At 38.8% G+C, this 144179-nt stretch overlaps 1 pseudogene across 1 annotated transcript; it reads left to right on the top strand.

The window, feature by feature from the left end:
- The first annotated feature begins 32009 nt into the window (after positions 1–32009).
- LOC311175431 (phosphatidylinositol N-acetylglucosaminyltransferase subunit P-like) lies at positions 32010–143400 on the top strand (annotated as a pseudogene). Its single transcript has 2 exons — positions 32010–32117; positions 143099–143400. The product of its transcript is annotated as a phosphatidylinositol N-acetylglucosaminyltransferase subunit P-like (transcript).
- The last annotated feature ends 779 nt before the right edge of the window (positions 143401–144179 follow it).

Below are 144179 nucleotides of genomic sequence, written 5' to 3'. Positions count from 1 at the left end.
GGGGCGGGGGGTGAGAGAATTCACCAGAGACAGAGTGGGGAACACAATAGGCAGATCTACTGAAATACACTGCTGAGAGAAGCAGCAGGCAAGGCAGGAGCGGTCCGCTGCACCATGTGTGTTGCTCCTGGCCAGCAGGTGATAAAACTCATGCTGTAGTGGCTGGCAATAGCTTGATAGCACTTTCTCTAACCCCTGCACCACCAGGGAGGCCCTCCCTTCTTTTTAATTGGAGAAAATACAAAATTTCAATCAGAGGTTAGAGGAAATAAAGATCTAAATTTTCTCCCATCAAAGTTCATCCCCCTCTACGTCCAAGGACTTAGCTGGCTTAGTGTGTCATAGGGACACAGCTTGCTCACATATGTGTCACACATGGTGTCATACAACAGGGATTAGAATCCAGCACACACAAAAATTGCATCCCCAGAATCCATAGTCACAGCTTTCATTCCTGCACTCACCAGATGATCCAAACACAGAGGTTCATGGTGAGTCAGGCACTGTCTTATGTCTGTGATTCTAGGAATAGAGCAATGAAATAGACAAAGTTCTTTTCTTGCAGATCGCACATTCTAGCCAGGGTTAATATGAATAAATGAATCACTCCTGCTGTTACATCTACCATTTAAGGACCAGTTATGGCAAAGTCATTTTTTTATACCATAAACAGATGCCTCACACATTACCCAGAACAAAACCCTGTTGTATACACAGCAGATGCTAAATAAGTATTTCTTGAAGGAAGAAAAAGCTGTTTTTTATGCCCTCATAGTAATAATAGCAAAATTTCAGAAATCATTGTAGCTCTTTTCCCCTCTGTAAATAGAATCATTCAAATTATTTTTTTCTATAATGCCTTGATCAGCAATAAAAACAAACAAGACAAAATATATTAAGTGGTAAAAGTTTATTTAGGCAGAGAGATGTTTTCATGAATACCTTGTGATTAAGCAGAATGTAAGTATACCCTTTAATGATGTTTATGTGTGAGAGTACATCCAGGGAGATTATTTAAATGGTTGCTGTGAACACAATACGAGTCATGAAGCCAATTTTTAAATCACTATTGAATATAAGACTGCACCTGTTAAAATAGTAATTTTCTGGAAGGCAGTTTCTGTGTTTATCATAAAATAGCACTAGCTTGATCTTTGATGGAAGCTGAAATTGGGTTTTCATCCAAAGAGGCAATAAATAGTAGCATGCTCATTCTCAGCAGGAGCCTGCAGTTGACCTCGTCCCTACACATTATTCCTGAAGAGTAATAATAGGAAGATTTCTTTTGGTATTAATCTTGCTTCTTTCATATAAGAGAGTAAAGCACATTTTTTTATATGTACAGTCTCACCCAAAATTTTGCACTGTTCTTAAAAGTTTGACATATTTACAAGGTAAATGGAGAAAGCATATAGGAAATAATCATTCTCAGTCACCTCCCAATTATGTTGTCAATCCCATCATTACATTCAGGCTTATTATCCTCCTGATTAGCCCCCTTCCTTTTATTACTGTTCATTTGCCTTAGTCTAGATTATTACCTTCTGGATTTGTTATCCTGTCTCTTTTCTAGACCCTATACCCCACTACTCTATGTCAGCCATTAGTATGACAGTGCACTGAATTTTTCCACTGCCTTCCTATTCATCATGGAAGTGTCTCAATTTTGATTCAGTCTTGCATCTTCTTGTTCTCCTGTTATTTCCTAACTGGTGGAGGAAATATATATATATATAACAACTGAGAGTACGACCTCTACACATACATGGTTTCAGATTTTGCTAAATCTTAATATCTCTTGGCAATTCATTCCTTTTCTTATTCTCCCCAGCATATTTTTTGAAATTTCATCATGCTTATCAAACTCACTCTGCCACAGTTCCCCATGTTATCCTCTTACTCAAACATGCCTCCTAAATCGCAGAGAAAATAGAAACCATCAATCAGAACTCCCTTCACATCTCTACCTCGGACCTCTTACAAAAGCACTGATCTCTGTTCTCTCAACCTCGCTTCCTTGGCTATCCAGAGACAAGGTTGCAATGACTCTCTGTAAGGCTTATTTATCTCTTTGCATTTGCTCTAGATTTACATGATCTTCACTTTTCTGAGACTACCCTCTATCAATGATTTCCATCTTTAATCTCACCATCTCCTTAAGAAGATCTATAGCCCATCATTCTCTGATTAGCAAACAAGGAAAAGAAAAAAGAAAAAAGAGAGAGAGGCTAAAAGACAGACTAAAGGAAACCTATCTAAGTCCATTATTTTTTTTTTTTTAAAGATTTATTTATTTATTTATATAAGCACTGGGTACAGTCAGAAGCGCGGGAGGGTGAGAGAATTCACCAGAGCCAGAGCGGGGAACAGAACAGGCAGACTGATGAAATACACTGCTGAGGGGAGTAGTGGGCGGCAGGAGAGGTCTGCACGCCATGTGGGACCCTCACCAGTGGCCCGGGATGGAACCGGTGCTGCAGAGGCTGTGGGCAGCTTCGCAGCCCAGTGCTCAACCGCTGCGCCACCAAGGGAGGCCCTAAGTCCATTATTTTTAACTTTGGTCTTTCCCCAATCTTCTCTTGTTTTCCAAGCCTCCAGAAGGTTTAATCTGCCCTCTCTGTATCTTGTTATCTCATCATTCAGTAAACTTGTTGTAAACTTCCTGTTTGATGCCCCCCACTATTTCATTCAAACTACCTTTGTTAATATAACCATACATTCATGGTTCTTGACTCTGGTCTGCACCTCGCTCCCAGTTCTCATCTTCCTTAACTTGTCCGCTGCATCAGACACTGTGACCCACACTGCTCATCCTGAGTTCTCACTCACTTTGTTTTCTGACACGTGCAGATGAGCCTCTGGCTTTGAAGCTCCCCCTCGTTCCTTCCCTCTCACCCTCTTACCTGACTCTTATTGCTCCATCCATTTCTTATTTGTAGCTTTTCTCCATTTTCTCCTCTTTGCTCTTGAAGTCTGTGGCTTCAAAGCTCACCTGTTGTTAACAGATTCCAAATAAATTTCCCCCATTTACATCTCTGTTTTGGACTTTCTACTGCTCATCTTAAAGTGAATATCACACAGAAACCTCAATATTAGCATGTCCAAATGGAACATATCATATTCCCCTCTCCTTGCAAGGCATACACCAGACACTAAATGGCTCCTCTGTCTTTGTCCTAATGTTACCTATAAGCAGGTGCACCATGTCTGAAATCTGGGTGTTTCCTCTCCAGCCCTCTGTCTCTGCTCTCAATCAGGTCACCAACTCTTTCTTTCTGGAAGCCTTCTCATTATCTTTTTTTTTTTTAAAGATTTATTTATTTATTTATTTAGACACGCACTGGGTACAGTCAGAAGCCCGGGAAGGTGAGAGAATTCACCAGAGCCAGAGCGGGGAACAGAACAGGCAGACTGATGAAATACACTGCTGAAGGGAGCAGCGGGCAAGACAGGAGATGTCTGCTGTGCCATGTGGGTTTCTCTCTGGCTGGCCAGGGATTGAACTCGTGCTGCAGAGGCTGCAGACTGCTTCATAGTGCAGTGCTTAGCTCCTTGACCCACCAGGGAGGCCCATATTTGACATGTTTCAATGGATGAAGGAAGAAGAAAGGAATTTGGGGACAGGTCCATGGCAAAAATGAGGACATTTTTGTGCTTTCCAAAAATGATGACAGCAGCAAAAGTGATCCTTGGCATCAAAAGGAAGTGAAGAGAAGGTAGGATTTTAGAAGATTCCCTCTAGAACATGTCCTTACATGTTACCAGATTCCAAAGCTCTAGACAGAAAATGAGTAGGTGGCAATCAAACCTTGAGTGACAGGATAGTTGAAGTAGCTGAATAAATGAATTTCAAATGACTTCCTCAAGAATTTGGACACTGATAGAATCATTACACTTTTTTCTTGTTTTTATTAAATTAGAGGGATCATGAGGGTTCTCCCTCCATTTCAGAGGTGAAGAAAGTGAGAAATAAAGTAACACAGGAGTTTGGGCAAGTTTATGAGCCATTTTGAGTTCATGGTTATAATATTACCTTTTTTTCTCTCATTCAAAAAAATTATAATGCAAAAGAAAATAAGGTTACTGTTAGAGTAACTTTTCATTCAGACCGATTTATGAGTGCACAAACCATTCACAAGCTTCTATACATTATTATGATTAGGACTTTGCTTGCAAAATATATCCCTCCACTGATTAAAATGCACGTTGTGTCTTAACAGTGAAATTGGAAACCATTCACAGACAATTGATTAGTTCACCAAACATCTTTACTGGCAACCTTGAAATATGTAAGCAATCAAAAAAGATCACTCTGACTTAGCGTTCAGTTACATTTACAAACTTGTCATTAGCAAATATATATTTATTAAAAATCTATTTCTCAAAAAGTAGTCTTTTAATTTTATATGGTATCTTGGGTTGGTTGCTGGAACAGAAAAGGGGAAATTGTGAAATTGTGAATAAAGTCTATAAGTTAAATCATATTTATATACTAATATTAATATTTCCTCTTTGAGAAATGCACTGTGTTTTTTTAAGAGTGAAATGATCAGAAGCAAGGTGAAGAGCTCATGGGACTTTTCTCTAAGTTGAAAATTATATCAAAATAAAACATATTTATAAAAATAAAAAATAAATAAAATAAATAAATAAAACATATTTAAAATATTACCTCATCTTTATGAGATGCTTTTCCGAAATTATTTTTACCACAAAAAGCAAGTTGAGCATTCCCATATTCATTATATATTTATCATCTGAAAATATGCACTGGACGCAGCAAAGAGGCTAGGCTATAGATTCCCAGCAAAAAGCAGCATCACACCCTTTAATAAGTAAACATGAGCTTACAGCTCTTCCAACGATGCTGCCTGGCTATTGCAGGGAAGGGGAATGAAGTGCCAGGAGATAAATCAATTTTTTACTCCTTCTGCTAGATAATAATGCCTAACATCTATCTTACTTTTAAGATCAAGGCCAGGAACTAAGACACAGCCTGGAGAGAAAAAAAAAATCAAAATCAATATCACTCATTATATCTTGGCCACATATGATTCATGCTAAACTTAATACTATGAGTGTAGCACAGAGCAAGTGATAACAACTTAGAAATATTTTTCAAGATTAGATTGTTTTGCGATTCTTTCCATGGGCCAAGGTTATGATCCCTCCCATCCTGGGAGAGCTCTACTGCATTGCAGAATATGTATATGTACAAGTGTGTGGCGTGGTGAGTAATGTGTTAGAGGTGAGGCCAGAATCCAAGCAGACTCTGGGAGAGATGAAACATGGTTTGGTTGCATTGTCACCTTTCTATAGCTGATTGGACACAGGAATAATAGCCAGAATCTGAAGGCTCCGTGAGCATATAAGCACCATTGGATACTCATGCATACATTTCATAAGCATGCATTAAACACTTACTGTGTGCTTAGAGAGGTTTATTAGAAAGAAAGGACTCATATAGCAGGGGACAAAAACTTACAGAGCACTAGGCTGAAATCATGATCTATTTTTTGTTCCTTTCTATCATAGATAATTCTCACTGACATTAGTAGGAAGAGAAAGGAAAATCGTATTTTCTTTCCATTTATACCCATTCCTTAGTGGAATCTGCCCAGTTTAAATGGAGTTACATGATTCACAGCCTTAATTTGAATATAGTAACATCAGGAAATATTAGAAATACTTGTGTCAGAGCCTGCATCTTACACTGATAGGACTCTTCTCAGTATCCTTGCATTTTAGAGGGGAGATGATAATAATAAATGACAATAATAAATGATAATGTTCAGAGTGTGGTTTAGAATTTTAGAACACTAACTGTGCTTCCCCTCTAAAGATAGGCACCCATTCTCAGGATGAGTTTGTGAATTTTCAGAATTATGACACTGAGTTCTTATTTTAATGTTCTTATTTCAATTATAATCCAAACCTAAAATGCTTAGCAATAACTGTTAATACTCTTTCAGTACTTACTACCTGGGAAGCACTGGGCTAAGAACTCAGGTACTTTTCACCAATGGAGAGCATTAACAGCATCCTTATTTACCATATGAGGTACCAAGTCTTGGCGAGGTAAACTAAATGGCTCATAAACAGCCAGTAACTCCAGTTCAGACTAAGGCATCTGAGTCAGGAGTCCACCACATTCATCAAGCTTGTGAACAACACTGCTTTCTCTGTCCAATAAATTAATTCAAGCCCAGAATTTCTCTGCTTGTAAGATAAACACAATTTGTTCTCACTACTTGAGTTTTTCCCCCAAAAGACATGTTATGACTTTCCTCTTTCCTAACTCTTTGACCTCCCTTATTAGAGAAAACTTTTATTTTCCAGCAGGGTGGAAAGACAGCGTGGTGCAGGTTTAAAGACAACACAATTAAGCTAGAGCCAGCCACTGCAGCATGAGTTTGATCCCCTGGCCAGCCAGGGAGCTGACGCACATGGTGCAGCAGACCTCTCCTGTCTCACTGCTGCTCCCCTCAGTAGTGTATTTCAGTAGATCTGACTGTTCTGCTCCCCACTCTGTCTCTGGTCAATCCTCTTACCGCCCCCCCCCCCCGCACTTCTGGCTTACACTCCAGTTCTTGTATGCATTAATAAATAAATCTTTAGGGGAAAAAAAGAAAATATTTTAAGTCAAAAAGGAAGAAAAGTTCAGAAGAAAATCTGAGTATTGCATTTGTAAGAAGAAACTTCCAAAACAAGATGATAAGACAGAGGCAAGAGGAACTCCCCTGGTGGCGCAGCGGTTGAGCGCTGGGCTGGGAAGCTGCCGGCAACCTCTGCAGCGCTAGTTTGATCCCTGGCCACCAGCGAGGGTCCCACATGTTGCGCAGACCTCTCCTGCCATGCCTGCTGTTCCCCTCAGCAATGTATTTCGGTCCATCTGCCTGTGCTGTTCCCTGCTCTGGCTCTGGTGAATTCTCTCACCCTCCCGCACTTCTGACTGTACCCAGTGCTTGCATGAATAAATAAATCTTAAAAAAAAAAAAAAGACAGAAGCAAGAAGCAAAACACATGGAGGGCCCTGGTTGCTCTGCATGATCCAGACCTGAAAAGGCTGTGTGGGTGTTGCAGAAATACAGACAGGAGGCAGGCCAAGCCACCCTCAGGGCCAACTAGAACAATCGGTATCCCATGAGACCTGTGGTGCCAGCGCTGTAAGGGAGCACAGAGAAGCCATTGCCCTGCACACAGAGAAGAAGGAGAATCTCCAAGACTGAAGAGGGCCTTGGCTGATAACCATGTGGCAGAATTATGCCTGCATGTATGTGAAGCGGCAGCAACAACAACAAAGTGCTATATTGTAAGGCTCAACAAGTGTGCCTTCCCCTGTGCCCAAATTGCTCTCCTAGGGTCATTGAGGGCATCAGCAGGGCATCCAACAAGGAACTGTGTGGGCTGCAGGGCACCCCGGGGTGGTAGTGAGCTCCATGTGTGACTGCAGGAAGAAGCAAGCTGTGTCCCATAGAGAATGAGATTTTAAACAGAAAGAACAGCATTTTAGGCCAAATGCAATGAAAAGAAATGGAAAGCTTTCTGGCAAAATGATTTCAGGAGGGCAAGTATCAGGGTTTGATCCAAGCATAGATTTCTCATGATGGTAGACAAAGAATTTGAGTGCATGAGTCCTAACTATGAAAGATCAAGGTCGGGAAAGCAAAAAGAAAAAGGCAAAGAAAAGCCCTCCTTCTCCTTACCCTTGCTTATATCATAAAGGTGCTTATTACATGATTAATATTAAATATAATTATTAAACCAATCAGGATCCCTGAGAAAAAATTAAAGAAGGTTGACGGCTTCGGTACTTAACCGCGAAAATTCTCCTTTTTTTCCACAAATTAACTGTATGGTCAGTTGGCATCTGTAATGATCTATATCCACCTCTCCAGAGTGGCCACATCTATCATTCTGGATTTTAATCATCCCTAGCATAGTCAAAGAGAATAAGGGAAAACAGGTGTCTTCCCCTTTAAAGCAGACTTGCTTCTTAGCAAATGTTTTCACTTCTATTATATGCTTTGTGACATTTTACATGACAAGTACCCAAAAGGGGGCTGAAGAGAGGAAAATGTACCCTCCAAAGGCAAGCAATCAGTTGAGAGTGATTCCAGTACAGCACGAACCTACTCTGTCTCAATGCTGTTATTTATAGCAGCACTTGGTTGAAATCCCCAGGCTGTTTCTGTGTCTGTGAAACTGGAAGTGAGAAGTGCTTCAAGGAGAGGCCTCCCAGGCACCTTGTGCTGGCTGGGAAATCTGCACAAACACTCCCGCTGGTGTCACAGTCCCCATCTGGGTACACAGTGTGGATATGTCACCTGCTTCTCTGCCCAGCTGCATGCGAATGTGTGGGATCAGATACACGTCAGCTCCTTTGGAAAAGGAAGTAATTAGGTGGACTGATGATGATGATGATGTGTGTGACTACGTGTGTTTGTGTGTATGTGTGTGTGTGAGCTGATGAAACAAAATTCCAGTCAATGTTGCTGACTTTTTTCATTTGTAGCCAACTTGTCTTGTTCTTATTATATTTTCTTGATGACAAATATTTCTCACCTCTTTAAATATGGTGCTATGATTTCCATGAATTGTTGAGTGGCACACATGTGACATTTAGATCCCATTCCCATGGAATCCTGGTCCATGATGACAGAAAGACCATGGGTATCTGAGTCACATACACAAGGGTTCAAATCCCAAGTCTGTTCCATTATCAAAGCTTCAGGGACACTTACTAAGCACACAGCACGTGTCAGACACAGAAACACAGGTTTGTACAATTCTTACTCTCATGACATTTATATTGTCATGGGGATCACAGAAAGCACCTCACTAAATACAGCCCAAGGTATGAAGTGGAGTGGAGTATCCTGAAGAAGACTAAACTAGGGTGAATGGGGCTAAGGAATGGGGCTGCTAACATGACACTTGACAAGATAGAGTGGTTCAGTCACTCAGGACTCTGAGGGAAGGGTGGGCTACACAAGCAAATAAGTGCAGGGGCAGGAATGGGAATGTCCTGTTAAAGAAGAGCAAAAAAGTTGATAAGGATGAGTAGAGAGCAAGGAAGGATACACCCAACATTAGATTACCAGGACCTTCCTGGTTGCACAAGGGGTTAAGATGCAGCACTATGAAGCTATCTGCAGCCACTGCAGTACGAGTTTGATCCCCAGCCAGGGAGCTACCCACATGGCACAGCAGACCTCTCCTGACTCACCTGCTGCTCCCCTCAGCAGCGTATTTCAGTTAATCCACGTTTTCTGTTCCCCACTCTGTCTCTGGTGAATCCTCTCAACCCCCACACCTGTAGCCTGTACCCCAGTTCTTGTATGCATAAATAAAATCTTTTAAAAAAAAGATTAGATTATCTTGGTCAATGTTTATTGAGCTTTAGCTTTCGATAAAATTTGGGAATAATACTACATAACCTTTAAGGATTCCTCTAAGTGTTGAGACAAAAAATTCTGAGCAAATTATTACATGTCTTGTCAAAGCAGCTATTCTCCATTTTTACTTGTGACTTATGTTACATTTTAATCCTTTTTCCCCATCTGAATCTAGGTAATAGAATGCTTTTGTGCATTTCTTCTTCAATTTCTCCAGAACTAAGTAGCCCTATCCATTTAATCCAAGAAAGAGCTCTTTCTAATTCTTTTGTACAACGTAGTTTAACATAGCAATATAATACATTCTCAAGCATTTCCTAGAAATTTCCTTATGGGGGAAAAAAGAGCCTTGAGAAAAATTGGTTCATTCCATCACATGGAGATTTAGCTACAAGGAGGCTGAGGGAATCTAGGTCATTGGCTAATACTACAAAATGCCATGTTTCATTTATCTTTGACAATAGTTAATGCTGATCTTTGGTGTGAGGTATATTCATGCAAAGTTCTGGAAGGTTATCCATTAAAGCACAAAGATTGATAATATATTTCATCATTATCAGGGAAAACATGTTTATTCAATGTCTGTACTGCTATTCTGAAGAAATATGAGATCTAATAGATGGTCCTTGTTTAATGTCAACCATTTGTTTGGTGAAAAGAGAAGGTTCTGATTTTTGCAAATCTACTCTCACTAAGAAAAGAAAGGAATCGTTCAGCTACCAGACTTTCTAGATCTAAGTTCCCTGTTCAATCAAGTCGAAGCCAGCAAACAAGCTGTCACCCTTCTCTGAAACGGACAGCATTTGTTCCTTTGTGACCTCAATTTGAATGCTGTTTCTCAACCTGACAAATGATACTTTGCTTGATGAAAATGATTTGCAAAAGTTCAAAATATTAAATTGTACCGATAGTGATATTTTCCAAACAACCTAAGAAATACTCTCTTCAGGCCAGTATTTGTAAATTACTCTAGCCTTCCCTAAGAATTCAAAGGAGGCCAAGATTGTTTATTTCCTCTCATTTGGCTTCATGTTGATTCCCCCCCGCTGTGCACAGTAGGGGTAAAGAGGCACCATAAAAAAGGAAGAGAAAATAAACTCCATGATCAATCAAATGACTGAAGCGTGTTTTTGTTTTTTGTCTTTTCTTTATCCCAGAAATCCAGGTGTTAATTATTCTGCCTGCCTTCCTACAGGCTGCACTAGGATAATAGGTATCCAATGCATAATGCCGTGATTTCTAAAAAATGACATTTGAAAGTCTCTCGATGATTTCAGGCTCAGCTATACATTCAATATTTTTGAACGTCTCTAGTGCAGCATCGTTCCTAACAAATCTTACAGCCTCGATTTTCTTATCTCAGTTTTGCTTATTCTTCTGTTTCCAGTGACACCTGTTGCAAGAACTGTAACTTCAGCAGGACCCAGAAAATTGTGTTCCCGGAGCAAGTTTTTTTTTTTTTAATTTATTAATTAATTTATTTGTACAAGCACTGGGTACAGTCAGAAGCGCAGGAGGGTGAGAGAATTCACCAGAGCCAGAGCAGGGAGCAGAAGAGGCAGACTGACAAAATACACTGCTGAGGGGAGCAGCGGGCGGCAGGAGAGGTCTGCGTGTCATGTGGGACCCTCGCTGATGGCTGGGCATCCAACTGGGCGCTGCAGAGGCTGCGGGCAGCTTCGTAGCACAGCGCTCAACTGCTGCGCCACCAGGGGAGTCCCTAAAATAACATCTCCACTAAGGCTAAACCTTTAACCAGACTACTGGTAGCCTTCTGGGTTTAAGGTACTGTCACGGTCATTTTTCTAGAGAAAACAGGTTTAAACTGAGAAAGTTTGAGTTCTAATCTTCATTTGGCTCTGCCTGCAGAAGTGCAGTCTTAGGGACATTATTTTATCCCCCACATGGCTATTTTTAAAGTTGTAATTATTATATCTACCCCTTTCACACATAAAATTATTAGATAAATCCATCAATTAAGGACCAACTCAGGTAACGAAAAATGTAGAAGGTGAGAGGGAAACATCTTACTTCAAATTGTTCTCTCCTGGTGTTGCCAGCAGAGATACAGGCAGGGGCTGCTGATTATTAAATACAGTTTGAAGACCCCAAGAGGCCTGCCCCCCGACGCAGGAAAGGTAATATAAGTTCTTGAGCCCAAGTGTGCTTATTTAAGCTGATCACAGTTCATTTTGACATAACTGACAAAATATTTCCAGGATCAGGGAAGAAATTTACATTCCTAAGTAGACTTGGTAGGAAATGTAAAGGCTGGCATGAAGTGTGCTTTTTCCGTGTCACACACCAAATATTTTATACTTTCCATGATGAATGACTGACTTTTCTTTCTTTCTTTTTTAAAGATTTATTTATTTATGCATACAAGAACTGGAGTACAGGCCAGAAGTGGGGGGGTGGGTAAGAGAATTCACCAGAGACAGAGTGGGGAGCAGAACAGGTGGATCTACTGAATACACTCCAGAAGGGAGCAGTGGGCGAGACACAAGTGGTCTGCTGCACCATGTGGGTCAGCAACCTGGCTGGGGATCAAACTCATGCTGCAGAGGCTGAGGATAGCTTCACAGTGTTATGCTTAAACCCTGGCACCACCAGAGAGGCCCTGACTGACTTTTCTTATGTAGTATATCTCCTCAGAGGTGGCCTCTTGTTGCCTGTTACAGCTCTACAACCGAAGAAAATGTCTGAAACATAGTAGACCATAAAAAAATTAATCCATTCACATATAATTTAATTATTTAATACCAGCTCTGTGATGGATTCCTTTTTCATTGTACAGGAGGAGGTACCTGTCCCCTTCTGGATTCTTCTCAGACTGAACAAGCAAACAAATTAACATCCCACATTAATATGAGAAAAAAACCCAATTGAGTTATGTATATATACAGAGAATTACATGGCTGTACATTCTAGAGTAAATGGAGCAAACTGAGGATTTATATTCTGATCTCAGGAATGGGCTCAGGACCTCAGGTGTCAGGAGAGAGGGGGCCATCTCCCATGAAGAGGGGTCACTTCAGATAATACCCTGCCGCTAGATGTTTACCCTGCCCTAAGATAGCTTTTTCTAATAAAGAGATTATTTCTGAAGATGACTCTAAATCTGGGTAATCTTCATTCTTTGAGACAATTTCAAGAGTTTCTTTTCCAATCCAGGTCTCAGTTGACCTTCACTCCACATGGTACTGTGACCCATATTAGAAAAACCTTGCTCTGGGCATCTTAGAAATATGTTCTAAGTCAGTCTGAACAGATTCAGGAGACTAATCCTACACTGTTGTACATCCTGGGGTATAGCAGTAAAACAAATTAAACAAAAAAAGAACCAAAGTCTCTGTTTTGGGAGGTTTTACATTCCTGTTGGCAAGAGTGAAAGGGAAGATATCAAAATCCACTTTTGATAACCAAGCAGCAAGATATGATTCTTCTAAATCTTCTTGTGTGGTCTTAGGCAATACCAGACAAAGCCAAGGGGCACCCAAGACCCCAAATTATTAAGGGGCAAAACCCATGTTGCCTGTTGTAAAGATTCATGTGACCTGTGTGCAGAAAAGCAAAGAAAGCTGACTCTTAGTGTGCTCAGAGATTTTTAATTGGCAAGAAGTTCAAAAGGCATAGAGAGAAGAGAAAGGATTTAAATAACAGACTCCTGATCAAAGTCTGAAATATCTTAACCCCTTATACAAATGCACAATTAATCAGGCAGGATCCAGAACTAAAGAGTCACCAGAAGTCCAAGGCCTCCCTGGTGGTGCAGAGGTTAAAGTCAGCACTATCAAGCCATCCACAGCCACTGCAACACGAGTTCCATGCCCAGTCAGGGAGCAACCTACATGACACAGCAGACCTCTCCTAAATTGCCCGTTGCTCCCCTCAGCAGTGTATTTCAGTAGATCTGCCTGTTCTGCTCCCCACTCTGTCTCTAGTGAATCTTTTCACCCTCCTGCACCTCTGGCCTACACCCCAGTTTTTGTATGCATAAACAAATAAAATTAATCTTTAAAAAATGTAAAAGTCCAAGGCATTTATTGGCATGTCCACACAAAAAGAGGTAGGCAGGTCTCAGAGAGCTGGGACACAAGGAAGGTGAAAATGAACCACATAAGCTGCATCTACCAGAGGGCCAAGCTAGCTCGCCTGCCAAAGCACTAAAGCTGCCAAGATCAAAGACCAGGAGAAGCCTCCCCACATGTGTCTCCTTCCTCTCCATTCCCACTTTCCTTCCTCTTCCTAGCTGCACCCGCTCAGGAAGTCTGGTTCACAGCATGCTAGGAGTTGAAGTCCAAGGATTCTGAGATGTCAGCTGCATGGGAGTATGTGGAGGGTGAGGGGGAGTGAGCAGGGTTGGGGACCTGGGGGCTGGGGGCTTAGGGAGAATGATTACCCTTTCTGCAGCCATGGTAATGCAGGATAAAATAAGTTAATCTAAGTTAATGCAGTACTTAGAATTCTGCATGACACAGAGTCAGTGCTCAGTATTTGCCATACTGACCTTGTGTTCCTTTTGTCATAAATTCATTATACTTCTGGTTTCCTTGCATTGCTGATAAGATCTTCTGTCTGCCTTCCCACTAACTACACACTAACATGTGTAGATTTTGTGCCAAATAATATAAATTTTACCTGGAAACCAATGAAGACAATGTAAATCTACAATAGCATGCAAATCAGAAACAGACATATGATGTCTTTGGTTCATAAACTTTATATTCTAATGAGGAAAACAGAAAATAAACAAACAGACATATGTCAAGGGATAATGTTATAAAGAAAAATAAATTTGGTTGTTGCAGAGAAAAAATATTTTTCCTTCTGAACTTCTAGCTTTTTAAATAAAATGTAATGAAAGAGAGATTAATAGGAGAAAAAGAAACAGAAATCTAATAGCAGTATACCCTCTTTATAGAAGGGAGATATTGAAGAAAACTGAAATGTCCCAAGAAAACACCTTCAATATCATCTTCAGCTAAAAACAAAAGAAGTGGGGGTAGAAAGAGTTATGTGAGGTTATCAGGCAAAATCAGCAATTAAGGGTATGACTGTTATGCAGATTTAAGTTGCTGATTTCTCTGTTGATGAGAAGGTCTAGAGATTGGTCCTTCTCTACTTCCTGACATGAGACAAACCAGTAAATAGAGATCCCCTTGTAAATATAAATGTTTCTTATAAAAAGTTAGCTTCCACCAGGTTTCCTGTATCTACTATTTCTTAAAATAACCATCTGAAAATAATCCATATGCTGAGAGGCATATTTGGAAGTGGTATATTCTGTTATCTCTCAATATTAAGTGATAGGGATGATTTACATCAGATTGAATGATTAAGAAAACCTCTTCAAGAAGATGGCATTAAATAGAATATTACTCAGAAATCAAAAATGATAAACTCATGCCATTTGCAGCAACATGGATGGAGTTGAAAGGGATTATACTAAGCAAAGTAAGTGAGAAGGAAACAAATATCAGATGGTTTCTCTTATAGGTGGAATATAGAGAAACTGAACAAAAGGTTAGGAAAAAGATAAAACTTGCAAGCTGACCACAGATCTGAGGCCCACTGCAGGGGAGGGGGAAGGAGTAGGGTCAAAACAGGAAAGGGAAGAGCTTAAGGAACAGGGGAGATGGATCATGGGTGCTGTGGTGGTGGGACATTTACAGAGACTACACCTGAGGGGACAAGTCAAATACTGCCCCAAAATTAACAATGTAAAAAGATTAATTAATGTATTAAAAATAAATAAATAATAAACAGAAACCTATTTTGGGCCCCAGAAGAAAATTCTTCCACAACATCTGAGTTATTCTGAGGTTAGATGAAATAACAAATTAATATCAAACAGATTTATAGTAAAAAACACAAAAAAATTAATAACATATTTGGAGAATGTACATGGCTATAAATTCTAATGTAAAACTGTGCAAATCAGGAATATATGTATCCAGTGTTTAAGGATCTGGGACATCAAGGAGAAATGAGGAGAAGACTTTGTATAACAAGGAGAGCTTCACCTCTTAATCTGAGACTTAAAGATGAGTTTGTCAGCTAGAGAGGACATGTTCATTGATACACATACACCTGGATGACACATCCCAAGCTACATTTTCCTGGATCATAAAGAGAGGCAGGGGCCTCCCTAGTAGCACAAGGGTTAAAGTCTCTGTGCTATCAAGCAATTGCCAGCCCCTGTAGCATGAGTTCAATCCCTGACCAGGGAGCTGACCCACCTAGCACAACAGACCACTCCTGTCTTGCCCGCTGCTCCCCTCAGCAGTGTATTTCAGTAGATCTGCCTGTTATGTCTCTGGTGAATCCTCTCCCTCCCACCCCCGGACCTCTGGCCTACACCCCAGTTTTTGTATGCATAAATAAATAAAAAATATAAATCTTTTAAAAAATAGAGGCAGCAATGATTACTTCTTCAATTAGGAAAAGGACAAAAGACAGAGACAAGTACAAAAGCTTCTCCTTAATCTATAGGATAGTTACTACTCTTGTTACAATCTGCCTTCTTTGAGCAGTGGTAATGTTAGACATCAGGACAAGGGGTGTTAGTGTGCAGACTGCAGAGCACTCCAAGACATGCATGTACTAAAGGGGTTCTGCCATCCACAACTTAAAGAGAAAGCATACTGTTAGTGTGAATGAACTTTAATGGGATCAATGTGCATAGAAAGAGAAAAGAACAGTGTCCCAATAAAACACCCAAAGTTACCCACCCCCTCATGGGTAAATGCCCAGCCAAACAGGGTTGGCCCGAAGCAGGGTCACTGGGATCCAAAAGCTTGTCACCAGTCTAAGACACCTTCAGTCAGGGACCCATAAGTTAGGGATGAAGCAGGACAGGAAAGTCTGGACAAGCTGAGCAAAATCAAAATACAAATCAAGGTAACAGCTGTCACTATCAGCCTCCTCATGGGTCTCTCACCCACTGCTCTCCCAAGTGTTTCTACATGCCTCGACTCCACACGTCTCCTTCCGTGTCCCTCCTCTGTGTGTTCTCCAGGGTTCTTCTCCATGTCCTCTCAAGCTTCCCCTCATGAGTCAGCTCACCCTTCATGAGGGGGGCTGGGAATGTGGACGCTCCCCTTTTCATGGGAATTCCTCTTTGTAACAAGTGATCTAAGTTTGTATGTGTCTTAATTTTGAATCACAAGTGCTTTCCCCATTCCTGATGACAATATCCCAAGTTCTATTGATTCCTGATCTTTCATACAAACACAGGAATGAGAAGCATCTCCCAATTTTTACTTGTGCAGAGTTGGGGGCGGGGGAAATGGTCACAATCTTCAGTGTCTTTTATTATATCAACGAGAACACTTCCTTTCTCTCTGTCGCTATTGTCAGATGCCTGCTTCATAGCTCATTGTCCAGATATCAAAGAAAAGAGAATCATAAGGAAACAATTACCCCCTTATGATAAGGAGGGAAAAGCTTTTACGATCTTGAAAAGAAGGGTAAACATTAACAATTACTCAAAATGAATTACGATGCAAGTTTATTAAACTCTACCCTCCACGAAGACCTGTAAGTTTTTGCAAACTACCTAAGTGGGGGATAGTAATTACCTTAAATAACACAATAAATACCATTGCCCAAGTAAGTCAAACTCTTCTTTTCAGACACAGCTACTCTGTTCAATTTTCACCCTGCAGCAAATGTTCTGCTCCTGAGGCAACATTATAAACTAGGCCTTATTCCTTTGACCAGGCGGCTCTATGAAGTCATTTGCAATCCATTTTCTTTTAATTGGAAACAAATTAGTACTGTCTGGAGGAAACAATGTGAACATTGAACTACAATCTTTGGTGAAACACGCCACAAATAGTATGTGTGATTTTTTTTAACACTTCCTTTTTAGCTACAACTTTTGAGCTTCCTATTATTTTATGTGGCCTCTAGGGTTCCACTATAAGCAAGCCATTAATGCTAATGTGAAAATCTTGCAATGTTTGGAATAAATTAAGCACATGCTGTACCCTAATTATTTTACAGGTATTACCGCTTTACTAGCTAGGTTGTAAGAGGAAGCTAACTGGAAAGTTTTTTAATCATCTGTTAGACATTAAGCTGAAAGGATCTCTGTCTACCCCCATTGCTTAAACTCTGTTTAGTAAACAGACTGCACACTGCTAACTGCTCTGACTTCTCTTTGAAATGAGTATATAAATAAAAGGCCACCGCTGCTGTGTATATTTCCATTTATGAAGCTTATAACCACAGGGTTGTGCTATTAAATGTGTGTGGTGTGGAAGTGTCTGTGCTGAGGATAAATGTCAATTAGTGCCCGTGGGACAGAAGATGAGTCAACTACTGTCTTCAAGAACCAGATGATCACTTTACAGCTAGTCTAACTCAAAGGTTATTTTTAAAAGGAAGTTGGGGTTAGGTAAGAGATCAAAGTCTTCATTTACTTAAACCTGAACTCTTCCAGAAATGGTTCTCTGGTCTCTGACACCAGAATTAACAAAGCTCTTGTTAGAGAGTCAAAGACCCACACCTAATCGTCTCCTTGACCTTCTGAATCAGAATTAATGGGTGTTACACCCCAGATTTTGTATTCATAAGCACCCTTGGGTGTGATATGGATTCATGATAAGCTTTAAGACCCACTAGGAGATGTCTTTTTCTCCCCCAGTCACTCTAAACACACTCCTCTAGGTCTTTCTTCATCTTCTAGACTTGCCCTTGGGACTAAGGGGTGACTGTTAGTCTTGTTTGAGGTGAGCTTAAGAGTACCTTTAAACCAGTGATGGTTAAGTCAGGGATGCTTATTAAACTAGGATCAGCAAAGCCAGGCTGGTGAATCCCTGAGAAAGTATTAAAATATGAACCTCAATTACCTGAGAATCATTGAATTACCCTACCCAGTAGTCTAAGGGGATTTACCCTTTTGAGGTGAGTTGGGTAGAGTAATAGTAATATTTGTGTGGTTTTCACATATGAGAACCAATAGCTTATTTTGGCAGGTATATCAAAATTCTGAAAGTGCTATTGAGTTAGACTGTAGCTTGGCCCAGTTCTGGCAAAGGTTTCTATACGTGTTTGGGTTGCCTAAAGCAGTATGGTGCCAGGTAAGATGCCACACCCTAGCTACCCACTTCCATCCAGAAGCAGTACATGAGACACTAACTATCCCACTGTCCACATTCTAGGAAACTTAGTTCCCTTTCATTTTGATACCAGTTTAAATTTGTGTCTTATCCTTATTATAGGCAAAGATATTTGCTCAATAAATTTGGTATTTTAACTTACTTTGTTAAATTCCATGGTTTAAGAGATGTCGTTTATTTATTTTTTTAAGATTTATTTATTTATGCATACAAGAGCTGGGGTACAGGCCAGAGATGTGGGGAGTGAGAGGATTCACCAGAGACAGAGTGGGAAGCAGAACAGGCAGATCTACTGAAATACACTGTTGAGGGGAGCAGTGGGCGAGAAAGGACAGGTCTGCTGCGCCATATGGGTTGCTCCCTGGAAGGCCGGGGATCGAACTTGTGCTGCAGAGGCTACAAATTGCTTTATAGTGCAGCGCTTAACCCCTTGTGCCACCAAGGAGGCCCAAGAGATATCGTTTAATAGTGATTATTTTTGTTGAAAGTTAATCATACAAAATAAGTTTCTTCAGCTACTACTGTAAAATAATTCTCAATATCAACTAAGACACATTTATTCATGCATTATCTTGCATTATATTTATTACATAAATAAAGCATTTTATTAGGTTTTGTGATTTTAACAGCAAGTTTTGCTTTCATATCATATGCTCGATAGTTAATTGATTATTAATTCTGGAATATTAGTTCAAGATATTTCAAATTTAAGTTTTAAATAATTAAAAATGTAATGTGACCCTGTAAACTTAATGTGAGATAGTAAACTACTGTAACCCAAGAGTTATAGAGGACTTTCATAATAAGTTCTAGCAAAAAGAACAACAGATTAAAGCAGTTTCTTTTAGGAGGTGGGGCAAAAATTTTATTTAATGCACATTTAATAGCTTTTGTAGAAGAGTTACCTGAAGAAAAACTTTTGTGGATGTTTTCAATTCTGCTTTCTACAGAAAGGGTCATAGAATCTTGTTTGCTGAACTTTGATTTCAAAGCTTCTCCTTGCGTGTAAGTAGAAAATGTCTAGTCTTCTCCAGTCTTTCATCTAAACCATAACTATGATTTCTAAGTGAACAGCATTGGTTATTGCAGAGATTAAAAACAAAAAAAAAGATGTACCCTGAATTCTCTTATTCCAACCTGAATCTAACCCCAAAAGTATTCTGGGTAAAAGAGAGACCAGAAAGAATGCTATTGTGTTATTGTTAGGAACTGAAGTCACTAAGAGTATAATTAAGATTCAAAGAGACCCAGCCTGCCTAAAAACCAAAAAACTAGGTATTTAGATTGTGAGAATTTACATACATTTGTGTAAATAAGTAAATCTTGTCATTTCTTTCTGAAAGAAATCCACATTACAGAAAAGCATTCCATTGAGGAAACACATACTTGCCATCAACAGGTTTTGGGAAATGTGAAACAGGACCACAGAAAAAAATATCTTTATTGCCAGTGCACTGGATTTTCCAGACAGAAAATTATGGTAACCTTAAAAATGACTCGTGGAAGAAATTATATATATATATTAAAATGAATCAACACAGTATTGCAATTCTAAAAGTGAGAACTTTCTCTTTCATAGAGAGTCCCCTGGTGCTTTCTTACCAATTAAAAAGAGAAGGACAAAGAATCCTCAGGAAGTTAAGCACCTACACCCTTGCCTTGAAATTTATTTGTCTTCTTCCTGAGTGAGTGGTGATCTTTGTTTACTTGAGAGAGCTCAGTGGTCCAGTTTCCTGACCCCCCTCTTCTCAAGTCTGGAAGAGGAGCTGGCTCTTCTAATATTGAGTGCCAGGTTTTTAAACACTTTTCTTTCCCACGAGTCCAGTAAGTGTTGTCTCGTTGAGTCATATGCTCTCCAGAAAGCAAGGAGGACTCACAAACGGTCCTCTGTTTTCTTAAACTCTTGTCTTAAGTGATAGGGCACACCTTCTCCAACTTAATCAGTTCTAGTTCCTGAGGGGTAGCTGCAACTCCAGGCTTACCTAGCCACAGGCACCCTAACTCACAAACATTGTCTGTCTCTAACCCTTGCCTTCTTGACTTTCAGTTTATTGTTGCTGTCAAAGGTAGATAAGCAGATGTTTGTCAAGATTACTTCCTGAAAAAAGATCCAATTTTGGACTCATTAAACAAATCGTGACTTCGAAAAAACAGAGGCTAAGGGTATTCTTGTTTCTCCCTTCTTCCAGAAATTGGTTTACATTAGTAGAGCAGTTAATGAAATTGCTTTGGTTAAGGTTATATGCAGTTTGTTTGTTTGCTTGTTTTTTAATATATCTTATGTGATTTGTAAGATAAAGCCACTCCATACTATACTTCCTTCTGGTGTCCAGACTGCTCACTATCACTGAATCACATACGACCTCTGAACAAATGTGAATTTTAATTAGAAACATGACTGCTCCCTTATGAGCACTGAGTTCTAACTCTTTTCTATTTCTTTTATAGTAGTCCCTGTGGAATTTAGCCTATTTTTATTATTTTCTCTCTTTTTTAAAGATTTATTTATTTATGAATACAAGAACTGGGGTACAGGCCAGAAGTGTGGGGGAGGGTGAGGTGAGAGGACCCACCAGAGCAGAGTGGGGAACAGAATAGGCAGACTGACTTAAACACTGTAGAGGGGAGCAGGGGGCGAGGCAGGAGAGGTCTGCTGTGCCATGTGGATAGCTCCCTAGCAGGTCTGGGATGGAACTAGCACTGCAGAGGATGCCTAACACCTTGCACCAGCAGGGAGGACCCTATTTTGATTATTTTCAAAGCATTTCAATTACTGGTGCATAAGTCTGAATCCATCAACAAATATATTTTTTAAATATTCGATTACATTTAGAGGAAAGACTTCATAGTCCAGCCCTTAAATATGTCAATCATTTATTAAATTGTAATATTCTTGAGGTCAACTAATAAGTCAAAGTTATAACCCTTTATCATTAGCTAGTAGATTTGTAGATATATAGTAGGTTTTTTTAAACCTTAGTATAGAGCTGTCAGAGATCCACAAATAATTCTGAAAAAGAAATGCATTGGCTCAAAAATATAAAAATTATAATATTGACTTGGCATTAACAAATATTTAATTAAATTTCTACTTTATGGGCACATTTCACAATAGCAATGTGCTGAATTGGGTTTCTCTGAAACTTTTATAATTAAAAACAGTTTATAGGTTAGAAGTTTCTCTAAAGTTTTTCAGACAATTGGCAATGATTAATAAGGAGGCAGAATCAAATTACAGCAGTTATTTATAGCCAACTTATTTCAGTCAAAATTTTACAGCAAATATGTACAGTTAATGTGGGATATGGGCACATTTTAATATGCTTTAAATAATGAGTGTGTGGTCGGATTTCCAATGTGCCTGAAGTTTCCAGTTCTGCAGATGCTTACAGGAACAGGTAGGTGGCTAGGTGGTATTATTTCCATGTATTTATATTCTCTTTTTCTCTTTCACTAGAGTAACAGTCCTTTTATTCATTGTATAGTGGGATCTGAGATACATACTGATATAAAGTGCACCAGGCACTGTTTTAGAAACTGGGGATATAGCAGTAACTTTAAAAATAGTTCAAACAAACAAAAAAAAAGGAATGGAAGGAAAACAAAATAAATATGTGCCTTGAAGCAATTTACTTTATAGGAGGGTCACTGAGCACAGATGATTAAACTAATATAATAGTTAGTATATTAGCTCATGATAAGCATAAATGAGAGAAATGCAGTAGAGAGGAAAGGGAAGGGAATTTGTGCTGACAACTCAGTGCAGGAGCTGGACAGTGCAATAGGGTGGTGTCAGGGAAAAGAATGTGACTTTTGAACATATTATACTAAGATTCCTTCCAAATTCAAGTGGCAGTGCTACTTGTAAGGTAATTGGATATACTTGTTTGGAATTCAGGCAAGGACTAAACTAAAAATATAAACTTGAGAGTCATATATATTATGTTGAAAGCTATCCATTAAGTCACCCACATGTATTGAACTCTATACACTGAGCGATTCCTGCAGGCAGTAAAGATGTGTGACCGTAAACAAAATAATTGAGTTCCATGTGGAAGTCAATAAGGTAGGGTTGGGGCAAGATACTAAAATACCATAGTTAATAACCATTAAAATGATGGTTAATAAATGTGTTAACTTGGCTGACCCACCATGTCCAGATGTTTTTATCCTTACTGCTATAGCCCCAATTTCTAAAATATTACTCTGGATGTTTCTGTGAGGCTATTTTAGATGAAATTAGCATTAAAATCAGGAGATTGAGGAGATCAGTAGAAGGCTAGAAAAATCAGAAGAAAGATTTGGAAGAGAAGAGCACAGTTTCTTTCAAGGAAATACAAAGGTGGTTGAAGATCAAGAGAGATGAGATATAACTCTTGGTTATTGGAATGAACAGCATGGCCAACATTAGGCTACTCCATCTTATCACAGTAGATAATAAGGTGTGTCACCCAGATCCCCATTTTAGGGTTGACATAAGTCAATTCCTTGTTATTTGCTGTTGCGTTTCTCATTGGGAATTGCCTTCATCTATATGAATCCCCCCTCACCAAATATACACCCCCACCTCTCAATAAGAAGCCCATGGCAGATGTAGGAACACAAAGTCTAGCACCTTTGCCTCAAATTGGGGTGACTATGAAGGTCCAACCCAGATTCAGAGCTTTCCATAGGATGGGCTGAGATTCACACCTAGCAAGTCAACTCCAACTCTGCCTCGTCCTGTCTCCTTACTTTCTTACACTTGTGTCTCCTGGGTGCGGAACTCTCCACCTCAGTGCCTGCTTCTATGGAGTCCTCACTAAGACACGGTGTTGGCTGTGAACCATCTGGATTTTTGCAGATTATCCTGACGTAACTATTAATGGTAATGAACGATTGTGTCCCAGTTTGAGTGTTAAGCTCTGTGTTAACAGTCATAAGTGACCTTCACAAGGGGTTTGTGACGTGGTAGCCCCCACCAGTCTGTGGGAGCCTTGAGGATTTGGAGGAATCAGTGAAGAGGAAATATACAAAGAGGATATAAACCATTCTTTAATTTTTTTTAATGTAGAACAGTAAATTGGAGAATGCAGTGGAATCAAAGAGGGCATTGTGAAGATGGAAAAGCATACAGTATATGTTTTTGTTAATAGGAATGGTATAATAATGAAGGAAGAATAAATGCTGCAGGAGAGAGTGGATATTAGCAAAGGCAAGGTCTCCAGGAGGGGGGCAGTTCTCCATTGTAATAGGAGGCAATGTGATGTTTGACACAGACATGGGGAGGCAAGTATATGCATTGTGGGAAGAAGGCTGGCACTTTTCTTTCTCAGTGAAATAAGAAAAGTCTCATTAAAACACTCCTTAGAACAGTGCCTGCCATTTTGTTCCTGGCCTGATACTGAGAATTCAGTAGAAGTGTGCTCTTACTCATTTTCTTAAAAGTAATTCTGTACTTTTCTTGTTTAAGGCTCTTATTTCTTTAATAGAAAGATACTTTTGTAAAAAAAAAAAAAAAAGAAAAAAGTTCAACAATTCAATGTTCTTGAATAATTCCTCTCACTGCTTATTCTAATTTCCCGAACTTCCTTCATGACAAGGAAAGGAAATAACCTTAAGTGTTTTGGAATCAGACTTTTTCCAGCGTGGGAGTAAGCTGAACTTGATTTCTCTGTCTTAGTATTCCCATCCATAAAATACCCATTGGTCCTGGTGAATTTTTAATGAGATTAATTTATGAAAATGATTTAGCCTGATGTCTAATACACAGCGGGTAGACTGGTCGAACATAGTTAAAATAATCCCAAAACCTACATTATGTTATGAAACTGTTGTTTCATATTGAGTTGATGATCAACTAAAAGCCTCAGGCTTTTAAAACTATGAATTTCTAAAAACTTCCCCAACTAAAATATACCAAGAATTATAAGCTCCAAATGTTTAAATTCTGTCTCACTATCACTGTGCTTCCTACTGCTATGCCACAAGTTTTCACCCCTCAAGGTGTCCATGTCCTAAACCAGGGTGAATGTGAGAATATATTATGGTGTAATACAAAAGGGGAATTAAGGGAGAAAATGAAATAGAGGCAGCTAACAGCTGACTTTAAAATAGAGATGTTATCCTAGATTATCTGAGTGTAAAATAGAGAGGTTATCCTGAATTAAGTGATATTATCAACTGTGTGCTTAAAAGTAGGAATGAGAAAAAGAAAAGAATCAAATAAAAGGGGTGAGAAGGCCAGTGAGAATGGCACATATTAAAAAAACTAGCAACAACAAATGTTGGCAAGGGTGTGGAGAAAAAGGGACATTTCTTCAGTAAAGACTACCTACAGAAGTCTTCCTCAGGAGCCAGAGGTGAGCGGGGGAAGTTCGCCCACGCCAGACCCCCTCTGGCCTGCAGTCCAAGCCCAGAGGGGAGCAGGAACCCACCGCCGGGGCAGACCAGGCGCACAGGGGAGTGTGTCCCCACATCGACATTTTAGGACAGGGACCTTTCTCCAATAAAGACTGCTTGAAACTGACAGATGACTCCTGGAGGAACCAGAGGGGAGCAGAGAAGCTCACCCAAGATGCCGGCCAGTCCCAACTACACAGTGTCCCAACGCATACAGCAAATTAGAAAACAGACAGTAGGGAGGAGAAGAACCACACGCAACCTAGCAACTCTCCAGAGAAAAAGCACACCACAAAAAGAAAACCAGCCCCGAGATTGCAACGACAGTAACTTGGAAGAACTTCTGAGACTTCCAGAAAGAGAATTTAAAATTGCCGTGATTAAAAAACTGACAGAAGTCATAAAGGAAAACAGTGATAAGGGAAAAATAATCAACGATCAGAAGAATGAAATTGAGTCCCTAAAGAGGGAAGTAAAAGAAATGCAGGAGATCAAAGAATTAATGGAAGAACTAAAGAATTCTGGGAAAAGCAATGAAAGCAGAATTGATGAAATGGAAGAACGAATAAGTGCTCTTGAAGACACAGAAATAAAAAGAACCAAAACAGAAAAGGAAAGAGAAGTACGAAGGAAAAAGAATGAAGAAAGACTTCGGGAACTATCTGACTCCATGAGGAAAGGAAATATAAGAGTTATAGGAATACCAGAAGGAGAGGAGAGAGAAGTAGGAACAGAGAAAATATTCAAAGAGATAATTGAAGAGAACTTCCCAAATGTGAAGAAGGAGCTGAAAATTGATATACAAGAAGCAAGAAGAACACCAAACTTCCACGACGAAAGAAAAAATACAGCAAGACACATAATAGTAAAGCTCCCAAGAATCCAGGACAAGGAAAAAATAATGAAGCTGGCAAGAGGGAAGAAACAGATAACATTCAAAGGAAAGCCAATCAGGCTGACATCAGACTTCTCCGAAGAAACACTACGGGCAAGGAGAGAGTGGAGGGACATAGTCAAAATACTCCAAGAAAACAGATGCCAACCAAGAATACTCTATCCCGCAAAGCTCTCCTTCCTCTTTGAAGAAAGAATATGGACCTTCCCAGACAAACAGAAACTCCGGAATTGCATTGCAACTAAACCCCCACTCCAAAAAATACTACAAGGAGTCCTAAAGCCAGAACCTCAGAGGAACGAATAACAATGAAAGAAGGCCAAAAAAAAAAAAAAGTTATTAAAAGAATAAATAAATAAAATCAAAGGAAAGACAAACTCAATGGCAAATACAGATGTTAACATATCAATATTAACTCTAAATGTAAATGGACTAAACTCTTCAATAAAAAGACACAGAGTTGCAGCCTGGATTAAGAAACAAAACCCAACCTTTTGCTGTCTCCAGGAAACACATTTAGCTACAAAAGATAAAAATAGGCTCAAAGTTAAAGGATGGAAAACAATCCTACAAGCAAATGGACCAAAAAAGAAAGCAGGAACAGCTATACTTATATCAGATAAAACAGATTTCAAACTCAAAAAGATAAAAAGAGACCCCAATGGTCACTACATTATGATCAAGGGGACAATACTTCAAGAAGAAATAACACTCATTAACATATACTCACCAAACGAAGGAGCACCAAAATATATCAGACAACTGTTGTCCTCTCTGAAAACAGACATCAGAGAAAACACGTACGTAGTGGGAGACTTCAACACACCACTATCAACAATGGATAGATCAACAAGACAAAAAATAAGTAAAGAAACCAAAGCTCTAAATAAGGACCTACAGCATTTGGGCTTAACAGACATCTATAGAACACTAAACCCCAAAAAAACGGAGTACACATTTTTCTCAAGTGCACACGGATCATTCTCCAGGATCGATCACATACTGGGGCACAAGACAAACATCAACAGATACACCGAGATTGAAATCATATCAACCATCTTTTCTGACCATGAAGGCATCAAACTAGAAATAAACCATAAAAAGAAGGCAAGGAACTTTCCTACCTCATGGAGATTAAAAACCACACTACTGGAAGACCACTGGACTAATGAGGAGATCAAAGAAGAAATTAAAAAATTTTTTGAACTGAACGACAAGAAGGACACCAATATCCTAAATGTATGGGATGCAGCAAAAGCAGTAATAAGAGGAAAATATATAGCAATAGAAGCTCACATCAAGAAACAAGAAAGAACTCAAAGAAACAACCTAATCTCGAAGCTCAAAGATCTAGAAAAAGAACAACAAAAAAACCCCAAAACCAGTAGAAGAAAAGAAATAATAAAAACCAAAGCAGAAATAAATGAAATTGAAACTAAAAAAACAATCCAAAAGATCAATGAAACCAAGAGCTGGTTCTTTGAAAAAATCAATAAAATAGACAAACCCCTAGCCAGGCTCACAAAGGAAAAAAGGGAGAAAGCACAAATAAACAGGATCATCAATGAAAGAGGAGAAATCACAACGGACACAGCAGAAATCAAAAGAATAATCAGTAACTACTATGAACAGTTATATGGAAACAAGTTTAACAATCTAGAGGAGATGGACAAATTCCTACAACGCTACAATCACCCAAAGCTAGATAGAGAAGAAATAGAACACCTAAACAGACCAATTACAATTAGCGAAATTGAAATGGTAATCAAAAACCTCCCCAAAAACAAAAGCCCAGGACCTGATGGATTTACAAATGAATTCTACCAAACATTCAGAGACGAATTAGTGCCTATCCTTCACAAACTCTTCCAAAAAATTGAGAAGGAAGGGACAATACCAAACACGTTCTATGAAGCCAAAATTACACTAATACCAAAACCGAACAAGGACAACACAAAAAAGGAAAACTACAGGCCAATCTCCCTAATGAACACTGATGCAAAAATCCTCAATAAAATTTTAGCCATCAGAATCCAACAATGTATCCATAAGATAATCCACCACGACCAAGTAGGATTCATTCCAGGGGCACAAGGATGGTTTAACATCCGAAAATCAATCAACGTTATCCAACACATCAACAAAAAGAAATATAAAAACCATATGATAATATCAATAGATGCTGAGAAAGCTTTCGACAAAGTGCAACACCCATTCATGATAAAAGCCCTTGAAATTCTTGGGATACAAGGAACATACCTCAACATCATAAAGGCCATCTATGACAAGCCAACAGCCAGTATCATTCTCAATGGTGAAAAGCTGAGAGCAATTCCATTAAGATCTGGAACAAGACAAGGATGTCCACTCTCACCACTGCTTTTCAATATAATACTGGAAGTCCTAGCCAGGGCAATAAGACAAGAGAAAGACATCCAAGGAATCCAAATAGGAAAAGAAGAAGTCAAACTATCACTATTTGCAGATGATATGATATTATACATAGAGAACCCCAAAAACTCCACAGAAAAGCTAATTCAACTCATCAATCAGTTCAGTAAAGTGGCAGGATACAAAATCAACACGCAAAAGTCAGTAGCCTTCCTATACACAAACAATAAATCTGAAGAAGAAGAAATCAAAAAAACCATCCCTTTTGTTATTGAAACAAAAAAAATCAAATATTTAGGAATAAATCTAACAAAAGAGGTAAAGGACCTATACAATGAAAACTATAAAACACTGTTAAAAGAAATAGAAGAAGACACAAAGAAATGGAGAGACATCCCCTGCTCGTGGATTAGAAGAATAAACATTATTAAAATGGCCATCCTTCCAAAAGCAATATACAGATTCAATGCTATTCCAATCAAAATTTCAATGTCATTCTTCAAAGAAATAGAACAATTATTGATGAAATTCATATGGAATCACAAAAAACCCCGAATAGCCAAAGCTCTCCTGAAAAAAAAAGAAGGGAATGGAGGCATCACACTCCCAGACTTCAAACTATACTACAAAGCCATAATCATCAAAACTGCATGGTATTGGAACAAGAACAGACATACAGACCAATGGAATCAAATAGAAAATCCAGAAATAAACCCACAGATTTATGGTCAACTAATCTTTGACAAAGGAGCAAAGACTATGCATTGGAGCAAAGAAAGTTTGTTCAATAAATGGTGCTGGGAAAACTGGGTCGCTACATGCAAAAGAATGAAGCTTGACCACTACCTCACACCATACACAAAAATCAACTCAAAATGGATTAAAGAACTAGACATAAGACCTGAAACCATAAAATATATAGAAGGAAATATAGGCGAAACACTACGTGATTTGCACATCAAAGACATCTTTACAAACACATCACCCAAAGCAGTGATAGTGAAGGCAAAGATAAACAGCTGGGACTATATCAAATTAAAGAGCTTTTGCACAGCAAAAGAGACAATAACAAAAACAAAGAGAAACCCCACCAACTGGGAGAACATTTTTGCACCCAACACTAATGATAAAGGACTGATCACAAAAATCTGCAAAGAGCTGATGAGACTCAACAACAACAAAGAAAATAATCCAGTCAAAAAATGGGCAGAAGAGCTAAAAAGAAACTTCTCTGAAGAGGAAATGCAAATGGCCAACAGGCATATGAAAAAATGTTCAACATCACTTGTCATCAGGGAAATGCAAATCAAAACTACCATGAGATACCATCTCACACCAGTGAGAATGGCACATATTAAAAAAACTAGCAACAACAAATGCTGGCGAGGGTGTGGAGAAAAAGGAACTCTTCTGCACTGTTGGTGGGAGTGCAAACTGGTCCAACCACTGTGGAAAGCTGTGTGGAGATTTCTGGACCTACTAAACATAGAGCTTCCATATGATCCAGCAATTCCACTCCTAGGTATTTACCCAAAGGACACAGAAACATCAATTCCAAAGAACACCTGCACCCCTATGTTTATAGCAGCACTGTTTACAATAGCTAAGCTTTGGAAACAGCCCAAATGCCCAAAAATAGATGACTGGATCAAGAAGATGTGGTACATATACACCATGGAATATTACTCAGCATTCAAAAAAGATAAACACATGCAATTTGCAGCAACATGGATGGCACTGGAAGGGATCATGCTCAGTGAAATAAGCCAAAAAGAAAAAGAAAAATACCGGATGGTCTCACTCATAGCAGGAATCTAGAAAAGTTAAGTAAGGGACCAGGAAAATGAATAACTATAAGAAAGTGAAAATCAAAATCAACAAAAAACTATGAACCAGAGACACTTTTAGGGGGGCGGGGGCGGGAGGGGAGGGATTGGGGTCAGAATGGGGGGGCTGCAATTGTATGGGGAATATAACAATAAAATTTATTATAAAAAATATAAATAAATAAAAAGGAATTAACTTTAAAAAAAAACAAAAAAAAAAACAAAAAAGATAAACACATGCAATTTGCAGCAACATGGATGGCGCTGGAAGGGATCATGCTCAGTGAAATAAGCCAGAAAGAAAAAGAAAAATACCAGATGGTCTCACTCATAGCAGGAATCTAGAAAACTTAAATAAGGGACTAGGAAAAGAATAACTATAAGAAAGTGAAAATCAAAATCAATGAAAAACTATGAACCAGAGACACTCTATGGGGGGTGGGGGGAGGGGAGGGATTGGGGTCAAAATAAGGGGGTTGCATTTGTATGGGGAATATAAAAATAAAATTTATTAGAAAAAATAAAAAAAATTTAAAAAGTTACTGGAAAAATAAATAAATAAATAAATAAATAAATAAAAGGGGTGAGCAGGACTTGGACAGATATTATTGGCTTTGAAGATAGACAAAGGGGCTGTAAGAGCAGGAAAGCTGGCATTGCTAGAAGTTCAGGGCAGGGAAACTCTTCCCCTAAGTTTCCAGGTGGCAACACAGCTGTGCTGAGACTTGGGAGACAGGTAAGACTTCTGAGTTTTAGAACTGCAAGAAACATTTGTGTTATTTAAAGCTACAATATTTACAGTAATGTGTGGCCACAATAGGAAGTTAATATACCTGTTACCAAGCTATGGGGTCTCTACTCAAAGTGCATGGATGAGATAATGACTTCACATATTTGAGAAGAAAAATCAGCCTTATTTGCAAATTCATTGGTGGGAGGAAAGAGAAAAACTCAAATCTACCTCCCAGAATAAGAAAGGAAAAGAGGTTAGATAGGTTTGGGGGACCAAGCTTGAGAACAAAGCAGTTAAATTTGATTGGCTGAAAAGTGGGTTAGGGTGAAGAAACGTGAACTTGTCAGAAGCTCATTGGCCAGTCACAGGACAGTCATGCACGGAAATGTAAGAAGAGGCTTTTTATCAGATATCTGGAATTTTTGATTTCTCTTGTTATATCCTTGCTCTGGGAAGCCCCTTCCTCTGGGTTCTCAGTCTGCAGCCAGCCTGGGAGCTCAGCTCAAGGTTGTCTGCTCCTATTTGCTCAAGCTGCATCAGAAAAACTGCATCTCTAAGCACAAACCTCAAAGAGAAAATTAGATATGTTTCTCTTTCTTATGTGTTAGCATCTGAGACCATTTTAACTATTTAGCTTTGTTTTCACAGACTTTCTATCGCTGCCTATTTCATCCCTAGAATGCAAAGAGCAGGCATCAACAGGGAGAGAACTCTCTTATCTCTTATTTTTCTTGTCATATTAAAATGAGTTTCCTGGGTAGAGCATTCCACAAACCAAGAAGCTCCAAAATCTCTAGGCTGGCACCCAGACTCTTGAGATTCTTGCCCAATCAGCCTTTTAAATGTTTTGCCAGGAAACAGAATTTACTGGTGAGCATCATTCACAGCAGCATGGCCAAAGAATGACAGTGCCGTCAAGGAGCTCACACATGCAGGGACCAGGAATGGGGACATAAGTGACTCCATAGCTACCCTGGAATAGGCACTTCGTAGCATTTTGTCATCAAATTCATCAGCAATAAACTTGGTAGAGCCCCACTTCTTGAAGATAGGCATCTTTTGGCATTCAGGGAGCTCAAACTTGGGCTTGGATAAGGCTTTAGTCATGATTCTTTACTCTGAAGCTTGGTGGGAACAGACACAATGACTCGGTCAGTGTGGACCCTGAGGCTTCCCAAAAGTCACCCATACATCTTTCCGGAGCCTGTCAACCTCCGCACAAGATAACACCCTATTGATGCAGATGGTATGAAAGGAATGGAGCCACATTCAGATGTGAAGACAGGCTTTTCAATATTTACTTGTAGACACAAATTCAGGTGGACTCCAAGGTTTCAGAGGAGAAACCTTGTTCATGTTCATCAGGTAAGCAGAGTGGGAATCACCCACTTTGGCCTTCTTCCAACACAAAGATGTGGATTGTGGCACCATAGCCACCTTGGCAAAAGTGATAGTTTGAGTATGGCTTGTTCTTACCAGAGTGGTAATAACTAACCGGACCTGGGCCTTGGGACACTTGGTGGCTGTCACTAACATAATAATCCCTCCTAAATGTTAAATGAGCAAGTGCCAGATTTGCTGGAAAATGTTTTTAAAATTGTGCCCAAGTCTTTCTAACTAGATATTACTTGCTTCTACATTTTCTGATGGATCCCTTGCACATTTCTCTTAAAGATAATGCCCATGTTTTTTTAGGCTGCATTTGATCTGGAAATCTGATAAGGTGAGGTGATTTGTAGCATCATCTGGCCTGTGAATGGTTAGATTTAGACTTTATTCAATACCTGTGTTCAAAGGCTTATTATATATTTCCATTTAACAGACTCAATAAAAAATAATATAGCAAAAAAGAAAACGTTAATGCCATGATATGCTGAAATAACATTTAAGATTAAAATCCAGAATCCCACCAGACCATGGTGAGGGGGGAGGTGGTGGAGGAAAATGAATTAAGCAACAAAAGGAAGCAAAATGCTGGGATTAATCTCTGTGGAGGGTTGTTTTTGTCGTGGCAGCCACTAAAATGACTTTCTTTCCCTCCCTATTAGTAAAATTATATATTCCAGGACAGTTAATAGAAATTCAATTATCATGATTGAGTTAAAATTTCTAGATACTTCCTTTTAAACCAAGATGTTAATTTGTGTACTTCAATATATTTACCTTAAGTGTGAGATGATGTAGAATTTCCTGGATTTGGATATCTGAGCTGGGACATCATTTAGAGTAAATCTAATCACAGGACATTTAAAAGATGGGCTGGGTTTGCTGTGCTGGAAGTTGAGATGCTGCCGCCAAGGCAGATGCCATGCTGTGTACTTGTTACACCCTTTTGCTTAGGACCCTGTCCCACCTACCTTGTTGTGTGACTGGGAAGAGGCAGTAGTTATCCATCATTCCTTAATGAGTTGATAATAATTAGGGAAGCCCTAGGACAAATACATCATTTCATTGCAGGAGAAGAGAGCAGAAACTCCAAACAAAAATGGCCACAGAGAACTGGGGGCTCTCCTTCTCCTTCACCGAGAAGGTCCTCTAACTCCTCATCACCTGGTCCTTGGGTGTAATATCCCAGCAGTGCCAGTGAGAAGTGAGCATTTCAGCTCAGGCTTTTCTTCACCAAACCTTTCTCTCTTTCAAAGATTTTTATTTATTTATTTTTGCATAGAAGAACTGGGGTATAGGCCAAAGGTGTGGGGGGTGAGAGGATTCACCAGAGACAGAATGGGGAGCAGAACAGACAGATTGACTGAAATACACTGCTGAGGGGAGCAGCAGGTGAGAAAGGAGAGGTCTGTTGTGCCATGTGTGTCACCTCCCTGGCTGGGGATCGAACTCGTGCTACAGTGGCTGCAGATAGCTTCATAGTGCTGCATCTAAACCCCTTGCACCACCACGGAGGCCCCCTGTCTTTCTTTAAAGATTTTATTTTATTTTTGCGTAGAATAACTAGGGTATAGGCCAGCGGTATGACAGTGAGAGGATTCACCAGAGACAGAGTTGGGAGCAGAACAGGCAGATCTACTGAAATACACTGCTGAGGGGAGCAGTGGGTGAGACAGGAGAGGTCTGCCACTCCATGTGGGTCAGCAAACTGGCCGGGGATCAAGCCCAGGCCTTCATGGTGATAGCACTAAGATTTAACCCCTAGACCACCAGGGATGCCCCCACCAAAGCTTTCTTTAATAAAGGTATTCAATTTGTCCTTCAGATCATCATCATCATAATGGCGATCATCATCATCATGACTTACAGAGTACTCAGTATGTGCCAGGAACTCTTCTTAAAAATTTGCTGAAGTTTGAGTGATTTAAGTTGACAGGAAATAGACATTAACAATAAAGAGGACCATCTGGCAACAAATGCTTAAATCACAGGTTTGGGGACATGCTGCTTGGATTGAGATCCTGGGTTTACCTCTTCCTACCTGTCTAAATTGGAAAATGACTTAACTTCTCAGTGACTGGTTTCTCAGCTTGAGCCTACATCAGAGGCTCAGTGTGAGAGTAAAAGAAGAACTAAATGCCTAAAGTGTCTAACCCATATTAAGATAATTTTCTTTTTTTTTGATTTATTCATTTATTCATTCATTCACTCAATGAAGCACTGGATACAGTCAGAAGCACAGGAGGGTGAGAGAACTCACCAGAGCCAGAGCGAGGAGCAGAACAGGCAGACCGACGAAGCACACTGCTGAGGGGAGCAGCGGGCGGCAGGAGAGGTCTGCGCACCATGTGGGACCCTCCTCTGGTGGCCGGGGAGCAGCCGGGGATCAAACTGGCACTGCAGATGCTGCAGAGGCTGCGGGCAGCCTCGCAACCCAGCGCTCAACCACTGTGCCACGGGGGAGGCCCAAGATAATTTTCTTATTGTTATTGGCAGAAATAAAAAGTCTTACTCATTTTTGCATCACTGAAACCAAAGAAATGGTTTTGATGCTTTGAGATAAACTCATTATTTTTGAATAGAAGGGATGCCATGTAAATGTTGACTAGGTATCAGCTGATGAGAATGGGAGATCAAATAATGGCTGTCCAAAGATGCCCCCATCCTAATCCCTAGAATCCTTGAATATGTCATCTTACTATGATAGAGATGGCTCCAAAAAGGGGAGGAGAATCAGAGCACAGTGAACAAGCACCATTTTCCCTGCTGCCATTTGTATTTGGCTCCTCAGATTGTGAGGAGGACTTCCTGAGTAGGGGAGCTCTGGGGATGAGGACAGATCTGAATGAGGGGTGGACTTCTGCATCTGCTGCCTGACCCTGGCACCATGGAAGGAGACATGGAAGAAGACATGTAGAAAAAAGACAAGTGAGAGACAGGTGGGAGGTTATCCTAGGTGGAGACAATGACAACTGTGTCTTGCTTTTTACTTTTATTTTGCTCCTTTTGTCCCAGACTTGGACTCTTTTACCCTTTCTTGTGTTTCTCCACCAGAAGGTGCCTTAGACTGTGGCAAGCTTTTGGGTCTCAGTGACCCTATTTTGCTGGGAATTTGCCTCCAAGGGACGGGTCATTTGGGTTGTTTCATTGGGAAACTCTTATCTTAATATTGTCCCTTCTCTGTGCACACTAATTCTAATAACCGTCACACTGAGGGTCAGTTTCCTTTGTCTTTACGGGGTGGGTAACAGGACCCCATCTTAGAACACACACTCCATTTGTTTGTAGTCTCAGGGTGTCTGTCATTTCATGCTAACAGATTTGTTTCCCTGACCAGGAACAGAACCTGAGCCACATCAGTGAGAGCACCAAATCCTAACCAATGGGCCATCAGGGAATCACTAGAGGGACAAGGTAGATACAGGTAGACTGAGGGATGTATGAGATCATCTTGGGATATTTAGGTGGACTCAACAGAATTGCAACTGTCCTCAGAAGAGGAGTAGCACAGAGATAAGAGATGCAATGTCAGAACCAGAGGTTGGAGTGTTGAGTTTTGGACATGGAGGAAGGTGCCAAGAACCAGAAAATGTTTGGCAACCTCTACAAGCTGGAAAAAGCAAGGAAATAGATCCCTCCAAGAGGCTCCGAAGGTAACAGTCTTTTCAACAACTTGGTCTCCCCAAGAGTCTCAGAAAGTAACAGTCCTTTCAACAACTTTGTTTTAGTTCTTCTGACCTCCAGACTTGTTAGACAATAAATTTATATTGTTTTAAGCAGTAGCATTTGTGGTAATTTGTACGAACAGCAATAGGAAGCTAGTACAATTGGATTTTAGGCATCATGTGAAGATAAAAAGTAGTTAAGAATCTGATTGGGGTCAGAATGGGGGGGCTGCAATTGTATGGGGAATATAACAATAAAATTTATTTAAAAAAAAAAAAATAATAAAAAAAAAAATAAAAATCTCAAAAAAAAAAAAAAAAATGGGCAATAAATCAGTAAAATGTCAAAAAAAAAAAAAAAGAAAGAGAGAGAAAGTTTGAGGTCTAAAAAATGTCTGTACCTAGGTTCTGATGGGCTCCCACCTATCAGGCTACATTCCCCTTTCTACCCTTGGAAACAATGATATACTATGTATGTTTATAATAAACTCCCCCTTTCTGTTCCAGCCAAAAAAAAAAAAAAAAAAAAAAAAAGTAGTTAAGAATCACTTACCTTGATTTTTGCGGGTGATATTCATCCTCTCAGCATCTCCTGGCCCTGTTCACTGAAATTAGAGCCCCTCGTGAAAATATTTTCATTTAATCACTGTTTTTTGGCTGGGAAAATAATATGTGTTGTTATATCTTGCCTTTTTGATAGTTGTTTATATTCACATGGACTTACTTCTTCAGCAATTTAGGATGATATTTGAATTTGAGGTTTTTTTAGTCTTCAAAGAGAATGTTCATTTTGAGAACAAAGGTGCTGGGTTAAGTGTGGGTGTTGATGGCTGGGCAGTCCTCCAGAGATTGGGTTGACAGGAGAAGCCTCAGGGAAGGAGATTTACTGTGAATGACAAAAGCGAATTTATGAGAAAACTTCACTTAGCTGGTAACATTTTCTACTTAGGAGCAAGTTATAATTTGCAGGTATTTGATAGCTGGGCTCCACCCTCCTACCTATGTGATTTGGGGACTGGCATGTGCCTGCTTGGCAAGAAGCCGAAGTGAATTAAAATTGTTACCTCAAAATCATCCCTCAAGAAAGTTTTTTCACTGTGCAGACAAAACTTGCCTCTAGAATGAATCACTGAAGAGCCTAAAATGATCTGTCCCATCATGGATCCCATAAACATCAGACCTATGTTTGACTCTGGGCAGCTGCTGTTGCTGATGGAAATGGTCTCCAGGGCAGAGGACAGTATGATAATGGCCACTGTTTTCCTAATGAGTCCAACTGTTAATACACATTTTTTTCCCCATCCACTTATCACAACAACTAAGGATCCAAAAATCCCAGACTTCCCATTAGAGTTGAACTGTTATAGGGCAACCCCGATATAAAATAAAACGGGTTGCCTGGCTGTGGGTCCTCACCCGCACACTTACAAGGGACTTATTAATACTCCACTACAGGCACACACAAAGGTTAATAAAAGGTTTATTTACAAGGGAAAAGGAAATAAGGAAACTGTACAACTCAGGGAGAAAATAGGGAAATAAAGTCTTTAATGCGTCCTACCTGATCCGCCGACCTGGAAACCCAAAGGCACTCTCAGAGCTGGCCGGATGCTGTGAGCTGGCGGGGAGCCAAATGGGGGACCCCTCCAAAGCCCACGTGTCTGGCTTTATACCACACGTGGTTGCTTAACCCCACCCTCAGGGCCCAGCCACCTTCCCTTTGGTGGTGATGGGATTTGGAGTTCCCAGTGTCTTTGGCTTTGGTCTGGAGTTGGGGGTGGAGTCCACAAAGCCTTTATGGAATTAGCTTTAGGACATCCTTTTCCCCCTAACAGAACCACCTGCTGATTACCCACCTCTTCCTTACCAGCAGTGATGGGAGAAGCAACTGTTCACATATTTATTAACATATTGGTAAAATAAGGAGGACAGGATATATTTCAAATGACAGTACCAGCATTTCTGCAGCAACTAGAAAATTGAGAACTCCCAAGAAAGACTTGGACACTACTACGATATAATTATCATTCCTCTTTAAAGACAAAGAAAATGAGGCTGAAAGAGGTTGAGTTCATTATTAGAAAACCTGGAGCTTATGAGTTTTAAGTCAGGATTCAAACTCACGCTGGTCCTTTCTGAACATAATTTTGGCATTCATAAAAGTTGAACAGCAAACTCCATGATCCTCAGTGGAAGAAGGATTAAGTCATTTTCTTGGATTTGGACCCACTTGCCTACAGTCAAATGAAATTAAAAATACGAAAACTGAACTTTTGAGAAGAGATCTATGAGACGCGTTCTGACCATGGCTGTGTTGGTAATGTGGTCGACTTAATAAAGGAATCCTGGAGAACAGGCTGAATCAGGCCCTGTATATGGGGAACAATGAACTTGGCACATAGTACATAAAAGGACTAACAGGCCAAGAGCTAGATTTTAATGCCAGCTTTGTTCCTTGGTAGCTTTGTGGCATGCAACAAGTTATTTCACTTCTCTGTCTCAGCTTCCTCATCTGAAAGATAAGGAATGCCAAGCATACCTTCCAGGTTTGTTGGAAAGAATACAAAGAAAGCCTGGAGGAGGCGCAATAGCACAGAATCTAGAGTGAGTAAGAAGGGAAGAAATGCCACTAGCATCACCCGCTGATGTCTGTGGGGTTTGGGAAGGGACTGGAGCCCTGCTCTGCCCTCAGGACCTAGCCCCTTGCTTCCGCTGCCCTGTGTCTATCGCCTTAGGGTTTACAACCATGTGGGGAAGTGTCAGCGCTATTCGCTTTACTATTATTTTCCAAAAGTCTGGAGGACCTCAGAGACTGTCAGTGCTCCAGTTTTGAAGCTCTCAGTTCACTTAGAAACAACCCCAAACCAGAAGTCACATACATGTCTGAACTGCAAACCCCTAGTCTTTGTATAATAATGATGGGAGCAGGACATCTGGTCCTTTACCACCAATATCTCACCTTACTTCTTTGAGAAGATGACATCTAATATTAAGACAGAAATAACTTGGACAGGAACTAAAATGCACTTAACATGCAGTAGTGAAAAAATAATGACCTTAGCGTGGTCCCAAGGCACCAAAGACTTACTGCAAGTATTATGTCAAACTCAGAAAGCGTCATACTTATGGTATAACTAGAGCAGTCAGCTCCCCAAATCTGAGCTTTGCGTACCACCAATAATTAAGAACACAATTCAATATAAAGTTGAAGGCATAGAGGGTCAATGGCATTTGCCTTATAAATCAATTTAGATATGTAAGTTTAAAACCAGAGGTTTTACCTTAGTAGATAATTGCTTTTTGTAATATTATCACAAATTTTAACCTTTTTTTTGATTCCCTATATATATGTCCAGAGAAAGATGTTCCTTTCTGTCTGCTAAATCCTCATCAATCATTTATAACATTCATTTGAATAAGTATTATTTTTTCACTTTATACACTCAGATTTATTAAGCTTATTTGTCTTGTTTCGGTTCATGTTCTATTGCTTATTGTGTCTGTATATAGATTTACTATTTCTAGAATCTTACCAAAGAAATGTAATGGCAAACATAACCAAACAGAATTGAAGCATAGAAGATCATGAACAATTATAAACTTAATGCATGCATACCTTTGTTTATCTGACCATTTAATTCAAATTACAATGCCTCTTTAGGAGTCTTTGTATGATACAGTAAATAATCCCATTGTGTTCCAAACTTGTATTTCAAGTACTCAACATTGATACTGCTTCATTCTCTCTTTTCACATATATAATAAAGTTGATGAGACTAACATTTCAAAAAAGTACTGAATCCTCATTTATCATGAGGAACATATGTTAGGATCATTTAGAAGACATTAAAGATTAGCCAGTGTTGGCCATTTAAATCAGTTACTCCTAGGTGTAAGAGCTAAATGTCAGTTTAAAAAGCATGAAGCTGGGCCTCCCCGGCGGTTCGATCCCTGGCTGCTCCCCGGCCACCGGAGGAGGGTCCCACATGGCACGCAGACTTCTCCTGCCGCCCGCTGCTCCCCTCAGCAGTGTACTTAGGTCCTTCTGCCTGCTCTGCTCCCCGCTCTGGCTCTGGTGAATTCTCTCACCCTCCCGTGCTTCTGACTGTACCCAGTGCAAGTGTAAACAAAACAAACAAACAAACAAATAAATAAAAAAAACATGCCTCTCTAAAAAAAAATAAATTAAAAAAAATAAAAAGCATGGAGCTACTATAATTATTTCTATACTGGTGGATATCTACTAAATGAGTAAAGACTAGACAGTAATTCTGTTCAGTAACATTTATTGACCACCTACTATATGCCAAAGCTAATACACTTGAAATCAATAGACACTGCACAGTCAACAAAGGGAGATGAGAGTCCTGTGGTCCAACATGAAAAATAGGATGATAGGATATTTAGTCAGGTATTCTGGGTACCCATAATATTTTGACTTTTATAGCAAACTTAATAAGATAACTTATCTTCCAGTCCTCTAATCTAGTAGATAAAACAAGATATGTTCTTTAAAAAGAAATCTGCAAAATGTTTATTGTACCAATACTTTCTGGAAAAGTTGGCCCAGCACAGAAACAAAAAACTTCAGGATTCTGATAAAGCCACATAATTCATTTAAACTTTTGAGGAAATATAATTTTGAAGTGCTATTTTATTGTGTTTAAACATGTAGCTATATGCAGTCAGGAAAATTCTTTTTTCCCCTGTAGCCACCTTTTCTCCAAGTGGATTACTTATAATTTGTAGAGTAATTTCTAAAACTCCCTCCACAAGTTATCAAAGCAAATGAGTTACATTTCCTTTATGTTTGCTATTAACATATTGTCCAGTGATAGAATTTCAGTCTTCTTTTTCATGAGACATGAAAAACATCCTTGTGAGCTGGATTAAAAATCCAGATAAAATTATAATATTATCTTCTGCATCTCATTTCTTTCCATGCTGTTCTATTTATTATCTATTCCCAATGACAGCAACCACAGACAAAAAGCACTTGAAATGAAACACATGTGAGGGTGTTGATCTCATGGAAAGTAGACGAGAAGCACTGTTGTTTATTGCTATTGTAACAGGGTGGTCCCCAGGAAAGGGGGAGGTTCCCTGCCCCACCCAAGGGAGGGTGGAGCTGAGCAGGAAGAGGAGAAGCTGCAGAAGAGACAGAGGAAGGAAGCAGGATGGAGCAAGGAGACCTGGAGGAGGCGCATGGAGCCTAGAGACACGTGAAGAAACAGCACTTGTCTTTTGGTAGTGGACTAGGTGACACAGATGTGGGTGAGACCCGTGGGGAGGTGACAATGGCAGCTTTTATCTTGATGTTGATTTTGCTCTTTTCCTTCCAGGCTTGTCCAGTTGTTTGTGACTCTTTTCTGTGGGTCCCCACTGGAAGATGCTTTAGACTTGTAGCAGGCTTTGGGGCCTTGTTCTGGGCCAATCCCATTTGGATGGACTTTTACCCACGAGGGGACGGGTAACTCTGGATGCTTCATTTAGAAACTAGACTCTTTGCCTTACCTGTATTGTTTCCTAGTTTTATTAAAGTTCCTTCCCATTAAAGTCTCCTATGTTTTGTGTTGATGCGGCGGATGGCAGAACCCATGTAGAATAGGCAGGTTTGCGGGGTTTGGGCTGCCCCTCTCCCTGTCCTATAACAGATTTTCTTCCAGTGGGGACCCACAGAAAAGGGTCACAAACAACTGGACAAGCCCAGCAGGAAAAGAGCAAAATCAACATCAAGATAAAAGCTGCCATTGTCAAGCGCAGTTTCTTCACGTGTCTCTAGGCTCCATGCGCCTCCTCCAGGTCTCCTGGCTCCATCCTGCTTCCTTCCTCAGTCTCTTCTGCAGCTTCTCCTCTTCCTGCTCAGCTCCACCCTCCCTTGGGTGGGGCAGGGAACCTCCCCCTTTCCTGGGGACCACCCTGTTACTCTATGACTAAAAGAGAATTCCTAACATATTACATGAAGTGGCAGAGCTAGAATGTACAGTAATTGGAAGAAAGATACATGGAAAAATAAACCTTCCTGATGTTATACATTAGATTCTACAGTGGTCTTGGGCAATGAATGTCTAATCATCTTAATCTAGTTAGTGTGCTGGAATGACCCTTCTCTTAGGCTTCTATCTTCTCAATGTACATAAGGCTGAGCTACTAACTCAGGCATTAAAAAGGAGCCTTGTCAAATGTTTCTTACAAAAATAAATAGCTTGAGTATACAAATACATAAGAGTTTAATTCTCAAGATCCAGCATATTTAAGATTCACATACTTTTTTTTTTTGGTGGGACCCTCGCAGGTGGCCGGGGAACGAACAGGCGCTGCAGAGGCTGCGGGCAGCCTCGCAGCCTAGCGCTCAACCACTGCGCCACCAGGGGAGGCCCAAGATTCACATACTTTGGGCTTTTAATCTGAAGTAGAGAAGAAAACACTGTTTTGTGGTTGAAATTTATGAATGTATAAGCAGTGAACAGACAATAATGACTTTTTTTTTTTGCTGCTGCTGACCACGTCCTTTAGAATTAATGGAAGGCAACAAGAGCACTCCAAACATCAGTGATTCAAATTAGGCATAATTTCTAGATATTTGAAATGAGGCAGCTATGAGGTCATGGTTCATATTTTCAGGCTTTATTTTCTGCAGCTTTCTCTTCTTCCAATTTGAGAGTGGTGCTTCCATGACATCAGAAAAGCACCAGGAAACACAAGAATGCCACTTAAAATGGATTGGATTTTTGTCTTGGTAATTCAAGATTGATTCACTTCCAATTTTTAATTTTCCTGAGTGTATCAAACTAATGCTACCTATAACTCAGTCTAGCCCATAATCTCAACTAAAAAGCAAAAACTAAAAATTAAAAAAAAAAAATGTACAACAGATCCAAACTCCAGATTCCTCAGGGTTTAAATTTTTGTTTCTATGCTTATGGCTTATCAAATCAGTTTTTTACTCTGTGGATAAATAAACTATTGGTAAATTTTCTTTCAAGATGTTAGACTAAAGGCAAGGCACACTGAAAATGCATTCCTTTGCTATTTATGCCAATACTGATAAGGAATAAACATAGAAACAAAAGTTTAAACCCTCAAGAAGGAATTTGAATCTTGGAGCTGTTTTTTGATTGAGATTATGGTCTACACATTTTCATTAGCAGTATTAGTTTGTTTGTCTCTGAAAAATTGAAAGTTGCAAGCGACTAGATCTTGATACACAAAGACAAAAAGCCAAACTATTTTAAATGGCTGTCTGATCCTGGGCAAAACTAAGAAGCAAAATCAACCTGCTGTCACCTGTCCCCGTTTCCTCTTACCAAATGTCTCTAAAGTGAAACATCTTTTCTCACATGCATCCTATCTTTTTGCTCTTTCCCAAACCTATAGTCAGAAATAAAAAGAACAGATCATGTCATGACCTTCTTGGTAGTGCAGGGGTTAAAGACAGTGCTATCAAGCTATCTCCAGCCACTGCAACATAATTTCAATACCCAGCCAGCCAGGGATATGATCCACATAGTGCAGCAGACCTCTCCTGCCTCACCAGCTGCTCCCCTCAGCAGTGTGTTTCAGTAGATCCACCTGTTGTGCTCCCCACTATGTCTCTGGTGAATCCTCTCAACCCCCCACACCTTTGGCTTACACCCCAGTTCTTGTATGCATAAATAAATAAATATTTTTTTAAAGGATAATGTCATTTGAAAACAAAGAACTAAATTTAACCTTCTGCTTCCAATCTACAAAATTAACCACATTAATGTCATGCATTAAAAACCAACTAGAGAATGATTTATTCTAGCTGGATAAACTGCATGTTTATAGTACTTCTGCATTAGGGATAAGGAAAAAAGAAGAAATTTTAAGTGATAAAATGCTGATATAACACAGAACATGAAACAGTTGTCCATATAATTACAAAGAAGGAGACTAGTCTATTTTCAGAACTACAGACTTTAAATATCAGTGTTTCCATCATAATGTGGATTCAATCTGATAGTTCTTCTTCAAGATAAAAGTGGTCAGCTGATATGTTTGTAAAGGTCACGCTGCATGTTTTTATATCTGTCATACATATGTAGAACATGTTCTCAGGTTTACACTTGTCCTTTCACTCTCAGTGCAAGAAATATGCTACTAGGAAAGACTTGTAAAATGTTTATGACATTTAAATCATGCACAAGATTTCTTACTCAGGAAGAGTTAGCTGTAAAATTTGCATATGATGTCCAATATTTAGCCCAAAAATCTAGCATTTGCTCTTCCACATCCTGTTGGTTGGATAACTGCTTCATCTTCTCTATTTGATTGTATTTGTAATATTTCTTTTTGTTACCAAAAGTCACATAGGGAGAGTTATTTTTGCTTTCTGCTATTGCCTAAGTAAATTATAAATTATGTCAGCATCTCATCACATTCAAGTTGATCTGGACATTTAGATGTGTGGAGGACTTTTTACTGTGTAATATGGAAACTTTTAACTTATATTTCTTAGAACCGCAAACTTCCCTTCCATAAGAAATACCTGAATTGTCAAGAGCACTGGGCCACGATGAGTGTGTGTCTATAGGACATCACACGTGTAACTCATGGAGATCACGTCTTGGTTCCTCACTATCATGAGTGTTCATGAATCACACTTGCATTCATTTATTATCAATCAACACACATGAAATGTGTTCCATTTAAGATTTTAAAAAGCACTTTATTTTTAATCAATATTTGTATTACCCTTGAGAAAAGTCAGTAAAATACATATACCATCTTCAGAAGCCAGGAATCCTGTGAAGGTATCAAAACAAATCATTTTGTTTTGTTTTGTTTTTAAAGATTTATTCATTTATGCATACAAGAACTGGGATACAGGCCAGAGGTGGGGGGTGAGAGTGAGAGGATTCACTAGAGACAGAGTGGGGAACAGAACAGGCAGACTGACTGAAATACACTGCTGAAAGAAGCAGCGGGTGAGACAGGAGAGGTCTCCTGTGCCATGTGGGTCACCTCCCTGGTGGGGAATTGAACTTGTGCTGCAGTGGCTGCAGTTAGCTTCATAGTGCTGCATCTTAACCCCTTGAGCCACTAGGGAAGCCCCTAAACAAATCATTTTAGAGCATAAAAGGTGATGATGAAAAAAGTAACATTAAAAGTTATAAAAGCAGAGATGTGAGGGAGCACAGCTCACAATCAAGATTCACTGCTTTGTCTAAGAAAATTCTCCCAGAATGTTAATTCCCTTCCTTGGTGCTTGATGAGAGAAAGGGATTCAGGGTAGGTGGAGTGAAAGCCAAAGTCAGTGGCTTCTTGTGTGCTTTCTGAACCCAACAAATGGGTCCATCTCCCCACCCCTGCTCCCATCTTCTGGGCTGCCTTCCCACCTCCTGTTCCTGTTGGTAGACTACAGGTGATGATACAGGGTGGTAATTAGCATCCTAAGTGTTAGAAAATTCAGCATTATTTTAAAAACTATTCTCATCTGGAATAAATTTAAAATAATTTTTGTTCTTCTGTATTGTACTTGATTAGCTGTAAGTACGAAATACAAACAACTAGATTTTTAACATATGTGGGTGATCTGGATAATGGTAGAAACCAAAAAGATTTAAAAATTTAAAAAAGGGTGAAGTGAGCCTACAGAGGTTTACCCTTAAAGAATCCACTGTCCAATACTCATGCACAAAATCAATGATGCAATATTGCCCTCCCAGAGATAGCACAAGCAAGTATATACTGAATCACCAAAGAAGAGTAGGCTAGGATCAAAGGCATTTGCTGGTGTGTAGCCTTACAAGAACTTTCTATGCCTCAGTTGATTCATCTGCATTATTTGGAAGATAACAGTGGTGGCCTCCCAAAGTTTAAATATTTAATAGATACATAGACATTTCTGTAGTGCTTGGTACATAATTAATACTCAAAAATATTGGCTATGATTTTGGTATTGCAATTTTAGTTTTAGGAAAACTCAAAAACTAAGAATGTACTAGGTATTGAGGCAGATATAAAGTACAAGATACCAGTAAAAGTTTCACTGGGGTTGGAATGTTTGTAAGAAAATATAAAAGAGGGCCTCCCTGGTGATGCAAGAGGTTAAGCACAGCACAATGAAGCTATCTGCAGATTCTGCAGCACAAGTCGATACCTGGCCAGGGAGGTGACCCACATGGCGCAGCAGACCTCTCCTGTCTAGCCCACTGCTTCCATCAGCAGTGTGTTTCAGTAGATATGCCTGCTCCCCACACTGTTCTGTTCTGCTCCCCACTCTGTCTCTGGTGAATCTTCTCATCCCCTACACCTCTGACCTGTACCCCAGTTCTTGTATGCATAAATAAATAAATCTTTAAAAAAAAAGAAAATACAAGAGTCAGTTTTTACCAGAAGTTCAGGAAACAGATAGTGTTGTTCTTGATGGGAGTGTAAGAGTGTTAATGTATTCCTCAAATGTACTGGAGAAGAGTAAAGAGTTGAGAAAAAAAAAAAATCACATGTGGAAAAAACTCAGTAAGCCCCAAGGGTAGGTCTGGAATTGTATATTACTTTTTTCAAAAGAGAAAGTTTAAGTTGGTAGGGGGAAAAAAAATTATTTGAGAGACACCACTATCTAGAAAGCATGTATGTCTTAATATTACAATGTACACTAAGCTAGTATAAAATCTCGCATAGAGCAAACACCTAGCAAAAATATTAGCTCCTCTTTAGATTGAGCAACCCCTTCATTGGAATTCCAAGCACCCATGAAGATCAAGGTGAGCAGACCTCCTTAATGCACTAAAGTGACTGTGGATTAATGACTACTTCTGCAAGCTCCTAGCTGAGCATGAGGAGTTCTATTAGTGTTCAGGCATCTAAGGTTCTATGAATACAAGGTTCTATGTTGTATGAATACAACAGGAAAGATATTCGGAAATATCAATAAAGAACTGGGAGTCCTTATTTGCACACTGATATTTGCAAGAGACATATTACCTCAGTTCCACCAGAGACTATGCATTTGTATGTGCCAGAACCTTCAAGTACTCGTGAGGGATACAACATAGGGTGACAGCTCTGAATATTTGCTCTAATACAGAGACTACTCTGTTCAAAATTACCCTACCCCTCTGTTTTCTTGGGATATGAGTTTCGGAATGCCTGTAGGCCAGGGTTTCTCAACCTCACTCCCATGGACATTTTAGGTCAGTTATTCTCTGTGTGGTCTGAACTATGCATGGTAGAGTGCTAGGTAACATCTAGCCTGTTCTCACCAGACTCCCACATCATTCACTCACATGTGATCTGCAGAAATGTTTTCGGTCATCTCTAAATGTCTTTGGTACAACATAACATCCTTATTCCTAGACTCGAACCCACTTCTCTAGGTAAGTGAATGTAAACAAGTGCATTTCAATGTCCTAATGACAGCACTGAGCCACAATAGCTGCTTCAGGGAGATATGTAAAGAAGTTGGTAATGATGAGACCCATTAGCGGTGTGTACCAAGTATGTGTCAAGATGGCAGTAAGAAGCACATGTTTCTGGACACAGCTCAGGATGGCGAGCAGATACTGCTAGACACTGGGAAAGGAGTGGGAGTGTGCTGTGTTGGTATGTCTTTCCCTATGCAAGTCAGAACCCAAACTCTTTGGATACTGGTGGAAGTGAATCCTTGGTTTGACCCGGTCTATTGGATGGTTGCATCAGGAAACAAGGTATGCTAAATGCATTCATCTCTGCACCAGCAATTCCCCACTGCATAGCTACTCGGTGCAACGTTATTTACTTAATGACCCATGGGACAGAGGGTGATTGCCAGGAGGTTATGGAAATATGGCTGTGTCAGTCACATTTCCACCATGAAGACAATAGAGTGGAAGGAGAAACTGAATTTGACTACTGGAAACTGATATTGTGGAACAGACAAGTAGCTGCGTCAACTTAATGGAAAAATTCCACCATGAAAATTCTATAACTTCTGGGCCTCCCTGGTGGTGCAGCGGTTGAGCACTGGGTTGTGAAGCCACCTGCAGCCTCTGCAGTGCCGGTTCAATCCCTGGCTGCACCCCAGCCACAGGAGGAGGGTCCCGCATGGCACACAGACCTCTCCTGCCGCCCGCTGCTCCCCTCAGCAGTGTACTTCGGTCCTTCTGCCTGCTCTGCTCCCCGCTCTGGCTCTGGTGAATTCTCTCACCCTCCCGCACTTCTGACTGTACCCAGTGCTTGTATAAATAAATAAATAAATAAATAAATAAATAAATAAATAAATAAATAAATCTTAAACAAAAAATAAAAAAAAAGAAAATTCTATAACTTCATCTACTATAGGTCTTGCCCTTCCTGACTTTCTCTAGTCAGATTGTCCCACTTCTAAATTGCATCTGCTGTAGCCTTACAGTAATTTCTACTGCTTTGTGCTAACTTCAGTGTTTCTATTCTTGACAAATGTGCCTGCTTAAAACACGAGAGTTTTATCAGCTCCATTGAAAACTTGAATATTGGGTAGCAGAGCTTACAACATCAAACTTTTTCCTTTTATAGTTTCACACTTTATGAGTGTGAAGTGTTACTTACTGTTATATTACTTTCATTACTTTACAAATTGTCAGTGTGGATGTTAAAAAGACCAGTATGACATATATTTGCCGAAGGCACTTATCCAGTGATGACTATAAAGTAGAAGTATTCATTTTCATATAGGTGTTGCCTGAGTAAATTAAGTTTGAAATAAATGCTAAATTATGTGAGTACAGCAAAATGAAATGTTATTATAAAGAATAGTTGTTATTCACCTGGAATAGTCTCCCATCCTGGCTTAACAAATTAAATTAGTCATGACAACATGAGGTAGGGACGCATTTCATAGGTTTGCCAATACCTAAAGCTAGTGGCTAATGGGACATTTGTGGCCACATTATTTGTTACGTTAAATACCCACTGTCTTTTCCTTTCTGGCTTTCCTGAACTGTTCCATCAGCTGGAAATGAAAAGTTTCCTCTTATAAGAGTATGCGAAGGGTGATGTATTCCTGGTGTGCAAGCTCAAATTAGAAACATCCTCTAAGACCTGGCAAAGGCTGGGTTTAAGGAAGGTCTTTGCATCTCCAAACTGGCTTCTCATTCCCCTTCTTGGGTAAAACATGGTGCCACTGCCAGACTGATTTATCAAAATTGCTGTTTAGCATCTGGTGGTGATGCACCAGCTGGGACACAATACAGCTAGTCTCTCAAAAATCAGATGTAGCTAGACTATCACTAGTGTTTTGTATTTGAAAGAAAACCAAAAACTACAATGGAAAAAAGTAAAAAGAAACTTCACATGCCAAAAATCAAATAAAATTCAATCCAAATCCAAAGTTGAGCCCAATGTGCTCATAAGTATAGAGTACTAGTTGCCTATTATGTCATTGTTTTAAAAAAAGAATTAGCATAGATGGGCATATTGTATGATTTGAAAATGGAATGGGGATTTTGAAAAATGTGCCTTAAAGTGGGAGTAGTCAATGCCTTCTGTAATGAGAATTGTTCAAATTGCTGCACTAATTAAGAATCATTAGAAGAGTTCAGAAAATATCTTCCTATAATCCCTCTCCAATTGGGCCATTTAAACTGACAATAAATTTTTATTGAAAGAAAGGCTCAATATGATTGTAATGTAATATGCAGCCATATATTTTAATGATGCAAATAAATACTGTTCTGAGTGGTGAAATGAACAGAGATAAAAGAAACATACCTATCACTTATGATAAATCCTTTCTTGACATTGCTATGTAGATTGACACCAGTGGGAAGAGAATGACCTCAAGCACTAAATCGCTCTACTATGGATTGGAGTTGCCTAAAGTGGATTGTGTACCCTGCAAGGAATGTGCTAGCTTTTCATAGAATTTATTGAATTAAGTCTAGACTATCTATATTAATTTTGTCACATTCATTTAAAATTCTTAATTTTTATTATTACGTAAATTACAATGTTTAACATATTGAAAGTGATGTTTGTACACTATGTACATATATATCTTTGGATATATAAATACTTTATATAGTATTTTCTATACATATGAACGTGTGTGTGTGTGTGTGTGTGTGTGTATAGTGTTCTTCTGGAAAGGATGGTGATTAAATATATTAAATATATTTGGAATCAATGAAAAGATTTTCCCTTTGGTTGGTGCTCAATTACCTTTAATTACGGAATTTAAATGGTCTACTGTACAAACAGCTGCTTTTGAAAACCCTCAGGTTTGAATCCTGTGGACAGTTAAGGTTTATACAGTCAGACTAACCACTGTGTTAGTCTGTGGTGGTGTTGAAGGAATTCTTTCACTTAAGTATTATGTATTTATCTGATAAGCTTGGTAATACTTTTTATGAGAATGACTTGCTCCTATATTCATAATGTTGTAGTCATTGTGATCTTTCTTATGCATCTAGGAAATATTGAACTGACTTAGCTAGGCAGCCTCCTTGATCCCGAAGAGAGACTTAGCCAGATGCTAACCACTGAGGGGTCTTTCCGATACTGCAGAAATTGCACCAAAAAAATATGAAAACTAGCCATAAGCTTTTGCCCAGAAATAATAGTTATTAACACTTTAATAAAATTTTCAACATATTTAATATGTTAGTATTTTTGTTATTAAATAGCCTTAGTAAAAGTAAATTTTCAGGATATAAATAATCCATCCACAAATGTATTTAAATGAAATCCCACTATTGTATATTCAAAATAACCCTTTTATTTATGTACTGACTTTTTTTATATATTATATACTATTGTAATTTTAACAATAAAAATCAGTTTATCATAGAAGTCCTTATATAGTTTATATACTTTGAGTAGAAACCAAGGCAGATAATTACCGAGAAAGAGAATATGAAATAAAATTATGTAAGTAAGTTATTTTATTGTTGCTTTCTATAATATTTGACCAATTTCTGCTCACAACAGTAGCTTGAGATAATAGCTGCCATAGTTATAGAAATATTAAATATTATACATTTTCTTAAATGATATTTATTAAAGGGTAAAAGCCAATAGTTTATTTGTAGCAAGATTAAACAATTTTACTTTCATAATCATTAAAATATTTTTCTCTCTGGATCACCCTTTTCTGGCTTTTACCAGATTTCCAAATATCCTTTTAACACTGTTCTAGATAAGTCATTGTAAAATTTAGAAATGACTCTAGTTTGTCTTCTTTCTAATATTTCCTATTTCTAATTATATTATACTGACAACAATCTATACAATAATATTAAGAAACAAGGGTGACTGCTTTATTAATATTTTGTTAATGTTTCTATTAGAGTGTTATAAATGCTGATGAATCATTAGTGGAAAATAGACTAAATTTAATAACTCATGACTAGCATCTATTTATAATTGGAAATTCAAATATAATTTGAAATTCAAATGCGCTTATAAAAATACTACAAAGAGCTCTCTCATATCCCTCACCAAATTTCTCCCACTGGCAACATCTTTTATAACTATAGTATAATATATAACCATGCCACTAAAATTGATATTGATATAATCCACCAACATAATATGACAAACTTAAAAGATAACTAATAAAATAGGATAGGAAAAATGGAAGCTAACAAAAGTCATTGCATAGAACAAATATAAATCTTATTTCTGAAACTTCTGGAATTCAGTTATATGCACCTGTTATACCTGTGACTATTAAGTTATAATGCCACATTTCTTCATTAACGATGATGTTATTTATTAAATGGAAATTTGGTTTATTATATTGAGTGATTAAAGAGTAATAAGGACTGAATAGGAATTTTATAGATTTATAGAGCCATATTCACATATAATTCAGTGATTAGATACAGAAAACAATTTGGAAGTTTTTAAACAACTGTTGTCAAAAAAGTCAGTGATTATTAAATCATTGTCAACTGCAGGTAAGCCCTCGGTAGTCTACTATAACAATATCATTTACCCAACATTTTTATAAGGGAATCTAATCAATATCTGAAAGGAGTACTATTGGATTTCATCTATACTGTAAATGTAAGTACCAAAGTAAAGACTATAATTAGCTAGACAAAATGTCAGGGTAAAAAATTAAAGTCTTAAATTTAGTTTGGAAATTAAGCAAAATTGCCATGTGGTTATAAATGGTAATATGGCTAAAATCAGTTCATTTCCCACCAAACAAAAATCCACATAGAAGGAGACTCATGGGTTTCATTTAACTACAAATTCCATGTGAGGTTAATCTCCAAAGAAGCAATGTGGTCAGAGTTCTCTAAGATCTAAAATTTAAATCATCTAAGACACAGTTACAGGAAGTTCATGTGTTTGACCAGAATAAAATAATTTAAAGAAGGTAAGATTTTGTATAATGGTGTGACTTGTGAATATGAACAAATTTTGCAAAGTAAACTTAGGAAGAAAGGGGGAAATTATAGTGTCTTTGAGGAGAGTTCTTTATGAGCAGGCAATAGAGAGACTCTAATTGACTGAAGCAAACAAGATGGATTGGGATGATAAAAGGAGGTACAATATCTATAATGAAGCCTTGGAAGCTTTCACTTACCAAGAGATCAGGAAATTTAGAACTGGAGCAGAGAACCCCAGGAACCATCTGATTAGCACAGAGGCACTAGGTGACTCTAATTGTGACCCCTAATTATTGGACATTTCAGCTTTGTTTTACACTTTACAAGATTTAAAATCCTGGGACAGGGCCTCCCTGCTGGCACAAGGGGTTAAGACACAACCTATGAAGCTATCCACAAACACTGCAGCACGAGTTCAATGCCCAGCCAGGGAGCTACCCACATGGCGCAGCAGACCTCTCCTGTCTCATCCGCTGCTCCCCTCAGCAGTGTATATCAGCAGATCTGCCTGCTCTGTTTCCCACTCTGTCTCTGGTGAATCTTCTCACTCCCTGTACCACTGGCCTGTACCCCAGTTCTTGAATGCATAAATAAATAAATCTTAAACAAAATAAAAATAAAAGCCTGGGACATGTTTTATTATCACATCATGTGCTGTGGCAGGGAGAGGAGCATCTGTGCAGAAGTCTGCTGCAGATTGAAGAGGGAGTGAAGGCACTGTGGGCCATTGTTCCCGCAAGACTGCAGACAAAAAGAAAGATAGAAGAGTGACTCTTCCTTAGGAAAGGGTATTGGATAGCAGGTGATCGGAAAAACAATACATGTCCATCTCGAAAGAAAAAATGTCTTCATTTAGGAGTGTCCAGAAGTTGTACTGAAAGGGTCATTCAATTTTTTGTCTAAGACATTTAGTCCAATTGAGCACAGAGCTCATTGTAGGTAGATGTGTCCCAATGTCCCATAGAGCATATGTTATGGCTTTTTGGGGCCAGGAGATAACTCAGTGACTAAATAACTATCTGGGATAGTTTCCAAATCAAGCTTTGATTAGTAGTTGAAGGGAGCTATTAAGCATTTAGATGATAGTTATTCTATTTTCTCTTGATAACATTTTGGAAAATAGATTGCCATTTGACAATGAGTTCAAAATCCTGCTATCTGAAAGATCAAAGTTGCTACAAAAAAGAGAAAGTAAAGAATAAGAATTACTTTGGAACTCACTTAAAGATTCCCTTGTACTTGTGGGTACTTATATATTTATTTTTTAAATTTTATGTTATTTATTTTTAATTGAGGTAAAATTGGGATCATTACGTTGTACGGTAATATAACAATATATTAAATAAAAATTTATAATTTATTTTTGTAATGGAGGCAATATTGGCAATACCTACATCAAATATTACTACTGTAGTGCACCATCACCAACTAACCCATCTTTCACTAGTAGAGACCATTGTGCTTCCTTCCCTCCTCTGTCTTGGTCCCTCCATTCTGAGGTCAGCTATCAAGGGCTAGTTTTTAAGCATATCTTTCTCTTATTAGTTTAGTTATTCTCTATTCCACATATAAGTGACACCATGCAGTATTTACCTTTCTCCTTCTGGCATATTTTGCTTAGCCTAATCCCTTAAAGCTCCATCCATGTTGCTGCAAATGGCATGAGTTTATCTTTTTGATTGCTGAGTAATATTCCATTGGGTATATCTGTCACCTTCTTGGTCCACTCATCTGTTCAGGGGCACTTTGGTTGTTACCATAATTCAGCTATAGTAAACAGTGCTGCAATAAACATGGGTTTGCAAGTTTCCTTTCAAATTAGTGTTTTTGAAATTTTTGGGTAGGTGCCTAGGAGAATTATTGGGTTAAACAGAAGATCCATTTTTAATGTTTTGAGACACCTCCACACTGTTTTCCATAAGGGCTGGACCAGTTTGCATTTCCCACTAGCAGAGTAAGAGGGTGTGTGTAGGTTTTGAAATATTTGACTCCAAACACATGTTGTACAACCATATAGATGTCCACAACTCTCTAGGAGTTATATTTTAAAACATACACAATTTTTAAAAATAAAAATTTGCTTAGTTACTGATCAGAATATGTAAGGAGAAATGCTAGAACTTAAAGAAAATGGCATATTATCCAAATGAGCTTTACTTCCTGTTTCCTAAATTGGGAGAAATCAAGGTTTTCAGAACATCTTCACTTTTTGTGTATTTTCAATTGCATCTGACTGCCAAACATAAGGACGATGAGACCTCTTCATTCCTTGTTATGAGCTGGATGTTTGTGGATTTTGAGATATGCCTTTTTAAATAAATAAATCAAGGACAAAGTGGTGTCTAGAGAAGATTATATTATGCATAAATTTTCTATGATCATTATTTAGTCAAAGAAATTGTATTAAGAGAGGTCTATCACAAGCAAGTGTGTATGTGTGTGTTCTCCCAATCCAGATGTAGTCTAAAACATGATCTATACTATGTTTCTGACTTAATAAGGCTACCAGTTTGATTGGTGGGGGAGGGAGAGAAATTAAAGCCAATAATTCCACTTTGAGTAATGCATCATGAGCACTTTGTAATCAATTCTAAAAGATTAGCCCCAAGGCACCCATAATGGATACTCTTTAATACTGCAGATGGCAAAACAGCCTGTGGGAACATATCTGGTGGGCATTCTTTGAAAGCAGTTTCTGTCGAAATGAATCCAACGTGACATGCTGGACAACTACAGCATGGCAAGTCTCTGAAAATTTCCCACATTTATATCTCCTTTTTTTCCTCTCTTTACTGAAAATGTTTGCAGATCAAGACTACAATGCGTACCTCTCTGAGACAAGGAGAATGATGTACCCTGCTTTTACAGTGATATCCAAGGGTTCACAAGGGCTCAGATTAGCAATACTTTGTTTACCAGAGGCTAGCATGGTCAGAGAGAGCAAGAGAGTTTCCCAAAAAGTCAGTTCTGAATATATAAATAGATCCCATTTTGGTTAATTCATGTACATAAAGCTTGTCACACTGAAAAACGACATGCTGAATGAATTAAACCAAGTTGATAGTTAGAAAACATGACAGCATGCCTTATTCTAAAATACAAAAGCTTTTCTTTAATACCTAAGATTCCTTTGAACTCAAAACAAAATCATCACTTCAAAATAGGTAGACGTGCATAACCTCAAAATATTTAAAATGATCAGTGCTCAAGAATTATGATTCTTTGCTTTAGATGCCAGTTTTGCTGGAATGCATTTGATGACATAAGACTAAGGAGCTGTGGCTGACCCTGTAAGAATCCCAGCTGTAGCGAGGAGTTACTGTGGCTCTGAAACAGATTAGCCCTATAACGCAACTACCATCTAGTTGAGACTTAGAAGAAAGACACATGAAAATAGACACTAAGGTTACTCATCTCTGAATTTACAGTTCTTAGCACCATGTTTAATACATGACCCTTGCTCATAGGCATAATGGACCTTAGAATTGAAATTGTTCTCAATTAAAGACAAGCATTTCCACTCTAAGCTATTCTCTCATGAAAGGACCAATTCAGAGGAGTGCACAAAACCTGAAGGTATTTCCTTGTGGCTATTATGTGCTTATAAATGGAAAATAGTTTAAAAAGAGGGACTACAGCCAGACTTAAAAGTGCTTCTGATTCTGCCCAAATAAACAGCCAGCAGGACCACACATGCTTTTTCTCACTTATTGCAGGACTCGGCTTTTGTGTCTGAAATCAACAGTTAATCAGGTACAGTAAAATTTCATTAACTCAATGAATGTTTATCCTGAAATAATAATTACAAAATTTTCTTATCTTTCAGCCAAATTGAAAGGCTAATAAAAACAGGCTCATGTAAACCTCTTTTTTAGTATTTTCTAAACTCAACTGTTATGAATTCATATTTTTTGAAACTGTACTTTATAGCATATTTCATGGAGACTGATGTGATCATGGAGCTCAGACTAAATTAAATGAATAATGTTAGCCTGAGAATGCCTGTTTCTGAATTTGAAAATGGAGTTGTGACTGAAGGAAGAAGGCACACCTATATTGTTTTCCTTTTTCATGTTGTTTCCATGAGGCCCCGAAGAGGTAACAACATAGGCACAACATTTCTGATGTAGGAATTTATTATTGCTATCTTTAATTATAGTGTTTTACAAAATAATTAAGTGTTTTCCCTGAGTTGAAATCCAGAAATATCACTGAGATTTCTTGGCTCCTAGAACACCTGCCACATATTGCTTTGGGGAACCAGCACATTTATCTAATTTTTCTACGCCATGAGCAATCCAGGAAAAATAGTTAATCCTCACATGATCTCTTTTTGACAATAAAACAATTATTGCATTTTCAAGAGAAACTTAGATGTAGAGAAGGGCCTTGCATTGTAAAAATAAACATACTATTTTAACTTGCAGTTTTTTCTTGCTTGATTTAGAGATAGTTGAAGGCAAATGTATGCTCCTGTTGGGCTGAGCGTCAGTGATAGGGTTTTGAGGCCTGCCTGAACATTCCAATTTCCTAGGGAGATTTTAAAGAAATAGAGGGCCTGGGCTCCACCTCACATCAAAGGAGGCAGACCATTGAAATATTTGTTCCAGGGTCTCCCCGGTGGCGCAGCGGTTGAGCGCTGGGTTGCGAAGCTGCCCGCGGCCTCTGCGGTGCCGGTTCGATCCTCGGCTGCTCCCCGGCCACCGGAGGAGGGTCCCACATGGCGCGCAGACCTCTCCTGCCGTCCGCTGCTCCCCTCAGCAGTGTACTTTGGTCCTTCTGCCTGCTCTGCTCCCCGCTCTGGCTCTGGTGAATTCTCTCACCCTCCCACGCTTCTGACTGTACCCAGTGCATGTATAAACAAAACAAACAAACAAACAAATAAATAAATAAAAACATGCCTCTATTAAAAAAAAAATACATTTAAAAAAAAAAAAAAAGAAATATTTGTTCCAAACATTCATATGATTCAAAATCCATCAGAAGATTCTGATGACTGGTATGGGTCAAGGAAATTGGCACAAAAACAGAGCACTGAATGTTGATGGTTTCCTTAAAGTGTTTACTTCCAAAATGTGTAAGTTCCAAGCCAATATTTAATAGGAAATTAGTAAATTTATCCTCAGAACAAATGTCCAAAGGGAAAATTACTTGCTTCTAAATACATACATATAGGGGACTCCCCAGTGGTGCAGCGGGTTGAGCGCAGCCTGTGAAGCTGTCTACAGCCCAGGCAGCCAGGGAGAATCCCACATGGCACAGCAGACCTCTCCTGCCTGGCCTGTTGCTCCCCTCAGCAGTGTATTTCACTTGGTCTGCCTGTTCTGCTCCCCACTCTGTCTCTGGTGAATCCTCTCGCCCTCCCGTACCTCTGGCCTGTACCCCAGCTCTTGTATAAAAATAAATAAATCTTTAAAAAAAAAAGCCATTTTTAACTGCTTTTAGATTTTCAAGGGTCTAGGAGAGCATGATAGAATTGGTCTTCTTCAGTGAAAGCTCAAAATTCAAAGTGAGCCAAAGTATGAAGCTCCAGGAAACTCAAATGTGACTCACGGGAAGGGAGAACATTTTTATAGATTTCAGTTTGAATGGGCTGTACTGGGAAATAGCACATTCCCCATCACTGCAGGTATTCAGGTGTGTCCTCAGGTGTATGTTATAAGGGAGATTCAAGTTCAGAACATGGATGTTTTCTGATCCTTGGTTTTCACATTGATATAGTTCAAAGTTTGTTGATTTTCTTAATTGACCCACATCCCCCCTAAAAACCACACAACTGTGATTTGAGAGGGATTGCTCAGATGAATAGAATCATGAATTTTTAATTTTCATTGAAACCATAGAATGGAATCCTTGAATCTTTCTTGCGCTCTTTTGCATAAAAGCGGAGATATTCAGGCGGGTCTAGGAGGGCACAGTGGGAGACGTCAGTGACACACTTATATCAGGGGTAAAATTTAAGGAGCATCAAAAAACTCAGTAATCAAAATAAATAGTCTATCACTGCTGGGGAGGAGAAGGAGTAGAATCAAAAAAGGGGTGAGAAGAGCACAAGGGACTATGGTAATGCCACACAGGTGAATTGGTGGTGGGGATTTCACAGAGACTATAGCTGAGATAAGAAAGCATACATTGTACAAAAATGAAGAACAATGTAAAAATATATATTAAAAAATAATATAAAAATACAGAGAAACATTAAAAATTAAGCAAAATTTAAAAAAGGAGATGGATAATCACAGTCACTTTTGCCAATATCACTTAACTATTTAGAAAGACAGCAGCAGCATATATTCCAGCTGACCAAACTTCATTAAGATTTTCATAATTGCATGGACACCATGTATGCTATTTATCTACTTAGAATTCCAATCTAGCTTCCAGCTCATTCTTGTCACCATGTCCCCAGAAAAGATATCCTGACCTCCCTGAACAGAGCTGTGGGCCTCTGCTCTCTGTAGGGAAGTGTGATTGCTTGTTTAATTGATGGTCTTTCTCACAGAAATGCAAGCACTTTTTGGCAGGCACCCAACTTCTCCCAACCCCATTACAGTTCTAGCCCATAGTATATTTTCTAGCACATTGTAGGTATGCAAAGCAAATTGTTTAATAAATGGATGAATGAAAAAAAAATATATCAATATATATAGGGGAACCAAATAAGACATCAGGGGAAAAAATAATAACAATACAAAACACAATTAAACAAAAACAAACAGACAATTATAAACCAGAGACATCCTGCAGGGGAGGAGTCGGGGAGGGATCAGAGAGATTGTAGGGTAAAGAAAATATCAGGCTTTTCTGTCCTTCCACCATCAGGATAGATGATGGATCCTTGCCTGAATGCATGCCTGATGGCGGGCACCTGGAATAGGGTGTGGGCATAGGTAGATGGGATTCACCTGGGCTAAGACTGGGCTTTTAAGGGCGGCGTCACAGGGACACCAGCAGCAGAAGTAGAAGCAGAGAAAGCAGCAGTAGAAGCCGAAGCCGAAGCCGAAGCCGAAGCCGAAGCCGAAGCCGAAGCCGAAGCCGAAGCCGAAGCCGAAGCCGAGAAGCAGCAGAACGAACGCTAGAGAGCCCAGATAGAGTGAAGACTTGCTGGGGGCTGGCAGGCCTCCCAGCCCCCCAGCCAGCACCCCTGCCTGTCATATGCCTGGTGAACCCCAATAAAAGACCTGCAAAAACCCACTAAGGACTCTGACTCCTCCTCTACCCGGTCTGCATGGGATCAGAAAACCTGCACTGTGGGACTGAAGTGATGGTGCACGGGTCAACGGGTGAAGGAAATTCTATGGGGACTACACCTGAGTGGGGGGAAGCAAACTGTTTAAAAATGAACAATTGTATGGGGAATATAAAAATAAAATTTATTTAAAAAATAAAAATAAAAAAATATAAAGTCCAGAAATAAAAAAAAATAAACATGGAAATGGCAAAAATAAATAAAAATGAACAATGTAAAAAATATATAAATACAATGAAAATTAAAAAAATACAAATCCATGAAAAGACTATCTAACTTCTAAATAAAAACAGGATTGATTTTATTGATTCTTCCTTTTATTTCAGATACCCAAAATGCCTCAGGAGCAATGTTATAAACCAATCTTTGATTGATGAGTTTTTTGTTTCCCCTCACATTTGGGACCCAGGGCATGCCTCCTCCTTGTCATCCCAGTGTTGGATATAGGCAAAGAAAAGTCTTTGATCTGTGCATGTCCACATTTGTGCTCTGTTATGTACCCATATCTGCTCTTGCATGCTCAACAAAGACACTCAAGTTAGTAACCTTTCCTTTGTGATTGCTAGTGTTCTCTTTTTGATTTAGAATGAACCGAGCATGCGCAACACAGAAAATATAATTTGACTTTTACAAACTTCATCTTTAAAAAAGACCCCATCGTAGTCCTTTGGTTGTGTGTAAATTACCACCTGTGCATAATTGAAAAGAGGAAGTAGATGATTACTAAGCACTGGTGTGGCTCTCTCCATTCTAATAGTGTACTTAAAAGCAGTCATAGCTTCTAAGAATCAGAATTTCAAAAGACACTGTTCTAGAAAAGAGCTTTTAGCCTATAAAAGGAAGGTAAGAATATTAAAAAAACAAACAAAAAAAAAAAAACCAGCAACTGTGTTTGGATTTCTTCCCGCATTGTTTTCATTTATTTCTTCTTATTAGCACTCAAGTGACTTTCTCTCCTCCTACATCTAGAAAAGCATCTCACTCCACATTGTTTATCTCTTTCCTTAGCTATGTCTTCACCTAAGCTTCCATAGTTTCAGGTACCATCCTGTGATCTGACATCAACAGTTTCCAGTCCCACCTCTGCAAAGGAGGCATGTTGTCAAGAAGGCACTGAACATTACAGCTCCTATTTTTTTTTAAGATTTATTTATTTATGCATACAAAAACTGGGGTACAGGCCAGAGGTGCAGGTTAAGAGGATTTACCACAGAGTGGGGAACAGAACTGGTGAATTGACTGAAATACACAGCTGAGGGGAGCAGCAGGCGAGACAGGAGAGGTCTGCTGTGCCATGTGGGTCACCTCACTGGCTAGGGATGGGACTTATGCTGTAGTGGCTGCTGATAGCTTCATAGTGCTGAGAATTAACCCCTTGTGCCACAAGAAAGGCCCCTACAGCTCCTGTGATTTACCCTTTGCTAGGTTTGGGAGTTCAGTTGATATAAGAGAAGAGAAATCTATTCATTTATTAGCAAAATATGTTGAATGTCTTATATGTACCAGGAGCTATGTGCCATTGTTGGTACGGGTATGAAGGAAACAGACTTCTCTGTGACTCTACTATCTTCTTCTGCATTGGTGTTGTGATCTTGGGTTTGCACTTTCATAGCAGGAGAGGGAATCAACATGCTTGCACATTTCCCTCTCACCTGCCTTAACAGAAGTTTGGACAGACTCTGATAGAAATGCAAATAGGAAACACATGCATTTTCAATGGTTTAGTGAAAAAAAGAACACCAACAATTAATTTTCGAAAATGACAGTGATTCTAGTAGAATGAGATAAAGTGTAAATAGTGAAAGAGCTGTTTTTCAATACCAACACTGAAAAATACTAGTCATCTGACATTAAGCAAATTACTCCATTTACATGCATCCCACTTATTTCTTCTATCAAATGGGTGAGAGTAAAGGAAGATGGATTAAATTATCTCTGTGATTTTTTTCCTGGACCAGAATACTAACTTTTATAATGTCACTCCATCTTAGATTTATTGATTACATATGTTGAAAAAGGAAAAGTACTTTAAAAAGTTTTGGAATGATTTATTAGCATTGGTTTGTAGTGATCACTCAAATGTTTGAAGAATGAATGACCATTTTAGAAGAGTCTGATTTTCCCTATTAGTAAGGTATGTTGGAGATGTCAAAGTAACACATTGAATCTCTCACTACCCTAGGACTGAGTACTATTGATTTACATTCGACCCTTAAATTGTGTTTGTAATTAAGAGAGAAAATATTGGTATCCATTTTGGCTTGACTTTTGAATATGTGTCTATAAATAACTAGTTGAAATTCTAGGAATAAGTTTACCTTATTTAATAAATCTCTTCTTTGATCTTTTATTTTTTCTTTTTGTTTGACTGCCAGGAGAATTTGCCAAAGCTTTTCTTTGATCATCAGTTGTTTAGCATACTTTTAAAGAACATTCTTCTAAGTTTTCATAGTACCATTTTCTTTTCAAAATCTTTGTATTTCTGAACATCTTGCCAGTAACTCAGTGGGACATAAAAATTCCTTTAAAAAAAAATCAGGTTCTTTATGTAGGTAGTGTGGCTTGGTTTTTTTCCAAAACCATCCATCTGCAATCTTAGGTGAATACCGATTTTCCTATCAAGAGGCCATCATTCTACCCAATCATGGCTGTTGCCCTTAATCACTTTAATTTACTTCCTTTAACATCACTGTTGTTTTTATTTTTTTTTTTTTTTTATAAATTTTATTGTTATATTCCCCATACAATTGCAGCCCCCCATTCTGACCCCAATCCCTCCCCTCCCGCCCCCGCCCCCCTAAAAGTGTCTCTGGTTCATAGTTTTTTGTTGATTTTGATTTTCACTTTCTTATAGTTATTCATTTTCCTGGTCCCTTATTTAAGTTTTCTAGATTCCTGCTATGAGTGAGACCATCCGGTATTTTTCTTTTTCTTTTTGGCTTATTTCGCTGAGCATGATCCCTTCCAGCGCCATCCATGTTGCAGCAAATTGCATGTGTTTATCTTTTTTGAATGCTGAGTAATATTCCATGGTATATATGTACCACATCTTCTTGATCCAGTCATCTATTTTTGGGCATTTGGGTTGTTTCCAAAGCTTAGCTATTGTAAACAGTGCTGCTATAAACATAGGGGTGCAGGTGTTCTTTGGAATTGATGTTTCTGTGTCCTTTGGGTAAATACCTAGGAGTGGAATTGCTGGGTCATATGGAAGCTCTATGTTTAGTAGGTCCAGAAATCTCCACACAGCTTTCCACAGTGGTTGGACCAGTTTGCACTCCCACCAACAGTGCAGAAGAGTTCCTTTTTCTCCACACCCTCGCCAACATTTGTTGTTGCTAGTTTTTTTAATATGTGCCATTCTCACTGGTGTAAGATGGTATCTCATGGTAGTTTTGATTTGCATTTCCCTGATGACAAGTGATGTTGAACATTTTTTCATATGCCTGTTGGCCATTTGCATTTCCTCTTCAGAGAAGTTTCTTTTTAGCTCTTCTGCCCATTTTTTGACTGGATTATTTTCTTTGTTGTTGTTGAGTCTCATCAGCTCTTTGCAGATTTTTGTGATCAGTCCTTTATCATTAGTGTTGGGTGCAAAAATGTTCTCCCAGTTGGTGGGGTTTCTCTTTGTTTTTGTTATTGTCTCTTTTGCTGTGCAAAAGCTCTTTAATTTGATATAGTCCCAGCTGTTTATCTTTGCCTTCACTATCACTGCTTTGGGTGATGTGTCTGTAAAGATGTCTTTGATGTGCAAATCACGTAGTGTTTCGCCTATATTTCCTTCTATATATTTTATGGTTTCAGGTCTTATGTCTAGTTCTTTAATCCATTTTGAGTTGATTTTTGTGTATGGTGTGAGGTGGTGGTCTAGCTTCATTCTTTTGCATGTAGCGACCCAGTTTTCCCAGCACCATTTATTGAACAAACTTTCTTTGCTCCAATGCATATTCTTTGCTCCTTTGTCAAAGATTAGTTGACCATAAATCTGTGGGTTTATTTCTGGATTTTCTATTCGATTCCATTGGTCTGTATGTCTGTTCTTGTTCCAATACCATGCAGTTTTGATGATTATGGCTTTGTAGTATAGTTTGAAGTCTGGGAGTCTGATGCCTCCATTCCCTTCTTTTTTTTTCAGGAGAGCTTTGGCTATTCGGGGTTTTTTGTGATTCCATATGAATTTCATCAATAATTGTTCTATTTCTTTGAAGAATGACATTGAAATTTTGATTGGAATAGCATTGAATCTGTATATTGCTTTTGGAAGGATGGCCATTTTAATAATGTTTATTCTTCCAATCCATGAGCAGGGGATGTCTCTCCATTTCTTTGTGTCTTCTTCTATTTCTTTTAACAGTGTTTTATAGTTTTCTTTGTATAGGTCCTTTACCTCTTTTGTTAGATTTATTCCCAAATATTTGATTTTTTTTGTTTCAATAACAAAAGGGATGGTCTTTTTGATTTCTTCTTCTTCAGATTTATTGTTTGTGTATAGGAAGGCTACTGACTTTTGCGTGTTGATTTTGTATCCTGCCACTTTACTGAACTGATTGATGAGTTGAATTAGCTTTTCTGTGGAGTTTTTGGGGTTCTCTATGTATAATATCATATCGTCTGCAAATAGTGATAGTTTGACTTCTTCTTTTCCTATTTGGATTCCTTGGATGTTTTTCTCTTGTCTTATTGCCCTGGCTAGGACTTCCAGTATTATATTGAAAAGCAATGGTGAGAGTGGACATCCTTGTCTTGTTCCAGATCGTAATGGAATTGCTTTCAGCTTTTCACCATTGAGAATGATACTGGCTGTTGGCTTGTCATAGATGGCCTTTATGATGTTGAGGTATGTTCCTTGTATCCCAAGAACTTCAAGGGCTTTTATCATGAATGGGTGTTGCACTTTGTCGAAAGCTTTCTCAGCATCTATTGATATTATCATATGGTTTTTATATTTCTTTTTGTTGATGTGTTGGATAACGTTGATTGATTTTCGGATGTTAAACCATCCTTGTGCCCCTGGAATGAATCCAACTTGGTCGTGGTGAATTATCTTATGGATACATTGTTGGATTCTGATAGCTAAAATTTTATTGAGGATTTTTGCATCAGTGTTCATTAGGGAGATTGGCCTGTAGTTTTCCTTTTTTGTGTTGTCCTTGTTCGGTTTTGGTATTAGTGTAATGTTGGCTTCATAGAACGTGTTTGGTATTGTCCCTTCCTTCTCAATTTTTTGGAAGAGTTTGTGAAGGATAGGCACTAATTCGTCTCTGAATGTTTGGTAGAATTCATTTGTAAATCCATCAGGTCCTGGGCTTTTGTTTTTGGGGAGGTTTTTGATTACCATTTCAATTTCGCTAATTGTAATTGGTCTGTTTAGGTGTTCTATTTCTTCTTTATCTAGCTTTGGGTGATTGTAGAGTTGTAGGAATTTGTCCATCTCCTCTAGATTGTTAAACTTGTTTCCATATAACTGTTCATAGTAGTTACTGATTATTCTTTTGATTTCTGCTGTGTCCGTTGTGATTTCTCCTCTTTCATTGATGATCCTGTTTATTTGTGCTTTCTCCCTTTTTTCCTTTGTGAGCCTGGCTAGGGGTTTGTCTATTTTATTGATTTTTTCAAAGAACCAGCTCTTGGTTTCATTGATCTTTTGGATTGTTTTTTTAGTTTCAATTTCATTTATTTCTGCTTTGGTTTTTATTATTTCTTTTCTTCTACTGGTTTTGGGGTTTTTTTGTTGTTCTTTTTCTAGATCTTTGAGCTTCGAGATTAGGTTGTTTCTTTGCGTTCTTTCTTGTTTCTTGATGTGAGCTTCTATTGCTATATATTTTCCTCTTATTACTGCTTTTGCTGCATCCCATACATTTAGGGTATTGGTGTCCTCCTTGTCGTTCAATTCAAAAAATTTTTTAATTTCTTCTTTGATCTCCTCATTAGTCCAATGGTCTTCCAGTAGTGTGGTTTTTAATCTCCATGAGGTAGGAAAGTTCCTTGCCTTCTTTTTATGGTTTATTTCTAGTTTGATGCCTTCATGGTCAGAAAAGATGGTTGATATGATTTCAATCTTGGTGTATCTGTTGATGTTTGTCTTGTGCCCCAGTATGTGATCGATCCTGGAGAATGATCCGTGTGCGCTTGAGAAAAATGTGTACTCCGTTTTTTTGGGGTTTAGTGTTCTATAGATGTCTGTTAAGCCCAATTGCTCTAGGTCTTTATTTAGAGCTTTGGTTTCTTTACTTATTTTTTGTCTTGTTGATCTATCCATTGTTGATAGTGGTGTGTTGAAGTCTCCCACTACGTATGTGTTTTCTCTGATGTCTGTTTTCAGAGAGGACAACAGTTGTCTGATATATTTTGGTGCTCCTTCGTTTGGTGAGTATATGTTAATGAGTGTTATTTCTTCTTGAAGTATTGTCCCCTTGATCATAATGTAGTGACCGTTGGGGTCTCTTTTTATCTTTTTGAGTTTGAAATCTGTTTTATCTGATATAAGTATAGCTGTTCCTGCTTTCTTTTTTGGTCCATTTGCTTGTAGGATTGTTTTCCATCCTTTAACTTTGAGCCTATTTTTATCTTTTGTAGCTAAATGTGTTTCCTGGAGACAGCAAAAGGTTGGGTTTTGTTTCTTAATCCAGGCTGCAACTCTGTGTCTTTTTATTGAAGAGTTTAGTCCATTTACATTTAGAGTTAATATTGATATGTTAAGATCTGTATTTGCCATTGTGTTTGTCTTTCCTTTGATTTTATTTATTTATTCTTTTAATAACTTTTTTTTTTTTTGGCCTTCTTTCATTGTTATTCGTTGCTCTGAGGTTCTGGCTTTAGGACTCCTTGTAGTATTTTTTGGAGTGGGGGTTTAGTTGCAATGAAATTCCGGAGTTTCTGTTTGTCTGGGAAGGTCCATATTCTTTCTTCAAAGAGGAAGGAGAGCTTTGCAGGATAGAGTATTCTTGGTTGGCATCTGTTTTCTTGGAGTCTGTTGACTATGTCCCTCCACTCTCTCCTTGCCCGTAGTGTTTCTTCGGAGAAGTCTGATGTCAGCCTGATTGGTTTTCCTTTGAATGTTATCTGTTTCTTCCCTCTTGCCAGCTTCATTATTTTTTCCTTGTCCTGGATTCTTGGGAGCTTTACTATTATGTGTCTTGCTGTATTTTTCCTTTCGTCGTGGAAGTTTGGTGTTCTTCTTGCTTCTTGTATATCAATTTTCAGCTCCTTCTTCACATTTGGGAAGTTCTCTTCAATTATCTCTTTGAATATTTTCTCTGTTCCTACATCTCTCTCCTCTCCTTCTGGTATTCCTATAACTCTTATATTTCCTTTCCTCATGGAGTCAGATAGTTCCCGAAGTCTTTCTTCGTTCTTTTTCCTTCGTACTTCTCTTTCCTTTTCTGTTTTGGTTCTTTTTATTTCTGTGTCTTCAAGATTACTTATTCGTTCTTCCATTTCATCTATTCTGCTTTCATTGCTTTTCCCAGAATTCTTTAGTTCTTCCATTAATTCTTTGATCTCCTGCATTTCTTTTACTTCCCTCTTTAGGGACTCAATTTCTTTCTTCTGACCATTGTTTTCCCTCTCTAGGGACTCAATTGCATTCTTCTGATCGTTGATTATTTTTCCCTTATCATTGTTTTCCTTTATGACTTCTGTCAGTTTTTTAATCACGGCAATTTTAAATTCTCTTTCTGGAAGGCTCAGAAATTCTTCCAAGTTATTGTCGTTGCAATCTGGGGGCTGGCTTTCTTTTTGTGGTGTGCTTTTTCTCTGGAGAGTTGCTAGGTTGCGTGTGGTTCTTCTCCTCCCTACTGTCTGTTTTCTAATTTGCCGTATGCGTTGGGACACTGTGTTGTTGGGACTGGCCGGCATCTTGGGTGGGCTTCTCTGTTCCCCTCTGGTTCTTCCAGGAGTCATCTGTCAGTTTCAAGCAGCCTTTACTGGAGAAAGGTCCCTGTTCTAAAATGCCGATGTGGGGACACACTCCCCTGTGCGCCTGGTCTGCCCCGGCGGTGGGTTCCTGCTCCCCTCTGGGCTTGGACTGCAGGCCAGAGGGGGTCTGGCGTGGGCGAACTTCCCCCGCTCACCTCTGGCTCCTGAGGAAGCCTTCTGCAGGTAGTCTTTACTGAAGAAATGTCCCTGTTCTAAAATGGTGATGTGGGACACACTCCCTGCGCTTCTGGTCTCAGGCACACTCTTCTGCGCGCCTGGTCTGCCCCGGCTGTGGGTGCTCGCTCTCCCTGTGGGCTCAGACTACTTGTTCAGAAGGGGCCCGGTGTGGGCTAACTCCCCAGCTGGCCACTAGCTCCTTCAGTAGCCTGTGCTGGGGTCAAGTCGCTAGGTGGCACCAGAGATCTCTCCTAGAGCCCTTGGGGAGCTGATTTTCCACCCCGTGGGACAGGGAGCAGAGCGGGGATGGTAGGGTACACCTCAACGGCTTTGGGGTGCTGTGTCTGCCTTGTGCCCCACCGTCGTGGGGAACCCACGCCCCTAATTTCGTGCCCCGGGTCTCAGTTCCAAAGCCCTCAGTTCCAGGACGCGGGCTGTAGCCCAGATCAGTGGCGCTGGAATGGCGCCTTTTGAATCCTGCTCCCCTGCCTGGGCGCCTTGTTCCTGCTCACTCAGGGAGGGCCTCCGCCCGGGTCTCAGTTCCAAAGCCCTCAGTTCCAGGACGCGGGCTGTAGCCCAGATCAGTGGCGCTGGAATGGCGCCTTTTGAATCCTGCTCCCCTGCCTGGGCGCCTTGTTCCTGCTCACTCAGGGAGGGCCTCCGCCCGGGTCTCAGTTCCAAAGCCCTCAGTTCCAGGACATGGGCTGTAGCCCAGATCAGTGGCGCGGGAATGGCGCCTTTTGAATCCCGCTCCCCTGCCTGGGCGCCTGGTTCCTGCTCACTCAGGGAGGGCCTCTGCCGTCTCCCCGCAAGCCTAGGTCGCAGGCGCAGGGCCCTGGGCAGCTGCAATCCGAGCGCCGCTTTCGCGCAAGCTTACCGGGCGGCCGGGGCTGTGTGCTGGTGCTGGTCTCACTGTTGTTTTTAATTAGCTATACTGACCTGGACCTCTTACCTGGATTGCTACAATAGCCCCAGGAAAGGCTTCCTGCTTCTACCTTTGTCTTCCTTCAGTGAATTGTCAGCTCAGCAGTCAGAGTGAATCCTCTATGTCATTCTAGTGATTTATCAAATCTGGCAAGGGGGACCAGCCTTGGGGGGGGGGGGAGCCAGGTAGAGTGCAGGAAGTCGGGATCCCCCCATGACCAGCTTTTTAAGTGGGATCTATCCTGGTGGCCTAACTGGGTAGTTAGTGTCAGAACAGAGGTGAATTGATTCAAGAATGTGGCCAATTGATTAAAAAATGAATTTAAGAGTGTCACTTGTATCAAGGTCCCTTCCTCATGCCAAATATCCCAGATATTTGATACAAAATAAACACAGTTAAAAAAACATAGAAATATAGACTAATTAAACAGTTAAGATTAATTAAAATGTCAAGAAAGGGCATCAAGTTCATGACCACAAAAGGCTGCATGGAAGACCTAGAGCTTTGACTGGTCTTCTTAAGTTTTTTCAGGAGAATGGTCCTTCCAAAGAAGGAAAGGATGTGGTCAAAGGCACAAGAAATGAATGTGTGAAGTGAATTTAGGGTTTTATCAACAGCCTACACTGGCTCAAGTGGTTAAACCTAACGGATGAAAAGTTGAGACTGGACAGATGGGTTAAGACTGGATGCAGACACTGGGGCTTTGTGGGCCTCCCTGGTGGCACAAGGGTTTAAGAGGCAATGCAGCCACTGCAGCCACTGCAGCACAAGTTCGATCCCCAGCCAGGGAGCTACTTACATGGCACAGCAGACCTCTCCTGTCTCTCCCGATGCTCCTCTCAGCAGTGTACCTAGGTCGATCTGCCTGGTCTGTTCTCTGCTCTGTCTCTGGTGAATCCTCTCACCACCCCCATATCTCTGGCCTTGCACCCCAGTTCTTACATGCATAAATAAATCTTTTTTTTAAAGCGGGGCTTTGTGAAATGATAGAACTACCTGGTGAATCTCCACTTCTATTATCATGAAATTAAGGTCAGAAGAATGTGACTTGAGCCAGGAGTGGGGTTCTACTTCTTAGCTCACTTGATGGTGAATAGTCATTCTGAGCGGAATGTGTGACTTTGGAAATAGATGTCATATTTCATAATCATATCTTATATTTTCACAATATGTTTAATATTTGGATGTTTTTTGATTTGGGCATTTTTTAATATTTAATTTTTGGACATGTTGTCTCATTTGAGGCAAAATCAAAGTCTAAGTAAGGAAAAGAACTGAGGAATTGTGCCCTTATTTATGCTTTCATACAAACAGATATGTTCTTAATTTTTAATTGATTGCTCAAATCAAAGTGTTTATTTTAGATTTGTGAAGGTATAAAATCAAGAGGAAAAATAAGAACTAGGTCAGACTGACCCATAACATTATTTTTAAAGTAAGGTCTTATACTATAAATGAAGACTGTTCTAGATGCCAATGGCTTTCTTTCATATTATTCTGGGAAATTTCATTTGCAATTACAGGTTGCCAAAAATGATAAATACCAGATTTGTTATGGTGAAAATCATTCTCTGCATATATAAGGTTAAAATCTGAGGCCAAAAGCTGTAATCTTAATGTTCTGTAACTCTATATAAAAGGAGAAATATGGGCAAGTAGACTTTCCTCTGGGCAATGTGATCGAGATTTTAATTAAGAACCAGGGAGCTATGAGGGAATCTTAGGTTTATAAGAATTAGACTGTAATAAATTAGAGGTACAACTGAAATCGGTATAGATGAAACCATGGGTTGAGTCATCCTTCCTCCATGTTTACTATTTTTTTCCTTCATGTTTACTTTTGTTAGGGGGAAATGATGCCCTATAACACTTTTTTTTTTTTTTGGATACATTATTTACATGCACCAAGATATAAGAAATTCTAAAACACATAGGATGGAAACTGAAACCCAAATTATTAAAGGATGCTATTGAATCTTCATTTGTATATAGAAGACCTCAAATTCTATGATGGATGGGATATTTTATTGAGTTATATATAAATATAATAGAGTAATTAGCTGACTTAGAAATAGGCTATCACTTCCCTGTTCCCGACACTGATAAGCTGGAAGTGTGATTTTTCTTCACCTTTAAGAAATATGTTATTTATCTTTAAACAAAATATCACAGCCAGATGACTAGCTATTTGTAACCCCAAACAGAACTGTGGTGTCTTTTTTAGTAAAACTATAAGCAATAATTGTGGGATCCCTTGCCCACCTTATTATTGGGAATATTGTCTTGGTGGCCAGAGTTCCTGCTTGTCAGATAGGTGTAGGGTCCTGCATGGGCCTCTCACCAAGGGCAAAAGTCCTCCTATTGGGAACATTCCAGGAAACCATTACCTGCTGATAACAGCAGACAGATATTAGAATAGAGAACAGGCTTAGACTGGCAGGGACAATGGAGACCCCCAGGCAATAACCCCTAGTCATTCCAGCTTAGCTTACATCCCCAATAACTACTTCCCCAATGCATGTACACTCCCTACCTACTTGTCCTACCTTGATACTCAATGCTAATAAACACAAGATGCTTTTGGATGGTGAGGCATATCACTTCCAGTACAGCCCCTCTGGGCTTCTCATAGCTCTGCCTGGACTTGGTTGATATTTCCCTCATCCAGCACCGCTCCCAATATAGCTGTCTCAGAAGGTGACAAATAATAACTTAAAAACTATAGCAAATAACCCAATTTGGTAGGTACCTACTAGATGACAGTCTAAAATCATCATGTGAAAATAAATGCATTAACTTAAATGTTTACACATGGGGATACTAAGACTGGTGGAAACCAAGTTATTACCTAAGGATACACAGTTCACAAGCCAAAATTCATATTCAGTTTAATCCATTTTGCCTACAGCTTCTTCAATATTGCCTATATCTTCTATTATGATACCCCCTCCATGTGGAATAAGAGCCCTCTCTGTCTGGATTTACAAAATAAAATATAAGCAAACAAAAGCTCACTGCAATTTCAGCTCCACTTGAGACCAATTACTTCAGAATCACTTGACTAGAAGACTACATCTTTTGTAGTTTTCAAAACTCCTTAAGCAGTAGATATGTACACTATTATACAATTTCCTTGTTTTTCACTATCTTTGTGGAATACTTTATTATACTACTAAACTATCAGGTGTCCTTGTCCCTATTTTTCAGATAAGAAAAATCAAGCAAGTAAATGGAAGAGTCAGAACTTAAACTCAGCTTGTCCATTTTCTAAGCCAATGCTTATTTTATAGCTACTAAATTATATCCCCTCAAAGGACATTAGTACATGTTTCTGAATATTAATAATACCCTTAAATTATTGGGTGACAGGCCTAAATAATACAAATTTCCCTAAATTCCAAAAGTCTTAGTGGAAAAAGATCTATATACTGAACATTATTGCAATTAACCTATTTATCAAACTGAGATATTGCATATTATATTATTTTATTGTTGAATATATTACTTCCAAAATCTATGATTATTCCAGTTCTACTGGAAAATCCTAAAGGAACAAAATAAAACTTCATTTTATTTATGCAAAAATCTGAAAATGATATTCCAGCTTTATATTTAACTAGGCTATGGATTTTATACCAGTGGAAGACTATCTCCTTTATTTTATTTTGCAAGGCACACATTCTAAACAATTAATTGTTTATGACTTGGAGACAAGGGATGCATTGGAAAGTTAGTCTCATGTCTGCCTCAACTCAAGTCTCTTCAATCAGACAGTATAAATTTCAATTGTCCTGTTAGAGCCATAAAGAGAAAGGATATGAATCAAGCTTATGAAGTAAGCATTGCTTCCCATCATCTTCAAAAAATGCAAACTGAATATCTTTGTCAAATGAAGAAAGTTCCGAGTCCAGGAAAGTGCAATGCTACACCTTTGCCCACATGCTTCCTCCAATTTGTGGTGAGAAGACACTCTGCTCCTTACCAGAAACTCAGCAGTGGTGGTTATTTGAATAGAGATAGTGCAGTCAGGGAAAAAATTGTCAGTAAGTTGAGAGTATGGGGTTCATATTTCCTGGCAGTTCAAACTCTCTTGGGCCTGAAATCTTGGATGTTTATAGCATCTGGACTCATCTCCATTCAGATAAACAATATAAATCTGTAGCAGTGCCAATTTCTGTTGACTGGAGGGACCTGTGATATAAAAATGATCTATAAGCTGTGATTGGAGGGTGTGGCAATTTAATCATTTACATTAATAACAGATAATATTTTTAAGATTTATTTATCATTTATGCATACAAAAACTGTGTATAGGCCAGAGGTGTGTGGGTGAGAGGATTCACCAGAGACAGAGTGGGGCACAGAACAGGCAGACAGACTGAAATACACTGCTGAGGGGAGCAGAGGGCAAGATAGAAGAGGTCTGCTGTGCCATGTGGGTCTAAATCATGGTGCAGTGGCTGCTGATAGCTTCACAGTGTTGCATCTTAATCTGACTCCCTCAGATAGAGGTTCCCTGAAGAGAAAGACATTTTCTGTCTTTTTATCCTCCTTTATACACACATGTAGTACCATAAATGGATATCTGATGATTATATCACATTGTATCTTTACAATAGCATATGACCTAGCTATTAACTCATGTGAAAGTCACTTTATATAACTCTGTCCCTGGTGGGCACACACCTCATAAGAGTGAGATTTGGGATTTGAACTTAAAACTTAGTCTATATATGATTCTTTGCTCTGACAACCAAGATATATTCATTCCCTCTTAACTACACAGTCTAAATCTGTTGGTAGAATATACAGTACTAATGTGAGTTGCATTCTTTCCAACCCGAAAGGTCAGTTCTGTACAGAAGTTAACTGTTTCCTATCATAGAATGCCAACATCTTTTGCAAGGTCTCAAGCTAATTATGATTATATTGTGCATTATAATTAAGATTATATCCCTGGTGGTGCAAGGGGTTAAGCACAGCACTGTGAAGCTATCTGCAGCCACTACAGCATGAGTTCGATCCAGAGCCAGGGAGCTACCCACATGGCACAGCAGACCTCTCCTGTCTTGCCCACTGCTCCCCTCAGTAGTGTATTTCACTCAGTCTGCCTGTTCTGCTCCCCACTCAGCCTCTGGTGAATAATCTCACCACCACCACCACCACCACCCCTTGCACCTCTGGCCTGTACTCCAGTTCTTGTATGCATAAATAAATCAATCTTTAAAAAAATATTATATTGTGCATGCCTAGGAATCAGGTCAGTGACAGGCTCCTAAGAGACTCTTTAATCTGTAGCTATCTGCCTTGGAGAGGACCAGAATTTGAAGTACATCTCATCTGCATAGTTAAAAAAGCTACCCAGCCTCTCCAAAGACAATAAATCAACTATTGTGCACCTTTTCTTTACAAAAACACCTCCTTTTCTCACACTTACATTTCTAATTCCTAAAGGAAAAGATAAGTTACAAACAATAAAGACGGGATTTTAATACCTGGCCCCAAAGATGGGAGAACGTTATACAGCTCTTCTACAAACCCGTGTATTAAAGATCTATTCATTTGGGAATTATGACCTGTTGGTTGCCAGGTAGAGCTCTAGGCACTGAAAGTCCAAAGTTTAATAAATGTGATCCCAATTATTAAAAGCTCCTATTAAGGAGTATAAAAACCAATAAGTATAGCATTAAAAATAGAAGTTCCAGGAAGGATTATGTCCAAAGCACAAAAGGAACACGAAGGGAAGAGAGATGAATAGAGAAATCCAGAAACACTTTAAAATTATGATCATGAATGAGGCTACTGGTTCTTTCATTTCCAAAATTGTAAGGATGGAGATAGATTATCTCCTTGCTACTAAGGGAGCCAGAAGAAGGCAAATCTGTGTTTTAGGAAAACTTTTTCCATATATCATAGCTCGGAACAATGCTACTCTAGTTGACACAGATGTATAACAAATTAATTTCTAATAGTTTAATATTTAAAAAAATACTATTGCTTATGAATAACACTTAACGCTTTCATGAAAAATTTAAATAATGTGTCAATCAAAGTTTAGATTATGGTATTAACTTAAATTTTATTCCGCCCTAAGTAACCAAAATGTATAGATGGATTTTTTACATCTGCAAAGTTCGGCATGGCCTCATTGTCCCAAATTTATTTATATCTATTGACCCGATTAAACTTTAGAAACTCTTAAGAAAAGTGACTTGGATATAGCAGCCCTAGAAATTAGGTTTAACTAGTCAGGCTTTTTAGCAGTTGGAAAAATTAGCAAATCAACAACAGCAAAATAAGTGGCCTTCAAATGAATTCACACACCTGAATCTCAAGAACAATAACTTGGGGGGGGAGGAGCTGTCTGAAGGGGAATAAAGAGACCTGGAGAACACACTGTAACATCTAAATGGAAACTGGAAAGTCACATGGGACTAAGCTTTTAGTTAAACTGCTTGTTATTGTTTGGACAAAAGCAGTGGATCAAAAACTAATGGTCTCAAATGTGCTTCACATTGCAGTTTTACACCGTTAACAAAGGTCAATTGAGTGGGAAAATTTGTCAAGCCGTTATTCGAGTATGTGAAAAAAAGTCAAGCCAGTGTTCCCAGTTGTGATAGTATTGTGTAGACACAACCTGAATCTCTCTCTGACAAGCAAAGCCACTTATCTTTATTTTCTGCGCTTTGACCAGGAAGCTCTAGGGAAAACTTCATTGATCTTTTTGCCACTCAACCTTCTTACGCCTTCTTTCCCAGAACATTCTATTTCTTCCAGCTTTGTCATTCTGTACAGATTTTAAATAAAGAAATGAATTGGTGAAAATGTCAGCTGAATAAAATGCAAATCTGGGGCATCTGTAACATGAAAAAAGTGAAGTGTTTGCTAGGTTTAATGCAGGAATTGGTGAGACAAAAAAGAAAACTTTGAGAGAAGGGCCTGAAACTTCTTGTCGAAGGCCAGCTAACTCCTTCAAAATAAAAATGTACGCAAAATTGTGCTTTAAAAGTTAGTAAGTTGAGTCAGGTGAATATTCCATTCAGTAGTGATGGAAATTACCTTAAAATATTTTATGAGACTTGAGTGGGTGGGCATACCAGACAGGTGACATGGCACCTTTGACTTGAGTCAAGCCTCTGTAACATTAGATCATTTCCTTACTCTTTGTGTGAAAGTTTCTAATCAAACTATTAACAGCATTCAAGGATCATCAAACTGTGTATAGGAGGGCTTCTTGTTTTTCTCAATAAAGTTTTATTGCAACACAGTCATGGCCATTCATTTATACATTCTCTATGACTTGATTTCATGTTCCAGTAGTAGAGTTTTGAGAGCAACCTATAGACCCACAAAGACTAAAACTTTGCAGAAAGTTTGCTGACCTATGTTCTAAATAAAATTTTTGTAAGAAGAAATTATACAAAGAATTGTAAAAGGTTCAGCAAATCATATTCTTTTTTTTTAACATTTATTTATGCACACAAGAGCTGGGGTACAGGCCAGAGGTCCAGGGGTGGGGGTGAGAGGATTCACCAGAGACAGAGTAGGGAGCAGAACAGGAGGATGGACTGAAATACACTGCTCGGGGGAGCAGCAGGCAAGACAGGAGAGATCTGCTGGGTCTCACCGGGGATCGAAATTCATGCTGCAGTAGCTGTGGACTGCTTCATAGTTCTGCATCTTAACCCCTTGAGGCACCAGGGAGACCTCAGCACTTCATATTCTGAAAGGGTCATTGACTGCCGCTTTAGGGCTACCCACAGGTAATGTCACCTGTCATCTCTCCAGAACACCAAGTCTTTTCTGCCCTGTCTACTTTCCTTGTTTTCCTCTTTGGCTGATAGGCCTTTCCTCCTTTTCCCATTAACATGGTCCTTTTTTTACAGATATCTGCTCCTCCACAAAGCCTTCTCTGATTCTCCCCAGGAGAATTAATCATGACTTTGGGGGATTTTCCTAAGCCTGTTACAACAATAAAATTAGCCATCATCACATTGCATTATGACCTGTGTTGTGATCAAATTATTGTACATGAGTTCCTTAGAGATCCTTGTTGTATCTTTTTTATTTCTCCCATGGTGTTAAGCTAAGACTCAGTAAATAGTAAAACTGTTATATGCATTGGGAAAATTGCATACGCCAATCCCTAAAGGTCCCAAAACTGAAAAACATTGATGATTTCTTGGACTCTTTTAGCAGTTTTACCACTGAAGTAGAAAGTAGGACCCTGAATGAATGGGACAAAGTATAGGCAAACCATGAGAGAAAACAGAAGGATTGAAAAATATCTGCACCACAGAATCCCTTAAATGGCTCAAGTTCTTGAAGTTAAGGGAAGAGACTCCTGGGTCAGTTTCCAAAAACAAAATTTATAACTCACCATTTTTCTCAGCTCCTTTCTTTACCCATCAACACCCTTTCACCCACACCTGTGGGTTCCTATGAACTGGCTACTAGCTGGCCACTCATAGGCAGCTGTGACCTGTTTACTATCCACAAATCACTGCAGAGCATTCCGGGACTCCCTACAGAGTACAGCCCATACCACGAGGCAGGCTGGAGAACCACCGAGGCCGCTGTTCACCTGATTATGTGACTGGCTCCATGGCAGTCTTGGGATAACTCTGCCTGTGATAACATCAAATTCTCTGCTGGCAAAAATGTCTCTTGATGTGTGGTCACAATGTCCCCTTCCCTGTTCCTCGTAAAACTTTGTCCCCCATTCCAATCCCACCCTCTGGGCCTTATTCCTGATTCATTGTCGCATGATCGGCTTTGACTAGCCTGTGTGTTTTCAATAAAGGGCAGAAGAATTTCTGCTTAAGTAGCAGTGTCTTGCCTTGCAAACCTGCTCCACACTGCTGTGTCCCTCGTTGCTTTCTGGCCACAAAGCAGCAACAAAGTTCCTGTCAAAACTCACGTCCGCTTTTCTACCTCCATGAAAACTTCGGGATTATTATGTTTCTTCCCTAGATACCCAAGTTCCAAATGCCACTCAAGCCTTATCCTAACTGTTGTTCTTTCATGCCTTATGATGTTCTTGCTTTGTTACTTGGTCCATCTCTGAACGCAAGTCCAATATGAGATTCCTTATACAGAGTTGGTTCATATTTTCTCAAAATTTTGAGAGTTAGACTGTTCTTAAATTTCTGTTCTTTTTTCTTTCATGGTCTAGGTAATTTCTCATTATTTACCAAGTGGTTAACTTTAGCTGAGTACCTGAATTTGGGTATTCACTCATAACAAAGTAATCCAAAGAATTGTGTCATCTCTCTCTCTCTCTCTCTCTCTCTACCTCTCTACCCACCTACCTATCTATAATATCTATCATCTATCTATCTACCTACCTACATACTATCTATACCTATCATCTATCTCCCTACCTAGTTATATCTATCATCTATCTTCCTACCTATCTATAATATCTCTCTCTATCTACCCACATACCTATCTACAATATCTATCATTTATCTACCTACCTATCTATAATATCTATCATCTATCTATCTAACCTATCTACCTGCCTATCTACCTATTTATAATATCTATCATATAGCTAGCTTGCTATAATGCAATTTGTGCCTGAAAACACTTCTTAATTTAATTACATGGATTGGTCAGAGATCCTCAGGCAAATAGAAACAATGCCATTCATCGAGTTATTCTTACTGTAATTGTTCAAGCCTTTTGTTTTCTCAAAAGTGTCATCTAAACTCAGCCATTAGGCAATGATGATCTACTTAGTGTTGATCTCTTGAGCCTCACTGCTTTGTACCTCTTCAGGGGCCAGTGAACCTGCAGTTCACTCCCAGAAGAGCCTGTCAATTATGTGTCAGGCACTTGGGGCCTGACACGTTCTGCAAGTTTTCTAAGTATTTCTCAAGCAGGTGCTCACCCTCTAGTCTCCACTGACTAAAATTTCATCTTCATGGATGACTGCTTAAATAATGGAGGAGAAAAAGCAGCTACCTTCTGAGATAGTTATTAAATAAATACAGGTATTAACTCTCTTTGACTGCAAGGATCATACACTGATCCTGCCAATATCTACACAAATGCCCTCCCTACCGTTATTCAGTCACCTGTGTAGGAATGGGTGATTTTGGTCTCCTTACATTCATTCCCACTTCTTCTAGAAAGAGAATCATGTTTTTATTTTCCTCTTAGATACCATCATCTCCATTTATAAGCTAATAAATGATAACCTAACTGCTTTCCTCCCCTTACCCTGTCTCCTGTAGGATATTGGATGTAGAGGACTCAGGTCAATAAGAATGCAGAGACTGAGATAGGACTTGGTGAATCCTAACTGGGTCAACAGAGTTATCAATTCTCAAACTGTTGCTAAAGAGTCTTTATTTTCTTTTTTTACTGAGATAAAGATCACATGGACAGTAACTATCTACCTCCACCAGGAAAATAAAAACTGGCTATGAAGAATGAAGATTACACTTTGGAAATCAAAACTGAGGAAGAGGCAGGGAGAGGGCAAGAGGGAAGGTTGGGGAGGGTAGAGAGACATTAAGGGCAGAATTCCCAGAGTTATCACTTATGAATGGTGTGTCTGTCACATGCATCTAAAAGTCTCAACTGATTCATTAATCCTGGTAGTGTTTTCACTGCCTTTCAAGTAAAAAAATTGGAATTATTTGTTTTCAGTTTCTATTAGCAAAAAAAATGGTTTTAGATACTGCAGTTTCTTGAATTTGGTTTAATGTCATTTCATTACAATTTGATTCGGACAAAGGATCTACTTTCTTATATGTCTTTTCATTTAAAGTTACAGTTTCCTGGAACCTATTCATGATGTTAACTGAGGACTCACTCTAACAAAAGGATTGACCGTTATGTGATAAAAACACCTAGTTCACTTATGAAAGTGCTTCTGTTTTGGTAATAGGAATCTGCTTCAACACAATTTGATTTGAGATCTTGTCATATGAATTATTTTCATGTTAATATTTGCGTGAAGTCTACCAAATGCTCCATTTAAAACTGTATGACTTCATTCTAATATGACCACTAAATCTGATTATTGGATAAATAATTAGGCACATATGACATGTTTGTTTTGAAAACTATGTTGTTTATTTCTCATGTTTTCACTGGGTCCATATGTTCATGGGACATATTTTTGGTGCTTAAAACAGAAAGAAAAATGTAATTTATGCAATGCTTTCTAGAAGATCATTTTAATGTGTGTATATGTGAATATTATTTAATAGTGACTAGAGTGTTTTCTGTTTTCTAACCCTGAGCACTTGTGATTGTCAAAAAAGATGAATACTGAATAAGGAACTTTCAAATGATAATTTGATATTTGATATATTGTATTGATGGTACTAATCAGAACTCAACTATAGAGGAATTCAATCCTAATAATTAGTTTTCAATAAATAATCAAAACATGTTAGGCCTCCCTGGTGGCGCAAGGGGTTAAGTCTCAGCACTGTGAAGCCATCGCCAGCCACTGAGGCATGAGTTCAATCCCAGGCCAGGGAGCTATGAGTGTAGCAGACCTCACCTGTCTAGCCCACTGCTCCCTTCAGCAGTGTATCTCAGTCAATCCACCTGTCTTGCTCCCCGCTCTGTTTCTGGTGAATCCTCTTATCCCCCCTCGCACATCTGGCCTGTACCCAACTTTTGTATGCAAAAATAAAATGAATCTTTAAAAAAAAGTTGCTAAAACATGCATTAAAAAATTCTCATTTGCAACATTTGTGAGAGAGAGGATTAGAAACAGCCCCTAACAAATAGGTGTTTTAATTTTGGTCTGACTCATAATAATAAAACTTCATTATTATATCACTTAAAAAATGGATTTTTAGTAATTAATAGACAATCTGAGATGATTAACTACTTAAGGTACTTCTATTATGCCATTAATAAGGAGAGGCAGCATCTTTTATTAAACCTGTGTTTTGTTATAATGAATGAACCACTCAGTTTGGTGAAAAGCAAAGGTATAGTGTAAATGAATTAATCAGGCTTTTTATGCCTCTAGACTCTGTGGCTATCACCTGTGGTCTTGATCATGTTAATGCAGAAGGCACTCGGGAGGGTGGGCATGGGGCTTGTGTGCCTGATTGTGGACACCTCTGTATATGGGTGTGCATGCATGTGCAAGTGTGCACATGTGAGCCTAGAGGCGGAAGCATAAGGGTGGTATCACTGAGAGATGGACTATGGCTACTAGAGGACAAGAGTTGAGACCACGAGATGACCGATGAGAGAAAAAAAGAGAGAGAGAGAGAGAGAACACCAGAGAGAGCCCAGAGAAAGAGCTAAAGATTCAAGGAGGGGCTGGGAGGCTCAGTTGCCTGCCTGCCTCTCAGACCCCCTGTCTGACCCATGCCTGCCTCTTTGCATGCCAGCCTCCCTGCCTGGTGTGCCTGGTTCCTTGAGAGCATTAAAGGCTGAAAAATCCAAGGATGGCTTAGGGATGAAAAATCCAAAGAGGACTTTATCCATCTACCTGAATGGATAGTGAACCTGCCTCTGCTTGCTCACTAGAAACTGTACAGATGTAACTTTCTCAGGTACAAGATGTTCTCGTTCATCTTGACCCTTTTATGTGCAAATGATGAATCATCCCCTTACTTATTCCTAAGGAGGAAATGTATTGCCTCTGGTAAATGAAAATCATAAGTTGTGACTACAAATACAGCTGGATCCAGGTGCTCTATCCATGTAATATGAACACAGACTTACTGACTGAATCCATTTGAGGAGTTTCCTTCCTCCTGGTGATGTGAAGACTGCTTGAACTTTAGGATGAATATCCTGTTTGAAGAGTGTAACGGCAGGAAAGGACAGAGCAGGTTTCTGTGATTGGAGCAGACAGGTAACGGGTGAAGTCCTGGACCCCTCAGTGGTTTTTCAGTCTTTTATTGGGATTTTACTGGGTACACAGCAGCCTTCACGGTTTCTGGGCTCTCTGGCGTTCTCTGGTGGTCGCTGCTTCTCTTTCAGTCTCTCGCTCTCTCTGCTTCTCTGCTCTCCTGAAGTTCCCATGAAGCCATTCTTATAAGCCCAGCCTTAGCCCAGGTGTACCCACTTACGCATGCCCACACCCTACTCCAGGTGCCCGCCATCAGGCACGCATTCAGGACCACAAAGATCCATCGTCAATCCTAATGGAGGGAGGGCAGAAAAGCCTGATACCATTTTCACCTACCCTACAATGAGTAACCGCAGTGGAAAACTATAAAGGGGTATGAATTTATTTAGGGACTTAATTGACATAATTATCTAGTTTAGTCAAACTTCAGTTGACTTTTTACCCCCTGGTACATAGAAGAAACTGCAATGTCACTGATAAGTATCCATGGTGGACATAAAAAAAAAAAAAAAAAAGCCATCCCTTGTTAAAGGCAGCATGTAGTGACTACAGAGCTTCCCATCAGGCTGTGGTATTCCCTTAAGCTTCTCTTTACTCTCTACTTACTCAAATCACTTCAAAGGAGATAACATATGTAGTGGCAGGAAGGCACAGAGCAGGATTTCTGTGATTGGAGCAGACGGGGTAAAGGAGCGTCCTGGAGCCCTGGGTGGCTTTTCAGGCATTTATTGGGCTTTACATGTAGTGCAGCAACCAGGTGCACAGCATGCAGGGGTGTTGGGGGGCCAGGAGGCTGGCAGGCCTCCCAGCCCCTGGCAAATCCTCACTCTTTCTGGGCTTTCTGGCATTCTTGTGATCTGTTTCTCTGCTGGTTCCATTCTCTGCTGGCGTCCCCGTTACGCTGACCTTGTAAACATGGTCTCAGGCCAGGTGTACCCATCTACGTATGCCCACACCCCACAGCAGGTGCCGCCATCAGGCATGCCTTCAGGACCACAGGGATCCATCATTAATGTTAATGGCGGGAGGACAGAAAAGCCTGATAATCACTTACCCTACAATATATTAAGGACAAGAGATACCAGAGTGTGTGAAAATTGTATGTTCTACTCTTTTTGGCACTCTACACTAGAGGTAATGTACATAGGGTGCAAATTAAATTTATTTAATCCCTTAGTTTAAGTTAGAATATGAGATTATTGAGCATTGGATCCAAGAGAAGTGCTTTGTTCAGGGTCATCTCATTAAATAGTGGCCAAGATAGAATTATAGTTGTGGTCCCGTGGCTCTCCATCCAGAGTTCTAACTAAGGATTGTAATTTGAATTACAATTCAACCCATGATTATGTTTTGTTGCTTTTCAACCCTCATTGTGTGTCAGAGGTATGAGGAACACTTGCAAAAATCCCTATGTCTCCAAGTTCCTAGACAATCAGGATATAATCAATTTTATTGGTTTGTGATGCTACATTGGCATTTTAAATAATTTTAATGTGCAACCAGTACTATGTTCATCAGAAAGTTGGTGACAAGGATACAAAACAAAGTTCTAATGTTTACCCGAAAGAATCAGATAATCAATCACACTTTACCCTGTCCTCTTGTGTATTCAAACAGGGAATACAATTTCTAAACTTAATGTATTTTCTAACAGAGATCCAGTCAAAGAAGGCATCAAAAGTGGCCAGTGATTAAGAATAATACAAACACTTTCACAGAGACTGATAAAAAAAATGACTGAGATTTCTAAACTCCCCTCACCAAATTCATTTTATTGCACTTTGTATGACATTGACATTTAGCCAATGTATTTTATCTAAACAGCAAAGTTGACCTTAATTGTTTGTTTGGATTCTCAGAGTTTGTTGACCCTATTATGATATTTATCTTATTTGCACTTTACTTAAATGTAAAATGATTGCATATTAATTCACAGGGTATCTTGCCACCTATTAACAATATGGACGGTTTAATTTAATGTTGGCTTGTTCAAGTAGCTGGAGATGTGTAGGTGAGGATGCATATGATTCTAATCTCTTTTCATAAGCCACAGTTGAATTAGCATCACACATCAGTGTATCATCTTTTCACAGTTTATCCTTTTTCAATCACTTTGCTGTTTCACCTTGTTAGTTCTGACAGAGGCAAAGTAGAAATGTCAAAAGCTGTTGAATAAGTGTAGCATTGAGTCATATATATTTCAGTTACAAACAACAAAATCCAATTGGTTTTCATGGGTAATGTTGCTGCTCATTTTATAGGCCTTAATTAGAACTGATGTTGCTTTTTATCTGCAAAGTTCAGTATAAAGTAAATGCTCATTTTTAAAAAGAGGGGGAGCCCTCTTGCATTTAATCATGCTAAACAAGCTTTTTAGACAATTTGTTCAGAAATTTCTCTAATTAAAGCTTGCCCTCCAGGTAATGCAGTGATCAGATCTACCAGTGGGTATAAATTAGGGACATTATGCAATTAGCACTAAGACCACAAATGGAAATAACAGCTGGGTGGTTGTGAGGGAAGCAAATAAACAGCTCCTAGGTGGCTCCTTAATATTAGGGGAGAAGGTCTTCTGGAGAAATGTGCTCTGCAAAAAGGTTCCATGGTTCATGTGAAAGGAATGATTTTTTTTTTTGTCTGCATTCATTCCAAAAAAGAGACTTGAATATTTTTTAAAATGTTAAAATAAGAATTTCACTTTAACTCAGAAATAAATCTTAGTTTCTATTCATCTGAAATCTCATGAATATTGTTTAAGCTAATTTTACCCTGATACAAAAAAAGCCAGCACATTAAACAAAAGATATTTCAGTATTAACAGAACATTTCTTCGAGAGAATTAAATGGGAGAGGTAGGAATTTTTTTGATAAGAATCAAGAGCAGCAATAGGCAAGATGACTCTCTCCTTGAATCCAATTTTGAAAATTGGTGAAATAAAAAATATTAGGAATTTTTTTGTTGAAATGTTTGTCTTATAGGATTTTCCAAGATGCTGAGTTATATCCATTCCTCCTTACAGTACCTCCCATTCTTGCTCTATTTGATTAGCTGAACTTTCGAAATTCAGCTCAAATAGCAGTGCTGAGCAGCATTTTTCCACTTTCTGAGCTAGATGATGATCCTTTCTGATTTCATACCTCCCTTTTCACCTCTAACATCACAACAATTATTTGTACTTTATCTGTAGAGGATGAAAGTCAATTCTCCAGAAGATTCTTTGACACAGAGGGTCCTGGCTGTGAATGGTTTTCGAACAGTACCTCTGTATTTTATTGACCATCTCAGATTTGGAGAACTCTATGGAAATGGTGCCAAAGTGTCATTGTCACCTTGCCAAAGTGGAATGTTTGTTCCAGTTAATAAAATGAGGAACAATAGCTAAGGAGTCTAATGAAAGTTACTAAATGAAACTAAGAGGCAATTTTTTTTTTTTAAACAATGCTCGGTTTTCATCTTTCTGAAAAGCATGAAGTAGATAATTGGCTGCCATTTTTATTTATCACATACTGCTTTTAAGTAATACTTTAACCTCAAATGACATTTATTTTTAACAGGGGACAGACAACTGAGCTGTTTTTAATTACAACTGATTTGACAAGGCTCATTTCATCGAGTTACTCCTGCAACACCCTGGCATAAGAGCAAACGTTCCAGCTAATTAACCTAGATCAGATCAGTCCTTATGGAGCACTGAGTTCACAGCAATCAAGCAGAGTTACAGTCAAAATGTTCTTTAGAACCTCTGTGAGAAGAGCTCACTCAAGACAGCAGTGCTCATTTTTGGGGTTCCTGGTCCAAGCCTCCTAGTGCCATTTGCCAGCTCTGTTAAGTTAGTAATGCCTTTCAACCACTGCTTCTCAACAGCTCCCCTGTTGACATTTCCGGTCAGTTGAGAACTCACTGTGAGGTCTGTTGGTGTGTGGTAGGGTGTTAAACAGCACCCCCAGCTCCTACTCATATGATGCCAGTAGCATCCACCAATTATGGCAATGGAAATATCTCTAAATAGTGTCAAATGTCTCTGGAAGGCAAAATCACCCCCAGTTGAGAACCACTCCATTAGACTCACTATGCATGACTTGCTTTGGTTCAGAATATTTTAAACCCAAAATTGCCTTGAACCAGAGCAATGGCCTAGATCCTTTAATCGAGGATTTGTGCTGATGAGAAGGACATAGGAGTCAGTCACAAATGCTGAAATAAGTTCATTTTCATTGAGACCGAAAGTTCCATCATAATGGATTTTACTAAGTTGCTAGGAAGATTACTGAACCAGAGAAAGGCTTACTCTTCAACAGAACTAGTGTAGTCTGCTTTCATCTGATTTATCAATCTACTCTTGGCAAATCCATAAAGGAAGGTGTAGGGTAAAGAAAATGTCAGGCTTTTCTGCCCTCCCGCCATCAGGATAGATGATGGATCCTTAACCTGATGCATGCCTGATGGCGGGCACCTGGAATAGGGTGTGGGCATAGGTAGATGGGATTCAGCTGAGCTAAGATTGTGCTTTTTTTTTTTATTTTTTTTATTTTTTATTTTTTTTAATAATAAATTTTATTGTTATATTCCCCATACAATTGCAGCCCCCCCATTCTGACCCCAATCCCTCCCCTCCCACCCCCGCCCCCCTAAAAGTGTCTCTGGTTCATAGTTTTTTGTTGATTTTGATTTTCACTTTCTTATAGTTATTCATTTTCCTGGTCCCTTATTTAAGTTTTCTAGATTCCTGCTATGAGTGAGACCATCCGGTATTTTTCTTTTTCTTTTTGGCTTATTTCACTGAGCATGATCCCTTCCAGCGCCATCCATGTTGCTGCAAATTGCATGTGTTTATCTTTTTTGAATGCTGAGTAATATTCCATGGTATATATGGACCACATCTTCTTGATCCAGTCATATATTTTTGGGCATTTGGGTTGTTTCCAAAGCTTAGCTATTGTAAACAGTGCTGCTATAAGATTGTGCTTTTTTTTTTATATATATATATATTTTTTTTAATAGAGGCATGTTTTATTTATTTATTTATTTATTTGCTTGTTTGTTTTTGTTTATACATGCACTGGGTACAGTCAGAAGTGCGGGAGGGTGAGAGAATTCACCAGAGCCAGAGCGGGGAGCAGAGCAGGCAGAAGGACCGAAGTACACTGCTGAGGGGAGCAGTGGGCGGCAGGAGAGGTCTGCGCACCATGTGGGACCCTCCTCTGGTGGCCCGGGAGCAGCCGGGGATCGAACCGGCTCCACAGAGGCTGCGGGCAGCTTCGCAACCCAGCGCTCAACCGCTGCGCCACCGGGGAGGCCCTAAGATTGTGCTTTTTAAGGGCGGCATCACGGGGACACCAGCAGAAGCCAAAGCAAAAGAAGCTGAAAGAGAAGAAGCCCGAAGCAGAAGCAGAACGAACGCCAGAGAGCCCAGATAGAGTGAAGACTTGCTGGGGGGCTGGGAGGCCTGCCAGCCTCCTAGCCCCCCAGTCAGCACCCCTGCCTGCCATATGCCTGGTGAACCCCAATAAAAGACCTGCAAAAAAGCCACTGAGGACTCTGAATCCTCCTTTACCCAGTCTGCATGGGATCAAAAAACCTGCCCTGTGCCCATTCCTGCCTTACAGAAGGGATATGTCAAAAATGAAGAGGAGGTGACTGAGGAGTGGAAATTAGGCATTAAATCAACATTGGTAGTCACCGTTGCCAGTTTTAAAATATACCATTTACAACCTTCATTTTACATCATTTTGATGTCAAATTTCGGTGAATTTGATAGTTTACCTGTGACTTACTCTGGAGTGACCCCCAAAGTACCAAAATGAAATGAAGATCGTGAGCTGAGAACCTCTCTGTGTGCTCAGCATGTCGGCAGGCCACTAGCACCCTCTCGGCCTGTTTTCACTCTTCAATGAGGGGGTTGTCAGGGAGAGAAACTTTCAACCACGCTCCTGGTCAGCTTGGTCATTGGTGAGAATAGAGGTTCCATACCCTAATTTAGCCACTGTAGCTGTCTTTTTTTTTTTTTTTTCATTTTTAGCAACAAAAAGTTTACCTGGATTGGGTTGAAATATTGAGCTTGAGCATATATGTGGTCACAGGTAGGCTTCCTTGAAGCAGATGCCAAGATGGAATTCTGGGACAAGGTATTTACCTGGAATCAGCAGCACCTTTATAAGGAAGGTAATGAAAAAATTAAAGAGTAGGGAACTTTATATATACAAATGTATACATATATATACATATGCACATATATAAACATGCATAGTTCTGTACGTAGTTCAAACTATATCAGAAGACATAAAATGTAAAATATTAAAATACATATACTATGCATGATTACATACTCTTATTATTTTATATATAGTTTACCTTTGTAAAATAAAGAAGTTGTTTCATGTTTCATTTGATTTTATTTACCTTTTGTTTCTGCAGTAGGGTCTGCCCACACCTCACCTGCTTCTTTTACTTAAAGCCAGGATGTAAAAGGTTCTGATGAAAGGAGTTAAAAGTTTGGAAAGAGAAACTGATTAATACTACTACGCTCTCTTGGTCCTCCCAAATCATCCTAAAGCCCTAAATCTGTTTCTCTATTAACTTTCCACTTATAAATCCAAAGTTCGTCTCCCATATCTCAATTATTACAGTATAAAGCATGTAAAAGTATTGGTATGCAAGATACTCATAATGAACAAAATGTAATTAAATTCTCAAATGTGTGCAGGGAAGAAGATAGAAAAATTATAATTCAGAGCTTGACTAGTAGTGGCCAATGTTTCATTCTCTAACTTAGTCTACAAAACCAGCAGGATTAAAAGTTTTCAGGATTTTTTTTTTTTTAGTTTCTCATAAGGCAATAACACTCAGAGTCTTTCCTCTTTAAAGGGTATATGCTAACTAAACCCAAGACACTGGAAACATGCAAAAGGTCATGACAAGAGCAAGGAGGAAAGACTGCATATGTTGGGAACATGATTTACTGGTCACAGGGAAATTCTACTAAAGTGAAAGCATTCAGATTACTGCAGAAACCTCATAGTAATAGAATTTCAATAGTACTTTCAGCCTCTCCTCTCCTCTCACTGACTCTGCTTTAATAATTGTGGGAAACAGTACCAAACATCCCAAGTAAACATGTTTAAGTCCACAAATTGTTGAACTCATAGGTTAAATAAGTTAAACATTTAACCAAAAAGTATATATTTGATTCTAGTGAATTCAGAGCTATTATTAAATAACTCCTAATTTTTCTTTGGCATTCATATACTCGACGATGGTGGTTTTGTACAGAAATGTTATTGGTGTCAAATTCTGAGTTTCCCATGCCTACTTGATATTTTATAGACATCTCAGACTGAGCACATCTAAAAGCTAATCCTCCTCCTCTCAACTCTCTTTCCATCTTAGAGATGTTGCCATGACATATCCATTTTGACAACTAACTCTCCTTCACACTCTATGAAATATTTAATCCATCTTCATCCTTTGTCAAGTTTATCTCCAAAAATACCATATTTCAGGTAGCACCGGCTCTTGAGTTAGACTCTGTATGTGTTCAAATCCTCCCACTTCATTCATGAGTTATGTGACTTTTATGTCCATCAGCTTAGGGATGCCTTCTTTTTCTTAGTGTCTTTTATGAACCCACACACAATTACTTGTTTTCTGGCTTGCTGAAACAATAGGTCACAAAACATTTGCCACAATATTGTCTAAGTGGTTGGCCATAAAAACTCCAGCATCACTTTACCTGATGGGCACTCCCGATAAAGACAACTGATGTTAATGTTCTCATCCGGGGCCTCCCTGGTGGCGCAGGGGTTAAAGACAGTGTTATAAACCTATTGACAACCACTGCATCATGAGTTCAATTCCAGGCCTTCCAGGGAGCTGACGCACATGGTGTAGCAGACCTCTACTGACTCGCCCTCTGCTCCCCTCAGCAGTGTATTTCAGTAGATCTGCCTGTTCTGCTCCCCACTCTGTCTCTGGTGAATCCTCTCACCCTCCCCTTCCATACCTCTGGTTTACACCCCAGTTCTTGTATTCATAAATAAATAAATCTTTAAAAAGAGAAAACATTCTCATCCACCTTAAAATATTCCAGGTCAGCAAATTTAACCTTTCACTTATGTTTATTTTTCTTGGAAGTGGTGTAAGACTTCTTTCTTTTCTAATCACCACCTCCCAGTCTCAGGACAAGATGAAGAGTGGCCTCCTTCTGACTGTTGTAGTCAAAGTATGTCCATCTTCCAGTTGCTTGACAGTGAAGACCAGTCTGGAGGGATTCCTTCCCTATCCTAGAACTTGGCCGTTACATTTTCTACTGTATCCAAGGGTTCAACATTGAGATTGATAGCCTTCCTTATAAGATTTTTCATAAAAATCTGCATCTTATTGCTGATTATGTACAGGGCAGGGAGAAGGGCACCCCAGAACCCCCAAACCTGCCTGCTCTACATAGGTTCTGCCATCCGCTGCATCAAGACAAAACGTACACGACCTTTAATGGAAAGGAACTTTAATACAATTAGTGTGCAACAAAGAAAATACAAAGAATATAGTTTCCAAATCAAGCACCCGAAGTTACACATCCCCTTGTGGGTAAATGTCCAGCCAAATAGGCTTAGCCCAAAGCAAGGCCCAAAAGATGCCACAAGTCTAAAGCACCTTCCTGCAGGGACCCATTCAAAAGGGTCAGAATCAATCAGACAAGTTTGGGAGGAAAAGAACAAAATCAAAATCAAGATAAAAGCTGCCATTGTTAACCTCCCCACGGGTCTCTCACCCACGTCTGTTTCAGAGAGTCCAGGACCAAGAAGCAAGTGCAACTTCTTCATGTGTCTCTGCTCCATGTGCCTCCTCCAGATCTCCTTCTTGCTCTCCATGCTGCTCCCTTCCTTCTCCAGTCTCCTCTCTAACTACTCCACTTCCCTGATCAGCTCCACCCTCTTTTGGGTGGGGCAGCTAACCTGAAACCTCCCCTTTTCCTAGGGACCACCTCGTTACACTTCCATTGTAGATGGTGGATTGGATCAGGTAGCCTTTTTTTATATAGCAATATAGTTATCATAGGATAGTGGAATCCAGAAAGGAAAAGTTAAGATTTCTATTAATTCCCTTCCAACATTCTTCCCCATGCCCACCTCTTGTGCAAATTATATAGAGTTCCCTCATCTCAGGGATTCTCTAAAGTGGGATAGCAGTCTTTCATAGAAATGCAACTATTCTTTTATACTCCTCCTAGAGGAAAGTATTATTCTGGCATCTATTTCTGTGTTTCTCTCTTTGTGGCTAAAGGAAAGTTACATATGTGACAGTTTGCTTTTAGGAGAGTGCTTCCTATTCTGAAGAGATAAAAATGGCAAGTTTAATTATTAAATTATTTTTAACTGTATTTTACTACCAACCATCTCTCAACTGACTGCACCATCAATTATTAAGCATTATCCTATTATTAGATATTTATTATGTTTCTAAAATTTTATAACTATAATTCTATTAAGAATATATTTTTACATAAATCTTTATTCACAGTTCTAGCCATTTCTTCAATATAGATCCCTAGAAATAAAATTATGGATTTAAAGGGCATGAATCTCTTTTTAAGCTTTTACTGATGACTTCAACTTGCATTCTACATGAGTCCATAGAATTTAAATCACTACCAGAAGTACATAATAATGCCTACCTCATTTCCTTGCCATTATAGATTATTAACTTTTTAAATATTTGCTTAATATTTGATAATGAGACATGATATTTTATTGTTACTAACACCTCTCTTAGTTCCGTAACATTTACCTAATGGATTTTCTTCCTTTTGAAAATGTCCTATCCTTTTCCCATGTAGACTAGCTGCTGAAGCAAGTGTTTTTCATATTAATTTGTCAGAGCTATTGACATTTTAAAGACATGGGAAAGTTTTCTTGGCACTGTCCTTAATATGTGAAAAATAACTGTAATATATATTTTATAAGACAAAAATGTGGTTCAACAAATATTTCATTTGAAAAATCCACATGATCCCTTCTGCCTTTCACAAAAATAAGTATGCCAATAGTATTTTCTAGCATTGAATACAAGTTCAAATTTCCTACAGTATTTAAGTCTTTACTTGCCTTTTTGCAAGGTGATTCGTAGTAATAAAGGACTACAAGTCTGACTTTCCAAAACTAACAACAAAAATATGGACCAGGAAAAAGAATAACTATAAAAAAGAAAAAAATCAAAATCAACAAACAACTATGAACCAGAAACACTCTTTGGTGGGGGGGGAGGGATTGGGGTCAAAATCGGGGTTGCAATTGTATGGGGAATATAAAAATTTAAAAAAAATACTCATGAAAAGCAAAAACTCTCTCAGAAACACCCCACCCTGCCCAGGTTCATTAAATCAATCAGTTGTCTTCTAAGTAAAGACACTTTCACATACATTTTCTTTCTTTTTTTGAAGTCTAAAGTGATAACATACATACATTATATATATATATATATATAAACAAATGCTGGTGCAATCTATGGGTGTTAGTCGACACTATAAAATTCTGGTTAGAGCTATCACTTCACTGGACAATGATGTAAAAATATATATAAAATTAAAAAATAATAATAATAAATGAAAGAGATTTTAAGGAGCATGGTCTTTATTCCACCAACATAAGTGGTTGGGGGTTTCTGCTATTCGAGTCATCTTGCACACAAGCATTTTTATTCATAAGTTCTCTCTAGACCCAGATGAGAATTTCCACAAGAAAAAATATATCTGGTTTTCCTGACCCTCAAAATACTTGGCTTGAGCAGTTGGGAAAAGAGCGCAGATAGGAAGTGGCTTGTGGGCAGCTTTGGTTCTCTTTCCCTCTCCCAGACCAACCTACTCCCCTCAACTTTTCATCCCAGTCATGTGAAAGTCTAAACCCATCTCAAATACTACCTTCTCCTTAAAACTAACAACAATTTTTTGAACCAGTCCCCTCTTTCTCTTTCAGAGAAAGAAAGTAAAAGACCTCAAGAGGGCAGAAGGTATTATTAGATTTCTTGTGCCTTCTTGGAATTTTCATTGCTGTGGAAACCCACAACCACAATCCTTTTGAAGAGCTTGGCTTGATCACAAAGTGAAAATACTCCAATGGGGCTCTTTTTCTTAGCCTGGGTAGAGTTCCTACACTGGAACCAGGCTTTGTGGGATGGCAAGATAGGTATATTTTGGCTTCTGTATAGTGTTGCCTTCCTGCTGCAATCTGAGCCTAACATTCCTTGAAAAGGGGAGTCATCCTGACCATTTTGAGAGTATGAATTAGTGCTTGCACAATTACCCACTGCACAATTAGTATTTGCACAAATCAACAATTCTATTTCTCATATACAATGTGATTACCTGCATGAAAATGATAAATTCATAGGATATATTAATTCTAAAATTGTTTTTGCAAGTATGTCCTAATGAAATTGTGTTCTTCTCGTCCCCTGCACTTAATTGAATAAGGGCCAGCTTGGAAAATATTCCATATATTCCAGAAGACCCCTGGTTTTGCTGCTGAGTGATTGGGACTATTTGGGATATGAAATAATAGCTTTAAAGCATGAGCAGAAAACAGCTTGGGTTTAAGATAAATATAGAAACCATGAAAAAATGGGACCACTATTCTCAAAGGAATATATGCTTAGAATTCCAGAGCATATTTATGAAACATGTTCTAAGACCACATCCCCAAAAAAATTAATTGTTAAATCTGGTATTCTGTTCAGTTAGAGATTGTAAAATAGAAATTTCAAGTCATTTGTTTCTAAGATTCTGCTTATTTCTTTTGCCAATATTGTTTGAACTATCACAAGTTTGTTTTTCTTTCTTAGATTTTCCAGCACTAGTCGAAGTAAATTGACTTTTCAAAGTCAAAAAGTGGATTGTTTTAAACACTTTGGAATAATTTAAACTTAAGACCTAAGGCATGTTACCTGCTTTATTTAAATGTATTTCCTATCTAGCATTTCAAATTATCAATGTGTTAACATTGGATGTTTTAGATGCTTTTCTGCAATACAATTGCAATCCCCCCACATATTTTTATATAAATCAGCTAATGAACATTCTGATGCCTATATAATCCTTAAGTAATTATGTAAGTATAAAAGTGAACTCATAATTATCAAATGAACTCCTTTTCCATTAAATTATGCTCACTTTTCAAGTCACTGAAAGATAGTGAAAACATAAATGAGATAGTAGAGATATCCCACTCCCTAGAAAGTTTCTAGAAAGTCATCATATATTAGCATGCTATATTGACCTGAGAATGCCTTACAGAAACATAAGGAAAAAAAATCATCTCTTTTTCACAGCTTCACCAAATTTAAATACAAATGAAGATGACACATCTTTAATGTCCCTGTGCAATGATTCTGGCCTTTTTCACTCCTTAGATTCCACTCACCTAATCTCCATGATGCATGCAAAAGACCCCAGGGAGACTAGTCATTCAATAGGTCGCCCATGGTTACAATAAGTCACAGAATAAGCCAGAAATCTGTTCTGACCACCTGAAGGCCATATACTACTGCTCTGGTTCTTCTGCTGGCTCAGACAGTCACTGCTGACAGAGGCAGCTCCATTAGCCTGATGCAATGTTGTACGAAATAGGGGCATCTAGTGTGGGGTATCTATGTGCATGCACATGTGATTTGTGTGAACATACATGTGATGTGAATGTCTATGCATATAGGAAACTATGATAGTACAGATATGTGAGTTAGAAAATGGTAGTACATGAGGCAAAGAAGGGGCTGGGTTATGGGTGGCCTTGGAAGCCAAGTTAACGAAGGTGGGGGGAGTGGGGGGGGACGCTTCATTAAACACAACAGAGACTTTTTGGCAAGGGGATGAAAATCAAACTGACATTAGGTAACATGAAGCTAATCTTAGGTAACACATCTTTTAATACGAAAGGGGGACTTCTAAGGAAAAGATTGACAATTACAGATATGTGCAGGAGAGTTTTGCATCTACTATAAAGATCTGAGCTACTGTAATAGAAAAATAGAGAGCAAAGAATTGAAAATATTTCATTGTAAACTAAAATTACATGATTGAAGTATTTTAGCTCTGATTTTAACCCACATATATGACTGTGAATATCCTCCCTTTAAGAAAAAAACAATATTTTATGTAGGGTATATCTTAAATTGAACGGTGGCTTTAAGTCTATATTTAAAACCTAAGTAATGATTTGTCTGCTGTTCAACAAGAAACTTCTTAGATTTACTCTGTTACTCTCAACTCATATGTATTGACCATTGTACTATTCACCAATCAATTATTATTAAATTAGTTGAACTTCATTTTCTGAAGATGATCAATAAATATTTGTTGAACTTAAGCAACTTAAATATAATGAATAAATTATGTGGGTTATTTTAAGTCAGAGACCACTTTGACGACATTTTAGGCTTGTAGAAATTGCATTCTTTTCACCATGGTAAAATGGGGGGCTCAGGGAGTATCTATACAACAGCCAAATGCATTAACTAATAGAGAATAAATAATCTTCACTGTCCACTCGGTCTATTCCAAAGATGAAGATAAACAAAGACATTTAAACATTCAACAATCGTTAACCTAATGATGTGACTACTCTAAGTCACTAAAGATAAAATATCAGTTCACCATTTCATAACATTTGAACAAACTAATGGTTGCTGCTTTATGGCAAATTCTCCAACCAACAGTCTCCAATGCTGAAGGGAAATGGAGATAGATTTTTGAGTGTCAACCATCAGCAGTAAGAAGCTGTGCCCTTGTGCCAAAGCTTTGTATATTTTGAATGAACCACTAAAATGGTGATATTCAGTATAACCAGGCACTCAGAGGCAGTACAGTTCCACTATACATGGATTTGGATACAGCCTTTCTTCACTAAATTCCACTGAACAGATAAAGTGATCCATTGTCCCTTGTGTGACAGTCTTCTTCCAAAGTAAATAGAACTCATGAAATAAAACCTATACAATTGGGGTCTCCCTGGTGGTGCAGGATTTAAGTATCACCCTAGCAAGCTATTACCAGCCACTGTGGCATGAGTTCAATCCCTGACCAGGGAGCTGACCGACATGGTGCAGCAGACCTCTCCTGTCTCGCCTGCTGCTCCCCTCAGCAGTGTGTTTCAGTAGATCTGACTGTTCTGCTCCCCACTCTGTCTCTGATGAATCCTCTCACCCTCGCATCCTGCACCTCTGGCCTACATCCCAATTCTTGTATGCATAAATAAACAAAAATGAATCTTAAAATCTACATAATTTTATCTCCTAAGGTTTACTGGAAAAATACAATGAAGTATATTATCTAACCAAAGGGCTGTAATAAAAATTAAATTAAAGCAAATATAAAATGGAATGAATGATTGCTCAATTTTCTCCCCCTTCTTTGTAAAAATGTGAACTGCCACTTCAACTGATTGCAAATACTTCTTCCTCTTTCTTAGACATTATTTTGAGAGCTATCTATTTATTTTTATACATGAAGTATTGCTAGGGAAGATTATATTTAAGTAGATTCAATTGGTTGTTGGGTGAAATGATTAGGAAGACTTGAGAAAATAAATTGTCAGTAATAAGAACTTGTCCATTTCCCATGGTGTGTGGGCTTTCCTATCTGACTTTCTGAGAATTCTCCCATTACAGGTAGTCACTTAATAAACATGTGAATCAGCTCTCATGCTCCTAATTCCAAAAAGGCAAACACAGTATACACGGAAAGCATTTGCTTTTAACATTTTAAATTAAATTTACTGGGGAGGTGTAATATGATTTCCTTCAAGTTCTTCTAAATTAATATTTAATATTATGTACTTGGTTTTAAAATTTGGTTGTAATATGGGTTTATGAAAATACAATAGTTAAAAACAGAAATAAAGTATTTGGAAGTTGTCTTGGCTTTTGCCTTATCTGAGCAAAGCCTGCTGATCAGCTGCTAAAAAAACAAGGTCTCTATGGCCTCCATGCTAATGGAAGGTATGGCTCCCACATGGCTTGAAAGCTTCAAGTCTCTAGGCATTTCATCAGTTGAAAGATATAGTGATATGAAAAATAGCTCTGAAAAAAGAGTTCTTCTGGTGGTCATCTGGAAAACAGCACAGACATGCTCAGCTTACAGTTGGTCTAGAAATAAGGATATTGATGGGCACCTTTCTCCAGATCCTATGCCCCATTTGTTGCTTGAATCAATTATGCTGGAGACAAAGTTTCATCCCGTGAACATTTAACATAAAAATTTTTCATTAAAATGCAACATTCTTCGTATTTTCATAGAGCTATGTCAACATTTTCACGGGGAGAATAGTGATCGGTCTCCCTGATGTGTGTGGACATTTGCTAACATGTGTATCAATTTCATTATATATTTCAAGATAAGATGCTGCAGGAGATCATTCATATACTAAACTCATCATCAAGTAGTCTGTGTAAGAAATACATGGAGAGTGAATGAGCTCTGCCTTCCATATACATTCTCCTGTACCCAGGATGAGCCCTGATAGAATGAGGCACATATTAGAAATGAATAGTCATTTTATTCTCATTACTATCAGACACCCTCTCAGTAGAATGAATATTTATTTTAATAAACAGTGTGGTAGTTCATATTCCAATTGTAATTTCTCAACAGACACTAGTTCCAGAAAGTCTATTATTATTTCAAAGCTTTTCTCGATTTATCTTGTGTGTTGACTATTTCCCTATTTCATAGATACTATTTAATTGATCTTCCTGTACTTAAACTTTACTTGATTTTTGTAACATAAGAAACACTTGGGGGCCTCCCCGGTGGCGCAGCGGTTGAGCACTGGGTTGCAAAGCTGCCTGCAGCCTCTGCAGCGCCAGTTCAATCCCCGGCTGCTCCCCGGCCACCGGAGGAGGGTCCCACATGGCGTGCAGACCTCTCCTGCCGCCCGCTGCTCCCCTCAGCAGTGTGCTTCAGTCCTTCTGCCTGCTCTGCTCCCTGCTCTGGCTCTGGTGAATTCTCTCACCCTCCCGTGCTTCTGACTGTACCCAGTGCTTGTATAAATAATAAATAAATAAATCTTTAAAAAAAAAAAAAGAAACACTTGGGTTTTCATTGTTTTATTTTGGAATTAAAAGAAGTATAGAGCAAAATCCTATTCAAAAAGACAAATCTCTACTGTTGCATACACATATTATCATACTTATAAAACCGATTTCTTCTCAGATTGAGTATGAGTGTGTGTGTGTGTGTGTGTGAGAGAGAGAGAGAGAGAGAGAGAGAGAGAGAGAGAGAGAGAGAGAGAGAGAGAGCAGGAAGAGCAAGGATAACAGTGAAACAGTGAAGAAATGATTGCTTTTTATATTTGAAGAATCTGTCCTTAATCAATATATAAATCTGTGTTCTTTTACCTCCTTCCCCTGTCCTCGTCTATTGTCTTTATCAAGTCAGTCAAAATGGAAAACTGAGCAGAAATACACAAGCATAATGAAAAATAGCATTATGTCTTTCTCATACACACACACACACGCACAAGCAACAGCTTCATGCAATGTTGGACTGGGAAAAAGCTAAGAGAACATTTTCCCCACTCATTCTTCAAAGCAGGTTACCTATAGAATGTTATGATTAGGAAATGGATTTTAAGAATCAAACACACATGGATTTAAATCTTGGGGTATCTACAGCCTTCCAGTTTTTTTATTTGCTTGCTTGTTTCACATGCTTTCTAGTTTTGTGATCCTTTGTGTGCTGCCTAATCTTTGTTCCAGTTTCCCCCATCTATGAAACGGTATCATAATGGAAATGTGTTAGATTGTTGTGTATGTTAGTGAAATGAAGGAGTTAAGGTATGTTTTGTTGTAAGTAGAATATACTTATTCTAGTATGTTCATACTTTAAACATTTTTTTGGATCGTATATAATGAGATGGTATTCTTAATATGTTTCATAAATATTCTCTTTTCATCTGTAAATTTCACAAGGAATTATTCTCGAAGTCAGTAAAATGGAAGCCTGTTGGGCTTTGTTTTTTAAGGGTTCATGATGAGTAAAGTAGATGACATTATGTTAAATAAAATTATAAAAGAAGTATTGGAATAAGAATAAAGTTCACCCAAGCTCAAATCTCCTACATGAATTTTAACCAATCACTTGATATTTCTAGGTCTGAGTCACTTCACCTTGTAAAAATAAATTAAATGATCTCAGCTAGAGGAATGTAACAGTTTGGATCAAACCCATCTTTTTTTCTGTCCTTCCCAGATCTGCATTTTATGATACTATGAAAGATTTTTCTTATTTATTTCTTAAAGAAGGCACATTGACCAAGTGAAGATAAGCTAGATTAACACTACCAAAGAGAACTTTCTTCACTGAAATAATGTTCTATACCAGTAAGCAATATGGTGGCAACTAGCCATAGAGATGGCTGTTGAACACTTGAAATACTGATAGTGTGACTGAGAAGCTGAGTTTATTTCATTTAATCTTAATCTACATGAGGCTGCTATAGGAAAACACAGACTAGAATATAGAAAAACATCTATTGGGGGACTAGTCATCACATTAAAATAAATCTGCTGAATAATTGAGAGTACAACTCTTTTTGGAATAATAATGCACATCATCTCATGAGATCAGGTATTCCCTTTAGGGAGGAAATTCAGTTATATGTGAAGGAGTCTTGACATGAGAAAGGGTAGCTTTTGCTTAATTTTTTTTTCATATTTAGTTTCTCTTAAGCACATTCCTGTTTGATTAAAAAATATTGTTCTGATGAATGACTCATGATGGAAAGAGAATGGGTTGAGCTCCACCCCATTCCATGTTGAGTGTCCTTTAACTCTAGCTTATCAAATAATAGTGAGTGAAGAGAAAGCATGAACATTTTGTAGGGTAGAATTTAAATTTCCTTATTTCTGTAATACAGATAGCTAAAGTTTTAAACACTATATACGAAATAAAAAAATAGAGTAAAACTATTCTGAGTTACAATTCTGGAATTCTGGAAAAGCAGATGACATGTAGCCATTGGGATAGTGTCGGTATTTGAAATGGTAAACATCTTCATCTTTTAATAGTTTAAGTATTTAAACTATTAAATATGTAGTAATTTATTTAAGATCAAGTCTGAAGAGGAAACCCAGATTTCATTAAATTTGTTTCATTTATTTTGATTTCATAGCTTGTTTGAAAAAATTACAAAATAATTTCAGAATACTTTATATTTCACCGAGCACTTCTGTGGCATGTGTTACAATTTGCCTCTCGCCTCTCACTGTAGAAGGTCCTATGACTCAGGTGTCACAGTTCCCTTTTTTTTTTTTAGTCTTGAAACCATTGGATAAGTGACTCCAATGGGCTCTTAACTGAAGTGTCAGAATAAAAATCCTGTATCCATGTTAGTAAATGTTCCACAATCTCTACTTACAGTTCTGATTAGGTGATTTTCTCTCAAGAAGTCAATATTCTACTGAAAAGGATTCTGCTCTCATGTCTAATATATGGTTTTGTTGGGCGTATAATACTTGGCTCACAGAAATTCTCCTTTTGGAACCAAGCAAGGAATCAACACCAACCCTAATGGAACCAAGCAAGGAATCAACACCAACCCTAATGTATGTGATTTATGATTCTGAGACTCACTCTTCATCCCAGCTGCTTTGGGAATCATACTGGTTTTGGAGAAGCTTTGCTTTATTTGGGCTTGATTTGTTTTACCTCCCAATGCACCCAACAGAGTGCTTAGTAGAGGTCTACATTATAGGATTTTATTTTAAAACATTTTTTAAAAATACAGTATCCATTGTATGGGTCTGATGGAGATATCTTTCTTTTAACATACCACCTCCAGGACTGTCCACTCTGTGTGAAAAAGAGCAGTTTTTATTAATAGTTTATGGGGTGGGGCTAGGGTTTAAGTTCATACAACCTTGTGTCTTACAAAGGCAGACAGAGTTCCTCAGTATGATGTAATGGTAAGCACGTGACATTTTCTTCAGATTTCTCCTTGTAAAAGGCATGGCTCTTAATGGAAACTGTTTGAAACAGATGTTGGTAACTCTAGCTTTGGTATTGCTTAAGTTAGAAGTATGTGGGGTCTTTGAACATTCTTCACAGAGTGCCTTATTCAGAATCCTGACTTTACGTGAGATGTTTATGCTCAACATTACAATGAGACTATTGATGGACCTTCAAGTCTCGACATCACTCAGGATCCCCAGGTTTGAGTGTGTTTAATTTGTCAAACTGGTGCTGAGGTATCCATTTTTTTTCTTCTTATTTTCTTCTTTCAAAATAGCAAGCAATGGGCCTCCCTGGTGGCGCAAGGGGTTAAGCACCACACTATGAGGCAATCCACAGCCTCTGCAGCATGAGTTCGATTCTGGCCGGCCAGGGAGCAACCCACATGGCACAGCAGACTTCTCCTGACTCACCCACTGCTCCCCTCAGCAGTGTACTTCAGTCAACCTGCCTGTTCTGTTCTCTGCTCTGTCTTTAGTGAATCCTTTTACCCCCCGCACCTCTGGCTTGTACCCCAGCTCTTGTATGCATAAATAAATAAATCTTTTTAAAAAATAGCAAGCAATGGTTTTATAAGAATAAAAGCATAAAATGTGAAAAGATTAAAAATAAGAAGAAATAGTCACCTTTTCTAAGATGTGCTACATGAACAGATCAACAAGTATGCACAAATAAATATCAGAAACAGTCAAGAAGCTCTCGCTTATATTGAAATTGGAGACCACAACTATGAAAATAGGAAAAAGAATAAGAAAGACAAAGGATTATAAAATCCAACCTCTTGGATTTGAGGTACACAGCAGGGGAGGGACAAAGAGGGGAAGGAAGAGCACAAGGGGGAGTGGTGATGGATCCTGGGTGCCCCAGTAGCAGGAGGACTTCAGGGACTAATGATGTAAGAAAATAAATATAACAGCAAATAAATAAATAAATCTATGGATCCCCTTTGAAAATGCCTTTTTATGCTAATGTCTTGGCCTCTGTGTTAAAAAGCATATTCTAACTGAACACATGCTAAGTCAAAATCATAGAAGGGAACTAATTACAGGACTATTGATTATATTTTCTGAAGAAGGCATGAATAGTTTTTTTATTCCAGAGCCTTAATAAAGATTATATTTGACAGGTAACATCCTTGAAAATAGGCGTGCAGACTTCTCCTGCCGCCCACCGGTCCCCTCAGCAGTGTACTTTGTCAGTGGGCCTGCTCTATTCCCCACTCTGGCTCTGGTGAATTCTCTCACCCTCCTGTGCTTCTGACTGTACCCAGTGCTATATAAATAAATAAATAAATCTTTAAAAAAAAATCCTTGAAAACAAGTTACCAGTCATGGAGTGTTGTATCAACTTGTTGAGGTAAAAACAGCTTACATCACAAGAGAGGACGTGAGATTCCCAAAACCACTTTGAGAAGGGACAAGGAATACACAAATCTCCATCATGATCATTTGGACATATCTAGATGAGGGGCAAGAATTTCTATTAAAAGAAGTCATAGAGGAGCTATAGGTGTGGAGGAAGGCAGGGAAACAGCTGTTCACACAATTCATATTTCAGTCCTGTGGAAGAGACTGTAAGTCATTGTGCTCCACTCCACTCTCCCTAATGCTTCTGCTGTGTTCCCCACAATTAGTGGGCAGCTGAAAGCCAACATGCCATATTCCTTGGAGATCTGGGTGGACCTTTCAGTTGCTTAGACAAGCACCAGCTTTTCCTCCTTTCATTGTGTGTCAGTCTTAATGACTTAACTCTCAGCAGCAACCCTACAAGCATGGAGGAAAGGCTGAGAAATCCAAGGCCATGGCTCTGGTGTCCCAGCCCATGGATCGCAGCTGCCCCTTGCCTAGCACCAACGCTCATTTTGTAGCACTCATGGCAAAACACTAGCTTTCTTTTTTTTGTCTGGCTTGAAGTTATAGTAATATGGGCCTCATGGGATAAGTTAGAATTATTCACTCCTCTTTAAATTTTGAGTAGTCTGAAAATTGACATTAGTTCTTTAAGTGTTAGAATTCATCAGTGAAGTTGATTTTTTTAATCACTAATTGAATATCCTTATTAGTGTTTTTTTTAAGATTTATTTTATGTGTACCAGAACTGGGGTATAGGCCAGAGGTATGAGGGGGCAGTGAGGTGATTCACAGCAACATAGTGGGGAGCAGAAAGGCAGATCTGTTAAAATCCACTGCTGAGGGGAGCAGTGGTCGAGACAAGAGAGGTCTGCTGTGCCATGTGGTATCTCCCTGGCCAGGGATCGAACTCATACTGCAGTGACTGGCACTAGCTTGATAGCACTGAGCCTTCAACCCCTGTGCCACCAAGGAGGCCCTCCTTATTAGTTCTTTGGATTTAGTCTTGGTAGGCTATGTGTTGCTAGGAGTCTGCCACATGATCATTCTTGACTCTCTTTTCACCCTCCACACCACCTTATCCTTTGATCCCTCTGTGTATGTCATTCCAGGACCATGCTATTTCTCAGTAGAATCACTACAATAACTACCTATTAGTTCATATCATCTCCAGTCCTCCCAATCCTCCTGCCCAAAGTGTGAGCTTACGCACGCGCGTCCGCACATTCACAAATTCTAAACAGAACTGTTGACTTATGTCTCTAAGATAACAAAATAGGAGTCTTTTTCTTATTAATTTTTTTAACTCTTTGCCATTGCACAATTTAAATCACTTCCAAACACTGTAGCATCTAAGGTGAACTCCTTCTCAATTGCCTCCTACCTATTTGTTCAGCCTTGTCTCATGACCCACCCCATGTTCAGCGTCTTTGGGCATCCACTTTTATTTTTTTTAAAGACTTATTTATTTATGCATACAAGAATTGGGGTACAGGCCAGAGGTGTGGGGGGTGAGAGGACTCACCAGAGACAGAGTGAGGAACAGAACAGGCAGACTGACTGAAATACACTGCTGAGGGGAGCAGCGGGAGAGACAGGAGAGGTCGGCTGTGCCATGTGGGTAGCTCCCCGGCCAGGGATCTAACTCATGCTGCAGTGGCTGTGGATAGCTTCAAAGGTTGTGTCTTAACCCCTTGGACCACCAGGAAGGCCCTGGGCATCCACTTTTAGCTCCCTGACAACTAGGCTAGCTCAGTCTTCTCCTTCTTTCCATTTGTTGTTCCTTTGCTTAAAAAGTCATTGTCTTTTTCACAATTGTCCTTACCTGACCTTGAAACTACTAAGAATTCCTCATCTATGTTCCCCTCATGTCATGTATTATAAATATTAACCTATTATGCTTTAATTATGTAGCTTTGCTTTTCTCAGCTACCTTGAAAGGAAGGGAATGTGTGGAAACATTTTTCCCCAATAGTGTTTTACATATTGCCTGGTCCATAGTGGATACTGAGTAAATGTTTGATGAATGACTGAATGAATGTAGTGACCCCTTAGCACTTTCACACAACTTTGGTTTGATAGCAGAGTGGAAGGGTGCCTCCAGGAAATTTAAGGTAAAAGGGTACAAATTATCCTGCCCCTCTCACCCATGGGAATTGTCCTAAAACTCTTGCTCCTAGGCATGCTTTTTCTCACATTTTTGGGGAGGAAAAATGCCACCCTGGAGATTATTTTCCCTTGGTAAAATGCCTTTGGCAACCTTCTAGAAGAGAGGGGTAGGGCTGCAGAGAAAGAAAGGACCACACACAGGCAACAACACTCCGAGATTTTCATTCCAGCCTGATCCCCTTCTGCACCCACTTCAAGAATGTCTTTAAATCTGGTAGTTGTTCCTGGGACAGTTATTAGAAAAAAATGTGAAGTCCCCAGAAAATACATGACTTTCTCATGAAAAATATGGTCTCTGCATTTTCTAAAGTGCAATGAGAATTTAGGAGCTTTTTTTTTTTAATTCTTAGAATTTGGAAGGGAGGGAAAGGTGGGGACTCTGTTCATTCCCCACAAGAAATGCAAAAATGTTAGAAATGAAATGCATAACTTAGTGTGAAAACATTGTGTGACTGCTATGAGCCAGGAAAGTAATCATGTGCTAATCGCATGAATGGGAGCTCCCCAGAGTCATTGAGCAGCAACTATTCACAAAGCATACCTGTTTGTGTGGGCAGAATGCACATGATATCACTCAGTAGTGCTACTAGTCCTGCTGCTAATAATGACAAAAGTGAATATTGTACTGTGGCTACTATGTGCTCATCATTGTTTGAAGTGCTTTATATACACATTTCCATAGATCAATAAATTGAATATAATGCATAAAAGCCTTTTCATCTAGTTTAGGTGGTTTCTAATCCTTCTCATTTTATGGATGGCAAAATTAAGGTCCAGTGTGTTTAGGGCCTTTCTCCAGCTCTCATAGCTCATGAGTGCAGAGTCAGACTCTAGGCCATCAGGACCAGCCTGCTGGGTGACAAAAACTCTACTGGGAAAAGGCTTTCTGTGCCCAGCATGCTGTGTCACCTCCTTTAGATATCCTCAAGAAGATCCTTGTGGAGACACATTATTTTACCTATCCATTGAAACGTTACTTCTAATATCGGGATTTACTCAATTACTGTTATATAAAATTATATGCAGATCAATTCAGAAGTATAGAAATATCCTTCTTGTTGACCAAGTCAAGTTAATCCTACTCCAAGGAGAAATCATCACAAGGATAATAAGTATCTCTCTGAGCCTGTGTTTAGATCTGATTTGAAGGAAAGGACTCTCGCTTGGCCAGCACTCATCAGCTATGAAGCCCCCACTGTGTGTCTGCTACTGTAATGGGGGGTAGTGGGAGAAATGGAAAAAAAGACTGAAAACACACCCCAAATGTATTCAGTGACATCGAAGAGTCCATTTTTATGTCTAGTCTAAATTGTTTTTTTCCCACTGATAGTTGTTTTTTGTGGTTATTATTTTATGGTTCTTTTTCTTTTGTCCCCAATTTTTGATTGATAATTTTCTTCTGTATTTCAATATTTTTATTTTATTTTGTCTATGGCTATTGTAGCAACATTGCATTGTAACATTATATAAATTTCAAGGGTTCTGCTTTTTAAAAAGTGGGAATGATATGAACATTAGAAATCTTAATATTGAGAAAAGGAAAGTAATTATATATGAAAAACAACTAATTACAATTATAAAGAATGGTTGGAAACCCTTGCAGGTTGATGAAGAATGAGAGCAAACTTGGGCCACTCGGTCTTGTGGGCACAAGTGGGGTCTGGTTGGTTCCAGCTTAGAAGTTAATGCCACACCTGGTAGAGATGATGGATGGCCCTTGGGAAATCGCACTGGTGATGTCCTTAGCCCCTAGACCAGGCTGAACCTGAATTATTTAGTCCAGTAACTGTATGTAACTAAATCAAAAAGAAGTAGTAGATTCTAGAAAGGAAAAGGAAAAGGAAACGGGAACGGGAACGGTAAAGGAAAAGGAAAAGGAAAGGGAAAGGGGAAGGGGAAGGGGAAGGGGAAGGGAAGGGGAAGGGAAGGGGAGGAAGGAAGGAAGGAAGGAAGGAAGGAAGGAAGGAAGGAAGGAAGGAAGGAAGGAAGGAAGGAAGGAAGGAAGGAAGGAAGGAAGGAAGGAGAGAGAGAAAGAGAGAGAGAAAGAGAGAGAGAAAGAGAGAGAGAGAGAAAGAGAGAAAGAGAGAAAGAGAGAAAGAGAGAAAGAGAGAAAGAGAGAAAGAAGGAAAGAAGGAAAGAAGGAAAGAAGGAAAGAAGGAAAGAAGGAAAGAAGGAAAGAAGGAAAGAAAGAAAGACTTAAGAGAAAGAAGGTTACACTGTAAGGACAAACACACATGGGCAGAAAGTCACGGACAATGAAAGAAATGAGAATTGTAGAATGGATTCCTGGAAACAAGAGAGAATTCAATGAAAGATAGTTGTCCCCCCAAATGGTTTTGTTTGATTGATTTATTTTTTTTAAGATTTATTTATGCATACAAGAGCTGGGGTATAGGCCAGAGGTGGGGGTGAGAGGATTCACCAGAGACAGAGTGGGGAACAGAACAGGCAGATTGATCGAAATACACTGCCGAGGGGAGAAGCGAGCAAGTCAGGAGAGGTCGGCTGTGCCCTGTGGGTCAGCTCCCTGGCAGGAGATCGAACTTGTGCTGCAGTGGCTGTGAATTGCTTCATAGTTATGATGCTTAACCCCTTGCACCACCAGGGAGGCCCTGTTTGATTGCTTTAAATATGAGTGTGGTGAGGATGAGATACATGTTCTGTGGATTTAGCTGAAGGCATGAAAATGGTTGAGGACAACAGGAAAACTGGACAGCGACGACAAAGTTAGGATTGGACAGGGCAATGTTTATAAAGAAACTGTTTATAAAGAAACATAACACTGCAGATTGTAAAGGCTCAAAATCAATTAAACATTTGAGTCTTATATTCTCATACAAATAAACAAAGTGTCAGAGCCAGTGGCCTGATCAGCATTGGGGGCCTTGACTCTAAAGCAGGCAAGCATTATTTGTTCTGTGTTCAATTATGACTCAGAATTCTCTTTGACCTTCAAAACAAACAGGACATTTTGTGGCGATCGGCAGAGCAGAGAGGAAAGGCTCTTGTGTTCCATCTGCTGTGACACTTGATGTGCAGCTCTGTGATTCCCTCTATCAAACAAAAAGCCAGCTGCACCAGTGCTATCCAAAATCTGGAGTCCTTTCCAGTGAGAAGCCTCAGGGGGGGAAATCATACAAAAATTAGTTTATTTTTTATGTAAATAGAATTCAGCTAGAAGATGACTGGCCGTTCATTGCTTAGAGACCCACATAAATTCAAAAATGAGCCATTTCCTGGCAGAATGCACAGAAGGTAGGATAAAGGAATGCTTCAGGTGTGGGAAATGAATGAAGGAAGAAGGAATGAGAAGAGGAAGAGAAAAAAAGAAGGAAAAAGAATAAAACGGGGAAGAAGAGGAGGTGGAGGAGAGAAGATTCCAAAGAAATTTTCTTCCTGTGTTAAGATATTTCACATCTACTATCCAATTTAGCCTTGCAACTCCCCCAGAATTTAAGTTCTATAATTACACGCATTTTAGAGAAGAGAGAAGGAAAGCTTTGAGAAGTGATGTGAGTTGCCCACAGTCTTATCATTAGCTAGAGTAGGAGCCAGATCTCCCACCCAACTCAATCTGCCACCAAATCCCATGCCTGAAGATCAGCTCCAAAATCAGGAAGTTTTTAAGTTAGCTTCGTTTATGTCCCAACTCTCTAAGACAAGTAGGTATGTGATTGCCAAACTCTAAGCAAGCAGACCAATCCTCCCTGAGAAGTGGCTTTCTTCATGGGGGAAAGCTTGAAAGATCAATTTAAATGAGGTGTTTTTTACATTAGTTGTGAACAGACACAATTATGATTTTTAAAACATGCTCTCTCTTCTCCTGTCCCACACAATGATATTCTTAAAGGTGACACAGTCATCTGAATTCTAATGTAGACAGATGAGAAATACAAAGGCCCTGGAGGAAGCAAGAAAAGGAAGGAAGAAAAAAATTTTTTTTTGGAGGGGGGGATATCACCTACTAGTTTAAAAATGAAAACAGAAAGGATTACATTTCCAGTGGCTTCCAAGACAGGAGCCTCTGTTTCCCACTATTTGAGAATGATTAATGAATCGACCTCCTGTGTGCCACTTTGAAAACACACCAAATGTGCTTAGTTTGGCAGACTAGTGGAGGAAGAACTATTCATACAGAACAAAAAAGGCTGCTGTTTGCCAGTAGCTATTAACTTGTGGCTATATCAACACTTGTGCTGTTAACAATAATCTTATCCAAGAGTCTATTCTTGTAGAACCTCAGGGGTTGAAGAAATATTTTATTGGCAGCATCCCTAAGCCTATAAGTAGCAATATGTTTTGACAGAATGAAGCCACACAATTCTCACCTAGTCTTGGGTTTACTTTCTTATGAGATAGTCTGAGACTGGAAATAAAAAATGTATCCCTCTTCCTTCTCCAAAGAAATAGGTTTCACACTCAAATCTGATGTTCCAATTACTTTTACATTTTTCAGTACTTAGAGATTCTCTCAACTTGCACCTTCTAGGCTTCTGATCCAAACCTCCCACATGGATGTATTTTTTTAACCTAAATTCTCAAGAGTACTTGACAATAGCAATGTGGTGGCCAGAGAACATATATTTCATGATCAGCTACTGCTGAAACACCTCCTTTTGTTGTCAAATGTTGGTTCTTAGTTTGGGGAGAAACTACAAACCTCTACTTAAATTAAAAGTTTTTAGATCTTGAAAAAGTGCCCAGAGCTAGCACAAAAAGAAAATTGAGAGTAGTAGCAAAGTAAGTTTGTAATAGAAAGTGGAAAAAATAGCCTAGAGCACAGGTAGAAAGTTCCACTGGGAATGAATCATTTCTGTCTATTGGGCCGAGGAGGGAGCCTCGAGACATAAGGGTGAGTGTTATGAACAGACAGCAGCGGATCCTTGGCAATAAGCTGTTTCATGAGGCTGGCAATTTGTTGACTCTACCTTAGGATCTATGTCCATAATTCCACCGACTCATGTGTCTTTTGTTTCACACATTTGTTCAACAAATATACACTAATTTGCTGCTTATTCTGCCAAAAAAGACAATGGGGCAAATTTACCTCCCTGATGCTGTTCTGCAAATGGCAATAAGAGCAGAGTATAACAAACTCCATGGGAAGGGCATGAAGATGGGTAAAGAGACCAAAGACATGGGTACCTGCCCAAAAGAGAGGGACAGGGGATAAAGCACTTCAGCTGTGTTTTAAGGATGGATAGAAGTTGGGGCCCCCTTGGTGGCCTAGTGATTAAGTCACAGCACAGTCATCTCTACAGCTTGAGTTCGATCCCCCGCCAGGGAGCTGACCCACAGGGAACAGCAGACCTCTCCTGTCTCCCCTGCTGCTCCTCTCAGCAGTGTATTTCAGCACATCTGCTTGTTCTGCTCCCCACTCTCTCTGGTGAATCCTCTCAACCTTCGCACCTCTGGTCTATACCCCACTTCTTGTATGCATAAATAAATCAATCTCTTTTAAAAAATAAAGATGAATAGATGTCATAGAAAACACTTCCAGGTGTGAAGTGAAATATGTAAGGTTGGGATTTTAGGAGATGCTTGATGAAATATGAGTGACTCAGAGTTGGAGCTAACATGTACAGATTACTAATGAGGAGTCATTCAATCATGCAGCGTACTAAAATGAAAGGATACCAGGAAAGGAACTCAGAAGATTCCAGTTTGAAATAATGGTTCCATATTGCCATATGACCTTAGGCATATTACACAATTGTCCTTGAATATTTACTCAGAAAATACATATTGCCAGCTTGCGATGCAACTATGCTGACTGAGAAGACAGGAAAAGTGTCCAACAATGTGGTTGTTGCTTCATTTTGCCCCTCCCTGTGGTGTGGTGGATGTGATTCCAGTCTTAACGCCTTTCAGAAGCTCTGTCATTTGAATGTGGCTACTCCTCCTGGGTGTATAAAAGAGAAAAGGAGGCACAAGTTCAGAGTTACGGTGTTGTTAGTCTCACCCTTGGCCTGCCATATTATTTGTCCTTAGAAAAATTCTTTAATTTCTACATTTAAAAAAAAATCTCCAGGACGTGAATTATATATTATTCTCTTTATGGTTAATTCGACTTATAATTCCTGGGTTAATGAAAAAGACATCCATTGATTCACTTTTGTTTAAGTCACAAACTTTTTCTAAAAATTGAATATTTGAATAGCATTCAACCAGACATTCAGAAGATAATTTGCTGAGCATTTGCAAAGTGCTAAAGGCTTCCTATGTATTAACTCTTTCAAATCCTCAGTATAAACATATGACAAAGGTGTTATTGTCTCCACTTTACAAATCAAATACCCAAGCATGAAGATGTTAGTTGTTTTGTTCTAAATAACAGAGCTATTAAAAAAAAATGCTATATCCAACCCCTGACATGAAGTCTTCTTCCCTGCATTCTAAATCCTGCACTGTGCATCTTCTAGGAACATAGAGCAACTTGATGATGGAAGTGAAAATTGGCAATACAAGAAGATAAAATGAGAAGAGGAGAATGAAGCCATCTTATAAGGACTTGATACTATGCTTGGAATATATGGAATACAATTGTGAAAGTGGACTGGATATAAGAGAAGCTCAAATAATTGTTATGATAAGCAACACTGAGGAATGCCCTCATTGCTAGGAGACATGGAACAATAGGGAGTGGTGGGGACTGCAGTAAAAAATTGAGACACCTTGCATTTTGGGGAATGTGAGGACAGCACTTCAGCCTGGCTGGAAAAATGTTAACTCATTGTTGTCAGTAGTTTCCCCCCAGCCCCAGGAAAGCAGTAAATATCAGAAATTAATTATTTAAATTATTAGTTGTTGGCCAATATTTTTTTAAATACCATGGACCAAAAAAAAAAAAAAAAAACAAAACAAAAAACAAAAACTGTGTTGCTGGCTAGAGGCAGCCAGTAGGCTAGATTACAATTGAGACACATCTATGCCTTTAAAAATAGCTAGTTAAATTTTTTTTAACTTAGAAATCAATGTAAACACATTATTTTTTTAGAAAGATATAGTAGTATTACAGTAGAGCTAAGATGGGAAGGTCAGTCAGAAGATTATTGCAGTAGGAAAAGATGACAAAAGATTTGTCTGGTGGTGGTAAGAAAGGGAAGGCATGAAAGAGTTTTCAGAGTATAATTGATCCATTAAATGTGGCTGTTGACAGGAAAGCCAGTGTCAACAATAACCCTGAACTGTCTAGGTTTGCTGGTCAGAAGGAAGGTAATGTATTGGTATTGATGGAGGCGACAAATATAAAAAGAAGAGCACATTTCCAGAAGAAAATAGAAAGTTCAATTTGAGAAGTGTTGAAATAAGGCTTTAGAAGCATTCAAATAGCATCAAGCTCTTCTAGCTTCTCTATTGTAAAGAATAATCATTCCTTAGATTAAGTCAGATATGATTCACTGATCACAATCACAACTACAAAACGCTGAGAATCGACAATTGCAAAAACTCTATTGTGAGCTTAAAGATCAAAATCAATTATCGACAAGAATTAGTTACAACAGAATTGCTAATAGGATTCTTGTAAAAGAATTTGCTGATTGTTACTTCAGTTTTATTTTAGTCTCTTGCATGCAGTCCCCATCATCATGGGCAGCAAGTCTATCACGTGTGTTCCATATCCAAATATGTCGGATATGGAAACTTTGGTTTCAAAAAATCAACTTGGGAACTTTCCTTTTAACTCTTCATTATTTTTCCTATAGGTATGCAATTGAGTTTTTGAGAATTTGTATTATTTACAGATCATAATGCACAATTAATCAGTCATTTTTACTGGCCCTACAAATTTATTTATTGTAGTTAATAGGATTTAAAGGAATTTGTCATCAAAAACAGAAAAAAATTTGTTTGAATATTAATTAGAAACAAAGTTTTAGCTCCTCTAATCTTTGTGCCTTTTGATTCATTAATTTGATTAATTCCTTGGGGAACATGGGTGAGAGAGTATGTGTGTGCTCTCCTATTTTTAAAGACCACAATCTTTAGGTGCCTCCCTGGTGGTGCAAGGGGTTATGTCTCACCACTATGAAGCTATCCACAGCCACTGCAGCACAAGTTCGATCGCTGGCCAGGGAGGTGACCCACATGGCACAGCAGACCTCTCCTGTCTCACCAGCTGCTCCCCTCAGCAGCGTATTTCAGTCAGTCCAACTGTTCTGTTCCCCACTCTGTCTCTGGTGAATCCTCTCACCCCCCAAAACTCTGGCCTTGCACCCCAGTTCTTGTATAAATAAATAAATAAATCTTTAAAAAAAAAGAGTTCAATCTTTAAAAAAAAAAGAAAAAAAAAGAACTGAAACATATTGGGGTCAGTGGAAAATGAGGCAAAATCTTAGAGTGAAACTATGCATAAGTATACACAAAGATATTTGTACGTGTGCTTTTTATTCATTCAACAAACATTCAACAGTATCCTTTATGAAAGACATTGTGCTAGCTGGTGCTGAGAAATTCAAGGGAAAAGACAGTTTCCAGCTAGTAGCAACTCACAGTCTGATCACAGATGCATAATTGTAATATGAAGCAAAAAATGTCAAAAGATAAAAAGGTGAATATTATTGGAGGACTCTTAGACTTATAAAGTTGATGAGTGGCAAGTGAAGATTGTCATTAGCAACGGACAGTCTTCTAATTTCTATCCTGATGAGCTATTCCTTGTTGACTTGGCTGACCTAAACACACATGATTTCTCCAAATCTCCAAATGCTTTAAGATTATTAAGATTAAAGTAAAATATGTATAATATACAACATTTTTAAAATACCATCTACAAAATTCTATCTACTCCATGATCTCAACTATATCAAAAATACATATATAGAGAAAAAAATGAACTAAAATATATTAAAATGTTTAATGATTCTGACTTAATGTGCTGGGCAAATAGTTTTTTTCCCCAGATCTTTCTTTCCTCTCAAGAGTAGTTTGTGGTTCATCAGGTCCATTCTCTAAGTCAGCTAATTTCTCCCTTGATTGTGCAGAGAAGTTCTAACACATTCCTAGAAAATAATGGGGTCCTGTTCCTGATACACTTGAAACTGCAGCTTAATTTACATTCAACCAACATTAATTTGGCCTCTATTTATAGTCACATCATTCCTAGAACTCAGAATGCATGAGGCTTCTCTAAGGTCCCATGCCCTTTGTGACTTTCCGTTGCTGTACTGAGATTGGCAGACACAAGCTAGGGACACCATCAGGGAGATGTCCTGGGGCCACCAGCAGTGGGGACAGTCAGCAGTGGGGTTGGGTCCCGTGATTTTATCTCACCTTTTGGTTGCATGCTCAAAGTTCAGGTTTTTTACTTTGTAAACCACCATGTTCACAAGTTGATGTCCTGATAAAATGGAAAGATGAGATGTTTTGCAAATATTATGGTTGAGGATGGAAAGGCATTTAGGGGACTCTCCTAAGGTCACATAATTAGTGGCTCAAAGGCCTTCCATTCAAATGTCATGGATCCTCACTCAAATCCTAGCCATCTTTTTCTTCAGCATTTTCACTATCTCATAACACATACAAATATTACACTACCTAATGCTCAATGAAACCCTATGAAAAAAATGACTTCTGGTCAGGCAGAGGGAATATCATCAACCACCCCACACCCAGTGAAGCTGGTAAATACTATTTTAAAAAGCAACCACTGGGGCCTCCCTGGTGGCTCAAGGGGTTAAGACACAACCTATGATTCTGTCTGCAGCCACTGCAGCATGAGTTCAAGCCCCAGCCAGGGAGCTACCCACATGGCTTAGCTGAGCTCTCCTAATGCACCCGCTGCTCCCGTCAGCAGTGTATTTCGGTCAATCTGCCTGTTCTGTTCCCCACGCTGTCTCTGGTGAATACTCTCTCTCCCCCCACACCTCTGGCCTGTACCCCAGTTCTTGTATGCATAAATAAATACATCTTTAAAAAAAAGCAACCACTTAAAACCCTATGATACAATAAAATAATAATAATCATTATTATAATATAATATATAATTATATATAATATATATAATTGTTATTATTATCATTTTTACAAATGAGAAAGTGAGGCACAAAGAAGTGTTCTGCATTTGAAGTTATTGGTTAATTCCAAATCATGTCCTCAGGGTGGGAAGGGGGTGAAAATGGGCAACACATTTTAAATTATTTTATTTTGAAGGAAAAAATAGTATGAATAAGATATTACTGGTATCAAGTTTAGGAATCATTCAGATAGGAGTGTCCAATTTTTGCTTTCCTACTCATCAGCAGTGTCCCCCTGGGCAAAAAAAAAAAAAAAAAAGAAAGAAAAAAAGAAAAACTATGAGAGTCAGTTTACTCATCAAGATGATGGAGAAGCTCTATCTCTCTCCGTGGATTTTTGCATAAGCTTCTGAATGAGAAACTACTCAACATGTGAGACTTAGATAACAAGTGTTCCCTCAGCGCTATAATAAGATGGATTTTTACAAAGTTGAGAAAACTCACAATGAAGATTTGAAAGGGATGATATTAAAGAATTGCTGTCTCTGCAAAAATAGTATGCAAGCTTACTCTGATAGATGTCAGTTACCAGGATGAAATTCAGATTTTCAAATTACCCTTCTGAGGACTTGTCTCTCACACACATGATCTTAAAAATCTCATGTAGGGGGCCTCCCCGGTGGTGCAGCGGTTGAGCGCTGGGTTGCGAAGCTGCCCTCAGCTTCTGCAGTGCCGGTTTGATCCCCGGCTGCTCCCCGGCCACCAGAGGAGGGTCCCACATGGCGCGCAGACCTCTCCTGCCACCCGCTGCTCCCCTCAGCAGTGTACTTCAGTCCTTCTGCCTGCTCTGCTCCCCGCTCTGGCTCTGGTGAATTCTCTCACCCTCCCACGCTTCTGACTGTACCCAGTGCTTGTATAAACAAACAAACAAACGAACAAATAAATAAATAAAACATGCCTCTATAAAAAAAAAAAAAAAAATCTCATGTAGGGGGCCTCCCCAGTGGTGCAGCAGCAGTTGAGCGCTGTGTTGCCAAGATGCCCGCAGACTCTGCAGCACCAGTTCAATCCCCATCCGCTGGGGGAAGGTCCCACACTGCACACAGACCTCTCCTGCTGCCCGCTGCTCCCCTCAGCAGTGTACTTCGTCAGTCTGCCTGTTCTGTTCCCCGCTCTGGCTCTGGTGAATTCACTCACCCTCCCGCGCTTCTGACTGTACCCAGTGCTTGTATAAATAAATAAATCTTAAAAAAAAAATCTCAGAGGCCTACCTGGTGGTGCAAAGGGTTAGGTCTCAGCACTATCAAACTGTCACCAGCCACTGCAGCATGGAAGAGTTTTTGTTTATTTTTTTTAAAGAAAGAGTGATGTTGCACTGCAGAGAGTTTAACCTCCTCCCTCACCCACCTGTAAGGTTTCTCACCTCCTAGTTCATCCCAGGAAGAGGGTGCTGTACACAGCCCTGGAGACCTGAGGGCCTTTCTCATTAGCGTGGGACACTATGTGCAGGGATCTGACCCTTATCCTAGAGAGGATGTGTCAGGGGTGCAGGCAAATGAGAAGTAGCTGCAGAAATCAGGGAGGAGCCAAAAGCTTGTCAAAGTAATAAATGCATGATTCCTGTCTGTGGACCAGATGTGGGAGACAGCTTCATGAAGCTGTTTCTATCCTTTCCCTAGAAGATTCTTCAGAGATTAATGGGTCTCCAGCAGGGAATGGAATGATGCTCTGGGAAGCCAGTGACTAAGAGGAAAAATCACAAATATCCATGAACTGAGTGGTGGAAGAACTTCACAAAGGAAAAAGAAATGCTGTCAGTTTCACATGCCATATTGGATAGAGCACAGCAAGTCACCATAAGATCTTACTCAAAAGCAAGGAATACTCTCTGCCTATATGTCTCTTCTCTCCCTTTAATACTGTAAATTGGGGGCCTCCCCGGTGGCGCAGCGGTTGAGCGCTGGGTTGCGAAGCTGCCCGCAGCCTCTGCGGTGCCGGTTCAATCCCCGGCTGCTCCCCGGCCACTGGAGGAGGGTCCCACATGGCGCGCAGACCTCTCCTGCTGCCCGCTGCTCCCCTCAGCAGTGTACTTCGGTCCCTCTGCCTGCTCTGCTCCCCACTCTGGCTCTGGTGAATTCTCTCACCCTCCCGCGCTTCTGACTGTACCCAGTGCATGTATAAACAAACAAACAAACAAATAAATAAATAAAACATACCTCTATAAAAAAAAAAAATTAAAAAAAAAATACTGTGATTGGAGAGAAAGTGAGAAAAGCAAAGTGGGACAGAAGCTACTTGGGGAAAGAAAGTCAACTTTCTCTATGATGAAAGACAAAGAAATTGTTAATAACTAGAATTGTTCATTTAAAAATTCTACACTGATAGCTTTTTATAGTTTGCTGTTTTTTTGTACTTTGAAGCAATAATAAAGCTATTTATTTACAAGAATGAGTGGGAGAACACTCATGTCTCCTGAAATCTGTTCTATGGGTGTCAAGGAAATGACATACATTTTAATGAGGCAAAGAAAACAAATATACCACTGCATTATGGTCAAATTTCAAAAATCATGCTAATTCAATATGTCAGGTTAATATACTCCTTATAATTAATAACTGTTAGAATAAATGATTTAGGATTATTCAATAATAATAGAAATGATTTCTTCTTCCTTTTTTTTAACCTAATACAATTTTTTTTGTTACAATTATATTAAATTTTGGGGAATATTTTAAAATTTTATCAATATCTGAAATATAAATACATCATCAAAAATGTGTTTTGATTTAGAATTTAGTAGATTATATTAGTACTAGTTACAGATTCATGCTATCAGGCTTGATTATTTAGTGTTCTGCATGTGGGAGAAATGTCTCCAGACCATGCACAACTTATATAACAATAATTGTTATGATAAAACAAGTAGGCTTAGACATTAGGAATAAACATTATCTAACAAATTAAAAACACAGTGTCTTAGCAAGAGGGTACACTATGTGTAAGATTTAGTTTCAGACCAGGCAGTAACATTTGTGACCCTGACAAAGTGCTTGATATTTCTATTTTCCCTTGTATAAGTCATAATTGATAGCAACTTAACTGCCCAAATATTTAAAAAAAAATCACTTTAGCTATGACCAATGAACACATAATAGAAGAAACAGAAAATGTCTCAAAGGAAAATGAGGTTAAATCACCTTTATGTGCTTTTCTTCTAGGTTGATAGAAATGGCATCCCAAGTTTTGCTGAAAACATGGTTCAAGGTATTATCAATCAACATACAATGGCCACTTGGGACAATTGTTTTATATATTATATAATAGTATCCAGAGGTAAAATTAAAAGAAGCAGCAAATAAACACTTTAGTGGTAAAATACATCAAAGAATATTTGATGTAAAATACATATATATCGAGTACTTGATGTAAAATACATCGAGTCAATGTTCTCAGCAATAAGCTTTCTGTAGATGATGATCCTCTTGGAACTATTATGTTGCATAAATAAATAATTGAATAAAATGAAATATAATAAGGAGATTATCATAGGAAACCTATCCTACTCTGGCATTCTGGATCTAGGTAAAATAAAGGCTCTAATCCAGATTTAACCTATAATTCTGCATCCAGAACAATTACCTGCATGCTGATCTGTAGGCCACACTCTAAGTGACACACTCTAATTTATATGATTCAGCACTTTCATTGCAAAACAGATTCCCTGGAAAAACTTTTGCAAAGGGGTCCTAGGAGATAGTTACACAAACATTATTAGCAATATTGTACCTATAAGATGTGGAAATTAAATAAATATCAATCACCTAAATAATAAATTGATATTTTGGTGTATTCATACAAGGGAATAATACGCAGCACTGAAAACTACTGTAATAGTGGTAACACAAATGCACCTTTGAAACATAACATGCAGCAAAATAATATAGAAGTTTACAGAAAGAATGACATTTTATAAAGCATAAAGCTAGACAGTTTATTATTACTAGAGACACAGATATGAAACCAGTTTTGAGCAACAAGGAAGTGATAACTACAAAAAGGAATATGTATTATATTTTCAGTACATACTGGAGAAGTATTAGATATTCTGGGTATTGTTAAAAGGGTTCCCTATGTTTTTCTCAATGTTATGTCCAGAGTAGGTCATTTCCAACATGTTTGAAGTTGGTACAGGGAGCTAAGATACATTGAGATCCTATGGGCTTCAGGTGAAATGGTTACAATTGCTTAAAGAATGAAGATTAACTAGATTTAGGTATATCTCTCAAAATTAGATTTTTATCAGTGAAACTTATCTTCATGTAAATCATACATGCAGAGGCAAGGTGTTCCTAGAAACTTATTCCTTCTTTGTCATGTGATTCTCCTTATTCTCTCTCCTTAATGCTTTAGCTCCTTTGGCACAGGCTATATATTCCTAGCTCATCCCCATTTTACTTTAGAAATTACTTCCATGCAAATCCTCCATGTATTATTTTCCAAATAACGTATATTATAAAATTGGTTTTTTCCTTTGTCAAGCTATCTGATGTTGTTTTGATTAATTGTCCAACCTGAAAAGAATCCAGAAGGGTGAGGATTTTTTTCCTGTTCCCCAACACAAAAAAAATTGATCATACTACAAAGGTAATGTAGTGGATTTTGTGAAGTTCTATCACTTAAATTAAAATGTGAGCTCATAGTTACATCTTCAATTATTCTGCCTCATAGCTTATATATTGCTTATATTCTTTTCTCTATATATCATACAGTCAAATAAATTTAACAAACTATTTTAAAAGAAGCATTCTAAACAGGGAAGGAAGAGGAAAAGAGGGGAGTATATTGAGAGTACTATTTTTTGGAATAGTTTGACTGCTTTCATCAGAAACGCAGTGTGACTTAAAAAGGGAGAATGGCCTATAAACAGGTACACGTGCACTGTTTGATGGGCAGACTGCACTGGCCTTGGCAGGTACATCCTTACCTATCTGAGAAGCTTCTAATTACAAGCCACAGATCACATCATATGCATAGATGTCTTGTTTTTTGGCACCGTGTTCATTTATTTTTATTAGATGCAACTTTTTAATAGGTACTTTGACACACAAGGTGGTTGGAATTATAGTTTTCGTGGCTAATCAGAAACGCCAGCAAATTCTGAGCCCCTCTTCATCAGCCGCAGCTGAGGGCTGACGGCTTTGTTCTGATGGGCAGATTCCACCTTGTTGCCTCATCCGCCATCTCCCTAGATGGTAACATTTGACTGATCCCTGTTGGTCTTCCATTTTGGTCTTGTCCCGTAACAATGCCTAAATGAAGCTTATATGAGTGGGAAGTCTCACTTTTAGGGACTTTGAGGTCAGATTGTCTGGTTTGAATACTAGATCTGATCTGTTTCTTGCTCATTATGTGGTCTTCAGTAAAGTGAGTCCTGACTTGTACAATTTCATTGGCAAAACTCAATTTTGGCATCTATAATTATAAGGGTAAAGAGAACCTGCTTCAGAGAATTTTGTTGAATAAAACACTTTGCAGAGGGACTGGCATAGATTAAAATCACAACAAACATTAGTAAGCCCTTAATATTGGTTGCTGTTATGATTGTATCTTTCATAATTCTTATGATGAAAAGGGGTATATTTATGCATATTCCAAAAAGCACATTCTTGTTATAGGGAGACACATACAACCAAAATATTCTAAGTCCCTGTACTTCCAATGGCTGTAACAAAATATTCAGGGGAATATTAAAGGAACAAGGCACTAAACAATTATATATATATATATATATATATATGATGAAAAGAACATTAAAGGAGAACATTTTCAAGTTTAGTGGTGAAAGAATGAAAAAAAGAAGCAAATTAAATAATCTCAAGATGACCAAAATGTGTAGGAAGGAAAAAGAACAAAAAGCAGCATTTTTACAGAGAGAAGGGGAACGTATATAATAGAGACACAAATTTGAGGGTGATTTATAGAGAAAAGAGGGCATAAGCCAGCAAGTGAATTATGGTAAATGCATATCAAGAAGTGTTCATAACAAAGTGATGTCTGAAAAAGGTGGAAATGATGAGGCAATACTCTGCTTCACGAAAGTAAGGAATCTGTGAGGTATCATGGAAATCTTGAAGAACAAGTATGGTGTGTATCCACAATCAGAGCTAAAAAGAAGATCACAAAACAGACTTATTAAAACAGAGAAGCCAGAGTTATAACCTTTAGATGCCAAAGTGAATAAACTTGTTTTACTAGGAGTCTAGGAATTATGTAATAGATGCACCAAAAGGAACTGGAAACACCCCAGTGACTAGACAGTGCATGCAGATCTGAGAGGTAAATGACCTCTGATGCAGATGAGTGTGGATGCACATCATAAGAAAAGGGATTCGACTTTAGAGGCCAGTGGCACAAGAGATACTAATGGATAAATAACTTAAGGATATGTCTCCTTTCCTTAAGAAAATAGTCACATTTGGAGGCACTATAAGATTCATTTAAGAAAAAAATAATTTCATAAGACTAGAAATAACTAAAATTGAACACATGATGCAAATCTATGAATTCAGTTTGGAATGAAAACAGAATTTAAAATGTTTACATGTATGCACTTAAATAAATACTGGAAAACGCTCATAAAGGTTGGTCGGAAGATGGTTAGAGTTTTTGTATAAGAGAAAAGAGAAAGGTTTTACTTTTCAAGTCACTCCCCTAATTGCTTCCTTAACATCTGGATAAAATGGAAAAGATACTTAGGAAATGAAGACATTCCTACAGAAAAGGAGGATGGTTCACTTGGTAGTGGGTGTGGGGAGGTGACAGACCTATGAGAAGGTGTGAGCCTGTCCCCCCGAAATCATAGAGCATCATAAAACAATGTTACCTCAATAAACAAACAAACAAAAATACTGGAGGAAAAATCAAGGTGAGAACAGCTTTCCTCCTGTGTCTAAGTCTAGAGAAATGTTAGAAAGTGTTCTGGAGGAAGTGCTTGGAGAAGAACTGAAGCTAAAGGATATAATAGCAGCCCAGACATTTCTAGTTTCAAATTCATTTTATGACAGCAGCAGGAAGAAAACAAAGAGAAGAAACAGGAGCACAAAGTGGAGGGCGAAGATGAAGGTTGTGTTGATGGGATCAATGTAATAGACAGCAGAAAAGGTCAAGTCAAAAATAAAGACACTCTAGAAGCTTCTTACTGTGTTCGTGGAGAGAGGATTCTGTTGTGAGTTTAGAGATCGAAGTGAGTGGAAAAGAGATGTGGAAGGAGACATTGTATAATTATACCATTTCAATTTCAAGGAAAGACTTTTAAAGAAAAGTACGTGGTTCCTGCCAGAGGAGGTTGAAGATGAAGAACTCACTGATTCAATGTGACTTATTCTGCAGCCAAGAGATTAGGGAATCAGTGATCTGATAAGGAGAGTGGTCCCAGACTCAGTGGCCTGAACTGAAACTAAGTTCAGTGAAAAACTGTCTGAGGAGAAATGAAATAGCTAATTTGATAAGGTTTGTATGATGATATGTTTAAAGGATGTTAAGGAAGGTACCCAAAAAAAAAAGTGCAAACATCCCTGGGATAATTTTTATGATTTTGCTGGAAAAGATGCTGGTCTAACAAAAGGAGTGATGTCACTCCTGCATTCCTGGGTATCATCGCTAAGGTTATTTTATACCATTTAGGCCAAAAAAATCTTGCAGGAAGGTGATATGTCAATGAAGTTGAGAATACATAGGAATATGTGATATATCAAGTCTATAACTGTCACTTTGGGAAGATGAAAAATAAATTAAATTCATAAGAGGCAGAGGTGCATCTGTATTTTTCTGTACCTCGATGAGAAAAAGTCAGGATTTTTCCAAAGAAAAAGACATATCCAGTTGGAAAGAAAATAAATGTGAAGATGAAAAAAAAGACAAGGCTAAGTCGAATAGACCCAGTGATATTTTAGGCGACTGAGACCATTCTGGAAGTAATAAAGCAAAAAGACATGAGGACATTTAAATATGTAACAAGTACACAAGGAAATAGGGAGAAAACCACAATACAATAAAAGAAAAGCATAGAAAGTTATTTTGAAGCTGCAGAAAGTGACAGATGCTGTCTAGACCTCCTATTACTCAAATTTCATAGCCAAATTATGAAATGCATCATCACCTCCATTTTACAAATTAGAAAATCGAGAATTAGGTCAGTCAAATAACTTATCCAAGGTCACACGGCCAGCAAATGCAGAGCTGAAATTAGATTCACTGTCTATCTTAGTCCTAAGCTTTTATCTACACTCCATTGCCTTTCAAAACAAAGACATAAAAATGAGAAATAAAGGGAAATACAATTATATTGAGGTTGTATAGTTGAAGGATGGGTGTAGTGTCTATAGAGAGCATGAGGCTGCAACAAATGGGAAAAAAAAAGGAAAAGAAAGAAATACTGGCATGATTTCCACTCATCAGTAAAAAGAGAATCCCCTGCTATTCTGCAAAGGCGTATCTCCGAGCAGAAGGCTTGAGTATTAAGCGCCCAGGCTGACAACTTGGAGGTGCTGCAAATTTGAGCCAGAGTTCTTGTTAGGGAAATGATTCTTTCTGAATAATACATAATTAAAATAGATTAAGTGTTACTTGACTTCCATTCAAATAGATCTTTGTCACTATGCATAATTAAAGGAGCAGTTTTATTCAAAGAAGCCACTGGGCCACTATAGATCGTCTAGATACTAGTTAGGCTCTGCCTGGCTAAGATGCTCTTAGCATGGTCTGTATACCTGGAAGGGTTTTACTCCTAGAGACTTCCTGGAAGGTCAGGTTGGAGGATTTACAGGAAGACACAATCCCCCTACTTTTTTTTTTTTTTTTTCCTGGAAACACATGGGTAAGAGACAGGTGGGAAGGCTGCTTCTGGTTTTGGGCAAAAATAATGGTGGCACTTCTCGTGATTTGGTTTATCCTGAATTTTGAGTCTCTGCTATCCCAGTTCTCTGGCACCTGCTTAACCCCTTTCTTATGGTTCCCACCAGAAGGTACCTGAATTAGATTTGTGGCAAGCTTTCAGGCCTCAGCAGCCTCGCTTCAGACCAAGCCTGTTTGGTTGGGCATTTGCCCAAGCATGAGGGGAATGGTAATTTTTGGAGTTTTATTGAGATATTTTTATTGGGAAAGCCTTTCTTCCCTTTTTATGCATTCCAAATCTATTAAAGTTCTATCTTACCTTGTCTTTGTATAAGTGGATGGCCCAATCCCTTTTATAGCTTGCACCCCTTAACAGTTGCACCTCTCTCAGTCACACAGCAACAAGGTGAGTCATAGGGCAAGTTAGGATGATCAGGTAGCTTCAGGGAAAGTGCAGGTGGGGACTTCCGAGAGAGTTAAAGAAGCTCCAGAGATAAGGGCAATGAGAGGAATAAGGGAAGATCCAGAGATAGGGCAACAAATTCCAAAGGGAGCTAGTCAAATGCCCCAGGACTAGGGGCAACCAGGGCAACAGGACATTCCAGATCAAGGACCATAAAAGATAAGGAATGTGATGCAGAAAGATCCCAAGTACAGGAGCAGAATAAGTAAGAACTAACGAATCACAGGGAGACTGCTGGAACTTTAGAATAATAAGGCAAAGAAAGTCTGTATTCCCGAAGCAAGGCTCCATATGTCTTCTTGCCCTTACTGGGTATTTATACCCGGGAGGCTTTGCTCTTTGTCCTTTGTTCGTAAATAAAACTTTCTTCACTCTTTGAGACAAAGTTTACTTCTCTACTTCCTTATCTGAGAAGTCAGTGAATTCCTTTTTAAGGCTTCATGAGACAAAGCCTGTGGTGATTACCAATGTGAAAAGCAGCAACTGCAGCAGCAGCAGCTGTGATCATGGTAAACATACACACCGGCATCAAAGGTATGTCTGCATATATTCAACAGTTTGTCAGCTTGGATTCAAAGTAAATACAAATTTCAAGTCACTCCTACAAATAGAAATTAGGCCAACTATCATACAGACTGAGTTTAAGTGATCTTTATAACCTATACTCTTATTTTCTTATGAAATTAACCCAGACTGTACAAATTTAGACATCAGCTTAATAGTCCAAGAAAAAACTGTTTAAGCAAATTAAGAATAGAAATAATCATTTGAACAAAACCTTTGAAGGCATCTAAAGTTTTTCTATTAATATTATATTCATTATAATTTTAGTGTTTATTTTATATTAATACATATATCAGAGTAATAATTATATTAATAACAATCACTAATTTTTTCTGAGGTTACTTTATACAGACACTTTTCTAATGTGTTTTTACAATATTTAACTTGTGTGAATAATCATGTGTTATAGATGCTGTAATTGTTCAACTTGAAATGAGATGTTGACACAGTGTTAAGTGTTTTAAAACCATGCACACAAATTAGCAATAAGAAAAATATCGGGTGGTTTCACTTATAACAGAAATACAGGGGAACCAAATAAGACATCAGTGTAAAAAAATAATAATAACAGTACAAAACACAACAAAGCAAAAACAGACAATTATAAACCAGAGACATGCTGCAGGGGAGGTGGAGGGAGAGAAGTTCGAGGGAGGGAGGAGCACAGGGGACTGTGGTGATGGTGCCCGGGTGCATTGGGGAAGGAAATTCTATGGGGACTCAATCTGAGGGGGTGCGGGGAAGCAAATATTGTCTAAAAAAATGTAAAAAAATGATAATTTTTTAAATAAAATAATAATTAAAAAAATTAGCAATAAGTTCATAAAAACTTTCTTGTGAACTCAGTGAGATAAATCAGGAAGGATTAGCATTTCCTAGACCTTATTATTCAAATACTAACTAATAATAAATGAACTTGAAAATAATTTTGATAGTGCATCTAAAGGAAATACTATTTCTTCTGCTGTTATCAAATAAAATGGCTTTAGAGAGTTTATTGCTCCATTGTCACCGATCTTCGAAACATGGACCCCCTGCCTGGAATCCACTGGGGCTAAAGAGCCAACATTCTTCAGTCAGGCTTTCCAGCTGCAATGTTCCCAGGATTTTGCTTCCCAGGATTTTGCAACTATTAAGATATGATGCCTGCTATCTCAATAATTTCAGGCTGCTGTGACAGAATGCCAAAAACCAGGTGACTTGTCAACAACAGAAATTTACTTCTCACACTTCTGGAGACCAAGGTACCAGCCAGTCTGGGTGGTCTGCTGAGGGACCTCTTGCAGGCATCAGGCAGCCAGAAGCTTCTCCAAGTGAGCTTGAGCATAGTGGGTAAGAAAACCAGCAAGCACTTGTCTGCTGCTAAGTGCAGGACAGCCATAAATGAGGGATCCACCTGCAAGGTCTAATTACCTCCCACAGGTCCCACCTCTTAACACAGTCACCTCAGGGAGGGGTTACGACTTGAATATTTGACTGTTAAGAGAACATGAGCATTAAGTCCAGTGTAACTGCTGAGTTCATATGAAAAATGGTGAATAAAAAAGATTGCCTTTTGATGTGTCCTGGCAAGTGGCATGTGGGCTGCTTCTCTGTGATTGTTGTACCCGCTCCACAAGTCTCAGAGTTACACGCCCCAAAACAACCGTGTCTCAAAGTCCCTTTCTTACTTTGCCCAGACTTCTCCCCTCCTGCCTCCTCTTGAAGTGTTTAACAAAATTATGATGGAGGCCGGAAGTGCACTTGCCCTCTTGGTCTAGTACTGAGGTGTTTAGGTTTATTTGTTATCTCCAGTGACGGCCTCTTGATAGTGGAAGCAAATATTCCCATGTGGTGGACACATTTGTTATTTCAGTGGACACAGTGATCAAAAACGACTTAATGGTGGATGGGAAGAGTGTACCTTCTTCATGGCACTAACATTCTATTGGTAGAGGCATCAAATAAATAAATAAATAAACCCATGTAAAAATAAATAAAATGAAAAGTCAGATGACAAAAGTCACATAGAAAAATTTTTAAAAGGCAAGATTATGGAATAACAGTAAGGGGTAGGTGAAGCGAGATTAGATAGAAGAGAATTGATATTTAAATTGAAACACAGAGAGTGAGTCATGCAAAAATCTTGGGACATCTGTTCTAAATAGAAAGAACAGAAATAAGGAGGTGATGCGGGGATGAGGAATGTATCAACTAAGATTGGAATTTGCTTGATAGGTCACTCCTTACCTGTGGAGGAGGATGAGGTGTTTCTGGTACTTTCTGCTATCAAGTGCTTCTCATCCCAGGACTCTCCAGCTAATCCCATACAACTTCAAGATCTCTCAAGATCAACATGGGGTTTTGTCTGGTCAGAATAGTCCAGGCATCAGCATTTGGACCTACCTAATACCACCATACTTTGAAATGCCCCTGCCTCCATGCATTCCAGACCATCTTCTTAGCACTGCTTCTAGAAACACTTACTTTCCTCCACCCACCCAAAGCCACAAGTCCACCCTGAAAGCTCCAACTACCATTTGCCTTCCCAATAAAGACTACATCCTGGCTTATTTCATTGAGCAGGATCTCTTCCAGGCTCTATCCATGTTGCTGCAAATTGCATGAGTAAAAATCAAAATCAAGAAGCAACTATAAACCAGAGACACACTCTGGGGGGTGGGGGTGGGAAGGAGAAGGGAGTAGGATCAAAACAAGGATGGTGGGAATTGTGTGGGGGCTATAACCAAGATGAAAATGCATACATTGTGTGAAAATGAAAAATGATGTAAAAAATATGTAAAATTTTAAAAATTTTTAAAAAAAGACTACATCCACCTGGCCAAGGCTGGAGTGGACTTGGCTTATTCTCAGAAAGCATGAAGGTCCATAGAGCAAGGCGAATGAGGAAAGAAGTAAGCAACAGGAAATAGGTAGCAATTTGCTCATGCATGATCTGACAGCCCATGGTGCTTAGATATTTTGAGTGTGAAGGAGACTGGTGGCAAGTTTGATTAGGAGTGTGAAATTATCCAATTTGCATTGTCAGATATCTCTATCATAACTGATATCTGGAGAGCTTACTAGAGGTAGGAAAATCTTGCTGTAATGTCTTTCAATCCAATGGGAAGAAGATTGTGACTGAGCTGGGGTGTTGAGTAAGTGCAGACATGGGCAGATTCTGTATGAGCAAGTTTATATTGTGGAGAAAGAGCTCATTGGTGTTACTAAGAGAGCCGATGAGGAATGTGGGAGATAGCATGGAGTTAGAGTCCCCTAAGGTTTGGGGCCCCTGTATGAACAGTTGGGACGTGGACTGAGATGTGGGGGGACTAGGGAGCTCAGCTTTGAACATGCTGGGTTTGAGGTACCAGTCAGACAAGCAAGGAGAAGAGGCAGCAGCTGTGTGCCGGAAATCAGGGGGAGGCCAGGGCAGAGAGCCAGATAAGGGAGTTATGGGTGTGTAGATGGAATTTAAGTTCATGACTCTGGATGAGATCACCTAGGGAGGAGGGTACACATAAATAAGAGAAAGGGAAAAAAGAAAAATATGCATGGCTCAGTGCCCAGTAGCAAACTTGTTCAAGCCTGTTTTCCTATAACAGAAGGTGTGGTTCTCTGAATACATGTAAGGTATATGCAGCTGTGATCTGATGTTGGGTCTATGATTGGTAGAATACAATATATATGCTACTGTCAAGAAATTAGACTACTCCTGTTACCTGTGATTATCACACCACCTCCCTGGAAAGGCAATTATTTTCTTTTTTTAATAGAAACTTAAGTGTGAATATATTAGTGTTCTATAGTATATGATTCATTTTCAGCAGTGAGCTTCAGTTAATCCTGAGAGGCTGGCAGATTCGCTTATAAAAACTGGTGGCACAATTGGGAAGAAAAACTGCCCTTTTGAGTAAGTGCTTTATAAAGGCAATTAAAGCAGAAAGATGTGTTTATGGGTTTTCCCCCTTCAAAATGGTTATAGATCAAATTTATTAAAAATGTAATTTGGAAGAGAAGGTGGCAATACAGTAATAAAAATAAAAATGAAACTAATTTATCTCAGATGTCTATGGAGCTTTTAGCCTTAACCAACCTAAAGACTTTCTTATCCAAATGCAAGTAGGAATTGAAAACTACCTTTTAATTTCCAAGTGTTTTGAGCAACAGTGTGGCTGTTGGATAGATGGTGACATGATCAGTTATTCTAATAGCTTACAATAGAAAATGCAGGTGTAATTTTATATATTTGCAAATTAACAGGGATAATATTTAGAGGCTAATTTTGAAATATCAAGGATTGATAGAACCTAATGAAAAGAAAGTAAGCTATTAGAACTACTATGTAACTAGGTAACTAAAAAACATACTGTGTGTGTATATATATATATATATATATACACAAATATATGTGTATATGTATATATTTAAATAAACATCACTTGTTTATAGAGTCACTTATTCCTTTTTTCTAACGAATTGTTTTTAAAAAGTAAGTGTGGATTCTTTATTTTTAACAGGGCATTGGAGATATCAAATGCTTTGAGAAATCACACAATACTACTAAAACCTTACTTCTTTGTAGGAACTAATCCTCCTTCTAAGAAAAAAAGCATAGAGCCTGTTTTAAGTTAAAAATAGTGGAATACAGAGAAACACAGCAAACAAAACGACAAAACTAATCAAACCATAGAAACATTCTGCTCCCCACTCTGTCTCTGGTGAATCCTCTCACCTCTCACACCTCTGGTCTACACCCCAGTTCTTCTACACAAAAATAAATAAAATCAATAAAACAAAATAAAAAAAAAAGACTAGTGTCCAAATGGATTGTTTCATACACCAGAAAGTGTCAGCTTCACAGCACTGTAACTATTTCCATATCCTTTGATGAAATGAACTGACTGGGACTGTCTAGCTTTGGACAAAATCCTTCATCAGTGAGGATGATAAGCTTGAAGGTAAGAGTCCATCGACCTGCATTCAAATAAAGAGTGTGCTGAGGTGTCTGTGGGTAAACAGGAAGGTTACAATGCAGTGAGAGCAACTGAGGGGCTGGAGAAATGCACAGCTACTGTGCTGGGGATGGAGCTGCTGAGCAGACTGGAGGAGAGGGCACATCTTACTTCTGAGGCAACTCCACTCCAGGTGGCCTCAGTCCTGCTTACCTCTTGCCAGGACTGGACAGTGTCCTGCAATGTCGGTCCCTCACTTCCTTTCTAACCCTCTCACCAATTCCTTAAAAATGGCACCTAACTCTCAAACCTAAAGAGTCGATCGCTATTTTCAATTCATGCAACACAGAAAAATTAATAGCACAAACCTACCTACACGGCAACTGCAGAATAAAAACTGGGCAATATTTATTTCAGTTGCATTTTAACTTGCACTTGCCCTTTCTACTCGGTATTGCCATTGTATTGCAAATCATTGAATCACAGTTAAATGTCTACACTAACTAAACTATCTTTGATATTAGCCTGACTTAATGGCTAAGACATTTTGAAAACTGAGTAGTTATTGATTATAGTTGCAAAGTGCCATCCACTTATTTTAAGTGTTAATAAGTAGAAATCTTTAATTTAGAAAAAAATAACAAATGTTTTGTCTCTACAATTTATTATTAGCCCAAATGACAGTAAATTAAATTGTGAGTTATCTAACAGATTTTTCTAAAAAGGCTCTTCCTAGGCATATCAAATAAGAACCCCACAATCCACTGTTTGTGGTTTTTCCTAGATGAAGGAAGTGTTATGGGCAGGTAATATTAGCAGTCCTCAATGCATACATATCTGCTAATCTGCTGTTAGATCAGTGAAAGGACATTTGAAAAGTAACAAATACCTAAATCACCAGTCAGCTTCATCTTTTCAGCTATATACATATAAAAATAAAATCAGAAGGTTTTCATGTGATCCAATAATTTTCCATCTGTGGGCAAAGGAGAGGAGTAACTGACATATTGTGAATATATTTCACCCATGTCTCTATAGAATATGACAGTTACCTACTGCACAAACTGTATCCTTTTAGAAATGCAATAAATTAAAGCTTTTTATGAGACTGTGTGAGCTTATGTGGTAACTGAAAAAAATGGCAGGGTGAAAAAGAATTTATTTAAACTTCAGTGTCTGGCTAATAGTGCAAACCACATCTTTGCCTGGAGGCAGTAGATGAAGATGGGCTGGTTTTGTGTTCACATGGCAACAGGATGGAGCCTCCTGTCTCCTAGTTTGTATGCTACATTTACAAAGAGTGTGAATTAGGACAAGAATATCAATTGCGACTTTTTTGATTGACTGGTCAAACTGTTTCTCTTCCTCTCTCTCTGGTATAGCTATTGGTACAGATATAGGCATAAATAAATATGCGTAGTTCAAATATACAGAAGTATATATATCTATGATAGGTAATAGATATATAGAAAACTGGATTGTGATAGCAAAAACATGTTATATCATACTTATATAAATAGGGATTATAGATATGTAGGTAAAGATAGACCTATGGTAGATAGATCATAGACAGCTACAGATAGTTCTGTGCTTAGTCTATTTATACCTGCATATCCATAGGAGAATGAGAGATCAGGTTTGTGAACTTTTTCTGTAAGGATCAGCTATTTCATATTTATGCTTTAGTGACCATATGTTCTCAGTTGTAACTACTCTATTTGTTGTGGTTTGTTATAGGACAAAAGTCATAAACAATAAATGAACACAACTGTGTACAATAAAACATATTTATGGGCACTGAACATTGAATTTCATAGAATTTTATTTGTTATAAAATATCTTTTTCATCATTTAAAAAATGTAAAAGCTGTTCTTAGCATGAGGTCCACACAGAAAGAGTCTGCAGGACAGATTTGGTGTGTGGGATATTGCTTGAAAGCTCTAAAATATAAATAATAACCAATTTTTATTGTTATCTTTCATGTCAAAAGATCCTATTGTAAGACTCTCATCTTACGATTGGCAACCATGTTTAGAGTAAATACTAACTCTAGAAAAGAGAATGAAAGGTAGCTTCCAAGCAGAGGACTCTTTTTTTAAAAAATGCAATATTATTGAACATATTGGAACACAGCCAAGATAGAAAAACTCACACCTCTACTTTAAAAGAAAATGCAAAGCAAGAATATGTCTAGGCTAAATATTTCATTATGGGATAAGATGTATAATTAGTCAAAATAAGATCTCGGTATTTTCACAGTATTGCAAACACAGTACAATATTAATTTTCACATTATATTTTATATGCAAACAAATTGAGTTTGCATAAGGAAAGTGTTGCTTTCTTCACAAAAGCTGTCTTTGATAACAAATAAGAATTCCACTGAAAAATTGAAGCTTTCCATATGTGACAAATTTCAGAAATGTGAATAGAAGAGAAATGTAACATTCTCTCGGAAATACATACTTTTACATATGGAGCTTCTAAAATAAATGTTCAAAAACCTGAACGACTGTCAGTTTATGCAAAAAAAAAAAAAAAAGAATGTAGAGCTAAACAATTGCTTCTTTTGAAGATTTCACTAAGCATCCAGATCATTGAAATAGCTCAGATAATGGAAACATATCTCTCAATTCAGAGACAATTCCTAATCAGAAGATTGGATTTGCAACAAGCAACTATAAACCAGAGACACACTACAGATACACTACATGGGGGTAGGGGGTAAGGGGAGAATTTTATGGGGACTATAACCAAGATGAAAATGCATACATTGTACACAGATGAAAAATGATGTAAAAATATATATAAAATTTTTAAAATAATAAAAAAAGATTGGATTTGTCAAATACCTATTTTTTTATTTTCTTTAAAAATTTATTTTATTTATTTATGCATACAAGATCTGGGGCATAGGCCAGAGATGTGGGGCTGGGTGAGAGGATTCACCAGAGAGAGTGGGGAACAGAACAGTTCACTCTACTGAAATACACTGCTGAGGGGAGCAGCGGTTGAGACAGGAGAGGTCTGCTACACCATGTGGGTCAGCTCCCTGGCTGGGGATTGAACTCAGTGCTACAGATAGCTTCATAGTGCTGAAGCTACTTAACCCCTTGCACCACCAGGGATGACTTCAAATGACCATTTTAGAGAAGAGTGCTATGAGTTTTGTTTCTTAGCCAATCATGATATTCAAGATCTTACCAATCTGCTTGCTTTTTTGCTTTTGGTGGTGGTTTTTAACTCTGTTAAAAGAGTTTATTTCAAGTCATTTCTCTTTGCCACGAGATGATAGAAATAGGCCCATTAAATGTTCCACCTGAGCTTCCCCTGGTGGCACAGGTGGTTGAGCGCAGTGCTGTGAAGCTGTCCGCAGCCTTTGCAGCACCAGTTTGATCCTGGCTGGCCTGCGAGAATCCCACATGGCGTGGCAGACCACTCCTGTCGTGCCTGCTGCTCCCCTCAGCAGTGTATTTTGTCAGTCTGCCTGTTCTGTTCCCTGCTCTGTCTCTGGTGAATCCTCTCACTCTCCCACGCATCTGGCCTGTACCCCGGTTCTTGTATGCATGAATAAATAAATCTTAAAAATAAATAAATAAATATTCAACACTTTTCTGTAACCCAGTTGTCTCATTATCATTATAGACATGCATCAGACATGGGCAAGAGTGATGGAAAAATATCAGAAAACAACAAAACCAAAAAATAAATCCCAGGGGGTCTACTTCAGCTTGCCCTTTATTCTCCTGTTACCAAAATAAAGTTAAACTTTATTTTAAAACAAATCTATAGGGCCTCCCCGGTGGCGCAGCGGTAGAGCGCTGGGTTGCGAAGCTGCGCGCGGCCTCTGCGGCGCCGGTTCGATCCCCGGCTGCTCCCCGGCCACCGGAGGAGGGTCCCACATGGCGCGCAGACCTCTCCTGCCGCCCGCTGCTCCCCTCAGCAGTGTACTTCGGTCCTTCTGCCTGCTCTGCTCCCCGCTCTGGCTCTGGTGAATTCTCTCGCCCTCCCGCGCTTCTGACTGTGCCCAGTGCATGTATAAACAAAAACAAACAAACAAACCAGCAAACAAATAAATAAAGCATGCCTCTATAAAAAAAAAAAAAATCTATAAAAGAAGAGAGTGAAAATCTACTCTAAACCTAATGCAAAGCTGTGGATATAGTCTGTGCTTTTTTTTTTTTTTTAGGATTGATTTATTTATTTATACAAGCACTGGGTACAGTTGGAGGCACAGGAGGGTGAGAGAATTTACCAGAGCCAGAGTGGGGAGCAGAACAGGCAGACTGACAAAATACACTGCTGAGGGGAGCAGTGGGCGAGGCAGGATGTGGCCCCATGTGGGACCCTTGCCAGGGACCGGGGATCGAACCGGCGCTGCAGAGGCTGCGGGCAGCTTCACAGCCCAGTGCTCAACCACTGCACCCCAGGGGAGGCCCTGCGTTTTGTTTTTTTTTTAAAGATTTATTTATTTATACAAGAACTGGGATACAGGCCACATGTGTAGGAGATGAGAGGATTCACCAGAGATAGAGTAGGGAACAGAACAGGCAGACTGACTGAAATATACTGTTGAGGGGAGTAGGGGGTGAGACAGGAGAGGTCTGCTGTGCCATGTGGGTATCTCCCTGGCTGGCTGGGATCGAACCTGCACTGCAGAGACTCTGAATACCTTCACAGGGCTGTGCTTAATCGCCTGCGCCATCAGGGAGGACCTATAGTCTGTGCTTTTAAAACAACCTGACACATACATTCAATGTATTTAGAACAAACCTTCTAACATACACATTAAGGAATGTTATCCATGTCTTTAAATTCATAGGTGAGGTATCAGTTTAATACAAAAAGAGAAGAAAACAGAAATCACAAAGACAAGCCTTGCTTTCTCCTGAGCATCTTTGAATCCCTAAGTTTGCAAAACTAAGCTCTTGAATCATTTAAGTATCATTTCTTTCTAAAAATTGACACAGTGTGGCTTGCAAAGAGTCTTCTATAACAATATAAACATGGACAAGATGAAAAACAAGACCAAGGGGAGCTGAAATTTTGTAATCATTGAAGGTACTAAGTATCTAACATAAATTTTGTCTGTTTTTGGTTAGATTAAAATTTTCCAATAAAATCAGCAAATTCTTGGTGGAAATTCCTGCTTGTACTGATGAGTCAGGCCCTAAATCCCCATACATATTTTCACAAGATTTTTTGGCTAAAGCATGGTTTTATTTACTCTGGGACAATCATACCAATTTTAAATACCATCTCCTGATGGACTGGAATTTAACATATAAAATGGTCTTAAAAAACCTCTGGCCAGAAATGTTCATCACAACATTGCAGGAATTTAGAGTCAATTGTGTTATAAATACTTTAACATAGTTTATTGGTGCTTGCTAAAGAACCAGAAGCATTGGTTAGAGAGTTCTGATGGACCAGTTGTTCACATGTCGTGAAATATAATTTTCATGAACAAGGAACGAGAGAAGAAATTATTGAACACTGACATAGAAAATATTGTTTTATCACAAGGTATGTCTTGCTATAGAACCTTCTTATCTGGGGGCCTATTGTGAAACAACTTAGTGTATTCATTTTTGTTAATTCCACTGGGTTTTTATTTTAAGGGAAAGTCCACATATTTGACTAAGAAACAATTCCATAGTCCTAGTGCATGCATTCAAACACCATTTGGCTGTACATAACCATTTATTCACCAAACATTCATAAAATGAGTACTGACTTTTTGACTAGGCATGTTTATAGTTACTGAGTGTATCTGACCACCTAGACCATGACATGTGAAATGTTTTAAATAGACTAGAGATGCTAAATAAAAGTATAATTTGAAAGTGAGGTATGACTACTTTCAAGGAGGAGACAGTAACCAATTCATCCTGGGAAATGAAAGTTCAAAAAGAGGGAATATGTATGCTCATATGCTTTTACTGGAAGGGTGGAGAGACATTCATTACATGAGCAAGAGCTAAAAGGACATCCCAGTCAGAGGCAAAGTATAAGCAAAGGTATGAAATAGTCCACTACATTCAGGAATCAGACATTCATTAGGACTCAGTTAAACACTGAATAGAACATTTGGCAAAAAGCGAGTGAGAGGTTGTAACAAGACAAAAAGTAAAAGTCAACGTATGTGGGATTTTCTCTCATAGGCAAAGGGGAGCCTCTGGGAATATGGGAGAGGGAGTATGAGCAGTGGAATAATAACACAGCACCTGCTTTGGAGAATGGGTTCTTTAAGACCAAGGGAAAATTTAAAAATGTAATAATAATGTTATGATTGATAAGTAATATACGCAGACTTGGGAGTGTAGAATGGAAATTCCGTCCACTATCTACAGTCCATCCTCCACAGTCATGCAAGGGGCAGTCATAAATATTTCCATTATTACTCAGAAGACTTAAAAGTGAAGACTGGAGGTGAGTAGTGGTGACAGAAGGGAACAGAAGAATCATGGAAGAGAAGAAGGAATCGCGTTCTTGCATAAATGATCCAGATGGGCAAATATCTGTCTCAGGAGCCCCTTCTTCATCCGACTATTCACTGCTCACTTCTCTGTAACACCCCACCTCTATCTTGACCTAGAAACACATTTTTAAACATCTTTTGATCTGTACAGGAATATCCATCCATAGGAAAGTTGAGGACATTTTAAAGCTTTTTACTGGATGCAATAAATGAATGAAATCTAATAAAAGTTTGAAAGATGGTAGGATTATATAAACAGGATACTGTCAGCATTAAGGGTTTTGAGTGTGTGTGTTGTGTAATTAATAGATGTCAAACACTGCAGTGAATTGACTTTTGCAGTTACTTCTATGTCCATTGCCTCTATTGTGATTGGACTTGTATGGTTAAAGATGGTTTTTAAATCCCAATCTCTGCATGTCACTAATAATTTTAAATAACACAAATAGCATTAGATGTGTATTATGCTTTCAACCTGATTTTATATCTGAAATGCTTCTTATATAACCTGTCACATAGTCCAATGGTTAGCAATTATAGTAAATCAGATTGAGTACCAAATATTTTCCCTTTTCTAACAGCACAACGAAATGTCTTCTCTACCCCGAACATCAAATACACCCAAGATGACCTGCCTAAAATAATGTCATCTAAAGTATATGGATATCACCAGGAAAGCATGAAATAAATTTTAGCCCAAGGCATCGCTTCAGGATAAAACTATCAAGGAAAAAATAGTTTTTCAGTGGCTGTAAAGAGAATATGGAAGAGATATTTACACCAGCCTCTGTTTCTCCTTATTCTTCGTCATCGCTCTTACTGCCAGTTTAATTGTCAACCTGTCTCTTGAGTTTCATACCTTTTCCAAATGTGTTTTCCCCTCCGCCTTATCTCTTCAAAGCCATCAGTCACACAGCAGATTTGTAATGAACTTGCTCTCTGCCAAGGAAAGAAAAAAAAAGTGACATCATTTTCAAAAAGGGGGAGATCAGCACTTTAATCTCAGTGAGATAGAAAATAGAACAAAGGAAATGTCTGGCAGGACTGAAAGGGGAAGGATGAGGCCGGAGCACTCTCTTTAGACTCTCCATGCGCTGTGCACTGCTCCCTACAAACTTGGGATGCATTTGTTTTCCATTCTCATCATTTCCTGCTGACCATGGAAGGTCTTGTCTGGACATAATTACTGAATAAGGGGTAGGGTATTCTCTCTGCCTGTTTTTTCTAGTTTGGTGAGACAGAGTGGGGATGGAGTGTTTAAATGTTTATTACACAGTTTCAAAGTGTATGCAACATTTTAAAATTTTAATATGAAGTAGCTCACTCTTGAACCTGGTTAGGCAGGTGTATTCTAGCTGCAGTGAAACTAAAATTAAATCAGAATGAAAAGAGACGGTTGTGGAAGGAAGTCAGAGCAAGCTGTTCCATTTTAATCACTGAAGAACCCATCAGACCAAATTACAGACATATGAATCAAAGGTAATGTGGGCATTAACTGAAGACTCACAGGCTATTAAAACAGCTGTTTACAATAATGTGCTATATAATCAGAATTATTTTATGAAAATATAATCTTCCAGAATAACCACGCTGGAAAGAAATGTGGGATCTTTCCAGTTACCACGCTTTTAGCTTCTTTGGGGCCATGTGCAGGATATTATCAAACATGTACCATTTGTCAGAGAAATGTGATGAATAGCCCTTGATAAAACAATAGCAAGAGCTTTCTTTTTCAAGTGAAGCTGGTGCAGAATTAGACATGTGTTTTGGGCATGAATTCCCCAGGCCACAAGTTCAGGTGTGCCAAGAATGTAACTTTATTTCTTTGTTGCTTAATTTCTGTCTGGTATCTTCATTTCTGCTTTTATCGAAAATCCTAACTCTAAGTAAGTTCATGGTAAGCTCATTTAACACCAGATTTTGCCCTTACCCCCGGTCCCTTGTGTAGATCTCAGTTTCATGGATTTTACTGAATGTCTGGGTTCTGTCCCCAGCACCAGCTATGAACGCTGGTATCTGAGGTGTGGAGCACCCCAACTATTTTGAACACCTCCCATCTTTCCCCCACAAAGCATTCAAGTCCCCAGGGTATCACTGGCCATCATTTTAGAGGATATTATGTGTCACTGGCATCTCCATGAAATATGTGCCGCTCCTTCGGCCACTTCTCAGTCCCTGCACATCCCCCAGCATGGGGGCAAGAGATAAGAACCCTCCACATGTTCTTCTGTCCTGCTCTATGGCAAATGAACACAGGGGAACCATTATAGACCTCCCTTCCTATATTAAATGGGCCACATTTTCTACCTCACTGCTGTGCCTGCACTCTGGCAAGCCAAGAGTTGGGGAAATTGGTGACTATTAGGTTTTCATCACTGACATTTGGTCCAGAAAAGTCACATCCTGGCCCATAAATGATCTATTGGCTCTTGGTACTCACCAACTCCCTGGGATGTGACTCAAGAAGGAGGATGTGACAAGATTCAGAGCCCCCTCTCAGATGTCCAGACCACCAATTTATTTTATTGCTCTACTGACTGACTTTCCTCTTCTCTCACAACCTAGATAGATTTTGACTCCTCAGAGAGAGAACGTTCATGTGAAATCCAATTACTGAAAACCCCAGTCAATCATGGACATGATTTTTGAGATTCAATAACTTCAGCCTTTCAAACAAAACCAAAAATTTCATTTTCTAACAATGATCTCAACAATAAGTTTTAAAAGTTTAGTTTGAGGGCCTCCCCGGTGGCGCAGCAGTTGAGTGCTGGGTTGTGAAGCTGCCTGCAGCCTCTTCAGCGCTGGTTTGATCCCCGACTGCTCCCTGGCTACTGGAGGAGGGTCCCACATCCTCTCCTGCCACCCGCTGCTCCCCTCAGCAGTGTACTTCAGTCAATCTGCCTGCTCTGCTCCCCACTCTGTCTCTTGTGGATCCTCTCACCCCCCGCACCTCTGGCCTTTACCCCAGTTCTTGTGTACATAAAAATAAATCTAAAAAAAAAAAATAGAGAATGATAATGATTGCTAGTTGTTCATTCTCCAGACTCAAGAGGCCTGGGGGTACTTCCTGCTCTGGGAATGTATGCTATTCCCCATTTCCACTTCCTTCCACATGGCCCCTTCTCTTGACTTGAGCTCATTTCAATGTGTTTCTTTTTCTTGTAACCAAATGAGTCCTGACAGCAGCAGATGCAGTGAGTGATCCCAATCAATTTGCAGGCTCTTTTGTTTCAGGCAATAAGAGTAGCAGACTTTCTCATCTTGTATAAAAAGTCTGACCACATGGTACCATGAGATTTTCAGAAGAGCATAACCAACGGTGCTTATTAGAATCACTAAGAAATACAGTTAGAAAAAAAGAAAAGCAAATGCTGTCATGCTCTCTTCTACTGTCATAGCTCTAAGGGTAACAGCTAGTTCAGTCATGGTTCCTGAATACAAATGAACAAATTACGAGGCAATTGTTAAAAATGGAAGACTCCATCTGATCCTATTCCCCTGAATTATATACAATGTTATAAACCAATATTGCCACAATAAAAACAAAATAAAGTCAAATTCTTCAAAGTTTAAATTCCATAGGCAGGTACTGGAGCCAGGAATCTGAATCATTTAGTGGAAGCACCATGTAACACCTGTTAAGATCTGACTACTTGGGCCTCCCCTGGTGGCGCAGCGGTTGAGCGCTGGGGTACGAAGCTGCCCGCAGCCTCTGCAGCACCGGTTCAATCCCCGGCCACCGGCGAGGGTCCCACATGGCTCGCAGACCTCTCCTGCCACGCCCGCTGCTCCCCTCAGCAGCGTATTTCATCACTCTGCCTGTTCTGTTCCCTGCTCTGGCTCTGGTGAATTCTCTCACTGTAGGGTAAAGAAAATGTCAGGCTTTTCTGCCCTCCTGCCATCAGGATAGATGATGGATCCTTGTCCTGAATGCATGCCTGATGGCGGGCACCTGGAATAGGGTGTGGGCATAGGTAGATGGGATTCACCTGGGCTGAGACTGTGCTTTTAAGGGCAGCGTCACGGGGACACCAGCAGAAGCAGAGAAAGAAGCTGAAGTAGAAGCCAAAAGAGAAGCCGAGAAAGCAGCAGAGGACACCGGAGAGCCCAGATAGAGTGAAGACTTGCTGGGGGCTGGGAGACCTGCCAAGCCTCCCAGCCCCCCAGACCCCTGCCTGCCATATGCCTGGTGAACCCCAATAAAAGACCTGCTAAAAACCACTGAGGACTCTGACTTCTCCTTTGCCCGGTCTGCATGGGATCAGAAAACCTGCCCTGTGTCCATTCCTGCCCCTACACTCACCCTCCCGCGCTTCTGACTGTACTCAATGCTTGTATAAATAAATAAATCTTTAAAAAAAAATCTAAATATTTGCATCCCCAAAATTCTTACTTTGAAATTCTACCTCCTCCCAAAGATCCACAGATGATGGTATCAGGAGGGGGGGCCTTTAGGAGCCTTAAATCCAGAGGATGGGATCCTAGTGATTGGGATTAGTGCCCTTATAAAATAGGATCCAGAGAGACCCCTAGCCCCTCCACTATGTAGAGAGGGAAAAAAAGCCAGCCTGAAACAGAAAGGGAAACCTCACGAGAAGGTGACCATGCAATCTTGGGCTTCCCAAGCTCTATAACTGTGAGGAATTTAAATTTCTATTGTTTATAAACATCCAGTATTTTGTTATAGCAACCCAAATGGACTGAGACAATATCAACCTGGTATTCTTGTAATACACAATGAGAATAAAAAAGATCTAATCTGATTTTTAGCAATTACAGTGGCATGTTTCCAAAATTATAACAATGGACCTCCACTTCTGACTTCCATCTTCTTCTGAATACAGTATGCCTTTAGAAATCCAGAAATTAAAAGACAGAATGCAAAAGCAGATAAATGGAAAAGGTAAGAATTAACAAGACTCTGCATGGATTTTTTTTTTTGTATAAATATTCCAGTCTTTTAGAGTTGCACAGGCAAGAACATAGCAGTCAATTAACCTGTTATCAACACCTAGACTAACTAGAGAACAATGCCTTGAGTCACACCTCTTTCTATCAGGTTCACACTGATTGAGTTATTTTATTACCTTCCTCTCTACCACCAATTAAAGTTCTGGTACATTTTTTTGCATACTGTTTCCAGGACTTGAATACCTTTCATGGGATAAGTTAGACACTACATGATGTTGCTGGGTACTCAAGAATAGGACCGTGAGGTGATGAAGTCAACATAAAGTTTGGATCTTAAGGACTGTTTTGCTTCAGGACCAATAAGGAAGGTAATAAAGTGAAACCTGAAAACCCATTAGAAATCCCCTGAATCTAGTGATTGGACCTAAGATTAACATCTAAGTCGCTGATCAAGTCATATCCCAGATCCATAGCCTTAGACACATTGAAACACCACATCTTCCCAGTTATCTCATTCTTGATTCACTTTCTTAAAGTAACCGCAGAGAGGAAATAGTTAATTCTGATATCAGAAGGTCCTGCCTGTCTCTGAAGAGGTCATCATTCATAGAGGCCTGCCTCCTTGATGAAAAGTAGTATATAAGACTTCTAGATGGAGTTTCATATAAAAAGACATCAAATAAGGAAAGAAGTACCTTCCACTCAGAGACTTAGAAAATATATAGCTTTTGCAAAAATATACAAAGAAGGATTCATAGACTTAGCAGGAGTTTGGTATTTGCAAAATACAGAGTATCTCATGTGGGAACTTGAGAAGATGGAAAATTCAGTTAAAGTCAAGCCATAAAAACAGAAGACTAAGTGAATTCATTTTGTAATTTGTTTTATTATCTCAAGATTTATAGAAAGCAGTTGTACCTAACGCACAGATCTTTCTTAGTTTTGTTGGTTTTCCCCACTCCCACCATATAAAACTATCAGTGATAGGTGGTCTTAGAAAGTGCTGAGTTAAGACTTGGCAAAGTCATGAACTATATATATATATATGGCTGGTGCTACAATACTAAGTCTCACTAACTAATTCCTCGCATTTGTTTGAGAGAATTACAACCAAAATAGTAGCAACATACACAAAGAAATTCACAAGTATATATCCTATTTATAGAAACATGGACAATCACAGAGAAGACAAGGCAGGATTTATTTAACAAGAAAGAATAATCATTATATATCTAGGTTTGGTGGCACTCAATATTAGATATGAATAACATATCTTCAGAATTTTCAATGTAGTTTCATAATCATTTTTCATTCATTCATTAACTATCACTTACCTACTATGCTTCAGACACTGTTCTTGGTTATTTTGATTGAGTAATGGCAAGGGTCTCTGCCTTCATGAAGTTTCTATTCTAAAGAATCATCTTACTTGAGACCTAAATAATTCTATTATCCACTTTCTTTGTGGGAAAAATAACTGGAACCCCCAGATTTTCATCCAGAAAACATTTTACTTTAACTAGAATATCTTGATTCCCTAACAAACTCTAATCAATAATTTAAGAAAGAGTAAGATAATAGAAAGAACCTCAGCAGATGTCCTATCTATACTAGGAATATACAAGTGACTAAAAGTTTAGCAAATGGATATATAGGGGCAAGGAACAATACCTTTAATTTAAGAAGTAAACTGAGAAATCTCATGAAGAAACTCAAGAAGGAGCCAAGTACTTCGTAGAATCTATACAAAGTACAGAATGTGACTTTGCATATGGGCCTCCCTGGTGGTGCAGTGGTTGAGCACTGGGTTGCAAAGCTGCCCGCAACCTCTGTGGCACGGGTTTGATCCCTGGTTTGATCCCCGGCTTCTCCCCGGCGACCAGAGGAGGGTCCCACATGGCGCGCAGACCTCTCCTGCCGCCCGCTGCTCCCCTCAGCAGTGTACTTCAGTCCTTCTGCCTGCTCTGCTCCCTGCTGTGGCTCTGGTGAATTCTCTCACCCTCCCGCACTTCTGACTGTACCCAGTGCTTGTATAAATAAATAAATATTTTTTAAAAATGTGACTTTGCATAGATTACCAGGTAGTGGTAGTTAATTTTGTTTGTCTCTACTCTGAGTTAAAACTGGGATATCACATAAAAAAGAATTTGTTTCACATAACAATTGTGCTTTAGTTATTCCTCATCTGATCACAAACATATTTTTAAGCTAAGTAATTGCTAATACAGTTTTCATTCCCCTTAATAAACAGTGGCATTTCCCATTAGATTTAGATTTAAGTGTTTTTCAAATATTTATCCCATTAGATGCATGTCTTCAACTGACCAAGTCAGGCAGAAATCTCATCTATCCTGATTTGATTTTTACTCATGACACATGAAGAATCCATTTCTAACTTTCAGTTGGCAGAGCTTGACAGGTTTATTTATGTTTTCCTGACTGATTTTGTATGTAAGCTATTCAGGTGTGAACTAACTAGGGCAGTGTATAGGATAGTCTTACACTCTCATGGCACTAGGCTTTACTGAAGTTTATGAGAAGAGAAGCTTATTGGATTGTGTTGAGAACACTCATTTTTTTCTAGGAAAAAAATTCTCTATTTTCTTGACAAATTTAAGGTAAAGAACATAGCTCATTCTTGAGAAAAAGAGAAAGTTCCCTAACCATCAAAAGGGTCTAAGTGGTAGACATTTGGTCAGATCTTAACATGAGGTCTTGCACATTCACAATTATTAGAAAAGCATCCATTTTTTTTAATACTCTGACATTCCAATAACTTACAGAAATATCATTATATTAGATTACACTTAATAAAAGGCATCACCAGGTTATTCCATGTTTGGTATCAGAGCATTATGCCTTGGGCAAGACATGGACTAGTTTCTCAGCCAGGATCTGTCAGAAGAAAGCCCTTTAATTATTTTAGCACAGGAATTTGATATAAAGAATTATCAGCAAGAGGTTGGGGAAGTGGAGGGTGACCCTGCACTGAGGTGGTTGAGCTTTTGCCTGGGACCTGCAGGGAAGCAAGAACTTGAGGTTGCGAGTTTAAATGGCGGGAAATTCACCATTACTGTTGTGAGAAACAAGATTTATGGCTTTGTCCATTTCTTAAGCTGCCAATTGGGCTTCCTTCTCTATCTCTACAGTCTTTTATTCCTGAATCTTAACTAAACTTCTTAAGCTTAACTTATTGACCTCACAAATACTGGGCAGGGGGTTTGCCTGTCTACCTCTTCATTACTGTAGAAATAGATTGTGTGTTCTTATTTGAGTAAACATGGTGAGTTCCTCTTTACTTAACTCCATTTATACAATCACAAGTAACTATGCTAAAAATTAACAGAAGAAATATCAAGAAATCATCCCAATACTAAGAGATATTCCTATGAATGAAGTAAACCAAATGTTCTTTCTTGCAGCCAAAGAACTTTCTTACACCGAAAACTGAACCATTTGCAGACTAACAAAAGCATTTTCTATAAAGTTTGACATCATAATTTTTTGACCAAAATTATTTTGACTCTTATCAGTAGCTTCGTATTGAAATGTAAAAAATAGTTGTGCTTCTATTAGATTACATTGCATTAATATTGTAACTGTCCTCAAATATTAGTCATTAATAATACTGTGATGTCATATAAAAGACTTAAATAAAATAATTATCGGCCAAATATTAGACAAAGGGAGACAGCCAAGTATTAGACAAAGGGAGACAATATTGATTCATGAAAGTAATTAATGGGTGAAACAACTTTCAACCCTAGAGTTCATGGCAAAAAATGGCAGAGGGTAGTATCAATAACAATTGAAATCTTGTAAGAGTGGTCTGGGAAGTTAGATCCAGAAATCTGTGGAAGGACTTGGGCTTGACTGGGCTGGAAGTGGGGCCACTTGGAGCCGACTGGACATTAAAAGTTGGCTTTCATGTATCTGAGGAGGCTCTAGGAGATCTTTTGGAGACTGTGGAAAAAGTTTGAACTAGGACCAATTGCAGCTATTGGAAACTATTGTCAATGTCAGTGGAAATTTCTATTGATCCTGATAAGAGCAACAGATAAGAGTATGTCCCTCTTCCCTCCTGCATTCCAGTTTTCCTCCTGGGTCCCCTATTGGCAAAGCCGAGCAAAAGTCAGACTTCTGTTTTAATGAGAAATACAGTTTTCCGAAGAATCACAAAGCAAAATAAAGCTGGATGGGTTTTAAGCAAAGAAAGACACAGTAACTTAA

The sequence above is a fragment of the Talpa europaea genome (assembly GCF_964194135.1).
Source record: "Talpa europaea genome assembly, chromosome: 8".
Lineage (NCBI taxonomy): Eukaryota > Metazoa > Chordata > Mammalia > Eulipotyphla > Talpidae > Talpa > Talpa europaea.
Note: the sequence above shows the minus strand (reverse complement) of the source record. Positions and strands in the feature narration are given on the sequence as shown.